Source organism: Vigna umbellata, chromosome 7, assembly GCF_029865625.1.
Source record: "Vigna umbellata cultivar VRB3 chromosome 7, Vumbellata_1.0, whole genome shotgun sequence".
In the NCBI taxonomy this organism is placed as follows: domain Eukaryota; kingdom Viridiplantae; phylum Streptophyta; class Magnoliopsida; order Fabales; family Fabaceae; genus Vigna; species Vigna umbellata.
In genome coordinates, this window is record NC_142171.1 from 3,098,147 (window position 1) to 3,242,325 (window position 144,179).

Below are 144,179 nucleotides of genomic sequence, written 5' to 3' on the forward strand. Positions count from 1 at the left end.
GAGGATTTGTGCCTAAAAATGGGTTTGGAAGAGTTTGGAAGGGTTTGGAAGATGTCAACATCAAGGAAGTCTCTCCTACATTGAATGTAGATGGTTAGTTAAAGGGAAGTCTTACATTCCTCCCCCTTGCCACAGGAATCTTCTAGTGTCTTTTCAAATACAATGTATTCTAGCCTTCTCCTGCACTTATAAAAGAAGACATCCTTTGTATTTTCTTTAGGACTTGATTGAATGTAAAGACACTTGGCCAAAATTGCAAGTGTTATCTTCTTGAGTTCTCATTTTATGAGTTGTCTTCTCTTAGACTTCTTCATGCTTTCTCCTTCAAGGTTGGCCTAACCTCCTTAGAGGAACCTCTACCAAAACCGGAACCCATCAAGCATCAACATCTCTTCATTTAATTGCTTCCTCCTCCTCATCTCTTCCATGGAGTTCATCACTTTTGAAGAAGCTTAATAAACCCATTTGGAGATCATCACTTGTTGAAGGAGCTTCCTCAATCCATTCTCCATTGTCAATGGTGGTTGTATTAACTATTATGATAACATGCTTTGAGCCTGTGATGATATGTTTAAATAGTTGTTTGAGACAATATGCTTTATGATACGAATGATGAAATTGAATGATATTGTAAGACACTAAAGTTATAAAATATTTGGGTGAGTTGTTATACAATTATTGATATATTATTGGTTATGATGTTTGATGTTCCTATTAGCTCACATTTGCATGTGCACGTTTGATTGCGATGATCGTATATGAATGATGATTCACAAAGTAGATGTTGTTGCAGATTTTGATCTATATGCATAAAAATGAGGAGCTTTGAGTTTCTTTTGGGAAACATACTTCTTTTGTAAATGAACTTGTTTTAGACAAAGGATATTGTGAATTAATGTAAACGCTAAAGACAAGATTGTCTAAGCAAACCTTATTTTGAAGTTTAACATAACATCTAAACGAAATAAAGTTTAATCGCCTAAGTTAAAAGATAAGAAGCACTAAACGCTACACCTTAAGTACCCCAAACCATATATCGTTTATCTAGAATATCGGCTAACTAGAATAGTGTCTAACTAGAATAACATCTAACAAATGTTTGATCGTCTAGGATAAGCACTAAATGCTATAAGGATTTCTAGTAGAGCGTCTAATATGAGCAATGTTTAATGAAAGTTTAGATCAGTGCTAAAAGGATTTAACTTAATTTCCTAAATGACATAAGTTACTCAAACATACAACGGTAAACGATAATACTCGAATTATGCCTAAATGTTTACGATCGTCTAATGCTTTAAAGCATGTACATTCTAATACTTATTTTTCTGTTGTGATCTGCTCTCTTTTTTGTGTGCAGATTTCTACCTTTATTAAAAAGCTGTTTAGAATCAAAACAACGTTAAGAGATAAGAAGATATTCAATGAATGTATCCTTCATGCTTTCTACCTGTCCTTATCGTACACACAACACAGTTGCTTTGCCAAGACGCAACATAACTTTTGACTCTAACTTAAATGTTGAGATTGTTGATAGGGGGAGCACAGATTTAGCTTAACCCACAATCTCAGTGATATATGAGTTTTTGATGATGACAACACATAATTAATAACACATGTGTATTATGTGTTACATGTTCCATGTTTACATGTAATATACTTTTTCTTAATGTGTTAAGTCTGTTAAATCATATCTGAGAACATGTTTGTGTTGTTCGTTGCATATCATTGTGTGAAATATGTGATTTTATATGTGTATGCATGACATATGTTTTTGGGAAAAGGAAAATCACAAGGACTATGGTTGAACTTTAAATATGTGGCAAAACAACAGTTTTAAGTTGATTATATTATGGGGTGAATCAATTAAAACTCATGTGTTTGCAAAAACTCTTTTGAAGTGTGCTGTGAGTTTTTTCAAAGAGAAAAGTTTTCAAAACTGTGCAAAAAGATTTCACTTAATCGAATGCATCCACTCTGTATTCGAATAAGTTAGTTGATGTTTTGAAAATCTGTTAAATGTGTATAACAACTAACATAATGATCATATTTTTAAATATGTTGACCAAACATTAAATGATAGTCGATTTCATTAATTGTACATTCAATTATTTGTTTGAATGCTGCTAATTCTATTATAATTGATTGTTATATTCAATTACGTTAATAGCTCAATCGATTAAAATGCGTCTAATATGTGTTATACTATAAATTGTCGCAGATTTGAATTCTATAAGAACTTTTGTGAGTCTAACAGTTTCATATCATTTTACAGAAAGTTGTGATCATATAGAAAGAGAGGAAAAATTCCAAGAAAATGGATTGATAATGGTGATCAACAACTTATGATTTCTTGAAGAGCAAGACTGTTGTGTTTCAAAGACTGATCAAATCTGCACATTTAGGTGTTACTGCGTGATCATATTCTACAATCTCTTGAAGATTGGTTTGAGTTCCTTGTTGTGACTATAGGAAGAAGAATGTGTGTGTTCTTGACTTTGAGGGTGCCTCAAAGGGGTTAGACGACAGGAGAGGGGATTCTTGTTGCTGGTCTTGTTGTGTATTGCCTATATTTTGATTAGAGGGTTAGAGAGGTGTTTTACATTTTTGACGTGAGGTCTTCTGTAGAAACCTTGTTATAAAAACCTTGATCATTATAGTGCATTTGCTTCCCGTGGTTGGAAGGACACTGGATGTAGGCAGGTTGGTCGAACCAGTATAAAAACGCAGTGTTTGAATTTTCTGATCTTTACTCTCTTTTATTCAATCGATTACTTTCTGTACTTATTCGATTAAGTTTCCACTGCATTGAAAATCTTTTACCTTGAAATTCAAGAAAAATATAAAGGCATCACTTTTTGTGGAAAAGATTTTAAAAGCTTTTGTTTTTTACACTTCACCAATTCACCGCCCCCTCTTGGTGTGAGAAATTGAGCCATTTTATTTTAGCATTAAAGACTACACCTCTAGAAGAAAGTCAAAGCTCTAAATAATGGATCTTTTTCGAAGACGTCTATATAGAGAGGATTGCATGAAGAAAAGAACAAAAAGAATTATCTTCTTGCAATATGCTCACACTACTTACCTCTTTAAACTTTATCTCTTAGATTTGTCTTTGAAAAGAAATTTCTTTTTCCAAGTTTTTAGAATATCTTTGTATTGATTTCAAATCCTCTCGAAGAGAGTTATACATTTTGTTCTTGTAATCTTTCACAAGACTTTGTATTTGTATTTAAAAGTGAAGTAAAACACTTGTAAGGTCAACTCAATGGAGTTAGACCATCTAGTGAGATAGACTAGTATACCATGAGTGGTTATACGCGTCTAACCACTGGGTTAATTATTCACTAGGAGTGGTTAAATTTGTTTGTATTAATTCATGTGAGTGGTTATACGCGTCTAACCAGTGGGTTAGTTATACACTAGGAGTGGTTAAACTTGTTTGTATTAATTCATGATTAGTTGAACCCCTTAAAGGAATTTAAGAGAGAATTGGATGTAGCTCAGTTTGGAGCGAACAAGTATAAAAACAATATGCCTTATTATTTTTGTTTTTCAAAGCTTTTCCATTAAACACTATTTAATAAAGTTAAGTATTTAATAACTATTGTAGATCATCTAACCCCTACGAAGAAAAGTATACATCAATTTGCGAAAAGTTTAAAACTTTATTCGAATCCCCTTTTCTAGAGTTTTCCTATGTTTTAGTTGGTATGAGACCTAACCTCAGGAGTTAGTTCTTGACTGAATGTGAGGAAAGATCCTAACAGCTATGGAAAACGAAGGATATGCCATTAATTTTCCTTCTTTGTTTAAGGGAGGAAAAATTGATTACTGGAAACAAAGAATGATAACATTCTTTGCATCCTGTCATATTGACATGTTCGATGTAGTTGAGAGCATAAACTATATACCCCTAAACAAATAGGATGAGTTACTGGCCAAAAGGATATGGTTAGATGATAAAAACAAAGGTATCTTCTAAATTCCAAAGCCCGTAATTCTCTAATGTGTGCTTTGTCTAAAGAAGAGTATAAGAAATTTCACACCTTCAAAGGCTTCAAGGAGATGAGGGACACTATAGTCATCAACTACTAAGGATCTAATGAAGTCAAGAAGAACCAACTGAGTTTGTTAACCAAAAAATACAAATTATTCTCCATGTTGGACAACGAGAACATTCAAGCCATGTTCAGCAGATTCCAAACCATCCTCAAAGAGCTGAGACCTTTAGGCAAGGTCTATGATAATTTTGATAATATTGAAAAATTTTTGCGTAGCCTCCCAAGACAATGAGATGCAAGTCACAACTCTCAAAATATCTAAAAACCTTGATGGTATGCGTTTAGAAGAGCTGGTTAGGAAAAGAACGACAAAAAAATGGTATGTTGAAAAAAGACAAAAGCATCGCTCTCAAAGCTCAAAGACCGACAAAAAGAACTCCCACAAAGGCCTTAAAGGCTGAAGAACCTTCCGAAGATTCTAACAACGAGGAAGATTCAAATGAAGAAGAAAAAGACGAAGATGAATTATCGTTCATCTCAAGAAAAATCCACTCCACGTGGAAAAAGAAAAGAAACACTTCATTAAGAGGAAGACACATTAGGTCTACCTCAAGAAATGAGCTAAAGGATAAACAAAAAAATGGACTAGTGATATGTTATTAGTGTAAGAAGCTAGAACACTTTAGATTAAAATGTCTTAAACTGGAAAATTCCAAGAAAGAGGTGGTCTTTCGTAAAATGGAAAAGTAGAAAGTTCTTATGAGTATATGGGAAGACCTAATCACCTCTTAATCCAACGAAGAGCTAGAAGAATAAGCAAATCTTTGTCTCATGGTAGACAATGTCGAATTCTCATCAACGACTCTAATGAGGAGGTAGATTTCATTGAACTTAGTTGTTTAGGATTACAATGAACTTTTATGCAATACATCTAAATTATCAGAAGCTTTGAAACAGATCAGAAAGCTGAATAAAAATTTTTTCAAAGAAAGAATTAACAACTTGAAAAATAATTTGATAGCATTGAGAGATGAGGCCAAATCGTCGAAAGAAAGAATTAACAACTTGAAAGGGAAATTAGTTCAGTATAAACAAAAGTTGAAAACCTCCTTTCAAAGAATAAGAGATTTGTGAAAAACTCAACGATTATCGAGGACGCTAAACACGTCAAAGTACTTCAACGTGAAAATGCACTTTACATAAAGTTTTAAACAGAAAGTTTGTGGGGAATGAGCATTTACGGCTCTTAATCAACGATTATAGCCCTTCTGATAAAAGAGTATTAGATTTTAAAAATAAAAGCAATCATTGTATGTCTAAAACTAAAACTACCTATTTTATTAAACTAAAGCAATCATTATGTGCTGGTGGTCTCCGGTGGTTTAGTGATGGTCGAATCTCGGTTCTTCATCGGGGAAAACAAGCAAAGTTCAAGAGTTAGAACATTGTTTGAATCGCACTTCAAAGTACGCTAACCTTCAAACATCGGCGACTTTTAATCGCAGTTCGAACGCCGGTTAACGGTCCACCGCATTTCCAATGTTGGCTATGATTTTTTCGAAATGTGGTTGTTCTTTTATTATCAATGGAAAAAACAAAGGAATAACGAAGAGAGAAAGAAAGCACCAACCTTAGTGCAGAGCGCGACTGAGACACAAAGAGGTGCAGTGAGAGAGTAAGAAGGAGAAGTGCAGCGACATATGAAGGAAGACAAGGAGACGAGAGAAGAAGGGAGACAAGGCAGCAAGAGAACAAGATAGGGAGTGCGGTGGAGGGGAAAATTGCAATGGGTTTTAGGGGTGTAGGGTTTGGCTTTTAATTTTTGAAAAATAATCTCATTAAAAGATTCTTTCATTCTTTCTGTAAATTGTGCAACATTCAGAAGGGCAATGTGGTAAATTTAGAGGTACAGAAAGAACTCATAGAGGTGTAGGGAGAAACACTCAAGTATGAGATGTTGGGCTTTCTGTTCTTCCATAATTCATATGGCATTTTCCTTAGGACATGACTTAAATAAGCATATCTACAAGAAAAATTATTTTTTCTTTAGATACCCACCTAACATTAGGTCCTTTCTTATTAGACTTTGACATCTTCTTTTCATAAGTTGATGTATAACAAGTATTTTTATCGTTGGCTTTAATAAAATAGGTAGTTTTAGTTTTAGACATACAATGATTGCTTTTATTTTTAAAATCTAATACTCTTTTATCAGAAGGGCTATAATCGTTGATTAAGAGCCGTAAATGTACCATGTTTGAGTGACTTTTGCATGTCGTGTGTGATTGAATAACATGATTTTTATATCTAGCTCACCCTTGCTTGTTTGTATTGCTTGTGTATGTTTCTCCTTGCGATGATCATCCATTTGGATGGGAGCAGATGGCGAGGAGGTTCCTTTGGAGACAGCTTTGGAAGTTGAGGACAATGCTGCTGCCTAGCCTCCTAGGATGTTATTAGTGGATTCTGTATTCTGAAATACTATTTCCCTTTCAGCTTACATTTTAGATCTCTTTGGAGTTTAAGCTTAGATTCTGAAGTTACTTTGAGGATGACTGTAATCCTATTTATTCTCAACTGCTTTCCTATATTATGCATGATGACGTCTTTATTATATATGCTTTCTATATAATTGGGATGTCACAAAATAAATTTTAATTAAACAAACAATGATGAAAAGAAGTTATCTATATACTTTATTATTATCTTTATATTTTTCAATTATTTTTTCATATTTGTTTATATTATTATATTTATATTTGTCAATTATTTGTTCATATTTGTTTATATTGTGTTTATAAATTATTGACTAAAATAATGTATGATGTATCCTAATAATAAAGTTTTAGTAATGCTTGAAACTATATTAAAATGTCTTAAGTATGTTAGTTGAACTTAGGAAGAGTCCTTTGATTTGCTTGTGTTAATACATGAGTTTCTACATTTGAAAAATAAGAGTCCTTTAGTTTGCTTGTGTTAATACATGACTTTCTACATTTGAAAAGTCATAATTTAGTATAGTGCATTATCAAAGGTAAGGACCTTAATAAGGTTTAAGACAACAATTATTGTGCAGGGAATATCTATATAATTTAGAGTAGTATCCTAAATTAGGATATTCATAGACTAAATTTATGACTATTTAATACCTGTGCAACATGATCAAAGTTATGTAATGAGTATATATGTTTTTATGGACTCTAAGAAGGTTAATATTCTTGAGAAAAAAATTATTATAATTATAACACTAATTTTAGTGAAAAATATCCAACTACATAATCATTTTTTTAATAACTTTTAATGTTTACAATGGATCATTGGATATAAGACATGAATCCATATGTTTGATAAAAAATATATTGAGTCTTATAGTTGTATCATGTTACAAAATTAACAAGTGTACCAAATCATGAAGTAATAAAGATGATAAGTCTAGATATAATTTCCCATATACTTATGTTGTTTAGAAAAATAATGTTATATATTTTTTTTGTTGAAAAAACAAACTTTCACTACAATGTTTAATGACTTTTGCATGGGTTAAACGGTCTACAATAGTTGTTAGACGCTATTATATTGGTTTGTTCCAACCTGAGCAACGTCCACTTCTTCCTTAAGACCTCTTAAAGGATTCCACTAATCTTTAACAAAGATTACACAAGTTTCACCATTTCTGGTTTAAAACAAATATCAACCACTACTCGTCTCAACACTAGTTTCACCACTAATCTTTTAAGTTTTTCTCTCTGTCTCTCTCTGTCTCTCTCTCTCTCTCTCTTTCTTTCTTTCTTTTTACTCAAGAGGATCTGACTCTAGATAGTTTTAAGAGAACTCTTGATCTTCCATGATGATGATTTTTCTTTTCTTTCCATAAGAATCAATCCTCTTCTTCTGTTTTTTTCTTCTTCTTCAAGGATCTTCTATTTATGAAGCAACATGATTTACGGCTCTTAAAGGGTTTTTCCTCTTTGCTCAAAGCATGCATTGTTTAACTCATTCGATGTCATGATTATTGATTTTGTCGATATGGGAACGTACGGGGAAATCTAGATCCGGGGAAATTCTCCCAATAGCATATTGCTTAGACATAGGAATATGAGGGTTGGTTGCCTTTAAGCTTCTATGCTTCAGAATTAATTATTAGGGATGCTAGGAATTGTATGAACTCGTTATTAAGGATAGGCCTTCTTGCAAGGTGATTTAGAGAGTAACATTAACATTGATGAAAAGAATGATGAATTCCTAAAAGTATATGAGAGTGGATAAGATGAAATTGATTGCCCCAACAACATACTCATCCATCTAATTCGTTCAAGTGTTTGTGTTCCTCCTTTCCATTGATCAAAACTCATGCATACATGTTTACTTATTGTCTTTTGCATTTGAAACCTCAAGAATTTGTTCACAAGTCTTAAATAATCAAGAAATCATATAACTAACAAGGTCGTGAGTCCTTTGGGAGAACGATACTTGGTCTTACCGAGTTTATTACTTGATACGATTCGGTCACACTTGCGGAGGGTAAACAAGTTTTTGGCTCCGTTTTTCGGTGTTCATAAATTTGTCATCACACACCGAGGGACCACGAACACGAGGGACCACAACTCACCAAACACCAAACCACGAGAAGGAAAGAAGAAGAAGAAGCATAGTGAATGAGCCAGGCAGGGAATGGTGGGGTGTAGAGTATATTAAACCACATTTTATATTTAATTTAATATAAAGGGTATAATGGGGAATTTGGAGGTGCAACCAGAACTCGTGGAGGTGCAAGGAGAATCACTCCTCATACTTTTATCCCTTTGGGTGTCAATGCTTTATTATGAACATAAAGATAGTTTAGGAATGTTTGACTGAAAAAGTGATGAGGGCATAATGATTGGCTATTATGAAACCTTGAAAGCATTTAGAGTATGTAACTCTAGAACTTGCAAGGTAGAAGAAGCCATTCATGTTAAATTTAACGATAGAACGCCTGGCATTAGAATGTTAGAGCTATATGAAGTCTTTGTAGATATGCAAATAAACAAGAAAGCGTCAAAACCTGCGAACAAGTCATCTTAACCTGAAGCGTTGAAACAAGTAAAAGAGTTTATTGATGAGAAAAGAAAGCATAACGAGTATCATCTTCTAACGGTCAAAAACCATCCTCTTGAAAAGATCATTGAAGATATTAAAGAAGATATTAAGACTACACTAGTATAAAAATCGCATACAACGTCAATATTTTGGGCTTTTAACGATGAATTGGTGAACGACATCATATCAGGAGACGTTAAATTTACGTCGAATTTAAAAAATTCAACGTTAAATTAACGTCGAATTTTGTTAACATACGACGTTAACTTAACGTCGAACTTTGTCAATATTCGACGTTAATAATTTTTTTTTTTGGTTTTTTAATTAATTCTGATCATTTTTTACAACTCTACAAGACCTGGAAAGCAAAAAAAGAACAAATTTTAGTGTTTGGTATTTTATAAAGCATGAACTATGAACGTGTAGCGTAGTATCAACAACAAACAATAATAACAAACAACAAACAAGTTCAATCAAACAACAACAACAAACAAGTGCAACTAAATAACAACAACATACAAGTTCAACAAAATAAACAACAAACAAGTTCAACAAATAAGTTCTTCAAAACGAAAAATGAAAAACGAAAAACGAAAACTAACCTTCAAAAGGTGGATTCGTCGAAATAAAGTTTCATCACAGTGAGAGAGAAAACAGAATGCGCCTATGAAGGACAAGGTCACGAAAATAATCGGTTAAAACAAACAAAAATCATACATAAAGTAATTAATTAACATGCATTTGTATCAAATGAAAGAAAGATTACATGTGATGCTCGTCAAACTTCGTTCGAGAAAAGTTTGAGAAGAGAAGAGGGTATCGCGCGCTAAGATAAAGTGAATGAATTTTCAATCTCCCGCTCAAATTTTTATTGAATTCACTAACCTTTTGACGTTGAATTTAAAAGTCATTCGACGTTTTATATCCTTTTACGTCGAATTACAATTCTAAACGATGTTTAATAATTGCATTTATTTACAAAAATGCCATCGCTCATTTTTAACGTTGGTTATTCAGTGGTTTGACGTTGAACGCGTGACGTTATACGTTGTTTTTGTACTAGTGCTAGGGCGTTTTATAAGCAAAATCCTGCAACTCTAATTTCTAGATAGAACTGTTGAACGTTAATGAACCGTTGGAAGACGACTTTTGGATAAAGGCCATTTAGGAAGAGTTGTAACAGTTATAGAAGAACGAAGTTTGGAAGCTCGTCGAGCTACCTCAAGGAAAACACATTGTTGGAGCAAAATGAATCTATTTACAAGGAGTCATTAGTGCAGAAATAATGTTTAACATCACGTGTTTAACGTCTAACGAAAGAAAATCCAACGTAAAGATTGACCGGTGACAGTTTTGTAAATAAAACGTCATTATAGAAGTCAATTAGAGAGGTCCTCGGCGTCAAATAAGGTATAGATGTCGGTTGCCCTCAGATCAGATGTCAAATAGTCTACATACAGAACTGAAAATACCTTTAGACATTGGCTCCCCCCTCCACGGACGTGAAAAAGATTCAAAAATACCTCATTTTAAGCGTCAATGTTAATTTTTTTTATCACATAGACATTGCCCCCCCCAGATCAAACGTCAAATCCTCTGCCAAATCAAAATTGAAAAGTAACCTTTTCAGACATTAAACGTCAGACATAGAAGGAGACGACGTCTAATACACATTAAACATTAGATCCCCTTCCCTGAACGTCAGTAAGTTGCGAAAATACCCCAAAAGTAGCTGTTAAACTCGCTTCTAGTAGCATCAAAGCTAACAAAAGTATGGTTAAGTCTTATATTATTTATTTACTAATTAACAATAATGGAAGGTGGGGGAAATGAAATGAAATTAAAAAAAAATGAATCAAATAATTTGTAAAATCTGGATATGGAAATTAAGGATGCATTAAAGAAATGGTATATATAGGTATCAGAACCAAAAGAATGGAAAATTTCATCATCTAAGCTAATGAACCTAATCTCTATTCACAGGAATACCAAAATCAAAGAATCAGAACAAAAAGAATTGGTTAGAACATAAATTAGAATCAAATTCATATAGGATTAGTTCAAAGAATGTTTATCACAATTTAGGAAGATATCTTGTGAAAATAAGCCCACTTTGGAGTCTTAAAGTTCATTTTCAGAATTAAAAAACAGTGATCTCCATTCAATTCATCAAACCGAAGTGAATCCATCTTATGTTAACCAAGATCAGAAATAGAAAATTATTCTACAATCATCATTATCAACATATCAACTTGAATTCTCTCAAACATAAACAAACAAAATGATAATATCTCCAAATTCATAAAAGAAACTAAAATAGCCAAAAATAGTACCAACTTTCTACACCTATTTCAATTAAAACGACAATATTAACTAAACTACTTTCAAACACAAAATGGAAACTATCATCAAGTAACTAATCAAATTCAAACAAGTCATCAACTCAAAATAGTACAAGGAACAAAGTAAAACCGATACAAAACATATAAAAGCAACATATACAAACTAAAATTAAAGTAAACACCTAAAACCTAAATGTTGAAGCGACGCACGATTTAACGAAGGGTCAGAGTTACAAACGTCGGTGAAGCTCTCTGGCTATGTCTAGTAAAGCCGATGAAGACCCCGATCAGATAAGAGAGTGGAGCGTGGGGGTTCATTGGATGCAACTGGCATATGCTGAACTTTGACCATAGAGTTGATCTTTGGTCACATTCAGGTTGTTGGAGAATCTAAGAGACATATGCGTTGAAGGACAAATTAACCATTGGAGTATTCTTAGAAGAGTGTGGAACTGACCAAAGTTAACTAAGCTTAGTTAAGAAATAGTCTAGTTTAACTTTAGTTAAGAAATTATGCTTTTTCTTTTAAAAAAGACTAGTTAACTCGTTATGGAATTTTAGGTTTTTCTCTACTTTTCTTTCCATTTTTCTCTCCATTTTTTTGCTTTGAGCTCAAAGATCTAAGTGAGATAGGCTCAATAACTTCACATTCGATATTATGTTTTAATACATTTTTTTTTTCATTTTCATTGTTTAATTTCTTTTATACTCACTAGTACAGTTAAAGACAATGGCACCGGTTGTTTTAGCTTATAGGCACCGGTTCTTGACCTGAAGCGTATGTAGACGAGGTAAAAAGTCTACGATTTTATGCCTCGGTTATGAACCGAGGCAAAACGATACAGGATTACAACTCGGTTCAAGGAGAACCGAGGCAGTATGACAGGATTACAACTCGGTTCAAGGAGAACCGAGGTAGTATGGTCTTCCTGGTTTCCCTCGCCGACCACCATCCGACTTTCTCACGCTGCCAAGGTTTCCCCCGCCGACCACCATCCGTCTTTCTCATGCTGCCAAGGTTTCCCCGCCGACCACCATCCGTCTTTCTCACGCGGCCAAGGTTTCCCCCCGCCGACCACCACCATCTTTCTCACATCAGACCACCCAAAACACCGTAGACCACCTTCGTCCTTCGCGAGAATCGCCCCGCCACCCAATTTGCGAACCACCATCTTCTTCGTCCATCATAAAAAATTTACAGACCTGCAAAAAACACCTCACACCAGCAATCTCATCCTCCTCACGCAATGCCTTCATCAATCATCCAACCACCAAAACCCACCATCACCACCGTGAGCCAAATCGTGAGTTCCTTCATCTCCAACAACCTCCTCATACTTCGTCCATGAAACCTGCAGAAAAAATCCCTAAATTAGATGGAAACCCTAATCGCGAATTTGCACATACACAGAACAAACGTGACAGAGGGACGAGCACGCGACTGAGGAGCGAGCACGCGGCAGAGGGGCGAGCACGCGGCGGAGGGGCGAGCACGCGGCGGAGGGGCGAGCACGCGGTGGAGGGGCGAGCACGCGGCGGAGGGGCGAGCACGCGGCGGAGGGGCGAGCACGCGGCGGAGGGGCGAGCACGCGACGGAGGGACGAGCACGAAGCGGAAGGGAGAGCACGCGAAGGAGGACCGAGCTTGCAGCAGAGGGGCGACGAGAAGCTGCGGGGGAGGCGACACCGTGGATTCCTTGCGTTGAAGAAGAAAGCGTGAGAGAGGGGAGGGAGGCGAGAGCGAGGGGAGGGAGAGTGAGGGGAGGGAGGCGCGAGAGTGATGGAGGGGAGAGTGAGGGGAGGGAGGCGCGAGAGTGATGGAGGGGAGAGTGAGGGAAGGGAGGCGCGAGAGTGATGGAGGGGAGAGAGTGAGGGGAGGCGAGAGCGATAGCTAGGGTTTCGTTCAATTTGGGGGTTATATGCCTCGATCCTTCTTGGTGCGAGGCAGTAGAAGCTGATACGCCTCGGTCCTTCCTATCAACCGATGCAGTATACCCTTTTCATCTCGGGTTTCTCTTAACCGTGTCAAAAACCGTGTCAGAAACCACTGATTAGGCACCGATTGCTTTTACAACCGAAGTGGTAACCCTTTTTGGCACCGGTCAAGTATGAACTGAGGCCTATAAGGTCTCGTTAATTACAAAACTGCCACCGTGTCTGAATAGACAGCGGTTTGGTGTAAACCGAGATCTATTGTGCGAGTTTAAAAGCACATTTTGTACTAGTGACTCATTCAATTCGATTATATAGAATTTCTACTATACATGTGCTCATGTTGTGATTTCATTTTTTATTCAAGTTCTTCTTAAATTTGTGAATTAGTCAAATTTTCTTTTATATTCTACTAGGTTTGGGTTATGGATTCATGTCTATAACATAATGTGTCCAAAAGACTAAAAAACACCAAGGTTTGAATGGTAAACCTAACTAATCGAAAGAAACATATATAGCGCGTTAAAAAGCTTCTTTTTTTACTAGTTAAAACATAAGTTTATGTGTTCTTGAAAAGGAATGAATTTTGATTTCTATGAATTATTATTGATTGTTTTAGGTTAGAATAATGATTTTGAACATGTTTGCATTTATAATTTTTTTGTAAAAAACACAAAAACACAATAAGACCATTTTTCTGGTTAGAAGCTACGTTCTTAAATTTGATTTTCGTATCTACTCAATTATTTGACCTCGTTTCAATTCTTATAATTAATTGATGTTAATAGGAACCATTTTGCATCATTAATTCATTTAATGATCCTTTATATAGTTATTTTAGTCATTGTCATGCATATTCACATCCTCACGAACACTAATTTTGCTTAATTGTTGGAGTTTTGGTTTTTATTTGCATTTTTTAATTTGTATAAGTACTATTCAGTTCTAAACACATATTTTAGTGATCTTAGGTGATTAAAACATGTTTTACACACTAGCATTATAAAAAAACCATTCCACTTTCATTCAGATATTACATTAAACAACTAGTGAAAACTAGATTTTGAAGAGGCATTTCATCAAACAGTTTGTATTTATTTGTTTGTAATGATGGCTAATTGTTTCTAAACATTAGTCTTTATTCATATTAGGGTCCAATAGTACACATGTTTGACATCAATTCTATTATTATGGTCAATGTTAGAAAGCATTTAAAGATAAATTATGTAGTTTTTAATTTCATGAGCATAATAATTTTAGGATTTTAGTACTTATAGTTAATTAAATTTCCCCATCACAAAGTAGTCACAATAATTTGTATTTATATATTTCTAGTTTTAAGGATTGAGAGTCAAAATTCCCTATATATTACTATATTTTAAGAAAATTTTGGTTTTGTGTGACCTTAATGGACCTAAATTTTAGTTCATGAACTATAGAATAAAAATTATAAATTTCAGATCCAAAATATTAAGTATTACCATGTAGGTGTTCGTAGGATTTATGAGTTACACAACATGATTAGATTCAAACAACAGATCTAACAAGTCAACATCAATTTTCAAAAGTTTCTACGTGTAATTATAAATTTGAAAAATGATATTTTGACCTCCACTTTTATAGTAGCAATTTCTTTGATATTTTTATTTTCTTTTTCGAGTCAAGTTAGAATTTTGAAGAAGAGAATAGGTGCCCGAGTTTTATTCTAATAAAAGTGTGTGTGTTTGTTTTTCTGACATTGGCTCCTTTGTTTCTTTCCCCACTTGCTATTTATTACTTTTTATTATTCAAATTAAAAGAATATAAATAAAAATATTTAAACCCTTTTAAGTAATTGAAATTAATTACATCTAAGCAACATAGATAAAATAGCTAGAATAAAGAAATAAAGAATAAAAGATGTCCAATGTGATAACATAATGCGAAAAAAAGGTTGAAGTTTGCACATTGATGTTTAGCATACATATGTTAAGGATTGTTGGAATTAAATATCCTTTAATTAAAAGAGCTTTTGCTACATATAGAATGTGCGAGAGAAGGGGAATCGTTGTTGTGATGGAAACCAAAGTGCTAAAGATATCCAAAGAAAAAGGGTAATAAAGCGAAGAACGAGGTATGAAAGGAATTATAGGGAGTGGAGAGAGAAGTTAGGAGGAAAGAGAGTGGAGGAAAGGGTTATAAAAGGGGAAGGGGAAGATGGAGATGAAAGCAAGAAGCTAATAACAATCCTTCTTCTTCCAATAATAACGAAGGAAGGAGATAGGAAAGGGTTGAATTGAATAAAAAAAGGAAAAAAAAAATGGGTCGGATATCAAGTTTAGTGATTGGTTTGATGGCATGCTTGATGGCAGCATCAGTGCGTGGGGAAGACCCTTACATATTCTACACATGGAACGTCACCTACGGCACTGTTGCACCATTGGGTGTGGAACAACAGGGCATCCTCATCAACGGCCTGTTCCCAGGGCCAGAAATAAACTGCAGCAGTAACAACAACATTGTCGTCAATGTCTTTAACTTCCTTGACGAGCCCCTCCTCTTCACCTGGCACGGTATCCAACACAGGAAGAACTCATGGCAAGATGGCACCTTGGGAGCCCAATGCCCCATCCTCCCAGGTTCCAACTACACCTACCACTTCCAAGTTAAGGACCAGATCGGCAGCTACTTCTACTACCCCTCCATCGGCATGCACCGCGCCGTCGGTGGCTTCGGTGGTTTGAGGATCTACAGCCGCTTGTTGATCCCAGTTCCCTATGCTGACCCCGCCGACGAGTTCTGGGTCCTCATCGGTGACTGGTACGGCAAGTCCCACCAGACCCTCAGGCAATTCTTGGATAGTGGACGTAGCATCGGCAGGCCCAGCGGAGTCCATATCAACGGCAAGAACGGTGGTCTTGAGCCCGCTTATACCATGGAGCCCGGCAAGACTTACAAATACAGAATCTGCAATGTGGGGATCAAGGACGCCCTCAACTTCAGAATCCAAGGTCATCCCTTGAAGCTCGTCGAGATGGAAGGCTCACACGTTGTTCAGAACATCTACGACTCCCTCGACGTTCACGTTGGACAGTGCTTCTCTGTCCTCGTAACCGCCGACAAGGAGCCCAAGGACTACTACATGGTCGCCTCCACTCGCTTCACCAAGAAGACCCTCGCCGCCTCCCGCATCATCCGTTACTCCAACGGTGTCGCCCCCGCCTCCCCTGAGCTTCCCCCAGCTCCCGAAGGCTGGGCTTGGTCTCTCAATCAGTTCCGCTCCTTCCGTTGGAACCTTACCGCCAGCGCTGCCAGGCCCAACCCTCAGGGCTCTTACCACTACGGCCAGATCAATATCACTCGCACCATCAAGCTCGTTAACACCCTCAGCAGGTTCGGTGGAAAACTCCGCTACGGACTCAATGGTGTGTCCCACCTTGACAATGAAACCCCACTCAAACTCGCTGAGTACTACGGTGTGAGCGACAAGGTTTTCCAGTACAACCTCATCTCCGACGACCCCGTTTCCCCCATCGGCGACCTCACCCTTGCTGCTAACGTCATCAACGCCAACTTCCGTGACTTCATCGAAATCATCTTCGAGAACCCCACAAAGGTTCCCCAGTCTTACAACTTGGATGGCTACTCTTTCTTTGCCGTCGCCATTGAGCCAGGGAAGTGGTCACCGGAGAAGAGGAAGAACTACAACCTTCTGGATGCTGTGAGCAGACACACCATTCAGGTGTTCCCCAAGTCCTGGGCTGCTATCATGTTGACATTCGACAATGCTGGTATGTGGAACTTGAGGTCGGAGCTTGGCGAGAATCGTTACCTGGGACAGCAGTTGTACGTGAGCGTTTTGTCTCCAAACAGGTCCCTCAGGGATGAGTACAACCTTCCAGATACTCAGCTTCTTTGCGGCATAGTCAAGGATATGCCTAAGCCACCACCTTACTCTTCCTAAACTTGGTTTCTTCTTTAATCAGAGCCACCTCGTCGATCGCTTCAACACTTTATCATCATCACACTCTTCGATCCACGACATATTCCTTAATTGATTAGCCCTTGTAGTTAATTAATTTTATCTTTCTGGTCACTGATGTATCAACCCTTTCCTATACTTCTAAATCAATAATACATATTCACACTCCTTCCTTCCATGCTTCCTTCCACTCTTCTTCCCTTTCTCTTTTCCATCCCCTACTTTTAAATATGAAAATATCTTTTTGACAACTTTTATATAACAAGATGATAGTTCATGATTGGTGTACTCACAGGCCCTCCCAGCATAGATCGAGCGAGCGGTTAATCCAACATCAGTCCACCCATTCAGTCCGCCCAAGATGGCACGTCCGCCCAGGAATCTGGACCGAGCGTCCAGCCATTAGAGAACCGGACGTCCGCCCAAGAGTGCACGTCCGCCTAAGAATCAGGACCGAACGTCCAGTCATTCCTGAACCGAACGCCCGCCCGGGTTGATCTCCCGGACCAACCATCATTCCCAACCGACCAGCCTTTTGTCGACTACACGGTTAAACGTTAATGACTCATTAAAGTCCTTAATAAAGATTAAGGTATTATTGGGCCGTTCCCAGGCCCCCAAAAGGTAAAAGCCCATCACAATCAGTATAAATAAAGATCTCAGGTATGATTTCTGGACAGATTGCTTAGAACGCAACGAACACATGCATTATATAACGCCTGTCATATTACTGACTTGAGCGTCGGAGTGCCTTTGACAGGTACCCGACCCCCCGGCTTGGAGTATGGAGCAGCACCGGGAATGGGAGGACGACCGCCCGACTTGGAGTGTGGAGCAGCGTCGGTGTCCGCCAGTTCAGCTTTCCTCGGTTCGTGGGATTGGGCAACGTCAGTGACCGCCCGGTTTTCACCAGCGTCTGGAGCGTCCGTCTGTGGATCAGGCGTCCGTCCAACCGTAGTCAGCCATATCATCCTCCCGCGAGACAACGTTCTCATGTTTTAGCAGGGTCCGCCTCGGATCCGGTCGAAACATTTGGCGCCCACCGTGGGGCCGAGTGGGGTATTACCCATTGTAAACACAAGGAACCAGTGAGGGGCACCTCAGAAGAATGTCAACTCCCGGCCCTTCAGCCCTTTGTTCTCGGCTTCATCAACATTACGCAAATCTCGGTCGCCCGGCCTGATTTCCTGGCCGTTCGACCTTAGAACGGTCGTCCAGTCCCGAGCGTTTGGCCATCTGGCCTCGTACTCTCGGCCCTTCGGCCTTAGTAAGTTTTCGGCCATCCGGTTACAGTTCTCTGCCGTCCGGCCTTACCTTAACCAAATCTGGCATCACCCGGCCATCTGGCCTCCGAGGTACGTGTTCAACTTCTACCACTCGGCCATTCGGCCTTAGGTACTTAGCCAAATTTGGCATCCAACATCCGGACATCCGGCCTCCGTTCCCGACCTTTAGGCCTTAGTTCTCGGCCGACCGGCCTCAGCACAGTCCCGGTCATTCGACCTCAATTCCCGGACCGGCCTCAGACAAGGTTGGCGTCCGCCGTCCGGCCATTTGGCCTCCAAGGTACGTTATACTCCTACCACTCGGCCATTCGGCCTTAGGTACTTAGCCAAATTTGGCATCCAGAATGTGGTTATCCGGCCTCAGCTCCCGGTCGTTTCAACTCCACTCCCGGAGGTCAAGACTGAGTCTCGTCCATCATGGATCAAAGAGCGCTCGTTCATCCGCCCTCAACGAGCGCTCGTCCGTCCGGCTTCAATCAGCGCTCGTCAGTTGGGCTTCAAAGAGCGCTCGTCCATTCGGCCTCATCGACCGACCGTTGGGTCGGCTTCCAATAGCGCTGATAACAGTTGAAAAACTGTTATTTTCATGCTTAAAATTGATACTAAAAGCAACCTTTATACTTAGAAACTAGCTTGAAATCATGCTTTTCTTCATATTTTCAGAAATAAGAGAGCTGGACAGGTTTATGCTTGATTTCAGTGTTTTTGTGCAGGTTTTAAGGTGAATTTTGTGAAAGAAGTAAAGAAGGTGAGAGATGGAATCAGAAAAGACATCAAAAAGTGCAAAAGGAGAAGTCGAAGTCACCACTCAGCGGCAGTTTACCGCTGAGCGGCACTCAGGAGCTTACGGGAGATCCGCTGAGGGGCAAAATGGCCGCTGAGGGGAAGAAACGTCTCACGCACTTACCGCTGAGCGGCACTTTTATGGGCTTGGACCTAATTTTCTGTAATTTACGAATAATATATAAGCTTTAGGGTTTCCTAGGTTAGGTATCTTTGGCTGGAACGAAGCAAACACTCTCTCTTCCACCCCTTTGAAGGGGGATCTTGGATGCTGAGGCTTCCTCTTCACCTTTTTAGGGTTTTATCTTTCATTCTTTCATTGTTATTCATCTAGGTTCACCATGAATATGGTGAACTAAACTCTGTATGTTTGTTGGGGAATCAATGTATTCTTTTGAAGCTCTCGTATATGGAATTTGTTTTTACATCTTTTATTTAAGATCTATGCTTTCTTTCATCATTAGTTAGGGTTTTTCCTCTTTGCGTAATGCTTGCATTGTTTAACTCATTCGATGCATGATTATTGGTTTTGTCGATACGGGCGCGTACGGGGAAGTCTAGATCCGGGGAATTTCTCCCAATATTATATTGGTTGTCGTTAAGCTCCTGCACTTATGAACTGATCATTAGGAATGCTAGGAATTGTATGAACTCGTCATTAGGGAGAAGCCTTCTTGAAAGGTACTTTAGAGAGTGGCATTAACAATGATGATTTGAATGTTGAATTCCTAAAATATATGAGAGTGGATAAGATGAAATTGACCCCCAACAACATATTCATACATCTATTTCATTGAAAGTGTTTATCTTTTGCTTTTGCCATTGATCAAAACTTCATGCATACATATTTAATTTTCGTCTTTTGCATATAAAAATCCAAATATTTCGTCTTTAAGTCTTAGCTAATGAATAAACCACACAACTAAACTAGGCCGTGAGTCCTTTGGGAAGAACGATACTTGGTCTTACCAAGTTTATTACTTGAACGATTCGGTCATACTTGCCGATTGAAAAACAAGTTTGTGACATCACATTTTGGTGTTCATAAATTTGTCCATCAAGCTTTTGGCACCGCTGCGGGGGACTCGTGGTTTAACTGGTTAATTTGTGTGATTGTTGATTATCTTTGACTTTAATTTTGAATTTCTGTTTTTATTTTGTGTTTTTTTTTATTTTTCGGTTTTTATTTGATTAGATTAGATTTATTTTATTTTATTTTATTTTTCTGTTTTCTGTTTTTCTATTTTCTGTTTTTATTTCATCTGCTTATCTCTGATCTTATATCTTTTTGTGCTAACAATTGTTTTTAGGATTTTGTGCCTAATGTCTGCATAATGCAATTTGGTCAAGAATTTAACTATATGGGCACTCAATTCTACCAAAGTAATCTCAACACTGGTGGGAACCTCACTCAAGCATGGATCAAAGCCAATCTTGGCAAGTTGCTGGACAATTTGAGAACCAACCACAACAACAATGGCAGCATCAACCCTTTCTATCAGGAAGTTTGGATAGGTTGGAGGACACCCTTCAACGATTTTTGAAAAATTCCGACTTTACTCAGAAAAGCATTGAAGAATCATGTAAAAGAATGGAGATGCAACTTCGTTACATCAATCAGAGATTGAATGATGATGTTAATACTGAAGTTAACCTTAAGGAGGAAGGGCAAGTCCTTATCACTGAAAGTGACAAGATTCTTGATGAGGAAAAATTAGAGGGAGATGAGGTAAAGAGAAAAGAGAAAGAAGAGTTGAGTGAGAAAGATAAAGATGAAGAAAAAGAAAAAGAAGTGGTTGAGAGAGAAGAGAGAAAGAAAATTTGTGTGAAAATAAAGAAGTTGAGGAGAAAGAGAGAAGGGAAGAAAAAAATAAAAGAAAAGAAAAAGAGAAAATTTGGGGAGAGAAAGCATAAGAAAAAGAAGATGAGAGGAAAGAAGAAGGAATCATATGAAAAATCCCATCCTCATCTAAAGAAGAATCATAGGAAGAAAAAGAAATTTAAGTGCTTTATGGAAATCTTCAAGAAATTGGAGATTAAAGTTCCTATGATTGAGACACTGCAACAGGTTCCTGGTTTGATTAAATTTCTAAAGAAGTTCAGTAGAAAGAAGAAGAAAAAGAAGATGGAACTTGAACTTTATTAGGTCAAGCTAATGACGTTAAAAGAGCGCTTGCTGGGAGGCAACCCAGTGGATTTAAAGACTTTTGATTTGGTTTTTTGTAATTTTTAATTTGTGAACATTATTTTTGTAATTATTTTGTTGGAAATAGCATCTACTGAAGGATACTATGTTTGTAACACCTACTGATGGGTGTTGGTAAGAAAATTTTGCACCTACTGATGGGTGTTGGTGGATTTTGGGTCAGGCTCGTGACGTTAAACAAGCGCTACCTGGGAGGCAACCCAGTTGATTGAATATTTCTGTTTGTTTATTTTAGTTAGGGTTTGCATAAGCATTTTAAACATTGACTTGCAGGGAACCAGTTAGGGGCATGTATGGGAGGCACGTAGGTTAAGAAAAGAAGGAGAAGAGCACATCACGAAAGTGCCGCTGAGCGGTAAATTATCGCTGAGCGGTACTCTCGCAGATGGGCTTTAGTTTCCCCTTAGCGGGACCCGAGCCCATTAGGGTATTTTTATACCCCAAGCTGCGTTTTAGGTTTTCTATCCAGGCTCTTCTCTGCACAAACACTCCCACATACCTTTTCCAAGGTTTTCCATATCTTTTCATTCTTTCCTCTTGAAAATTTCTCTTCCACTCACTTGCTCACTAGTGTTCCATTCAAGTTTGGGGTTGGAAGAGAGTATCTTAGATTGGAAACATTCTCATTGCATCTAGTATCTTCACCCAAGTAAGTAAAATGCATTTTGTTCATTCTAGGGTTTTTGATTTTGAATGTGATTGTCAAAGCATGAAAATTTAGGGGTTTTGATTTCTATGCATGATTTGATGATATATTTGATGTTTGAACCGATTAAACTGCATGATTATGAACTAGAAAACTGAAAATTGCATTTGGGTGGAGTTAGGACAGCTTTAAAACAAGATTTTCAAAAATCTGCAGAGTTACCGCTGAGTGGTAATCTGCCGCTGAGCGGCACTCTGCCAGATTTGGTTTTTCTAAATTTTTGCGTGTTGGAATGTGGCACTGGTGGCGCTGAGGGGAAATTCTGGCCCTCAGCGGTGGTTTAGCTTCGAAAGGAGTTGTGTTCTGTGTTTTACTAATGATTAACATCATGTTCTGTGGTTTTGTGTTTGTGTTTGAATGTAGGAATGGCATCCTCTTCAGGAAAAAGATTGAAAACCATGGCAACCAAGAGAAAGGAAAAGGAACCAGAGCAACCCCACTCTAGCAGGTTCCTCTCTAGGAAACATGAGAAGCACTTTAGGGTGGTTCAGGACAGGAGACTTCTGATGGAGAGAAAGGTTGGAATGATACCTAACTTTGCTCCTCAATTTGGAGAGCAAGTGTTAGGGAATGACTGGGGAAAGCTAGCCACCTATCCTACACCTGCCAACATAGCTGTGGTAAAGGAATTTTACACCAATGCAAAGAAGATTGGTGATTATCCAGCTGAGAATTATTTGGGCTATGTCAGAGGCCATGCTATCAGGTATGATCCTGATTCTATTAATAACTTCCTGGACACTGTTTGGGCTGGTGAGCAGTGCCAGTTTGCTCTTTGCATGGAGGAAGGTGCTGATTATGAGGATGTGGAGAGAGTACTATGCATACCTAGAGGACACTTCCAAAGGAATCGATCTGGCTCAGTGGTTAACATTAGGAGGACGGATTTGACTCCTCTTGCAAAATATTGGATGGCGTTTTCTCATGCCAACATTCAGCCATTCAGCCATGTTCACATGTGTTAGATATTACTTTCAGCAGGGCATTCTTCATCTACTGTGCTATCAGAAACTTGAATGTTAATATTGGGCAGGTGATAGCTGATGAGATTAGTGTGTGTGCTAATACCTCAAACCACAAAGCATCACTAGGACATCCCTCTTTGATCACACATCTTTGCAAGATAGTTGGGGTGGACACTTCTGCTCCACCATTTGAGAGGCCAAGAAAAGCTATTGATGAGGCTTATTATAGGCAGTACTGTGGAGGTGAGGAAGCAGCTCAACCAGTTCCACCACGCCGTGCTCGTAGAGAGAGAGGACCAGCATAGAGCCAGACATCTGCTGAGACACATGAAGCAGAACCATTCCAGATGAGGGACATGTATATGTCTCTTATAGGTGCTCAGTTGCAGTCTATTCATAGAGGGCAGGTGGCCACTGCTGAGATGATTGTGGGGATGTATGATACACCTCCTGCCCACAGGTGGACTATGGATGAATTCCATAATGTGGTAGCTTGGCCAGAGGAACCAGTGCATGGAGGAGGAGCTGGAGCAGCTAAAGCTTCAGCTAGAGAGATGGAAGAAGATGAAGCTGATGATGATGATGCATTTGAAGATGATGAAGATGAGGAAGAAGAAGAAGATACAGAGGACAGCTCAGACTGATGAGGAGCTGAGATAGCATTTATTGATAAATGCTATCATATGATTATGCTTTTGTGGTTTAAGTTTTCTGAACTTATTTGTTTTTGTTTTTATATTAGGGTTTGATGTACTCTATTGAACACCTGGTTTGTTATGATGGTTTGCTATTAACTGTGATTGTGTGATAAGTAATGCTGAATGATGCTTATTGATTGATTGATGTTGAGATGATGTGCACATTAAAATGCTTATACAGGTGATTCACAAGTTTTGTAAACAAATGCATTATATTATGATTGTGATTGTGAAATTAAGCAGGATGTGTATGTCAAATGTGAATGAGCTTATATGTGAGGTTTTGAGCTCCAGAGTTGTTATTGTTAAATGCTATTACTCTGAAAGCATGAATGACTTTGCCCAGGTTTTCTATGATTGAATCAATTGCTTGTTTTGTATCATATGATCAAGGCCGTTTGTTGGAACCCTTTTTATTGGCCAAATTCATAAAGTTAGCCCACTAAAAGAGAACACTTATTGTTCTATCCTTTGAACCCTTAGCCTTGAACATACACTGAAACCCTTGATTGAAAATCTTTACCTTGAGTTAAGTAGAAAATATTTTGTGGTATTGTTAAATGTTCAAGTTTGGGGTTGTTGGGAAAACATGAAAAAGGAAAAGCATTGAGCTAAGAGCTAAAAAGTAAGAATATGCAAAGAAAAAGAAAAGAAAAGAAAAGAAAAAGAAGTAAAGCTCAATGCAAATGCAAAGGCAAGTTGGGAAAAATAAGAATAATTGTGTTGTTATGATTATCTTAACTCAAGGATTTTGTGATCCGGAAAAACCAATTTTCTTGTTAACCCAGCCACATTATAAGCCATTGAAAAGTCCTTGTGATGATGCATGCTTGTGAATGTTTTTGATTGTGGTAAAATGAAAGGCAAAGTTGATTCATGTGACATTGTGATAGTAGAGTGAATGAGTGATTACCTCTTATACACTTGTGTGTTGAGTGAGATACTTTACCTAGTGAGGAAATATTCCATTAGCACATGAACATCCATGCTTAATTGATTGGTCATTCATGAAAAAGAGCATTTGTTGGGTATTAACTGACTTTGTGAAACACTAAAGCATGTGCACATCTTGATTGAACTCTTGGTCATAAGTTTGATTGAAGTTTTTACTTATCTAAAAAGAGGATTTTTGAATGAGTGAACCATCATATGAATTGGTTGAAGATTGAGTTACATTTTGTTTGCTTGAGGACAAGCAAAGTTCTAAGTTTGGGATTGTGATAACAGTTGAAAAACTGTTATTTTCATGCTTAAAATTGATACTAAAAGCAACCTTTATACTTAGAAACTAGCTTGAAATCATGCTTTTCTTCATATTTTCAGAAATAAGAGAGCTGGACAGGTTTATGCTTGATTTCAGTGTTTTTGTGCTGGTTTTAAGGTGAATTTGGTGAAAGAAGTAAAGAAGGTGAGAGATGGAATCAAAAAAGACATCAAAAAGTGCAAAAGGAGAAGCTGAAGTCACCGCTCAGCGGCAGTTTACCGCTGAGCGGCACTCAGGAGCTTACGGGAGATCCGCTGAGGGGCAAAATGGCCGCTGAGGGGAAGAAACGTCTCACGCACTTACCGCTGAGCGGTACTTTACCGCTGAGCGGTACTTTACCGCTGAGCGGCACTTTTATGGGCTTGGACCTAATTTTCTGTAATTTACGAATAATATATAAGCTTTAGGGTTTCCTAGGGTTAGGTATCTTTGACTGGAACGAAGCAAACACTCTCTCTTCCACCCCTTTGAAGGGGGATCTTGGATGTTGAGGCTTCCTCTTCATCTTTTTAGGGTTTTATCTTTCATTCTTTCATTGTTATTCATCTAGGTTCACCATGAATATGGTGAACTAAACTCTGTATGTTTGTTGCGAAATCAATGTAATCTTTTGAAGCTCTCATATATGGAATTTGTTTTTACATCTTTTATTTAAGATCTATGCTTTCTTTCATCATTAGTTAGGGTTTTTCCTCTTTGCGTAATGCTTGCATTGTTTAACTCATTCGATGCATGATTATTGGTTTTGTCGATACGGGCGCGTACGGGGAAGTCTAGATCCGGGGAATTTCTCCCAATATTATATTGGTTGTCGTTAAGCTCCTGCACTTATGAACTGATCATTAGGAATGCTAGGAATTGTATGAACTCGTCATTAGGGAGAAGCCTTCTTGAAAGGTACTTTAGAGAGTGGCATTAACAATGATGATTTGAATGTTGAATTCCTAAAATATATGAGAGTGGATAAGATGAAATTGACCCCCAACAACATATTCATACATCTATTTCATTGAAAGTGTTTATCTTTTGCTTTTGCCATTGATCAAAACTTCATGCATACATATTTAATTTTCGTCTTTTGCATATAAAAATCCAAATATTTCGTCTTTAAGTCTTAGCTAATCAATAAACCACACAACTAAACTAGGTCGTGAGTCCTTTGGGAAGAACGATACTTGGTCTTACCAAGTTTATTACTTGAACGATTTGGTCATACTTGCCGATTGAAAAAAAGTTTGTGACATCATATTTTGGTGTTCATAAATTTGTCCATCAAGCGCTCGTCCTTACGGCTCAAAGAGCGCTCGTCCAGACGACCTCAACGTACGCTCGTCCATCCGGCCTAACCGAGCGTTCGGCCATCAGGCCTCAATTCTCGGCCGTCCGGCTTCAGCATGCGCTCGACCATTCGGCCTCCCATTAATTTTGACATTCGACCTCACAAGTACTCTTTGGGAACAACCATTCTCATCCGAGCATGTTGAACCCATCGGTCCACCTTACACGGTATAACAACTTTCTTTAAACTTGAAATTCGATTATATTCCCTTCGTAATGCAGGTAACCCGCAATAAATCGTACGAATGTATATTCACAAAAGGAGCTCTCCCCAATCATCCCGGATCAAACATAGAAAAAGACCAAGTTGGCGAAAAAGAGTGTTCCGCCGAGAACAACTCTCAACTGTTCGGGCTACAAACGAGGAGGCGCCCGCCCCATAAAGACCAAGTTGGCGAAAAAGAGTGTTCCGCCGAGAACAACTCTCAACTTGGTCAGGCTACAAACGAGGAGGCGCCCGCCCCATAAAGACCAAGTTGGCGAAAAAGAGTGTTCCGCCGAGAACAACTCTCAACTTGGTCGGGCTACAAACGGAGAGTTCCACCGAGAACCACTGCTGGCCGCACCAAAAGTTAAAGAACGGTCGCCCTTTCCCTCGTTCGACTCTGCCGGTCAGCTCCCAAAGGTAAGTCTTCGACCTCTACCATTCGGTCGTTCGACCTTAGATATTAAGCCAAAATCTGGCATTCAGCATTCGGCCGTCGTCATCAACAGACACTTGGCCATCCGGCCTCGAACAATCGGCCGTCCGGCCTCAATAATCGGCCATCTGGCGTCAGACTCGGCCGTCAGGCCTCAACAATTAGCCATTCAGGCTTCAACAATCGGCCATCCGACCTTAAGCTCTCGACCACCCAGACAAAAGCGCTCGTCCATTCGGTTCCTACGAGCGCTCGTCCATTCGGCCTCATCGACCGACCGCTGGGCCGGCTTGCAATAGCGCTCGTCCTTACGGCTCAAAGAGCGCTCGTCCAGCCGACCTCAACGTATGCTCGTCCATCCGGCCTAACCGACCATTCGGCCATCAGGCCTCAACTCTCGGCCGATCGACGTCAACATGCTTTCGGCCAATCGGCCTCAGCTGTCAGTTATCAAGCCTCAAGTCTCGGCCGTCCGGCCCCATCGTTAGCCCGAGTGGCATTTAAACATTCGCCCATGTCACCACGTGGAATGGACCGGCCGCCGTACGGAAGAACATACACGTCGCCAAATGGACCGGCCGCCCATGTCAACACGCGAGACCTAGTAAAATCACCCGCCTAATTGTCTGGAAGGTATGGCAGGGCGAACGCCCATGTACCGGCAGGACAGGGTGGACACCCAGGCGACCATGATCGAGGCTCGTCCTAAGCCGGCTGCCCAGGCCGCGGACCTGCCAGTGCCGGCCAGTCGTGAGAAAAGCCCCATGAGGGCGGCCGCCCGCCTTACAGACCAACTTCGCTTAAGATCAAGGGTTTCCCACCCCATGAAAGAGGAGTATACCCAGGCGTGGGCAAAACCCCTTCGCATGATAAATTTATGCTCGGGCTTAGGGGGCTTATGTACTGACAGGCCCTCCCAGCATAGACCGAGCGAGCGGTTAATCCAACACCAGTCCACCCATTCAGTCCGCCCAAGATGGCACGTCCGCCCAGGAATCTGGACCGAGCGTCCAGCCATTAGAGAACCGGACGTCCGCCCAAGAGGGCACGTCCGCCCAAGAATCAGGACCGAACGTCCAGTCATTCCCGAACCGAACGCCCGCCCGGGTTGACCTCCCGGACCAACCATCATTCCCAACCGACCCGCCTTTTGTCGACTACACGGTTAAATGTTAATGACTCATTAAAGTCCTTAATAAAGATTAAGGTATTATTGGGCCGTTCCCAGGCCCCCAAAAGGTAAAAGCCCATTACAATCAGTATAAATAAAGGTCTCAGGTATGATTTCTGGACAAATTGCTTAGAACGCAACGCACACATGCATTATATAACGCCTGTCATATTACTGACTTGAGCGTCGAAGTGCCTTTGATAGGTACCCGACCCCCCGGCTTGGAGTATGGAGCAGCACCGGGAATGGGAGGACGACCGCCCGGCTTGGAGTGTGGAGCAGCGTCGGTGTCCGCCAGTTCAGCTTTCCTCGGTTCGTGGGATTCGGCAACGTCAGTGATCGCCCGGTTTTCACCAGCGTCTGGAGCGTCCGTCCGTGGATCAGGAGTCCGTCCAACCGTAGTCAGCCATATCATCCTCCCGCGAGACAACGTTCGCATGTTTTAGCAGGGTCCGCCTCGGATCCGGTCAAAACAATTGGTTTATTTTAAATATACAAAATAATAAAATTGTTTTCTGAAAGGGGACGAGGAAAACTCCTGCTCCTCCCGCTCGGAAATGCTCCACCTCCTGTAGCTTGTTTGTTGATCGCTATACGCTTTCCGCTCTTAACGAACGTTTTCATTCCGCTGTGTGACTCCCTTATACCTATACAATGGGTGGCACAAGAAAAGTTAGGCCTCATGCTTTTGGTGAAAGATTTGATCTTCTCTAGCTTGGCTTTCTAGAAAAATGAAGGTAGGTTACACATAATTTGGCCTTGATTTCCATCAATTTGGCCTATGTTAAATAATCTCGGATTACCTTTCTCCTAAAATAAGAAAAGGAAATATGGTTGGATGAATGTATGCTTTGATGCTAAAATTATGCAAAATGTAAAAAATTTAGTAAAATTGAATTATGGTATATTTTTATTAAAACATTTTAAATGCATGATTTATAAGGACAATAATTAGCTTAGAAAATGCTCTTAGATCAAGAAATAAAGAGTAGAATGACATACATCATTCATGCTCTTTATACCTACATCGATGAAGAGCCCTACTTCAAAGTGTATCCACTACGTCCTTGACCCTTTCCAACAAACAAATCTTATCATGTTGAACTCAGAATTTGATGGCACCAAGTTCCCATAATGGACATATCTATGGGAACAACGAACAACCCCATTAATAGATCTTCCTTTTTTAGCCCTTTGAGCCTGACTGAGATTATATTTTCATATCTCACTCAATGCAATTTATTACTCCATTGGTTAACCAAACAAAGTCCTAGTTTGCATATTGGATCATTATTATCCTTCTTGAAAATCTATCGGATGGAAAGGATTTTGACAAATGGGAAGAATATGAAGATGCTTGCCCCCTATACATGAAGACACATAGACTATATGAATAGGGACTTAGAAGAAATGAGCCTTGCAAAAGAGTTAACATCATCTAAAAAGTAATTGCTTTATGGATCACTACATCACTCCATTAACCTCTTACATGCTTGTTGTAGATTGTCGTAAGACGTGAGTACCCTTCAATCTCTATCGAGTAAAGAGGTTATACCAAATATGAAGATGAAAAATCTTATCAGCTAAATAAGGAGTGTCCACGATGACAAATTCTTGGCATGTTGTTATCCCTCATGGAGAAAGACCTAAAGGTTTGGATGTTCAATGAATTGTTTATAATACTTCACATACTCACATTCAATGTGAACCACCCAAGTGGTCTTGTACCACAAGATAAACCTCTCTAATATGCCAATAAGTTACCTTTCACACACTATGTTGACATTAGGTTTTCTTGTTTCTATGATAGACTATGCAGTATGCATAAAGTATGTTTATTCCTTTCAAACAACAACAATGTTCATATTGATTCTACCCACATGTTGTTTTTTATTCACAATTTCATTGATGATGCTTAAAAAAGGGGATAGAACAAATAATGGAATAGAAAGTTTGGAAAGAATAAGGTGATCATCTGATGGCTCAAATATGTCTAGTAAACAATACTCAAATGCTTATTTTCCAAGAGGAAGCCTGAGAGGATGAAAGAGGGAATGATTGACAAAAAACTTCCAAAGAAAAATGGAGCCTAAAAAAGGAAGTTACATAAGGTAAGGGACTTCAAATAAGAAGACATATAAGTTAAGAAGGAGAGCCCATCAAAGCATCAATCGTTGATAAATTGTAGATATTCATCAAAATTTGAAACTCAAAAGGCTTATAAGATGAAAATATTAATCAAAATTTGCAACTTGGACGAATAAGTTGTAAATTTTGGTCAATCATAAACCCAAGGCTGATGTCAAAGAAAATAATGCTAAGTAGACCAACCATAATGCTTTTTCTTTCATGATTTCCCTTTTTGAATTTGTAATATTTTTATGTTAATCTTTATTATTTAAGCACCATAAAATAAAGGTAATTGTTAAAGAAAAAGTCCAACATAGAAAAAAAATGGTTTAATAGCCAATTTAGTCCCCACTTTGGTTGAAAAATCTCAATTTAGTCCCTCGTTATAAAAGTGTTTTACATTAGTCCTAACTTTTAAAATAGTGGGTCAGATTCGTCCCTTTCGTTAAATATAAGTTAACGAAATTAATCGATGATGATGTGACACAGCTTAAAGCTGATGTGTTAGATTGGTTCCTCGTTAGCTTTAAGTTGTGTCACATCATCATCCATTAATTTTGTTAACTTATATTTAACAGAAAGGACCAATCTGACCCACTATTTTAAAAGTTAGGACTAATTCAAAACACTTTTATAACGAGGGACTAAATTGAGATTTTTCAACCAAAGTGAGGACTAAATTGGCTATTAAACCAAAAAAAATAGCTAAAGTTTAAACATGAAGAAATTGATTTTGATAAATGCAGAACAAATCATAAGTGCATATGCTTCATTTGATGGACAATTGAGCATCATGCATATTTCCATTATATCTAATAAATGAAATGTAATGATCAGGGTAAGTACAATCAAAGAATTTAAGTTGACATTAACCTAAAATAATATTTTAAGTGTATGATCCTAAGAATGTCTTCGCCATCTTTTATTAAAAAAATATGCACCAATTTCAAGCTTCATTCAAAGATCTATGGGGGGATTCAAGCTAAAGTTAAAATGCTCACTAACTTTAAGTGTATGATGCCAAGAATGTCTTGTCTATTATTAAAAAAATATGCACCAATTTCAAGCTTCATTCAAATATCTCTGGTGAGATTCAAGCTAAAGTTAAAATGCTCGCTAATTTTATCTAGCGTCGGCATATGTCAACATTGTCCCAACTATTTGCCCAATATGGTGTACACTTTCATCACTTTTTGAAGTAAAAACTTATGCCGCATATGAAAATAAGTCATGCTAGCTATCAAAGAAATTGCGTAAAAAAGAGAAGTGCAATTAATATTGCATAGAGAACATTAGATACTTCTCAACATTCAATAACAACAAGAAGAAGATATTCTTTTGAGTTCAAAGTTAATCAACGAGCAAAAAATGAATTGTAATAGTCACTTCTTCACAAGCCTTTGTAAAGAAAATTTTTGAAAAAAAACATGAAGAGAAATTATCATTTGTAAGATTATTGTTTGTGTTCATTATCATCCAAACACTGATTTTGACAAAACATATTACTAAGCTTCGGTTATGTATTGATTAAATGTTAACACTTGTAAAGTCTATTTACCTTCCGCCCACAGGTTATTATTGTTGATTATGATTAGAAACTTATTTATCAAATGTCTACTATCGATAATCTTCATGACCAAGAAACTATATTGTATTAAGCAAAGTGTTAGAGCACCGGTACATTGACACGCCTAGGTGTCAATGACATTCATTTGACACATGCTTTTCAAAAAGCTTTACCTTTTTTCTTTTAAAATTATCCTATTATCCTTAATAAATATTTAAAAAAATGGGATCCATTCGTGTCATTTGAATTTGAAAAAAAAATGAGCGTGTCAAAGTATTTATTTTGAAAGTGTTATAGTATTTTTATACCTTTTCTAAGTCTAACCATTGTGTTTCTGTTGAACGGGACCGGGGAACACTTCTGCTACCTCCGTCCGGAAACACTCCTCCTCCTCTGATCGGTCTTCCTCTTCTGGCCTCCTCTACGCTCAGTGTCAGTGCAAATGGGTTGACCTGCAGCAAACACTCCGACGCTCAAGTCAGAATGGGCTCTCGCAAGTCTATAGTTATCAAATTGAATCGAAAATTTACCTTCCCCTTTGACTTCTATTTATACAATTACAGGGAATATTATTCATTAATTTACCTTTTAATGGCTTTCAATGCTCACTTTAAATACTCGACAAGGGTCGTTACCTCATTAACCACGCATTCATGAACATTTAACGGCGGTCTGCCTTCTCCTTTACTTGCGCTCACCCGATCGGTTGTTCTATGAAACACCCGACCGGTTGCCTTCCTTCGGTAGCAACTCAAGCCACAGTCTGTTGTCTACCCTCGGTAATAACACAATCTGTGGTCGGTCACTTACTCTCGGTAATACCACAAGCCACGGTCGGTTGCCTACCGACGGTAGTAACACAAGCCCCCCAAGCCTTAGCAAAAGTACTTTTGCGTAGGGTTTTGAAGTGACCTCTGCTCGGCCTTCCTTTCCACTTAGCAAAATTTGACCCTGTTTTCTGGTGGGAATTGAGAAGTCTCGCCTGTAACATTTAGGCGGGAAATGTGAAAAATCAAAACGCCTTCCCGCCCCAAACCGTCAGATCCTCCCATCACCGAAACGTCGCACCTCCTGAACCGTCAGATCCTTCCATCCCCGAAACGTCACAACTCCTGAACCGTCAGATCTCGCAACCTTTGACGTTCTAGATTTATCCACTGAGTCGGTTTTAACCAAAGTATAAATATCCTTCTTTTCACCCTAATTTATTACTGTCTCTACTCTTCTCGCCGTCGCCAGCCTCTTCTTCGAATATCTCTACTCCTTTCGTTTTTTCTCAGGTAATCATGTCGTCTGATTTCTCCGGCAACGAGGGGAGGGGGTACGCTGATGAAGACAATTCCAGTCCGTCGACCTCCATAGCCGCCCTTGCTAGTCATGGTGCTAGAGCTTCGCCCTCCGGGAACTCCTCCGATCTTCTGGTGGATAGTGATGCCCCTGACGAAGTCGCCATCCATGTGGACTCCACCGGCGCTTGGGACGGGAAGCCCCGAGATTGGCCTACTGTCCCCGGCTATGACTGGGTGCCTGACGAGGTTAGACAGATTCCTTCCTCCTTCTACAATCGTGACGCATTCCGGAATCTGGTCACCCGTACCTGCCTGGTCAAGAATGCTAATGACGCGAGACAGTTCAAGCTTGCTATCTATCAGAGGACCGAGCGCATCTTCCACGGTCGGGAAAACTACCGCACTGACTTCTTCTATGCTTACGCCACCCTATTTAAGGATCTAAAGGTTCTCCTGCCCTTCACTGACTTTCAGATGGGTGTACTGAAAACCCTCAACTTGGCCCATACTCAACTTCATCCAAACGGATGGGCCTTCATGCAAGCGTTTTCTGCTATCTGCGCTGGCTTGGCGCTTAAGCCGACTCCCCCAGCTTTCCTCTATTTCTTCCACGTGCAACCACACTCGACCAAACCGTGGGTATCCCTGCGGACGGTCGGGAATAAGCATCTGCTGACTCTCTACAACAGCTCCTACAAAGACTTTAAAAGTCACTTTTTTAAAGTCGTGCCGACGGAGGCTGGATATGAAAGTTTTTGCAACCCCGGGCCCATCCGGGATGCCAAGTTTCCTCATTACTAGACCCGAGACCCTCGGAAGGTCCTCTCCTGGCCCAAACCGGAAATGAGTACCGAGGACCTGGATTTAATCAGTCAGCTCTGTCAGCTACCCCCCAAATCCTCGTACCGTGTTCTGATCGGGTTTCTTGGCAATAAGAACCTGCCTTCTAACGTGTTCGGTAAGCTACCTTTGGCCGCCCTTTACCGAGCAGCCCTTTGAACTTATCTGAGTTTTCGTTTGTCTTTGCAGATTATTTGTCGAAGATGGATCCGTCCAAGGGTAGCACTTTCGCCCGTCTGTTCGCTCAACGAGGGGGCGATGTGCGAAAACCGGGCGGGAGTTCCTCACACGCCCCATCCACCACCGTCGGACCTGTCGCTCCTCAATCAGTGCCTCAGGTTTCTATTCCTCCTCTTCCGGTCGAGGCAGTTGTCAGTCCAGCTCCTTCCAAATCTCCTCCTAAGAAGAAAGGGAAACGAAAAGCCGCTCGGGACACCTCTGCGGAGCCCATCCATGCTAAGAGGAGTTTGCCCGACGGACCTCCTCTCCCCAGTTTACTAAGTCCCAACTCCTGGGTGGCCAAACATCTCCACTTCGATCATTTTGCCGAAGATAAGGCCCTGGTCAGTGGGATGACCGAGGAGGAAGCCTCCAACATGTCTCTGGAGCTGACGGCACGGGCGGCCTTATGTCAGGCCTATGCGGCCCATAAGAAAGCTTCTGCTTCCGCCGAACTTCAATCACTCCAAGAGAAGCTCGAGTCTACTTTTAAGGCCAACCAGGACCTTACTCTTCGGATAGCCGAAACCGAACGGATGGCAGAAGAGGATAAGAAGAAAGCCAGCACCCTGTTGACCGAAGCGCGTGCTACTCAGCGCCGCCTGCAACGGTCTCTAGATGATGCCCAGCTGGACTTGCAAAAGGCCACTCCTTCCAACACCTCATTGACTACCGAACGGGATTCCCTTCGCGATCGGGTAACTAAGTTGGAGGCCGAAGTCCAGCTGCTGGGTGATGAAGTAGTGAACGAGCATGTGCTCGGTTTTGACGAAGCTCTCGCCCAATTGATGGACAAATTTATGAACACCAAAATATGATGTCACAAACTTGTTTTTCAATCGGCAAGTATGACCGAATCGTTCAAGTAATAAACTTGGTAAGACCAAGTATCGTTCTTCCCAAAGGACTCACGGCCTAGTTTAGTTGTGTGGTTTCTTGATTAGCTAAGACTTAAAGACAAAATATTTGGATTTAATATGCAAAAGACGAAAATTAAATATGTATGCATGAAGTTTTTGATCAATGGCAAAAAGCAAAAGATAAATACTTTCAATGAAATTTATGTATGAATATGTTGTTGGGGGTCAATTTCATCTTATCCACTCTCATATATTTTAGGAATTCAACATTCAAATCATCATTGTTAATGCCACTCTCTAAAGTACCTTTCAAGAAGGCTTCTCCCTAATCACGAGTTCATACAATTCCTAGCATTCCTAATGATCAGTTCATAAGTGCAGGAGCTTAACGACAACCAATATAATATTGGGAGAAATTCCTCGGATCTAGACTTCCCCGTACGCGCCCGTATCGACAAAACCAATAATCATGCATCGAATGAGTTAAACAATGCAAGCATTACGCAAAGAGGAAAAACCCTAACTAATGATGAAAGAAAGCATAGATCTTAAATAAAAGATGTAAAAACAAATTCCATATATGAGAGCTTCAAAAGATTACATTGATTCCCCAACAAACATACAGAGTTTAGTTCACCATATTCATGGTGAACCTAGATGAATAACAATGAAAGAATGAAAGATAAAACCCTAAAAAGGTGAAGAGGAAGCCTCAGCATCCAAGATCCCCCTTCAAAGGGGTGGAAGAGAGAGTGTTTGCTTCGTTCCAGCCAAAGATACCTAACCCTAGGAAACCCTAAAGCTTATATATTATTCGTAAATTACAGAAAATTAGGTCCAAGCCCATAAAAGTGCCGCTCAGCGGTAAAGTACCGCTCAGCGGTAAGTGCGTGAGACGTTTCTTCCCCTCAGCGGCCATTTTGCCCCTCAGCGGATCTCCCGTAAGCTCCTGAGTGCCGCTCAGCGGTAAACTGCCGCTGAGTGGTGACTTCGGCTTCTCCTTTTGCACTTTTTGATGTCTTTTCTGATTCCATCTCTCACCTTCTTTACTTCTTTCACAAAATTCACCTTAAAACCTGCACAAAAACACTGAAATCAAGCATAAACCTGTCCAGCTCTCTTATTTCTGAAAATATGAAGAAAAGCATGATTTCAAGCTAGTTTCTAAGTATAAAGGTTGCTTTTAGTATCAATTTTAAGCATGAAAATAACAGTTTTTCAACTGTTATCAACGCTATTGGAAGCCGGCCCAACGGTCGGTCGATGAGGCCGAATGGACGAGCGCTCTTTGAAGCCTAACTGACGAGCGCTGATTGAAGCCGGACGGACGAGCGCTCGTTGAGGGCGGATGAACGAGCGCTCTTTGATCCATGATGGACGAGACTCAGTCTTGACCTCCGGGAGTGGAGTTGAAACGACCGGGAGCTGAGGCCGGATAACCACATTCTGGATGCCAAATTTGGCTAAGTACCTAAGGCCGAATGGCCGAGTGGTAGGAGTATAACGTACCTTGAAGGCCAAATGGCCGGACGGCGGACGCCAACCTTGTCTGAGGCCGGTCCGGGAATTGAGGTCGAATGACCGGGACTGTGCTGAGGCCGGTCGGCCGAGAGCTAAGGCCTGTAGGTCGGGAACGGAGGCCGGATGTCCGGATGTTGGATGCCAAATTTGGCTAAGTACCTAAGGCCGAATGGCCGAGTGGTAGAAGTTGAACACGTACCTCGGAGGCCAGATGGCCGGGTGATGCCAGATTTGGTTAAGGTAAGGCCGGACGGCAGAGAACTGTAACCGGATGGCCGAAAACTTACTAAGGCCGAAGGGCCGAGAGTACGAGGCCAGATGGCCAAACGCTCGGGACTGGACGACCGTTCTAAGGTCGAACGGCCAGGAAATCAGGCCGGGCGACCGAGATTTGCGTAATGTTGATGAAGCCGAGAACAAAGGGCTGAAGGGCCGGGAGTTGACATTCTTCTGAGGTGCCCCTCACTGGTTCCTTGTGTTTACAATGGGTAATACCCCACTCGGCCCCACGGTGGGCGCCAAATGTTTCGACCGGATCCGAGGCGGACCCTGCTAAAACATGAGAACGTTGTCTCGCGGGAGGATGATATGGCTGACTACGGTTGGACGGACGCCTGATCCACAGACGGACGCTCCAGACGCTGGTGAAAACCGGGCGGTCACTGACGTTGCCGAATCCCACAAAACGAGGAAAGCTGAACTGGCGGACACCGACGCTGCTCCACACTCCAAGTCGGGCCGTCGTCCTCCCATTCCCGGTGCTGCTCCATACTCCAAGCCGGGGGGTCGGGTACCTGTCAAAGGCACTCCGACGCTCAAGTCAGTAATATGACAGGCGTTATATAATGCATGTGTTCGTTGCGTTCTAAGCAATCTGTCAAGAAATCATACCTGAGATCTTTATTTATACTGATTGTGATGGGCTTTTACCTTTTGGGGGCCTGGGAACGGCCCAATAATACCTTAATCTTTATTAAGGACTTTAATGAGTCATTAACGTTTAACCGTGTAGTCGACAAAAGGCTGGTCGGTTGGGAATGATGGTTGGTCCGGGAGATCAACCCGGGCGGGCGTTCGGTTCAGGAATGACTGGACGTTCGGTCCTGATTCTTAGGCGGACGTGCACTCTTGGGCGGACGTCCGGTTCTCTAATGGCTGGACGCTCGGTCCAGATTCCTGGGCGGACGTGCCATCTTGGGCGGACTGAATGGGTGGACTAATGTTGGATTAACCGCTCGCTCGATCTATGCTGGGAGGGCCTGTGAGTACACCAATCATGAACTATCATCTTGTTATATAAAAGTTGTCAAAAAGATATTTTCATATTTAAAAGTAGGGGATGGAAAAGAGAAAGGGAAGAAGAGTGGAAGGAAGCATGGAAGGAAGGAGTGTGAATATGTATTATTGATTTAGAAGTATAGGAAAGGGTTGATACATCAGTGACCAGAAAGATAAAATTAATTAACTACAAGGGCTAATCAATTAAGGAATATGTCGTGGATCGAAGAGTGTGATGATGATAAAGTGTTGAAGCGATCGACGAGGTGGCTCTGATTAAAGAAGAAACCAAGTTTAGGAAGAGTAAGGTGGTGGCTTAGGCATATCCTTGACTATGCCGCAAAGAAGCTGAGTATCTGGAAGGTTGTACTCATCCCTGAGGGACCTGTTTGGAGACAAAACGCTCACGTACAACTGCTGTCCCAGGTAACGATTCTCGCCAAGCTCCGACCTCAAGTTCCACATACCAGCATTGTCGAATGTCAACATGATAGCAGCCCAGGACTTGGGGAACACCTGAATGGTGTGTCTGCTCACAGCATCCAGAAGGTTGTAGTTCTTCCTCTTCTCCGGTGACCACTTCCCTGGCTCAATGGCGACGGCAAAGAAAGAGTAGCCATCCAAGTTGTAAGACTGGGGAACCTTTGTGGGGTTCTCGAAGATGATTTCGATGAAGTCACGGAAGTTGGCGTTGATGACGTTAGCAGCAAGGGTGAGGTCGCCGATGGGGGAAACGGGGTCGTCGGAGATGAGGTTGTACTGGAAAACCTTGTCGCTCACACCGTAGTACTCAGCGAGTTTGAGTGGGGTTTCATTGTCAAGGTGGGACACACCATTGAGTCCGTAGCGGAGTTTTCCACCGAACCTGCTGAGGGTGTTAACGAGCTTGATGGTGCGAGTGATATTGATCTGGCCGTAGTGGTAAGAGCCCTGAGGGTTGGGCCTGGCAGCGCTGGCGGTAAGGTTCCAACGGAAGGAGCGGAACTGATTGAGAGACCAAGCCCAGCCTTCGGGAGCTGGGGGAAGCTCAGGGGAGGCGGGGGCGACACCGTTGGAGTAACGGATGATGCGGGAGGCGGCGAGGGTCTTCTTGGTGAAGCGAGTGGAGGCGACCATGTAGTAGTCCTTGGGCTCCTTGTCGGCGGTTACGAGGACAGAGAAGCACTGTCCAACGTGAACGTCGAGGGAGTCGTAGATGTTCTGAACAACGTGTGAGCCTTCCATCTCGACGAGCTTCAAGGGATGACCTTGGATTCTGAAGTTGAGGGCGTCCTTGATCCCCACATTGCAGATTCTGTATTTGTAAGTCTTGCCGGGCTCCATGGTATAAGCGGGCTCAAGACCACCGTTCTTGCCGTTGATATGGACTCCGCTGGGCCTGCCGATGCTACGTCCACTATCCAAGAATTGCCTGAGGGTCTGGTGGGACTTGCCGTACCAGTCACCGATGAGGACCCAGAACTCGTCGGCGGGGTCAGCATAGGGAACTGGGATCAACAAGCGGCTGTAGATCCTCAAACCACCGAAGCCACCGACGGCGCGGTGCATGCCGATGGAGGGGTAGTAGAAGTAGCTGCCGATCTGGTCCTTAACTTGGAAGTGGTAGGTGTAGTTGGAACCTGGGAGGATGGGGCATTGGGCTCCCAAGGTGCCATCTTGCCATGAGTTCTTCCTGTGTTGGATACCGTGCCAGGTGAAGAGGAGGGGCTCGTCAAGGAAGTTAAAGACATTGACGACAATGTTGTTGTTACTGCTGCAGTTTATTTCTGGCCCTGGGAACAGGCCGTTGATGAGGATGCCCTGTTGTTCCACACCCAATGGTGCAACAGTGCCGTAGGTGACGTTCCATGTGTAGAATATGTAAGGGTCTTCCCCACGCACTGATGCTGCCATCAAGCATGCCATCAAACCAATCACTAAACTTGATATCCGACCCATTTTTTTTTTCCTTTTTTTATTCAATTCAACCCTTTCCTATCTCCTTCCTTCGTTATTATTGGAAGAAGAAGGATTGTTATTAGCTTCTTGCTTTCATCTCCATCTTCCCCTTCCCCTTTTATAACCCTTTCCTCCACTCTCTTTCCTCCTAACTTCTCTCTCCACTCCCTATAATTCCTTTCATACCTCGTTCTTCGCTTTATTACCCTTTTTCTTTGGATATCTTTAGCACTTTGGTTTCCATCACAACAACGATTCCCCTTCTCTCGCACATTCTATATGTAGCAAAAGCTCTTTTAATTAAAGGATATTTAATTCCAACAATCCTTAACATATGTATGCTAAACATCAATGTGCAAACTTCAACCTTTTTTTCGCATTATGTTATCACATTGGACATCTTTTATTCTTTATTTCTTTATTCTAGCTATTTTATCTATGTTGCTTAGATGTAATTAATTTCAATTACTTAAAAGGGTTTAAATATTTTTATTTATATTCTTTTAATTTGAATAATAAAAAGTAATAAATAGCAAGTGGGGAAAGAAACAAAGGAGCCAATGTCAGAAAAACAAACACACACACTTTTATTAGAATAAAACTCGGGCACCTATTCTCTTCTTCAAAATTCTAACTTGACTCGAAAAAGAAAATAAAAATATCAAAGAAATTGCTACTATAAAAGTGGAGGTCAAAATATCATTTTTCAAATTTATAATTACACGTAGAAACTTTTGAAAATTGATGTTGACTTGTTAGATCTGTTGTTTGAATCTAATCATGTTGTGTAACTCATAAATCCTACGAACACCTACATGGTAATACTTAATATTTTGGATCTGAAATTTATAATTTTTATTCTATAGTTCATGAACTAAATTTTGGTCCATTAAGGTCACACAAAACCAAAATTTTCTTAAAATATAGTAATATATAGGGAATTTTGACTCTCAATCCTTAAAACTAGAAATATATAAATACAAATTATTGTGACTACTTTGTGATGGGGAAATTTAATTAACTATAAGTACTAAAATCCTAAAACTATTATGCGATGCATGTCATGAAATTAAAAACTACATAATTTATCTTTAAATGCTTTTGTCATGAAATTAAAAACTACATAATTTATCTTTAAATTCTTTTGTCATGAAATTAAAAACTACATAATTTATCTTTAAATGCTTTCTAACATGACTGTAATAATAGAATTGATGTCAAACATGTGCACTATTGGATCCTAATATGTATAAAGACTAATGCTTAGAAACAATTACCCATCATTACAAACAAAGAAATAAAAACTGTTTGATGAAATGTCTCTTCAAAATCTAGTTTTCACTAGGTGTTTGATGGAATGTCTGAATAAAAGTGGAATGATTTTTTATAATGCAAGTGTCTAAAACAAATTTTACTCACCTAAGATCACTAAAATATGTGTTTAGAACTGAATAAAACTTATGCAAACTAAAAAACACAAATAAAAACCAGAACTCCAACAATTAAGCAAAATTAGTGTTCATGAGGATGTGAATATGCATGACAATGACTAAAATAACTATATAAAGGATCATTAAATAAATTAATGATGCAAAATGGTTCCTATTAACATCAATTAATTATAAGAATTAAAAAGAGGACAAATAATTGAGTAGATACGAAAATCAAATTTAGGAACCTAGCTTCTAAGGAGAAAAATGGTCTTATTGTATTTTTGTGTTTTTTACAAAAAACTATGAATGCAAACATGTTCAAAATCATTATTCTAACCTAAAACAATCAATAACAATTCACAGAAATCAAAATTCATTCATTTTCAAGAACACATAAACTTATGGTTTATCATATTATTGTTTTCATTAGTCAGGTTTACCATTCAAACCTCGGTGTTTTTTAGTCTTTTGGACACATTATGTTATAGACATAAATCCATAACCCAAACCTAGTAGAATATAAAAGAAAAGTTGACTAATTCACAAATTTAAGAAGAACTTGAATAAAAAATGAAATCACAACATGAGCACATGTATAGTAGAAATTCTATATAATTGAATTGAATGAGTCTAAAAGAAATTAAACAATGAAAATGAAAAAAAAAATGTATTAAAACATAATATCGAATGTGAAGTTATTGAGCCTATCTCACTTAGATCTTTGAGCTCAAATCAAAGAGAAAAATGGAAAGAAAAGTAGAGAAAAACCTAAAATTCCATAACTAGTTAACTAGTCCTTTTTAAAAGAAAAAGCAAAATTTCTTAACTAAAGTTAAACTAGACTATTTCTTAACTAAGCTTAGTTAACTTTGGTCAGTTCCACACTCTTTTAAGAATACTCCAAAGGTTAATTTGGCCTTCAACACATATGTCTCTTAGAATGGTCAAAGTTCAACATATGCCAGCTGCATCCAATGAACCCCCACGCTCCACTCTCTTATCTGATCGGGGTCTACATCAGCTTTACTAGACATAGCCAGAGAGCTTCACCGACGTTTGTAACTCTGACCCTTCGTTGAATCGTGTGTCGCTTCAACATTTAGGTTTTAGGTGTTTACTTTAATTTTAGTTTATACATGTTCTTTTTATATGTTTTGTATCGGTTTTACTTCGTTCCTTATTTTGAGTTGATGACTTGTTTGAATCTGATTAGTTAATTGATGATAGTTTCCATTTTGTGTTTGAAAGTAGTTTAGTTAATATTGTTCTTTTAATTGAAATAGGTGTAGAAAGTTGGTACTATTTTTAGCTATTTTAGTTTCTTTTATGAATTTGGAGATATTATCATTTTGTTTGTTTCTGTTTGAGAGAATTCAAGTTGATATGTTGATAAGGATGATTGTACAATAGTTTTCTATTTCTAATCTAGGTTAACATAAGTTGGATTCACTTTGGTTTGATGAATTGAATGGAGATCATTTTTTTAACTCATAAATCCTACGAACACCTACATGGTAATACTTAATATTTTTGATCTGAAATTTATAATTTTTATTCTATAACTCATGAACTAAAATTTAGGTCCATTAAGTTTATACAAAACCAAAATTTTCTTAAAATGTAGTACCGTCAAAAGGGTTGAAACCGTGAGCCAACTCGACCTATCATGGGTTTGAGCCAGGTTGAGTTGAAAAATAATGTAAAATTTTGATACAGATTAATTATGAATCCGGCTCACTAAGAATCCGGCTCAAACCAAGGACCGAAAACTCATGTTAATCCTAACTCTTACTTCGACATTCAAGTATAGAGTTCTTTTGACGTTGAGATTCATTCTTTTATTGCCTCGGAACAATCTGGACTTTGTTGGACTAAGATCATGACTATCTACATTATCAAATCCTGAAATGTACCACTTATCATCTCTTTTTGATACAATCATTCGAGCTGCACAATCATTAGCACATGTTGGACGTCTAATCATTTGATTCTGAATGGGGGACACATATTTTCCAGCCCTAGAACGCACCATCATGAAGTAACATAATTCGTTCTTGTTGTTCTTCCTAGAACTCGTTGTACGAATTCCAAAACCCTTTGATATTGCATATTGTCTATAAAATAACTTGACTTCATTAACAGTTTCAAAAACCATTCCAATTGTTGGAGGGATTGAGAGAGGTTGAACATTGTTTTTATTTAATTCTTCTTCTGGTTTTTCATGTTGTTCATCAATTTGAATATCATCCAAAGATATATTTGTATGCTCCATCTACCTGATTTTCCTACATTTAATTAATACAAAAATGATTACTACTTACTGCACTAATTAACATGGTCCTTCATATTTAATAAAATGAATTGTGTACATGTGCATAACCATTTAAAGAAATAACCACATACCAATGAACAAATAACCACTTACTAGACAATTAAATGTTGTTAATCAATGCCAATTTCATCCGAAGATGTATTTATATGTCCTCCATCTACCTCCTTTTCCTACATTAATAGAGTACAATAAATATTACTAAAAAGTGGACTAATGAATGTCATCCTTAATATTCAACTTCATCAATGTTGTACATGTACATAATCATTTGAAGAAATAACCACATACCAATGAGAAAATAACCACTTACTGCACCATTGCATGACTTTTGGGCAACTCTAATTGTTTTTGTCTTTGAATAGAAAGTTGTAATAACTCACCTATTTAATAAAACTGCAATGGTTGTTGAGATTAATGCACTTCAATAAATGAGTATGAGGTCTCCATTCAGTCATCTCGTCTCCTACCAATATTAGGGTTTATGGTTGGGTAAGAACTTCATTGTGTTGGAAACAACATTGTCACTACCTTTCATTCCAATCCTAAAACGAAAAAGTGTGTGGGTCATTAAGTTTTGGCAGAGGCATTAAATAGAGCGTCATTGCATGACTTCTATCACAAGCAATCACAATTAATGCTTCATAGGGGCATTTATGTAATTGCAGAATTCTCTTATTAAAAATTGTGATTGGGTGGGAATACAAAATATTTCTCTACAAGGGAGGCACAATATCCGCACTTGAAGGTATGCCCAATGTTAAGGTTTCATTTCCTTCACCTCCAACTAATTATTTACTTAGCTAAGACATCGATTTTATTTGGTTATGTCCACATCCTCTTCATTTTTTATTTTTGTGAAGAATAACACAGATAGGGATGACAAAAAAATCCGCGCTCGCGGATATCTACGGATAAAATCCATGACATATAGTTGGTGTCCGCGGATATTTACTATCCGCGGGTTGCGGCTAGAGGGTATTTTAATACCCGCTTATAAACGGGTCGGGTTCGGGTAATACACTATCCGACCCGCAGATTTTTGTTACCCGCTAAAAAATTAAAATTACGTTTTTATCATTAGGTTTAAATTAGGTTTTATTCTTTTGTCTTTTTGTCTCTTTCTACATCTCTGCAACAGCCTCTTCCTTCTACTGTGCTAAAGCATTTTGTTCCACCATCATCGGACATATAGTTCTGTGTTGGACTCTCTTAATCATCATCAGTGTTCAATGTCGGAGTCGCACTTTGCCGATAAAGAACGGTATCTCTTAGAATATTTTTTTGTTTTTTCTATTTTTTTCTTGTCTTGAGTGAGTTCTGTTATGCTTTTGAATATTCTACATGCACATTTATGTGAAAAGAATCTTTAATTAGTTTGAATACACAGAGATGAAAATTATATATGGAAGTTTCTTGCATGTGATAGAATATCGGTTGAAAAATAAAACCCCTAAATTTTTTCCGGATTTAGGAACAAAAAGTATCACTAACCAATATGCATGGAACAGTTGGGGAATAATATTAATATATAGATATATAGGAATCAGAAGAAGGGCACATTGGATAAGATTTTGTACAAAATTCATAATTTCTGAAAGGCACATCTCTGAAAGGAAAATTCATAATTTCTGTACAAAATTTCTGTATAAAGAAATTATAAGACACATTGGATAAGATTTTGTCCGTATTAGGAAGAAAGACGGAATTAAATATAAATAAGTAAACAATAGAAAGGAAATAAATATAAGGTTTAATAGGTTCGGAGGTCCTTATATTTGTGGGTTCGTTTCAATTGGGTCCTCCAATTTTGAAAGTGATCAATTTGGTCCCTAATTTAGCAAAATTGAGTCAATAATACCCTTTCCGTTAAATGTAATGGACGACGTTAACTTTTTAAACATGTAGCATGTTGAGGCATCCTTTTATTTGCAGGTTGCACAGTTTTATTTGAAGGATGCTTCAACATACCACATGTTTAAAACGTTAATGCCGTCCATTGCATTTAACGGAAAGGATATTATTGACTCAATTTTGTTAAATTAGGGACCAAATTGATCACTTTCAAAATTGGAGGACCCAATTAAAACGAACCCACAAATATAGGGACCTCCGAACCTATTAAACCTAAATATAAATAATAAATAAACAGTGATTGAAAGAAGGAAGGGTGACAGTAGTTGTAGTTGCAAACAAGAATGCTCACTTCTTCGTTTACCACCAGTGGTTGTCTGACATGGATTCCATGAGTAGTCAATTGAGTGAATAAAAAAAAGGTTATTTTGATTATTTTATGGATAAACGAGGGAGAGGTTTTTGTGAGTTAGGTGAGAGGGAATCCCAAAAACCATACCTGTTAGAGAGTTAAAGAATGTAAAGTCATGGATTTGTGCATAGTGGAGTGGATAATGTATTGAAAGTTGATATGAAAAAGGAGGAGAGAGAGGCAAAGGTCAGGATGATATGCTCTATCTTAGAAGTTGAACCAAATATTTTAATATTTATTTAAACTTTAGAAACTTATGGATTGACATATTGCAATCATAAATAACCCTCAATGGCTTCTTTTATTTTAGCCATTATGCTTGCATCATAAACGTCACATCCTAATTAATTTATTCATTATATTGTACTCTGGAATTTCCAAAAAAATGAATTCTTCACTTTTAACCTTTTCACATTTTTCAAAAATTAATTTTATTTTCCTTTTCACATCATAATTTTATTTTCCTTTTTGTTGTGGTACCATTCACTCAATAGTCTAGATTGGAAAGGATTGGAAGGGGAGGGATAGTTTCAATGCAACTTTAAATGAATCTTTTGTCCAATGTGTCCTATAATTTCTTTATACAAAAATTATGATTTTGTACAGAAATTATGAATTTGTCTTTCAGAGCATATCAATGACGACAGGGATAGTTCTGCAGGGTACCTTTTCACTGTTATGGACTGAACCAATTTACATTTCTTTTGCATTATTATACCATCACTTTTAATATTGATTTAATGCATTAGTTACCTGAAGAAGTTGTACTTACGTTGTTGGATTTACTAGATTCAGTATTACACTTTAGATAGTCTAAGTATTTTATCTCACTCGTAGATATATTGTTATATTTTAGCTTTGATCAAACTATATCTTGCACCAGAAGCTTTATGTTGATCAATTTTATTTTTAGGATGTCTACTCAAGATACATTTTCTCTTATAAATGATGGTCAACAAAGACAATTTGTAGAACCTAATGTAGGAGATTCAAATCAAAATGATGATCCTGTAGATTCAAATCAAACTGAAAGTTCAACTCCTACCGTTAACTCAAGAAGATTATTGTTAGAAGTTTGGAATCACTTTAAGAGACAAAAGGTAGATGGAAAATGGAAAGTGATGTGCAATTATTGTTCCAAAAGTCTTGTAGGTGATGCAAAGCAAGGTACGTCACATTTGAGAAACCATTTCAAGAGCTGCAAGCTTCGAACAACTCAGGACATCAGACAATCATTTTTAAAAATTCATAAAGAAGGTGGTGAAACCGTAGTTGTTGGAAATTATGTGTTTAATCAACAAATAGCTAGAAATGCACTCCGTAAGATGATAATTCTACATGAGTATTCAATGTCAATGGTTGATCACATAGGCTTTAAAGAATTTTGTGCTATTGTACAACCTCTATTTAAAGTGGTTTCTTGAAACACCTTAAAAAAGGATATTATGAAGGATTACAATGCCGAAAAAGAGAAACTGAAATTATTGTTGTCAAAGATTCAAAGTCGAGTTACAATTACAACTAATATGTGGACTGCTAGTAATCAAAATAGAGGCTACATGACTATAACAACTCACTTTATTGATGATTTATGGAGGCTACAAATTCGACTTGTGAGGTAATAACACTATACTGTATTTTAAGTGTAATATTTATATTAACATTGTTCTTCACTAAATTAATAAAACATGACTTTCAATATTAGGTTTATGTATGTGCCTGCTCCTCATACTAGTCAAGTTCTTGCTGAATTATTCGTTGAATGTTTAATGGATTGGAATCTAGATAGAAAAGTTTTTACTTTGATAGTTGATAATTTCACTACAAATGATGCTATGATTGATCGCATTTTAGACAAGATTTCACCTAGGTCTCTTATTTTGGGTGGTCAATTGTTTCACGTGCGATGTTGTGCACATATATTGAATTTGATTGTAAAGGATGGTTTGTCCATAATTTCTAATCTCATTGAAAGGGTCAGAAAAAGTGCTAATTTTTGGATAGCTACACCTAAAAGAGAAGAGAAATTTATAGAGAGATATGCTCAATTGAATATTCCATTCAAAAGAAAATTAGTTGTTGATTCTAGAACTAAGTGGAATTCTACATTTTTAATGCTTCAAGTAGCCATACAATACAAAGATGTATTTGATCGTTTATCACAACGAGAGAGTCAATATAAAATTTTGCCTAACGCACATGATTGGCAAATGGGACATGAAATTTGTCAAAAGTTGGAAATAGTTTATGATGTGACACTCTTGTTTTCTGGTACCTCTTATCCAACTGTCAACATTTTCTTTCCAAAGGTATGTGAAGTTAAGTTGGCTTTGATGGAATGGCTTAACTCTCCCAATTTTATTATTCACCAAATGGCTGCATCTATGGTTTTAAAGTTTAACAAGTATTGGAGTGTGATCAGTGGAGTGATGGCTATAGGTATTGTCTTAGATCCCAGGTACAAAATTGATTTGTTGGATTATTTTTTTCCTCAGATATATGGTAATGAATCTGATTGTGAAATTGAAAAGGTGAAGATTCTTTTTAAGGACTTGGTAAGAGAGTATGAAATGTACATGAAAGGTAAGAAGTTAGTTTCTTCATGTCAAAATCCAAACATAAATGTAGGCCAAATTGTTGATGGAAGAAAATATGCTTGGAGGAGAGATTTTGCAAAACACAAGATTGCAAAGAAAAATGAACCATCAAATTATAAGTTAGAACTTGATTATTACTTGGAAGAACTGACACTACCTGATTCAGATGAAGAATTTGACATTTTAATTTGGTGGAAGACTAATGGATTAAAATATTCAATCCTACAAATGATTGCAAGAGATTTTCTAGCCATTCATATCTCAACAGTTGCTTCTGAGTCTTCTTTTAGTACTAGTGGTCGATTTCTTACTCCACATCGGAGTAGATTACACCCAGACACTTTAGAGGCATTGGTGTGTATTCAAGATTGGCTATGGAGTAGCATACAAGGTAATTAAATTAACAATTCAAATTATATATTTATATTCATTCAAATGATTGTCTATGACAAATGAATTTATTTTCCTTTTTCAGGTTCTTCAAAATTGAAAGTGGATAGCATGAAGCTTAATACAATACTAAAGGAGATAATTGATGATAATGTTAGTAGTTTTGTTTATAAATATTTTAATTTAATTTTATTAATAGTGTCACTTTGTCATTTATTGATGACTTTATTTGTATTTATTTGTTTCAGGAATTAAGTGGTCAAAATGAAGATATGGAAGAAGAAACATAAATCTTGGAATCTTATTTTTAGAACAGTTATTTTTAAAATTACTTGTATTTGGATACATGTTGTACTATTAATTTTTATTAATTTGAATTTATGTTTTAAGTTTTATTTACTTATCCATTGAATTTATTTGGATATATGTTTTAAATATTATTTGTATATTTTTTGAAAACGGATATCCAACGAATATCCGCGGGTTGAAAAAAATCTACGGATTTTTTTTAGGCGGATTTCCAACGGGTAGCGGGTCGGGTTTCGGGTACAATTTTATCCGACGGGTCGGGTTGCGGGTAGGCACTAACCGTGCCCGACCCAACCTGTTGCTATCCCTAAACAAAGACCTTCGTTATTGTATCCCGGTTTTGAAATTTCCCCCAATTGTTAGGGTTACTTTTGTTGCACACAATACCAATTGTTTGCTTACCTCAAACATCCATTTACTTAGTTTATGTTCAGTTCGTCTTCAATTTTGTCTTTTTCTCATGCACGTCATAGGATTTAGGGTCATAGGATGTAATGGGTGTAAGATACAACCCGAACGGTTTAAAACAAGGGAATCGAATGGTACAAAAGGGGAACCGAACGGTACAAAGGGGGGACCGAATGGTGCAAATGGCGGAACCGAACGATAGACAACCATATGCTATAAAGTTGTGGTTAGGGAATACATCGTTTTAGTTTGTTTAAGTTGATTTTTTCTTCAATTTTGTTTTTGATAACAACAACAGACAATAATGGAGCCATGGGAACAACTTGATATTGATGAAAGTGATCTTGATAGTTTTATTTGTCGTTGTAATTCTAATAACAGTGTCATTCCGAACCCTACTGGTGTCATTGAGGCAGCTATGCTTAACCGACAAGTGAATGAAAACATTACAACACAAGAATTTTTGAGTGACATAGCTAAAGCCAGTTTTGATCGTGACTTCACTTCCAATGCTTGGGTATGGGCTGAAAAATTCATTGACATCCATGGTAAGTACCCTAATTGGGAGTTGATGTTCATAGACTACAGTAATTTTCCATTTGAGGAAGATTATCAAAATAATAATTTGATTTGCAGGATTGTTGGTTAAACATGAGGTTGAGCATATCTCAACCCTTGATTCTTTGAGAGGAACTTGTAAGGTATCTTTGTTGCGATGTCTTGTTAAAGCTTGTGAACATAACGGACTGCGTGACATGAAAATAACAATTCGGGTTGGTTGATGTATATTTACTTTTACTACCATCTTCAAATATTATTGTGGAAAATGAACCTCTTTCTTAACAGGATCCAACAGGGACTGTAAAAGCAAGTGTTCACCACAAGGCCATTGATCATCCTAAAATAGGTCCACACTTAAAAGTTGAAAGTTTGATAATTCTACAAGATGTAAGAATATTTTTTTTCATAAATAATTAGCTATTGACCTTATATTCCCACATCAATATATGGAGTCAACCAATAATGTTTGAATAGGTTGCAATTTTTTCACCAATACGCGAAACATACTATTTTATCATACCTCTGAGGAATATTGTTAAGGTAAAGTTTTTTGTGAACACTTTTATATTGTACTGTTATATATATTGTGAACTTTTTTAGCACTTTGAATGATAGTCTCGAATTGTGCTGGTTTTTGGAAGTGATATTGGCTGCCCAACTGATGACGTAGTACGTCTATCAATACCAATTGTTACCAGCAAACCTCCAACATGTTCCGTTGATGACATCCTATCGAAATTGATTCCACCTCTTCACAACGACAAACCTGAAGGCAGTGGATCAAAGAAGAACAATCAAAATGCAACAACTTGAAGACTTTCATAATTTTCCTACTTTTATTTCAGACTTATCGTTCTTGTTTGTTGTCCAATATTGTGTGTGATTACATGAATGTGTTATGTAGTAAAATTTGTGAACTACTAAAGTTAGGTTGATGAATTTGTTGTTACATTAAGTGCTTATGTAATATTCGTTATGTTATAAGTTTTATATGATGTTCATTTGCTGGAAAAAAAATTCATAAATTGGTGCAGTACCTGGTTATTCCTTCTTCATTATGTGGTTATATATGAACGTATTTCTGTACAACTTACAAAATGACTAATAACGAAATAAATTGTCATCCAATGTTGCAGTTCAATAACTCTTAAACCATAAGAGAATGAATAAACAATGAAGTAGAATGATTACACCAAATAATTATAAGCAGCCCAAAACAATCAGGGACAAATGCCACAACTGAGTCCAGAAATGATTTCACAAGTAATGGTCCAGTAAGTGGTTATGTATTAACTATTTTGTGGTTATTTGTTATTGTTCTTATGTACAAAAAAAAAATCCTTCAGTTCAATATCAACGATTGTATTACTTTGTTTCACTAAGTTCTTCTGAAATGAAGGGTATCTTGTGTACTATGAAATTTGTTATATACATGAAATGTAGTAGTTCTTGACCACACATTTTCATCACATTTGTTGTTGCAGTAATTGGTTATGTTGGTAGACCTATGTGGTTATTTCTAAATCGGATTTCGTACAATATCAGTGGTTAAATTCAATATAATGTTCAAATTGTTTGGTGCAGTAAGTCGGTATATGGTCAACTTTATTTGGTTAATTACTGAATTGGTTATGTACAATAATGCAAGTGTTTAAATTTAATATGAATGTTAAAAAATATTTTGTGCACTAAGTGGTTATATGTTTAGTTTTATATGGTTATTTACTGAATAACTTATGTACAATAGATGTTCTGGTAATTTACTGAATAACTTATGTACAATAGATGTTCTCGTAATTTACTGAATAACTTATGTACACAAAATGGACATTGGTCATTTAAACCTTTTCATTCACAGGTGCTGCAACTACATTGGACATTGGTGGTACTAGTACATAACTAATGCAATTTGTGATCCTTCATTACACATACGAAACAACTACAAAACCAATAAGAAAAATTGTATCATATTCTATCATATTCCAGCAACTTCATTACAAGTTCTATCTCTTCTTTAGTGTCTTTAAATTCTTCATGTTGTCCTACTTCATGACTTTTTCATTGACTATAGCATTCCACAATTCTTCATTATTGTACTTCTATGAAGATTTTCTTCATGTAATACACAATCACAAACTGTTTGTTGTCGAATAAGTTGTAATTGCTCATGCATTGATATTTACAGTTGTGAAATATTACAATTAATAACCTCTTATCATAAACCATATTAAACAATACAAACATATACTTAAACAATACCAACCGTTGTGTAATCGGACATTTTTTGTCATCAAATTTAGGTTGGTTGTCCCATAATTCAATATATTTCATCACCAACAAACCACAATCATACCTACACATTAAACAAATATTAGAAATATCATATATATGAGACAACCCAATAAATTGGTTATTGATAAGGTCACTAACGTATTTGGTTAGATTGGAAAATCTTCTTTAATGACCTTCAATTGTCGCTCCTTACAATGTGCTTCATTATCAATCATATCGAATAACTCTTGCAAACAACCAACCTTACAAATTTGTATTGAACACATTAAATATTATTGTAAAGCTTTTACTATAAAATAATACTTCCATAAAAAAAACAAGACTACAAAACAACTTCTCTTATCATTGCCTTGTCAATACCATATCTGGTTCGCCTCTTATGACTAAGATAATCTAAAATGAACAATTCCCTTGATTGGCAATTGACACAATAGCACCACCAATGGTCATCACCCACAGTGGGCACAAACAACTAAAGAACCACAACCACAAATATCAATACAGTCAACAACACATGTTATGATAAAGGTATAGGTTGAAGTACTTACAAATTCAGAAATTAATAAATGATTCAATGAAGAACTTTGAGGGAAGAAGAAATGATGGTAATCTGTTGCTTGCAATGATTGTCTCTTTTTTTTAGGAATCTTCATTCTTTCAATGATCATTGTCTACAAAAATTGCATCTGTAACATTATTTCAAACTTGTGTGCTTGAGTACAATGAAATATTAATGAATAACTAACATACCGCAAAAAATGGATTGAACAACATCGAGTAATAATTTCTGCTTTATGCAATTGATGGTACACAATCATCGTAGTCGCAAAAACATAACCTACACCAAAAGTTCATAACCAATCATTTAATATCATTTTCACATTTATATTGAATTAATATAACATAATGTACATATTTTTAATCCTAACCATTATATATACTCATCCCATAGTACTTGTACACAACGCTTTTACCTTACTACTTACATGGTATTAAAAAAAATGTCTCTTGGATATCCTAATAACAAACCGATACAAACAATGGTTTAAATTTTTCGGTCAATTCAACTTACGATGTTATCAATTTTTGCACGAGGTCGAAAGCATTGCAAGTCTCCTCTAGTTAAGATGTTGTTTGACACCTCCACAAGCGCTCTATATAAAAAACAAATTTATCATAAATTTCATTTCTAAAAACATTTATACATCATTCAATTTATGTATGTAACCATTGTGTTGTGTATAACTTACACATGACCATCATTACAAAAGCACTGAAGTGCAGGTGGTCCAAAAACTTCCAAAATCAATGTTCTCATGTGTGGAAGGTCCCTCCATACCCACATTCACAAAATTGACAATAACTAAATCATTGATTTTGCATCTGTGGGTAGTCCCTCCACACCATCATTAAAAGATGGCATTTCATTGAGAACCTCTTCTTGAAGACGTCTTATTTTCATTTCTAAGTCATCAAGCCATTCTGCATGCTTATCAACTCTTCTCCTCAACACTCTCTGCTCTTCCACAACTCTACCAAACTCTAAGTTCTCATCATTTGACTCAGGATTACTTTTCCCACCGTTAGTTTATGATTCCTTTATTTCATCATTGTCTAATTGTTCTTCAGAAGTGTTGCATTCCCACAATATCTTCAAAACGAAATACAATTTTACCAACGCTAATAAATCATATTAAGTAAATAACACAACAAATATAAGGATTATATCAAAAAATATGGAATTACCTCAGTTTGATGAAAAGTTAATTTTATTCTTTCCCTTCTATCTTTAATAACAACTGTTAAAACCTCGGAAAGTGTACCGAATCGTATCAAGTAATAATAAATGGTAAGACCAAGTATCTTTTCCCAAGAGACTCAAGCCTAAACAGTTATGTGATTTCTTGATTAAATAAGACTTGTAAACGAAATCATTGTGTTTATATTGTGAACAATAAACATGAATGCAAGTGTTGATCAATTGGATTGAAAGATGCAAAAGTGATTAATGTAAAATATGGAATGATCATGTTGTTGGGGTTTCTGACTTATCCTATCCACTCTCATGTATTTATGAATTCATCTTCTTCAATAATGTTAATGTCACTTTCTAATTTACCTTAAACTCGATGTCTTAGTGAAGAAAGCCTAATCCTAATTACTAGTTCACAATGTCTTGTCTCCCTAGCAATTAATCATGCATTACATTCGCACAAAAGCTTAAAGACAATCGATCCTCCTATTCCTATGTCTAGGTAATATTGCTTCCGGGAGAATTTCCCCAGTTCTAGATTTACCTATATGTGTATCGATAACATCAATGATCATGCAATTGAATGAGTTAAATAAAGCATGCATAGAGTATAGAGGAAAAACCCTAACAATTAATGAAGTACAACATATATAATCAAGAATCAATTCAATACACGTGAGTTTCAAAGGATTACATCGTTTCCCCAACAACAACGGAGGTTTAGTTCACCATAGACATGGTGAAACTAGATGAAAATAATGAAAAGAATGAAAGATAAAACCCTAAAAGATGAAGATCGGAGCTTCCGCATCCAAAATCCGCCTCCAGGGGTGAAAGGAGTGTAACTTCTCCTCTTTTTGTCCAAAGATATGAATCCTAGGTCAACTAAACCCTTATATAGTTTATTAAAAATACAGAAAATTGGCCCAAGCCCAAGTTAACCGTGCCCAGCGGTAGGAATTGCACTCAGCGGTAAGTGCGGCACTCAGAGTGACACTCAGCGATGGCGCTCAGGCATGAAACAGTGCACTTAACAACAGACTCTAATGCTCAGCGGTAGAAATGTCGCTCAGCAGTGACTGCGATACTTGGATTAGCCCTTAGCGATGGCGCTTAAGCGTTAGACAGAGAACTCAACAGCAAGCTTGGCGCTCAGCGGTGAAATGGCGCTTAGCGGTGGCTTCGATTCTTCTTTTGCGCAATTTTCCTTTCTTTCCTGAGTCCAACTCCTTACTACTTCAACTTCTTCATCCAATTCATCTTAATTCCTGCCAAAACAAGGAAAACCAAGCATAAAACTCATCCAACACTCTTATTTCCACAATTTAAGCAAAAGCACGATTTCAAGATAGTTTCTAAGTCATAAAGGGTGTTTTTAATGTCAAAATTAAGTATAAAAATAACGGTTTTACAGCCGTTATCAACAACCCAATGAAGAAATCGAGGATAAATACACCCTCCACCAACATGATACAAACTGATGCGTTCAACAACCCACAACTGTAAAGTTCATCACAACTGTAAAGTTCATCACAACTGTAAAGTTCATCACAACAGTTATAACTCTTTCAAAAAATATCATAATTTATTTCTTAACAATTAAATAAATGAACGTATAAACATACCTGCAAAACTGATGCACACCCAGCTATGTGTATAACTTCGTGGTAAGTTCTGCGATTGTATTTATCGCATGCCCGATTCAAACTACCGACTATCAAACCATATACAACATCACCCGAGTTGTATATATTTAGATCATTAATGTTATCTAGTTTACCAAAAGTGACACTGTTTATCACATTACTATTCCTAGGAAAATAAAATGCTCCAAAACCTAACAAAATATACAACCTACAAAACATGTCAACACTTTTTTTGGATTTAAATGTCTTATGCGTCATCTTTTCCATTATACTTAAAATTGTGATGTCCTCATCCATAAACAAGTCATTGACAATGCCACCAACATCATTCTCTAAATTAATACTCTCACTAACATTAGGTAAACCTAAAAAAACAAACTTCATCAACTCTAAAAGGCACTAAATTCTCCCTAATCCTAAACGCCTTATGAACCACGTCCCACCTACTAATTAACTCTAGAAGAATGGGGCTAGAAATAACCATATTGTCAACCATATCCACCAACCACTTGAAAGGTGTTGACTTTAAACGTTCCTTTTGAAAGGATGATAGGCAACCGTTCACTTGAAGTATATGTTGTGTCTGGACTCGATGCCTAACTCTAAGTGAGGCCTGCAAGTATAAATCAAACCATATGTTAGTTAATTGAATACAACAATGTGCATATTCAATATTAAATTAAAAAAATTACACCATACTTACCATTTCACTAACTTCTTTGTCCATATCACTATATCCTGCAAATTTATCGAAACAAAATAAAAGTCATTATATAATACTATGTATCTCACTTGACAGTCACATGTTCAAATTAATATATTGGTAAAATACAATGTATCTAACTAATGCATGCATAAAGTGGAACTGTGATATTAAAATGCTACCAACTACAACTCATTATAGAAAGCACTATGTATCCGTTACTTCTGCTTCTTTATTGAACATTGATATTCAATTTAAACACTTCTATTTTTATACATAAGCAATTCAGTTATTAACCAAATAAAGCTGACCATATGACCACTTACTGCACCAAAAAATTTTAATATTGATATTGAATTTAACAACTTCTACTATTGTACAAAACCTGATTTACAAATAACCACATAAGACTAACAAGATAACTAGTTATTACAGCTCATTACTCAACTAATGCATGCATAAAGTGGAACTGTGATATTAAAATACTACCAACTACAGCTCATTATACAAAGTACTATGTATCCGTGACTTGTGCTTGTTTAGGTTGATTGTTTAAGCATAAATGCAACAACATATCCAAATAGTTATAAGCTAAGCTCAAACAGAGGTGAATATGATAAACAACTCTCTTATTCACGTGCTATTTGTACCTGCTTCGTTTCTTAGAAATTGTTGTACGTTCCTTTTCTTTCCCTAGGTCATTCATATTAACCAATACAACTCTACATAAACTACATACGAGACTTATGGTGCAGATCAAACTACCAAACCAGGAACAATATGGAACGTGTAATAATAAAGTGGTTGGTTAGCTTTACAATTCAAATATGGCTTTTATAATCATGAAATTAGTTTAAATCCAAAACTTTGTTATCACTTTACTTTCAGTCAAAACAACAGATGCACAATCTATTTATTCCAAACAGATTACACCTCTCAAAAATACACCACACACAACAGTTATATCAATCTAATTTAAAATGACTTAGTTGGTACTTTCAAAGAACATACAAAAAAAGGGGTCCCTTGCATAGTTGTAGCCCACTCAATCCAATTTATTGTCCCCGTTTATAGTTTGTTTTAGGAAAATGCTTTGTGGACATGCATTGGGTTGTCCACATGATTCTGAGATGTAAATGTCTCTTTTTTACACAGTTAACACATGATTCTATTCTTAAAGTTATGTCTCTATTGTTATCTGAGAATGAGAATGTGGCACAATCTATTGTTAACACACTGAAACAATTTACATTCAACTTCTGTAAACTTAACACTACCACTGAAATATAATCCACTGGAATCAAGGCTGCTCATAATGTTAATCAATAATACCTAAACATAAAATATGAAATTTACTTCTCTAAATGAAATTTAAATTTTAAATAATAGGAACTTTCTTTCTATACTAATTGTTTGGCCAAATATTCTTTAAAAACAAACCAGGCCTTCAAAGTTCAAAAAAAACATCCACTCATTTGCCTAATACTACAGTTCGACTGTACTATTGTTACTTTACTGTAATCTCTCCCAAGCCTCCTTCACTCACACATACCATTATGTAATTCACCAAAAATCGGTTGGTCAAAACCATGGGTCAGTACATTGCTCATATTGTGGAGTTTAAATACTATTTCCAGCTTCATTGAGGTCAATAAAACGAATATATTATTAATACACAAAGTCATGTAAAATGTGATTTTTTTGTTGGTTGGTACCAGACAGAGTGTAACGCAGCAGAATAAATCTAGAGTAGTAGAAAGCATGTTCGGTCATCTTTTTAAAATAAATTGGTCTATTTTTAGAAAATCAATTTTCTTTCAGAAAATTTATCGAACAGTTGATATCCGTAAAAGATAAAAAATGTAGGGAATAGAAAATCACACGAGTAATTTTTATACTGGTTCGATTCAACAGAATCTACATTTAGTCGTTAATCACTATAAAAAGTGATTAACAGTTCCACTAAAAAGATGTTCCACAGATTACAACAAATAGTGAATAAAACAGATAAATAAACCTTCCTTCGATGAACGAACCGGAAGAACAACACTCTGCCAACTCGAAGAGAACCGCTCCGACTATCGACAAACGAAACGCGAGCTTCTCCTATTCATGAGACCAGGCAGAGCACCTTGCTAACTTGAAGAGAGCTTGCTCCGACTATCGACACACGACACGCGAGCCCCTCCTGTTCACGAGACAAAGCAAGGGAACTTGAACTATAGCTTCTGAGAACTTCCTCTGACAAACAGTATTCTGCAAGTGCTTCTGTTCAACAACTTCTCTTTTTGATCTTCACAAAAACCCAATATATAGCCATCTGTTCTGAATATCTAAGGTTAAGTCTCAACTGCCACAAATAATCGATTATTGTAAGTGATAATCGATTATTCAAGTTCGTTACAGGTTTTTCAAAAATGTGATAATCGATTATATGAGGTGATAATCGATTATTCCTGGATGACTTTGTGATAATCGATTATTGCCATCCCATAATCGATTATTGCAGTTAAAAATGCAAGTTTTACAAAGTTTACAAGACTTTCCTACTATATTTAATTTCTACAAATTGCTTTTAAATAATTCTAATATCTTCTTCAACTAAAACTTCTTGCAGCATTGATAACAGTTGAAAAACTGTTATTTTCATGCTTGAAATTGATACTAAAAGCAACCTTTAACACTTAGAAACTAGCTTGAAATCATGCTTTTATTCATATTTTCATAAATAAGAGAGCTGGACAGGTTTATGCTTGATTTCAGTGTTTTTGTGCAGGTTTTAAGGTGAATTTGGTGAAAGAAGTGAAGAAGGAGAGAGATGAGATCAGAAAAGACATCAAAAAGTGCAAAAGGAGAAGCCGCAACTGCCGCTCAGTGGCAGTTTACCGCTGAGCGACACTCAGAAGCTCACGGGGGATCCCTTGAGGGGCAAAATGGCCGCTGAGGGGAAGAAACCAACTCACGCACTTACCGCTGAGCGGTACTTTACCGCTGAGCGGCACACTTATGGTCTTGGGCCTAAATTTTCTGTAATTTTAGAATAGTATATAAGCTTTAGGACGTCCTAGGGTTTGTATCTTTGGCAGAAACGAAGCAAACACTCTCTCCTCCACCCCTTTGAAGGAGGATCTTGGATGCTCAGGCTACCTCTTCACCTTTCTAGGGTTTTATCTTTCATTCTTTCATTATTATTCATCTAGTTTCACCATGAATATGGTGAACTAAACCTTGTATTGTTGTTGGGGAATCAATGTAGTCTTGTGAAACTCTCATATATGGAATTTGTGTTTAAACATCTTATTTGAGATACATGCTTTCTTTGATCATTAGTTAGGGTTTTCCCTCTTTGCTCAATGCTTGCTTTGTTTAACTCATTCAATGCATGATTATTGATTTTGTCGATACGTGAACGTACGGGGAAGTCTAGATCCGGGGAATTTCTCCCAATAGTATATTGGTTGCCGTTAAGCTCCTGCGCTAAAAGAACTAATTATTAGGAATGCTAGGAATCGTATGAAATCGTAATTGGGGATAGGCCTTCTTGAAAGGTAATTTAGAGAGTGGCATTAACAATGATGAAAAGATTGTTGAATTCCTAATGTATATGAGAGTGGATAAGATGAAATTGATAACCCCAATAACATACTCATCCATATATTCCATTAAAGTGTTTGTATTTTGTTTTAGCCATTGATCAAATTCATGCATACATGTTTATTTTCTGTTTTGCATATTAAAATCCACTTATTTCGTTCTTAAGTCTTAAATAATCAACGAATCACATAACTAAACTAGGCCGTGAGTCCTTTGGGAGAACGATACTTGGTCTTACCGAGTTTATTACTTGAAACGATTCGGTCACACTTGTCGATTGTTCAACAAGTTTGTGGCGCCGTATTTTGGAGTTCATAAATTTGTCATCAAGTTTTTGGCGCCGTTGCCGGGGACTCGTGGTTTAACTGGTTAATTTGTGTGATTATTGATTATCTTTGACTTTAATTTTGAATTTCTGTTTTTATTTTTTCTGTTTTTATTTTATTTTATTTTAATTTATTTTATTTCATTTTATTTTATTTTATTCTCTGAATCTTATATCTTCTCCTATATCTTTTTGTGCTAACCAAATATTCTAGGGTTTTGTGTTCTTGTGTATGCAGGAGACAATTCGAACTAGGAGCAAGATAACTGCAGAACCTCTTCTTGAAGGTTTAGACGAGAGTAGACGGAGGAGAAGAATCCGAACATCTAGAGAACTTTTCCCTCCTCCGGAAACTCTGTTGCAACCATCACCACAAGGTTCTGACCATAGCACAGAAAATATGGAGAACAATAATATCATAAGAACTCTTGCTGATTACACCAATACAGCTGGACCTCAGCACTTTAACAGTATAGCTAGACCTAGAGTCAATGCAGCTAACATGGAGGTCAAACCAGCATTGATCCAACTGGTGAAGAGCAATCAATTCAATGGGTTATCTCATGAAAGCCCATATGAGCACCTCACTACATTTAATGAGATCTGCAACACAGTGAAAATCAATGGGGTGCCAGATGAAGTGATCAAACTTAGCTTGTTTCCTTTCTCATTAGGAGGCAATGCTAAGCTTTGGTTAAATTCTTTTCCAGAGGGAAGTTTCACAGAGTGGGAAGCAGTGGTAACCAAGTTTCTAAATAAATACTTCCCACAATCAAAGGTGAACAAAGGCAAGCAAGAGATTTCTTCATTCAGGCAGGGCATGGAAGAATCACTGGGTCATGCATGGGATAGATACAAAAGCTTGCTACGAAAAACACCCACGCATGGATTCGATGAAGTGGAAGTAGTCCTTACCTTCCTTGGAGGTCTTGGTTCACAAACCAAGATGATGCTTGATGCCTCAGCAAGAGGAAACATTAAATGGAAAACTCCAGAGGAAGCAACAGAAATTATTGAAAATGTGGCTATTAGTGACAACGAACTTAATATTGAAAGAGGATATCTTAGTCAGAAGGAGTTGTTACAATCAAATGATGCTTTGCTTATTCAAAATAGAATTATCTCTCAACAGTTGGAAGAAGTAATTATGAAGCTTTCTCAAATACCACAAGAAATACAACAGGTCTGAATGGTTCAAGGGCAACAGCAAAAATGGCAAATGCAATCTACTCCATTTGAGAAGACAACAAAACTTGACGAGACTTTCCAAAGATTCTTGAAGACGAATGCATCTTATTGTCAGAATGTGGATGCTGCATTTAAAAATATGGAGATCTATGTTGAGCGAATAGTTGACAAGATGAAACATGATAATCTCATAAAGGAGTGTAAAACTGTTGTGACCAGAAGTGGTAAAGTGTTAGAGGAGAGAAAAAAAGAAAAAGAGGAGAAAGAAAATGAGAGTGAGAGTGAAAAAGAAACATGTGAGTGGAAAGAAAGGGTTGAGAGAGAGAAAAAGAAAAAAGAAGAAGATGAGAGGAGAGAAAAAAAAGAGAGAGAAGAGAGAGAGGAGAGACAAAAAGAAAAAGAGGGTGAAAAGCCACTTCCTTATCCAAAGAGTTATTCAAGGAAGGAGAAAGAAAAGCAGTTGGAAAGATTCATGGAGTTGTTTAAGAAGCTGGAGATCACTATACCATTCTCTGAAGCATTGCAACAGATGCCGGCATTGCAACAGATGCCAGCATATGCAAAGTTTTTGAAGGAACTTCTTACAAAGAAAAACAAGTACATTGAAAAGGAAACTATCAATGTACAGGGTAACTGCAGTGCAATCATACAGAAACTACCTCCTAAACTTAAAGATCCAGGAAGCTTCACTATTCCATGCACCATAGGAGATTTGAAAGTTGGAAGAGCATTGATTGATTTAGGAGCTAGCATTAATTTAATGCCGCTATCCATGTGCAGAACAATTCAGGGTTTGGAAATCAAACCGACCAGAATGGCTCTTCAACTGGCGGACAGGTCTCTTAAATATCCATATGGAGTGGTTGAAGATGTTCTAGTGAAGGTTGATAAATTTATATTCCCAGTGGATTTTATTGTGATGGAGATGGAAGGAAATAGTGATGTTCCTCTTATTCTTGGGAGACCTTTTATGAAGACTGTTAGAGTTTTAATTGATGTAAAAAATGGTAAGCTTAAATTGAGAGTTGATGATGAAGAAGTCACTTTTGACGTATCCAAGGCCATGACATATCCAAATGATGACAAAGCATGTTTTCAATTTGATGAACTTGATGAAGTTTGTATGGTGCAAGAAAGGATGGTGCGAAATATTTCTCCATTAGAGAAAACTCTCATTGATGCTTGTGAAGATTTAGATGAAGAAGAAGAGAAATTAATTGATGAATGTCTTATGGACTTGGAAACATTGAAAAAGAGTCCAGTGGAAGATCCAATCTTTGAAATAATTGATAAGGAAGAAGAAGTCAAAGCAAAGACGCCAGAATTAAAAAGATTGCCATCACATTTGAAATATGTTTTTCTAGAAGAAGATGGAACAAAGCCAGTCATCATCAATAACTCTTTATCTCTACAAGAAGAAGAGCAGTTGATAGAAATTTTGAAAGCCAACAAAGAAGCAATTGGGTGGTCAATATCAGATCTTAAAGGTATTAGCCCAACTTATTGCATGCACAAGATTTTTATGGAAGAAGATTATAAACCAAGTGCTCAACCACAGAGAAGGTTAAATCCTGTTATGAAGGAAGTGGTTAGAAAAGAAGTGTTGAAACTGCTAGAAGCTGGTATCATTTATCCAATCTCTGATAGTGAATGGGTGAGTCCAGTACAGGTGGTTCCAAAGAAAGGTGGGATGACAGTAATTCATAATGATAAAAATGAACTTATTCCTACTCGTACAGTTACTGGCTGGCGTATGTGCATTGATTACAGGAAGCTGAATAAAGCTACTAGAAAGGATCATTTTCCTCTTCCTTTCATGGACCAGATGTTAGAAAGATTATCAGGTCAAGCTTTCTATTGTTTTCTAGATGGATATTCTGGATACAATCAAATTGTGGTAGATCCAAAAGACCAAGAGAAGACGACTTTTACTTGTCCTTTTGGTATCTTTGCATATAGAAAGATGCCATTTGGATTATGTAATGCTCCAGCCACATTTCAAAGGTGTATGCAGGCAATTTTTGCAGATCTCTTAGAAAAATGTATTGAAGTGTTCGTGGATGATTTCTCAGTTTTTGGAAATTCTTTCCAAAGATGTTTGGCTAATTTGAACACTGTTCTCAAAAGATGTGTTCAGACAAATCTTGTTCTTAATTGGGAGAAATGTCATTTCATGGTAACTGAAGGAATTGTGTTGGGGCATAAAATCTCTGCTAAAGGAATTGAGGTAGATAAAGCTAAAGTAGAAGTCATTGAGAAACTGCCTCCACCAACAAATGTAAGGGGGATTAGGAGTTTTCTCGGTCATGCTGGGTTTTATAGAAGATTCATCAAAGATTTCTCAAAAATTGCTAAACCATTGAGTAATCTTTTGATGAAGGATGCTCCTTTTGTGATGAATGAAGACTGTTTGAAAGCTTTTGACACATTGAAGAATAAATTAGTGTCAGCTCCAGTAATTGTAGCGCCAGATTGGAATCAAAATTTTGAATTAATGTGTGATGCAAGTGATTATGCAATAGGAGTTGTTCTTGGCCAGCGAAAAGAACAAAAGTTTCATCCAATTTATTATGCTAGCAAGGTTCTGAATGATGCTCAACTGAATTATGCTACCACAGAAAAAGAATTCCTGGCTATTGTGTATGCTTTAGAGAAATTTCGACCTTATCTTATTGGATCTAAGGTGACTGTCTATACAGATCATGCAGCTATCAAATATTTGTTGACAAAGCCAGATTCTAAGCCATGTCTGATTAGATGGGTACTACTGTTGCAAGAATTTGATGTAGAAATTCGTGATAAGAAAGGAAGTGAGAACTTGATTGCTGATCATTTGTCACGGTTAGTTAACAATGAGGTCACTAGCAAGGAATTCGAAATCTGGGAATCTTTTTCAGATGAAACACTTATGTATATTCAGCAAAGGCCCTGGTTTGCTGATATGGCTAATTTCAAAGCTGCAAGGGTCATGCCAGAAGACTTAACTTGGCAACAAAGAAAAAAAAATTTGCATGATGCCAAGCAGTTTGTTTGGGATGATCCTTATTTGTTCAAGATTGGAGCAGATAATCTTCTGAGGAGATGTGTGACAAATGAAGAAGCAGAAGGAATTCTCTGGCATTGTCATGATTCACCTTATGGAGGACATTTTAATGGAGAAAGAACAACAGCAAAAGTCCTTCAATCAGGATTTTATTGGCCAACTTTATTTGGAGATGCCCATAATCATGCCAGAAATTGTGATAAATGTCAAAGAGCAGGGACGATCACTAAACATCATGAGATGCCATTACAAGGCATTTTAGAGGTTGAGGTTTTTGATTGCTGGGGTATTGACTTTGTTGGACCCTTTCCTCCATCTTTCAACAATGAATATATTCTGGTAGCAGTGGATTATGTGAGTAAATGGGTGGAAGCATTAGCTTGTCCTAAAAATGATGCTAGCATGGTAATTAAATTCTTGAAGAAGCAGATATTCTCACGTTTTGGCACTCCAAGAGTGTTGATTAGTGATGGAGGATCTCATTTTTGCAATTATCAGCTAGAAAAAGTACTCAAACACTATGGAGTGAAACATAAGGTAGCTACACCTTATCATCCACAAACCAATGGACAATCTGAGGTGTCTAACACGGAGATAAAAAGGATCCTGGAAAAAACAGTGACTTCATCAAGAAAGGATTGGTCTCTCAAATTGGATGATGCTCTTTGGGCTTATAGGACGGCAATGAAGACGTCTATGGGATTATCACCATTTCAATTAGTCTATGGGAAAGCATGTCATTTGCCAGTAGAATTGGAGCATAGAGCGTTATGGGCTTTGAAATTCTTGAATTTTGATCCTTATGAAACTCAATGCACACGCAGAAGGCAGATTTTGGAGCTTGAAGAAATGCGATTACATGCATATGATTCATCCAAGGCTTACAAAGACAAGATCAAATTTTATCATGATAGGAAGTTGGTGAATAGAGTTTTCAATCCAGGACAACAGGTACTATTGTTCAATTCAAGATTGAAGATATTTCCTGGGAAGCTGAAGTCAAAATGGTCAGGACCATTTGTGATAAAAGAAGTGCATCCGCATGGAGCAATTGAAATATTTAATCCAGCTGCTGATGATCCACAGAAAAGTTGGGTGGTGAATGGGCAACGTCTCAAGCCCTATCTAGGGGGAGAGGTGCAACAATTGTCCACAATGATGCTGTTGGTTGATCCTTGAAAGTTTGGGTCAGGCTCGTGACATTAAACAAGCGCTTACTGGGAGGCAACCCAGTGTTCTGTACGTATTTATTTTTGTTTTAGACTAGGGTTGATGTACTATATTAGAAACCTAGTTTGTTATGATGGTTTGCTATTGACTGTGATTGTGTGATAAGTAATGCTTGATGATGATTATTGATTGATTGATGTTGAGATAGATGTGCACATTAAATGCTTATACAGGTGATTCACAAGCTTTGTGAACAAATGCAGGATATTATGATTGTGATTGTGAGATTAAGCAGGATGTGTATGTCAAATGTGAATGAGCCTATTTGTGAGGTTTTGAGATCCGAAGTTTTTATTGATTGAATGCTTTTACTTTGAAAGCAGGAATGATTTAGCCCAGGTTTTCTATGCTTGAATCAATTGCTTGTTTTGCATCATATGATCAAGGCCGTTTGTTGGAACCCTTTTTATTGGCCAAATTCATGAAGTTAGCCCACTAAAAGAGAACACTTTGTGTTCTATCCTTTGAACCCTTAGCCTTGAACATAAATTGAAAACCCTTGTTGAAAAGCTTTACCTTGAGTTAAGTAGAAAATCTTTTGTGGTATTGTTAAATGTTCAAGTTTGGGGTTGTTGGGAAAGCATGAAAAGGAAAAAGGAAAAGCATTGAGCTAAAAGTTAAGAATAAGAATGTGAAAAGAAAAGAAAAAGAGAAAGAAAAGAAAAGAAAAAGCAAAGCTCAATGTGAAGACAAGTTGGGAAAAATAAGAATAATTGTGTTGTTATGATTCTCTTAACTCAAGGATTTTGTGATCCAGAAAAACCAATTTTCTTGATTAGCCCAGCCACGTTATAAGCCATTGAAAAGTCCTTGTGATGATGCATGCTTGTAAATGTTTTGATTGTGGTTAAATGAAAGGCAAAGTTGATTCATGTGACATTGTGATAGTGGAGTGAATGAGTGATTACCTCTTATACACTTGTGTGTGAGTGAAACACTTTACCTGGTGAGGAAGTATTCCATGAGCACATGAACATCCATGCTTAATTGATTGATCAGTCATGAAAAATAGCATTTGTTTGATATTAACTGACTTTGTGAACACTAAAGCATGTGCACATCTTGATTGAAATCTTGGTCAAAAGTTTGATTGAAGTCTTTGCTTATCTTGAAAAGAAATTTTTGAATGAGTGAACCATCATATGAATTGGTAGAAGATTGAGTTACATCTTGTTTGCTTGAGGACAAGCAAAGTTCTAAGTTTGGGGTTGTGATAACAGTTGAAAAACTGTTATTTTCATGCTTGAAATTGATACTAAAAGCAACCTTTAACACTTAGAAACTAGCTTGAAATCATGCTTTTATTCATATTTTCAGAAATAAGAGAGCTGGACAGGTTTATGCTTGATTTCAGTGTTTTTGTGCAGGTTTTAAGGTGAATTTGGTGAAAGAAGTGAAGAAGGAGAGAGATGAAATCAGAAAAGACATAAAAAAGTGCAAAAGGAGAAGCCCCAACTGCCGCAACTGCCGCTCAGCGGCAGTTTACCGCTCAGCGGCACTCAGAAGCTCACGGGGGATCCGCTGAGGGGCAAAATGGCCGCTGAGGGGAAGAAACCAACTCACGCACTTACCGCTGAGCGGCACACTTATGGGCTTGGGCCTAAATTTTCTTTAATTTTAGAATAGTATATAAGCTTTAGTACGTCCTAGGGTTTGTATCTTTGGCAGAAACGAAGCAAACACTCTCTCTTCCACCCCTTTGAAGGAGGATCTTGGATGCTCAGGCTACCTCTTCACCTTTCTAGGGTTTTATCTTTCATTCTTTCATTATTATTCATCTAGTTTCACCATGAATATGGTGAACTAAACCTTGTATTGTTGTTGGGGAATCAATGTAGTCTTGTGAAACTCTCATATATGGAATTTGTTTTTACATCTTATATTTAAGACCTATGCTTTCTTTCATCATTAGTTAGGGTTTTTCCTCTTTGCTCAATGCTTGCTTTGTTTAACTCATTCAATGCATGATTATTGATTTTGTCGATACGGGAACGTACGGGGAAGTCTAGATTCGGGGAATTTCTCCCAATAGTATATTGGTTGCCGTTAAGCTCCTGCACTAAAAGAACTAATTATTAGGAATGCTAGGAATCGTATGAACTCGTAACTAGGGATAGGCCTTCTTGCAAGGTAATTTAGAGAGTGGCATTAACAATGATGAAAAGAATGTTGGATTCCTAAAGTATATGAGAGTGGATAAGATGAAATTGATAACCCCAACAACATACTCATCCATATATTCCATTGAAGTGTTTGTATTTTGTTTTAGCCATTGATCAAATTCATGCATACATGTTTATTTTCTGTTTTGCATATTAAACTCCACTTATTTCGTTCTTAAGTCTTAAATAATCAACAAATCACATAACTAAACTAGGCCGTGAGTCCTTTGGGAGAACGATACTTGGTCTTACCGAGTTTATTACTTGAAACGATTCGGTCACACTTGCCGATTGTTAAACAAGTTTGTGGCGCCGTTTTTCGGTGTTCATAAATTTGTCATCAAGCATCATCAAAACAATTTTCTTCAAGATTTACCAATACTCCTTATTGGTAACATTTTTTAGTAATTGAACTTATTTTATCATACATAACACTAACAGTTATATATATTATAACTATTTCTAATTTATTTTGGGTGAATCTAAATTTTGCATCAACCAAGGTTCCCTTGTAAAGCAACCCAGACCCACCTTGGCCAATGAAGTTCTTAGATGAAAAATTATAAGTCACTTTCTGAAGCTCCCCAATTTTTAACGAAATGGACCCCGTAGTACGCCTCAATCCTCAGGGTCAAAATCAAACTCAAAACTCTCAACCTTTTTACTCATGTGCTTCCTGTCACACCAGACATAAAGCTCCAACACAAAAGTCTTAAAGAGTAGTAATAGGTTGACACGTCACCAGCAAAGCAACCCCACCTCTAACAGAGAACACATGACCAACAAAGCAACCCCGCCTCCTGTCAACCCAAAAATAAGAGCTTGGTCCCCCACAACCCCACGTCAATAAACAGATATGGTCAAATATCACATGCAAGTTGTCTACAAATACCGACAAAAACTACACAACCTAAGAGAGAGAAAAAAATCAAAACCCCTACCTCAAAGCCGCACACGACAGACGCGAGAGAAATCGAGACGCCAACCGGAATCCTCCATAACCCTCAACTTCACAACCACGAATAACCTCCACAATAAACGATTGAAGTGTCTCAGATACAGAAATGGGAAGCAATGAAGAGTGATGGAATTCGGGTTTTCAAACAAAACCTAAATGGGGATTTCGATTGTGAACCGAAATAAGAAACAAACCCCAGTAGGTGTTTTTCCACTTTTACACTCCATCAGTTTGCAATTTTTTTTTAAAAAAGCTAACCTGGACCGTGTCAAATGAGTGTAACTGACACGTAGGCGTGTCAACCTATTACTACTCTAATTTTTATTTTGTGTAGAGTGACGTACATGTGAATAAGATTCTAAATAAAAAAATGGCGTGGAAGTTTTGATATGAAAGAAAACGTGAAAAAGAAAAGACCGTCAAACTTCTTTTTAAATAGGAAAATAAAATGAAAATGCTACACGATAAACTATCATTGGAAATATTTTTAAGTGCAAAGAAATGAGTGTGTAAATAGAGAAATAAGTGTGTGATTAAAAATAGGCTTACTAACCTAAAAAATCAACCAATTTAATTACTTTTTGAATAAATTTCTATTTATAGTTCCTTTTATTATTTTTCTTTTTTCTTTTTATTTTGTCTTACTTTAAGTTTTAAATTTTTTAATTTTGTAAATCTTTAATTTTTTTTATTTTGTAAATTTTTTTATTTTCAAATTGCTTAATATTTTTTCGTTTTCCTTATATTATTAGTAATATTTGTAAGAAAAAAATATTTAAATACATATATATTAAAAAAAACCATCCAAATGAAATTAGGTGTTGACGATTCTCCTTTGTACTTATATTTTATGAGATAATAGTGAGATGTCAAAGTGAGTTGTAATAGACCAGTGATAGTTTGTTAGCTTGCCAAAACAAGATAAATTATTAGAATATTCAACTCACTAGTCCATTTTGGCTTGCCTCTTATAGGTTGTTTCACCTTGCATCTCCAATCATTTCACCATGCACCTCCAATTTTTTTTTAAAATTTCAAAATTGTCCTTTGCAATTCAAAAAACCCTACACCCCACCTTTTGTGTTTCATCAAATTTCGAATCTAATGAAGGATTTTTTTCTTCATCGAATTTTGAAATCTGATGAAGGACTTTTTTTCTTCATCAGATTTTGAAATCTAATGAAGGATTTTTTTTACTTTATCGAATCCTTCACCGAATTTTGAAATTTGATGAAGACAAATGTAACCTTTAAGGTTATTTTTGGAGATTAGAGGTGCATGATAAAATGTTTGGAGATGCAAGGTGAAACAACCCCTCACATAACCTATCAAATTAGTGGACGAAAGGTGGGTCAGTCTATCCTTATCCTGTTTATTTTTTCATTTTTTATTTTTTAAATTTAAAAATAATTAGAAAGATTAAATTTTTATGTTATATTTTTGTAAAGATGTAAATATACAATATCATTCTCATCTTAACACTTACAAATTAAGTTTCAATATTAATTATAAGCCTTAATACCATTATTGGTCCCAATTTTTGTCAGCTTTGTTCGAAATGTTCCTCATTTTTTTTAATGTTCAATGTAGTCCTAAAGGTTATAATTTGTGTTCAATTTAGTCCTTTTTGCAAACGCCGTTTAAATGATAACATTCAAATGTCCAACTGTGCAATCAGTGAAAGACGTGGACACTTTAATCGTGCCACCACCATCGGTGTTCATCTTCTCCGTCCAGCAACCACCTAGAAACACCACTAGGACAATCTTCCCCTTCCTTCATCATGGATCTCCATCAACGCCACTGCCTCTCCTTCTCAAGCCATCACCATGGTGGCCCAACAGTCAACCACAACTAACCTCGCATCAGGCCACACCACGAGAACAACCTCCAAAATCGCCGCCATCAACCATCCAGAGCTTCTTCTTCCCAGGACAAGCGGCTCCATTCAAACTCTACTACGAGGGCAAATTCCACCACCACGCAAACTTCACTTAGACGCCGCCAATGCCGCACCGTCATCATCTCCTCCATCGCGCCTCCACCATCTTCGTAAACCTGCAGAAAACCCAAATCGCCACTATGGCGAGCTACAATCGCAAACCAGAATCGTGACAAAAATTCTTGCACCGCTCAAACCTCCATGACTGCCGCGAAAACCACCTAGGCTACCACCACCTTCGCACCCTTAACCCTAATCGCAGCAGCCTACGAGAACCCACCTGCACAAAAATCGTGCTTGGAGTAAAGTTCCAGCGTCGTTTTTGCTCCGCGTGACATAGAAGCCTTTTCCCCCTTGCATTCAAAAACCCTAATTTTTTGGATAGGGAAGGGGCTGCCACGTGGCAGTCCCTCATTGGCTGTGTCATGTTTTAATCAAGGTAGGTCAACAGTTAAATGGCATGTCATTCATTGATTGCACAACTAGACATTTGGCCGTTAACGATTTAAATGGCGTTTGCAAAAAGGACTAAATTGAATACAAATTTTGATATTTAGGACTACATTGAATATTTTTAAAAAATTAGGACAATTTCGAATAAAGCTAACAAAATTTGGGACCAACAATGGTATTAAGCCTAATTATAATAAAGTAATTTAACACTTAAATGTAATAATTAGTTTAATTTATCTAATAAAAGTATATTTTAATCAATAAAAAGTTTAAAAAATACTTGTGAGATTAAATATTTATTTATAATAATTATATATATTTTTATATCCCAAACTTGGAGAGTAACTAAAAGGCCTTAAAACTTAAAAAATTTCGCAATCATAATTAAAATCTTGAAATTAATCTAACATAATTGAAAATACCGAGTTAATAATCATTCTAAAGTGTAATTTTTGAAATACATAACTCAATAAAACTTCTTTTAAAAGGAAATAACAAAATGGAAAAGATTTGAAGCCTGCAGAGGAGGAATTAAGGGATGTTTCTGGTGAGAAGCAAGCACTAGGCATGTGATAGGCTGTCGTTGAAGCTATCAAATTAATACTACTTTTCAAGGCAACTTCAGTATTGCCAAGTAGTATTCAAGAAGGTAGATAGGGCTAAAGTAACCCTGAGTCGTCTCCCAACGAACACGAAATTGCTTTTGAATATCTGACTCTTATGTTATGCAATGCTTATGAATAAAAATGATGTTTGGAGAATGTTTAAAGAACAATTAATAAACTTAAAAACAGTTACGATGAAATAGGCTAATTCCACTGCTTTTCCAAGATAGATTCATCATCGGTTATTCACGGATAATTGTTCAATTGATTATTGTTTAAGTTTCAAATTAATTAAAGTACATTCTTAATTAATTTGAGGGCAATCATGCATTTAACCAAAGTAAATTCTCAATCAAATGCAAAACCTTTCTAGATTATTCACAATAAATTCAACCAAAGTACATTCTCAATCAAATTCTATTGTGTTTAATCATATCTATTCTTAAATCTCCTAACCAAATTAAAAGCTAATCAATCAAAGTAAATTCTCAATTGATTATAGTTGAAATTATTACTAATCAATCAAAGTACATTCTCAATTGAAAGTAAAAACCATTTAATCATATGAAAGTTTCTAAATTAAATCAAAGTAGATTCTCAATTAAACCTAGAAACCCTAGAACTCATATAATCAATATGCATGTAGATTCAAACACATTATGATGGAAAAATCTTTGCTTTTAATTTGATAGAGAGATGAAAGACATAGAGAGAACAACTTAAATCAATAATCAAAATAAACAATTGCATTAACTCAATCTAACCTCAGAATCCATAATGGAGTTACAGCAGAATTAGCCCTAGATGCTTAGCTCTCCATGAATGGAGTTGAATACAAGATGAAAGAAAAGTGAGAGGAGTATGAAAGAATGAATGTATGAAGTGAAGTCCCCTTTTCTGCCTCCCTTGGGTCTCTTTATATAGGCTTGATTGGGCTTGGACTTTGAATAGTTTGTTGATAAGATATTTTCTGTTGATATATTATATCTTTCAAATATTCATTAGATTAAATCAGTTTCAAAGAATATTTGATAGATATTAACTTAATTATCTTATATCCTATATCTTCCAAATAACTAAAAGATTTAGATAATGATAAAATTATTTGGAAGATATTTTCTGTTGATATTCCCAAATTAAATTCAACAACTGAATTTTATCTTTTAGATTTTCTGACTTTCCAAAATTGCACAAATACCCTGAAATTTCCTCTATCTGCACTTTAGCCCCTTCTGAATTTTCCAAATAAAATCTGACTTTGGGCCTTGAATTGCCATTTGGACCAATAAAACTTATATTCTCAGCTGCACAAATAAACATTAGAAAATCCAAGAATAATTTATGCATTAAAACTCACTTTTTACGTCTCTCTATTTTCCAAAGCCAATAATTCCAATCATCACAAATTCACTTAAAATAAACCATTTAAACACAATTATCCCATCAAAATTTTAATTTTCAAACATAAATGTGGGCATAAATATGCACTCATCAGCATGTCTAGGAAAAACTCGTTTAGTTATTTGCTTCTCCACCTACCTAGAATCGCATCTCTTCCAAAGGTCTTGTTTAACATATCAGAAGAAGATGGCGACAATCATGCCAGTTAGTTGTTCTCTTATTCCGACTTTCACATTTGGAAAGTACGGGAGTATGTTGTGTCTTTGTAGCAGTGCAGGTTTAATTTCTACCCTAAGAACCACTGGGATTTGGAAAAGTTGTTTTAACGAAGAATCCAAGTAGTGCCCATGTAAAAAAATTGTCAAGTAGATGTTTTAGCTCTGTATTTGTTTTTTGAATCAGGCTATTATTCATGGTTGGTATCCCTGTCTTTCTATGTAATGTAAGCTTGAGTTGATACTATCGCACTAGCAATCCCAGTCTGTAAATTCAAAATACTGGTCTCATTATACATCAGTCTCTGGAGTTTCTGGCTTTTCAAATTCTTTACCATGGATTTTGTTTGGCACTATCATTCATTTGTGATTCTTTAGTGCAAACGGGTATCAGAAAATTAAATGAACAAGGATCAAACAACTTTATAACCTAGGGCAGATTCTTTAAACACAAAATAAGTATTTCTGTAATAAAGTATATTTTTAAATCACTATTTTTGGAATAGAATTTGCCTATTTATATAGGCGAAATATTATATATTTTAAAAATAAGCATATTTGATAAGCACCAATGAATAAAAAGGTGCTCATTTTATTAAAAAAATTGTTTTTTAAACAAGCCCTAAATCGAGGGATTACAATTTGGCACTAAATTAAGTTTAACAGGAATGACATCAGTTTTGTTTTAATTGGTTGAAATATGATTGTCCCGAAAATTTTAAATTAAAATAATTAATGTGTTCAAATTTAACTTGTTCTTGTTCTATTGAAGGTATTGGTTTCAATATTAGGCCCACTAAGAGGTGATTCATCCACATATAGTTTTGGACTTGCTAAGCAACACATAGAAGAAACACAAAAAGACTTTCAAAAACTCAATTTGATTTCAAAACACTCATACCACCTCTTATTCATGATATTTTTGCAGTGACCATTCAAACTTTATTTGTAAATGTAAGACTTGAATTTCCAGCTGAGTATTGGCACACCTTATTCTTATTTGTATTATACGCCGCTTGGCTATGCTTGGACGGTGAGGATCGGTGAGGATTATTCTAAAATGTGTTGTTCTGACCGGTTGGGCAAGTGAATAGGACAATCAATTGGTGTCCACTTCGAAATCTATAAATACGAGTTTGAGGTAAGGAGGTAGGTGATTGTATTTATTATGAAATTAAGACATTACTATAATAATCGATCGGTTTAATTACTGACTTGAGCGTCAGAATGTCTTTGGCAAGTACATGTCGCACAGTTTGGAGTTGAAGTACCAAGGACTTAGGAGAACTCGGCTAGGAAGATCTAGATTAACACAGGGGGATTTGGAGAAAAGTGTGAAGGAGTGTTTGATAGTGATCCTCGACCCCATACCCAAAACATTTTGCATCCACCTTAGGACTGAAGGATTAAGATGTAAATCTAATGGTGACTATAAGAAACATGAATTCAGAAGACCTGACCGAGATTATTAGAGCACTGCAACAACAAATGTTGGAAATTAAACAACTCTATGAAGGAGAGCCGGTCACCCTGAGGGCCAAGAATACAGTCAGGGCCGCTAGGGAGAAAGTAGCTGAGGACGAGGATAGGATCGTCTAGGTTGACCAAACTGCCTATCCTTTTATCGTGACTGAAACTGACCAACTTGTGGGCATTATACTCAGGAACAACTCTTTAAGAATCATGCAGGAGAAAAACACGTTAGCTAGTAAGGAGCTTCATTCCGCCTGAACGGAGCATACACTTGGGATGTTGTCGTTTGTCCTTGCAATCATGAAAGCACACATTTTTGAACAATTTGTTTCTCCTACTTTCAAGATGTACGAAGAGACAACAGATCCCGAGAAACACCTCAAGATGTTTGTTAATCAAATGACGTTTCACACGGCTAGTGAGATCATCTAGTGTAGGGCCTTCTCCCTATCACTTAAGAGAGAGGCCCTAGAGTGGTTTAACTCTTTACCACCTAATTTAGTAGAAAATTTCTCTAACATACAAAGTTTGTTTGGTCAGTAGTTTGCGGATAGCCGTGATAAGGCTTAACTACCTTAACTCTAATGAGCCTAAAGCAAGATAAAGAGGATTCCCTGAAAACTTTCATGGACTGCTATAAAAAGATCGTTCTGCAGACAAAGAATATTCACCCCGAATTCGGCCTCCAACACGTCGTTACGACTCTAAAACCCAGGCCCTTTGCGAACAGCTTATGTTGCAAGCCGCCAAAGACTATGGAGGAGTTGAGGGAGGGAGCAACAAAAGATATAAGGGTGGAGGAGGTGCGGGAGTTTAGGAGAAAGCATAACCAAGATGTTGTAGGGGAGAAGAAGGAGGGGAAGAAGTAAAACTAGGGCAGCGAGAAGACCCACCCCTCTAGGGGAAGATGACAATAAATGATGATTGTGATTGTGAAATTAAGCAGGATGTGTATGTCAAATGTGAACGAGCTTATATGTGAGGTTTTGAGCTCCAGAGTTGTTATTGTTAAATGCTATTACTTTGAAAGCACGAATGACTTTGCCCAGGTTTTCTATGATTGAATCAATTGCTTGTTTTGCATCATATGATCAAGGCCGTTTGTTGGAACCCTTTTTATTGGCCAAATTCATAAAGTTAGCCCACTAAAAGAGAACACTTATTGTTCTATCCTTTGAACCCTTAGCCTTGAACATACACTGAAACTCTTGATTGAAAATTTTTACCTTGACTTAGTAGAAGATCTTGTGTGGTATTGTTAAATGTTCAAGTTTGGGGTTGTTGGGAAAACATGAAAAAGGAAAAGCATTGAGCTGAGAGCCAAAAAGGAAGTATAGGCAAAGAAAAAGAAAAGAAAAGAAAAAGAAGTAAAGCTCAATGCAAATGCAAAGACAAGTTGGGAAAAATAAGAATAATTGTGTGTTATGATTCTCTTAACTCAAGGATTTTGCGATCCAGAAAAACCAATTTTCTTGTTAGCCCAGCCACATTATAAGCCATTGAAAAGTCCTTGTGATGATGCATGCTTGTGAATGTTTTTGATTGTGGTAAAATGAAAGGCAAAGTTGATTCATGTGACATTGTGATAGTAGAATGAATGAGTGATTACCTTTTATACATTTGTGTGTTGAGTGAAACACTTTACCTAGTGAGGAAATATTCCATTAGCACATGAACATCCATGCTTAATTGATTGGTCATTCATGAAAAAGAGCATTTGTTGGGTATTAACTGACTTTGTGAAACACTAAAGCATGTGCACATCTTGATTGAACTCTTGGTCATAAGTTTGATTGAAGTTTTTACTTATCTAAAAAGAGGATTTTTGAATGAGTGAACCATCATATGAATTGGTTGAAGATTGAGTTATATCTTGTTTGCTTGAGGACAAGCAAAGTTCTAAGTTTGGGGTTGTGATAACAGTTGAAAAACTGTTATTTTCATGCTTAAAATTGATACTAAAAGCAACCTTTATACTTAGAAACTAGCTTGAAATCATGCTTTTCTTCATACTTTCAGAAATAAGAGAGCTGGACAGGTTTATGCTTGATTTCAGTGTTTTTGTGCAGGTTTTAAGGTGAATTTAGTGAAAGAAGTGAAGAAGGAGAGAGATGAAATCAGAAAAGACATCAAAAAGTGCAAAAGGAGAAGTCGAAGTCACCGCTCAGCGGCAGTTTACCGCTGAGCGGCACTTAGGAGCTTGCGGGAGGTCCGCTGAGGGGCAAAATGGCCGCTAAGGGGAAGAAACGACTCACACACTTACCGCTGAGTGGTACTTTACCGCTGAGCGGCACTTTTATGGGCTTGGACCTAATTTTCTGTAATTTACGAATAATATATAAGCTTTAGGGTTTCCTAGAGTTAGGTATCTTTGGCAGGAACGAAGCAAACACTCTCTCTTCCACCCTTTTGAAGGAGGATCTTGGATGCTCAGGCTTCCTCTTCACCTTTCTAGGGTTTTATCTTTCATTCTTTCATTGTTATTCATCTAGGTTCACCATGAATATGGTGAACTAAACTCTGTATGTTTGTTGGGGAATCAATGTAATCTTTTGAAGCTCTCATATATGGAATTTGTTTTTACATCTTTTATTTAAGACCTATACTTTCTTTCATCATTAGTTAGGGTTTTTCCTCTTTGCTTAATGCTTGCGTTGTTTAACTCATTCGATGCATGATTATTGGTTTTGTCGATACGGGCACGTACGGGGAAGTCTAGATCCGGGGAATTTCTCCCAATATTATATTGGTTGTCGTTAAGCTCCTGCACTTATGAACTAATTATTAAGGATGCTAGGAATTGTATGAACTCGTAATTAGGGAGAAGCCTTCTTGAAAGGTACTTTAGGGAGTGGCATTAACAATGATGATTTGAATGTTGAATTCCTAAAATATATGAGAGTGGATAAGATGAAATTGACCCCCAACAACATATTCATACATATATTTCATTGAAAGTGTTTATCTTTTGCTTTTGCCATTGATCAAAACTTCATACATACATATTTAATTTTCGTCTTTTGCATATAAAAATCTAAATATTTCGTCTTTAAGTCTTAGCTAATCAATAAACCACACAATTAAACTAGGCCGTGAGTCCTTTGGGAAGAACGATACTTGGTCTTACCAAGTTTATTACTTGAACGATTCGGTCATACTTGCCGATTGAAAAACAAGTTTGTGACATCATATTTTGGTGTTCATAAATTTGTCCATCAAGAGGCCGAATGACCGAGTTCACGAGGCCGAGGGGACGACTCTGAGGTGGAGTTGACATCCTTTTGAGGCATTACTCGTTGTTCCTTGTGACTACAATGGGGATACTCATTCGGTCCCACGGTGGGCGCCAAAATGTTTCAGTAGGATTTAGAACCCTAATCTAAAACATTTAAAGTTGTCCGCTCCATCATCCAGTTGCGATGTCTTCTCTCTTCTTCTTGTCCAAGCCGCGGGGGAGGGTGTCTGCAAAAGGCACTCCGACGCTAAAGTCAGTGGCTTCGCGTAGTAATGTTGTAATCAAGATTAGTTATCAGAGCTCTAAGTTCAGTTCAAGTTCAAGTTACCTGTCTTCCTTGCCAGACAAATATTTATAAATTATAATGAGGTTACCGTTAGGTCTTACTCATTAATGACTATGTTAATTGTCAATAAATTACAATTATTTTCATTAACTCCCCGACAGTTATTATTATTAATTACCTTAACGGCTGATTTAACTTATCGGTTCATTGACCTGAGAGGTATCATCAGTCGGACGGCTCTTCTGCACCTTTACCGTTCGGTTGGCCATAAGCCCATAGTAATAGTTATTATTATCTTCTATTTAGCAAGTCCTCTTTACATAGTCATCTTTGAGAAAGATCGCTACTCCGAGAGTTGACCTCCTTGAAAGTAAGTGTCATTAGGTAAAAAGATATATACTATTTTGTGTCTTGGGAGGAGCAACATTGCTTTAGTAGTGGTAGTATGTACGACTTTGAACATAGCATAAAACTTTAAGGAAACATTCTGATAATGTCTTTCTATCTCTTAACATCTTTCGGATTCTTGTTTAGGACTTTTGGATAAAACTTATTGTTATCATTATCTACACAAATAAAGAGAATAAAAAACAAAATAGATAGAAAGATACAATACTTTCATACATTTAATATTTTTACTTTAAAGAATCTTTATACATGTTACGTAAAACTAAACATTTAGCCTAAATATGTGTTTTTAAATATAATATATTCAATATTTAAGAGTGCTTGCTTAGACATACTTTTTATCAAGCATAGTTTTTAACTTTTATAACATATGAGACGTTATTTTATTTTGTATGCGTTTATCAAGAGTGTTTTAGTTAGGGCTGGGCATAGTTCAATGAACTGTACTGTAACTACAGTTAACCATACTATATTGTACTTAAAAATACTAAATTTTTTTTAACTAAAAACTAAATAAACTATTATATAGTACAGTTAAAAGAAATTGAACTTTATACAGTTAGAGTACAGTTAACTAAACCACAGATTTTTCTTCTAATAAAAATTTTCACCCCAAATTGAAAACCTTCGAAGCTAGGTTTCGAGAGGCTGAGAGAAATGCGAAGAGAATTCCATTCTTCCTTTGTGAAAATGCAGATTCAATGGATCAAACTACAGGATTGAAGCTGCAAAAGGGGTTGATTGAGGGGCGTGAATCCTCCAAACGAACCCTCCAACCCAACCCTACCCTTTTTCCAGTTCGCGGGTTCAGCCGGAGGACCTCGGCGATCTTGAAGATGACGACAACGACAAAGAAGAAGCACCACGTGGACCCTCTAAACCCCCTGATTAGGATGATGAACAATGGCAAATTAGGTCTGCTATTGGCCAAGATTGCACCCTCGATTATGAGGTATATATACCGCTCATACCTCTTTATTCTTTTCCCCCAATAATATGTTATCATGAACTCACATTATGCAGTTATAATTTTAATTCAACCAATTTGATGATGAAAATTGCTTCTTCTTTTTTTCCCTTTTGAAAAAAAAAATCATTTAGACCTGCGATGAAGGAAAGCTTTTTCATTTTAATTTGGGCTTACTACCCCTATTTTTTGTCTGTGAGGAAATTGTGTAGGAAGAAGATTTAAATATAATGAAGAGTCTGTTACTGTTACCACTTAGTCCCTCCATGGGTTCACTGTTGTTCCACCTTAACCAGTGGTCTCTAAATTTGAGGGTTTTTTTGGTTTAATGTGAAAAATTGTGTAGGAATATGAGTTTATTGAAGAGTATACTATGAAGGTGATGGACTAAGATTGTATACTTAAATTTCATATATAATGAAGCACATGGATAGAATCGGATGGGGTTGTTTCATTTTAGTCAAATGGTTTTGTGTTTGAACCCATGGTATGCTTCCTGTAGAGTAGTCCTACCCGGTTCAAGCAACTGTAGAGGATACTTGCAGTCTGCACTAAATTCCTTTTATTGTTGTTGTTATCATTTGTGTAAGCAAATATATAATTAAACTTGAGAAGGTCTCTCTGTTTTAAGCTGCATTGTCGAGTTGTAATGTTATTCGGTGATTTAAGCTGCATTTTGTTTCTACATTGGAGTAAAAATGAGTTCTGAAATTTGATAATTGGTATGCTCTTTTTTGCTTCTCTGATTTGGAATGTTTAGGATTTATTTTTTATTAATTGAAGAAGCCATTTTCAGTGGTCACGTTCTGTTTTCCATGAGTAATTATCTATCTGAACTTATTGATTTAAATATCGGGTGTTAACCAGGTACTGATAAGTCTGATCATTGATGTTGCTTTGGTTGTCTAGTTATATGCAAATTAAACTGTTATGTATGTGCTAGTTGGGTGATGATAAAAAGGAGGTGCTGTAAAGAGTAGAATGTGATATAAATGGTTAGACTTTGGGTCTGTAATGAACTAGATGATATGAACTATTAAATGCATGTGGATAATAGTTGTGTTGTGGTTAATAACTTGTAACCTTTGTTTAGATCAACATGTGTAGGTTGTTATGGTTGTGGATTTTAATGCTTCTGGTTCTGATTCTTAATGTTCATTTTGTACTCAATAATTTGACAGTTGTTGTTGCTGCTGATTTTTCAGGTGCTGATTCTGCAATTGTTGATGCTGATATTCATACACCTCTCATTCAACACATTCAAAAACCTTCATTAGATGAGGTGTTGCTGGTGCAACAGAATTGGAGAGAAAGTCATTGTTTTATAGATTAGTTTAGTTTCCTGCCTTTTAGTTTAGCTCAGCCTAGATTTATACAGTTTGTTTTTGCTGGTTTTTATATGTTTCATACTTAGTACTACTTTATAAATGTTAGGATTCAAGTTTCATTTCAGTTTCGATGCTGTTCTTTTTTTCTTTCTGATTTTTCTATTTTTAGCAGAAAAATGTTTAGTTCAAATGTGAGGAGTGTTATGTTGTTTTTAGCATACTGTTTTAGTTTGTTGCTTTTACTGTTTTAGTTTACCTATTTTCTGTTTTCAGTCTAGTTGCTGCCAGGGTTTAGTATTACTGTTGATGTTTTCTGTACCAGTTTACTAAATTGTACTAGTGTAACTGAACTAAAAACTAGTTCAGTTCAATTTCTTTGAACTATTTTTTAGTTCAGTTCAATTCACTTGAACTATTTTATAGTTAACTGCAATTATTTATAGTACAGTGCACTGAACTGCATTTTGCCCACCCCTAGTTTTAGTAAATACCTATTTTTAATGCTTCACTTACTAAAGAATATTTCATTAAGTATGGAATGCGTTACTAAACCGTCTATTTAGAAGAATTTGTCTTAATAATATATATAATTAATTAATTAATTAATATGAGAACGTATTAATATTAAACTAAAATAAATTCTTAACGTTTATCAAAGGAGATTGTCTTAGTTAACTGTGAGACATGATTTTGCCAATTCAAAAAGATAAACGTAGTTAGCAGCAGTGGTGGCAGGTAGCAGCAGAAACAAAAAAGCAAAAAGTAAAAAGGGTGTGGTAAGGTATTTTCATAATCACATCAAATAAAAAGTTTCTCCAACCAAAACATTTTTATACTTAGAGATGATCACACTAAGATTTTAAAGGAAATAAATTTTATCTACAAACAGCCGGAAGAAAACAATTTACTTTATTTTAACTTAGAACACCTAACTTTGTTCTAACTTGCTGAGCTGTAAAACAACCATAAACAAACCACACACCAAAATCCAAACAAGACCATACCTATAGTCCAGTTTTTACTAAACATTCTTTGAAACCAGACAAAGACAAAAGAAAAAGCTTCCTCAAGACACACTTCACACCCACCACCATTATCCTCATTCAATTCTCCTAACATTCACATCTCTTTCTATTTGCTTCAACCTCCTTTTCTTTGTCCTTCATAAAAACTCTATGATTTTTCATTCCCTTCTTTCCTTAAAAAACGTGAAAAAGTTGGCACAAAAACAAAAAAACCCGTCCCTTCTTGTTCTTCTTCTGCTAGTGTTCCCTCTGTTCTCTGTTGCTCTTTTTGGTCTTTGAGTTCTTCTCCTTCAGAAATTTTGAGTTCAACTTCAAAGTAAACCACTATGAGGAAGCACGGATGGCAGTTACCTTACCACCCTCTTCAGGTACTTGTGAAATATGATCTTTTTCTGCAAAGTTTTTTTCTTTGTTATTCATTGTGGAAAATATTTCTGAAGGTGGTGGCTTGTGCTGTGTTTTTATCTCTGGGCTTTGCCTTCTACGTGTTCTTCGCTCCTTTTGTTGGAAATAAGACGTGTCAGTATATTGTTATTGGCCTTTACTCACCGCTGGTAACTCATCTTCCTACATCTCTGCCTTTTTTTGATATATAATATTCTCATTTCTGCTTTCTAAGATTGTTTGAGAAACGAGTGAGATCTGTGACTTTTTTTCTCTCAGATTCTGTATTTGGTTTCTTTTGTAAATCTGAATTCCGTTCAAGTTTTCCTGTTGCTTTTTATTATATGATCTACCACTCTGTTAAGACTGTCGTGTAGTTCAGTGAAGGGTTCTATGAGCTGTCTCTGTACATGAAAAGTCTATTTCCCTTGTCCATTTCCCACACCCATTTTAAGCACACACTGAGTTATGACTAATAGCCATCACAGAAATCTGTGACCTACATTTCAATGCGTTATTTTTTTAATTGTTTGGATTATTTATTAAGTTAAACTTTGTTCAACCTGAAGTGAATTATCAGTTAATTCCCTCAACATAAAAGCTTATTAAATTGATCCTTATACGTGTAAAATGTAATTGAATTAGTCCCTACAATTGATACTTCTTACTCATTCTTCATTTGACCCCTACGTTTAATTTATTCTTGTTTTTGTTTTTCTCCCTATATGTGCCACATATTCTTAATTGATATTTAATATATTATTAATTTGATCCCTACTTTGCAAGTGGGCATATTAAAACATGCTACTTGAATAAGGACCATGAGACTGTCTTAGATGGCTCTAAATTTAGAATATGTAAGGGTTACTGGTGACAGGGACCAAATTAGTGACACTTTTTTTTTTTAAATTTCCTCTTAGAACTGTATTAATGGTTCTATTATTTTTCTCCTGGGAGATGATCAAAGCTAGTTTGAAATCTCCTAATTTAAAACATATTTGATATTTCGACGATCAACTTTATTTTAGTGGGTTGAGATTTTATGTTGACGCAGGGCACGTTTTTCAACATATAAGTAAATTCTGATTATAAGACCACAGAAATGTGTTCTATTCAGCTAAAACTTGAAGTGCATGATGAAATCATATAATTCTATTGTTATGAGAATTGTGTGTTTTATAGAAGAAGTATCAAAAACTTACACTTGAAGAGTGAGTGGATTCTTTACCTATATATGTGCAGTTATTTTGCTGATAATTGCCTTTTGTAGATCCTGGTTTATGTCAACTAAATCCTATGTCAAAGCAAGACACCGTAATGGAACAAGAGAAAACTCCATACACTGTTCAAGACTTTAGTTTTATGCACTCACAATTCTCCAGAGCACAATATTATCAAGTTTTAGAACTATCTATGCATGCAGATATGCATTTTCTATTCTCTGATGTTCACCCCTTTTGTGAGCTATTTGCTATGTTATTTCCCTGTGAAAGACATCATAGTATAGTGATATTTCCTCTTTTGCCAGATTATTAGTGTCTTCGGACTGTACATTTGGTGTGCAGCATCAAATCCAGCAGATCCAGGGGTTTTTAAGTCGAAAAAGTATCTAAAAATCCCAGAAAGTAAAAAGCTTGCTAAAGTAAAGAGTTCTAAATTAGGTGAAGAATCAACTTCGTCAATGCATGAAGTATATGCATCAACAGGTGGAGCTAATTATGTGGAAAAGGAGGGATTGGGAACAAAAGGAGTTTCAAAAAATGCTTCGAATTCAGTGGAGAAGAGTACATCATCATGTTCATCCTGTGTACTCTTGGTTTCTTCCCCTTGTGCTTATATCTGCAGCTGCTCAAGTTTAACTGATAAATCTTCAGATAAACAAATAAGTGAAGATGGTATGTTCTACTGCAGTTTGTGTGAAGTTGAGGTGCGTAGAAGATTTTTGAACTAGAAATGTATCATCCCTTTAAAATTACTGTTGGAGTTCATTCCTTAATATGACATGTGGAGGTGAAAGGATGCCTTGACATTTGTGCATGGAGAACTTTATAATTACCTTCTGTTACAAAATCATGCTCACTCTGCAATTCTTAGATGGTATATCACTGAAGAATTGCATTGATGCAGGTTTTCAAGTACAGCAAGCACTGTAGAGTTTGTGACAAGTGTGTAGATCACTTTGATCATCATTGCCGAGTATGAGTATATATCTTACTATTTCTTTAGATACCACTCGAGTTATGTTCTGAAGGACTTTTGCTACCTTGGTTTGCAGTGGCTTAACAACTGTATAGGAAAAAAAAACTACTGCCAATTTTTTGCGCTCATGGTTGCTGCTATGCTCTTGGTAAGCAATATTGTCCATCCTAATCCATTAAAATCACTAAAAGAGGGATCTTAACGTGATTTTAATGGATGAAAGTTTGTTTTAATTGATTTGAAACAAAGAGCATTAACCAATAAAATCGTGATTTTAGTCAATTAAATTATTCTTCTTTGTACTTCCAGCAACTTGAAGAACATTATAATAGATTAAAATTGTTTTTAATCCTTTTAACACTTTTTTCTGCGTTTAACCTTTAACTAGACAGCTCAGAATGAACTTTTTCTTTCACAATCTATGCCTGATCAAAGGCAAAGGAAACATTTATACAAGATTAAACTCGAAAATTACAACTCAAAACACAAAAATCAAACAACCAAACTACATCAAAATCATCAAATCTTCAAGCTTTTGTTTCAACACTCCTACGTTATTGAAAAATATAATTCTGCTTAAAATCATCAGTGTTTGGAAGTCAACCTCTATTGCCAAAAACAAAAAAAATTACCCTACTTATCTCCGTGTAAAGTATCAATTCTTTCCTATTTCTCTTTGAACCATCCCAAACCTGTCTTAATAATTGTTGCAACATGCCATAACCTATAGAGCATCACAAGTATGGATTTGTATTTCCTAGTCACTTTCATTTTTACTAACTAATGACAGGTCTATACATGATTTTTGCACCTTGGGCTTGAGATTGCAGTTTATTCTTCAATGGTTGACTGGGATACTAGTGCTTATCTTCTGTTTTGTCAAGAGGAAGCAATTTTCTGTGGATATATCCTCCAAGTTGGGAACCAGTTTCTCTCTGGTTCCTTTTGTTCTTGTGGTGGTGAGCATTCTCCCTCTCCCTCTTATGTAATTACTATATTTATCTAGTAATGGTCATTTATTCTTCCAACAAACTAACTTAGTTTTGCTTGTCTTCGCTTGGAATCTTTTTATTTGATAAAATTCTGAGGCTGTTTCCAGATGCAGCTATTCTTATTTTCTCCCTGTGAAATTTTCAGTCCATCTGCACAATTCTTGCAATGATTGCTACCTTGCCAGTTGTTCAGCTTTTCTTCTTTCATATCCTCCTCATTAAAAAGGTAAGTTTGACTGTTGTTTGGTATGTTAACTGTCCGGTTAACTCTTCATCTTGAAAGGAATTTTATTTATCTTTCTGTCTGAAAACAAAACAGTAAATAGTTACATACATCTTTTGTCACATAACTTTTTTCTATTTAAACAGGCCATGTGTAGTTGTTGATGGTTTAGTCTACACACTTCTCGTATATGAAAACATTTACAAGTCTCTCACATTTTAGTTCCTAGTAGCGAATAAAACGTTTTCCTTGGGGGAAGATGCATGTTTACGTCTTGATTCTCAGTTTATCACAATAATATTTGTAGTGCTAAACATTATCAATGTATGTATCCTCAATCTGAAGTGTTAATTGTTAGTTTGCTGAGTGATTCAGGGACTCAGCACGTATGATTACATCATAGGTATGAGGGAGCAGGATCAGCAGCAGCTAGAAAACGGAGGTCAGCAAAGTCCCCAAATGTCAACTGTTAGCTCACTTACTGGATTTAGTAGTGCAAGCTCCTTCACTAATTTACACCGAGGTGCATGGTGCACACCCCCACGCCTGTTACTTGAAGATCAGGTAACATTTTTTCAATTTAGACTTGTTATCTATGTTCCTTGTTTCTCTTTTCTTGTGCTTGGATGCTTTTTTGATTAAAATGCCTTTAGGTATTACCATCCCTGCAAAAGACTCTTGCATTTCAATGGTTTTCATATCTCATGTATATCAAACTAAATTTATTATGTTATGGAAAACATGACACTTTTCATTAATTGAATAAACATATCAAGAGTAGTGTTAATATCAACATCAGAAGTTACCTACCGTAGCTTCTTTTGGATGTTTTTTTGTGCAGATCAAGTACAACATGACCTAACCTTTCACCCACTGGAAAACTAAATTTATGAACTGTTAAGCTTGATCATTTAGTCATTTCTAGATTGATACTACTATTTTCATTTCTGTTCTTTCTTTCGTTTGCTTACTGAGGACTAGCTGCTTTCATTTTTTCCTTCTCTTTTTGGGATGTCATCGGTTGTAGTTTGATGTGGTGCCCCCAGACACGGTTTCTGTTAGTTCACTGGGAAAGAAGACAGTGAGAGAAGATCCGTTAAAGAAAAAGAATCCCGGGACAGTAAAAATTAGTCCTTGGGCATTGGCACGCTTAAATGCAGAAGAAATTTCCAAGTCTGCTGCAGAAGCAAGAAGAAAGTCCAAAGTTCTGCAGCCTGTAACAAGACAGGAATCAGAAAGCAGTTTTGGTAGCAGTGGCCGAAGAATGCTTCCCAGAATCGAGAACAATAAGAAGCGGGCTGGTAAGCGGGTTCATCTTCTTGCCGACATGTCTTTGGAGTCTCTCACAAAAGATTCTGCCAGTTATGTCGATAAAGGGTTGAGTGGGATATCTAGATTTGCCCCATTACCGTTTGAAGGGCGCAGTGCATTTCAAACAGGTAAAGCGATTTCGAGCTCAGCTGGGATTGTTCCTTCGTCACCTGAAAGCAGTTTAGACTCTCCTGATATTCGCCCTTTTGGGGTGTCCTCTTCGGGTGTTGATAAAGCAAGAAAGCTTGCAGGCTCTTCAGCTGCTGATGCTGCTGCAACTCTGAAGGAAATTCCTTTGTCAAGTTCAACTAGTGATGGATATGAGGCTTCTGGTGGGGAAGACAGTGATCGGGTTGTTCCAAACAGGATTGTTCAGAGATCTACAGATTGGAGTAATGTTCTTTTCAGAGCTCATATGGATAAAAGTGCTTTGGAAAAGCCTGAATCGTCATCCAGTGTTGTTGGTCACAGTAGAAAATTGTGACCCACTGTTGGTCATATCCAGTGTCAATTAGATAGCTATATTTCTGAACATTTTATTAGAAATGTTCATTCTTTGACGGGTGAGCAATAGGTTCTTAAACATTTAAGATAATACTCGCAAATTTTGGACCTTTAAGCATGTGGGAACCAATGTACAGAGTTTCATGTTGATAGTAACTGGTCAGTTGTAGCTGTTGGTGAAGTGTGGTCGGTCTGTGTGCCGCTATTTCTATCATGAGAAGTACAAGTTACTGAATTTGGGAAGAGAATTATTGTCTACACCTCCAAACTCCAAAATGTTACAATTGTTTCTTTAGGTTGTATCTTCGTGCATAATTTCTATTAAAACGACTCTGGCTAATCTGCCATATTAACAGCTCTTTCAAAACATGTTCTTCTCCGACGAGTTTTGCTACGTTTCCAATGAGTTCAAGGCCATATAATAAGTACTGTTTAGTGTGTATTTAAGTAAACATTAAAAGAGGTTCGTGCAAACTCACGAAACTTCTCTTTCATAGTAAAAGTTAAAGCTTCGTGTAAGTAAAAATGGTTTTTGTAGTAGCGATATTTGTAATTTGTAAACGTAACCCAACGTCTATCCCGTAAATGTAGTTATATGTGTGCAACTGTGCTTAATTCACTTGTTAAAACATTCTGACAACCTCATTGCTTGTTTAAACTCATATTTAGAAAAGAAAAAACCTTTTTAATAAAATAATCACGAGTGATGATTCTATTTTTGTCTCACAAACTATGAAGTTATAATAAATTTTAATAACATCTGAAATACTAATTATTTATCTATTTTTAAAAAAAATTAACTGATCTATATTCTCTATTCTCTATTTTCTACTATACACTAAACAATACATTTATTAATGAGATGATTTTGGTAAATTATTTTAATAAATAACATTTATTATTATCTTCAATCCGTCTTCAAGAAGTTTAAAATGTAAATACTCAAGAAGCAAGTTTATTTTCATACGTAGGTAAGTTCATCTAACTGTCAATAACTTAATATTATTGACTACTTGCTTCACAAAATTAACCACATGGTGTCATTAACCGCTTATAAAGCAAACTTAACCAGTGTGAAATGTTTCAATAAGCTAATGATTATCCTAACTACATAAAAGTTATTCTTGCGTTATTCTTGCTTTTCCAGTGCATCCTTGTTGATTTTTACAGGCAGATATTAAATAGGATAAATTATACAGAATCCCTCTATGATAAAGATACGGATAAAAACAAACCTATTTTAATATAAACATATTTTATTGCCTCTTCGCTATTTATCGCAAATGAGTTTCGACAGGTGGAATTCCTTGTCCATCTTGATCCTATTGTGACCTATTTCAGGAAGCCGATTGTGACAGATATCACAATTTACAAGCACCTAAAGCAGGATTTATCATATTCAATAAATACATGAGAATCCTATATGAAATTTTGGCTTTAAAAAAGGATTAATTTTTGAAAAAACAAGATAACTTAAGATACGTCTTTTGCATATTTAAGCAAGCTGAAAGAATCCTCTTCTCTGATCTCCACATCTTTCATACTATCCTAATCTTAATTTGTCATCACAAATCAGTGTGGCCAATATTTTGTTTCAACTTCCCACAACATGTATACAACAAAAGAGCACACACCCAGACAACTACAACAGCACCTGTCTGTCTTTCAAAGACATTTTCAAATATAATTATATTTTCTCACTTATTTTTATCACCTCGTTTTTCATTTTCTTACTCGCGCATCTAATAAATAAAACCCAAAATAAAAGGAGATTATTTTGCTAATTTTGTAGTGCAAAGTCTTTCGATATGCTACCTAATATACCACCACTATTTATTCATGGCTATATTAAATCCCATGCCTCCAACACGAAAGCTAGTGCAAAAATTGGGCCAGGTTTCATCAGTTCACCATTTCTAGTTTTTTTTTTCAAGTGATGAAGATGGTCTAACAAACAAGCAGACTTATCGCAGGGAAGAAATTCTAAAGCATCACAAAAGAACATATAAAAGCATGACGAGGAATAAACTTTTGGACACGACCCAACAGAAAGCCTGTGAGGCCATATTCGCAAGATGATCTGCAAGCTGATTAGCCTCACTTGCAACTTTAAAATCACCATCTTAACTGATTCCACCATGGTTCAAAAAGATGAGATTGTTTGCAGGCCAAGTGATTTCTAGTTTCAAACCTTCTGTAACACTTCGCATTAAGCTAAACTCCAATAAACCAAAAAACGATTCCAATCATAAATTCCCCTGATTTTAACACTACACATAAGAAAAATTTGTTAACTACTTAACTTAAAAAGAGCATTCGTCCATGACATGATTGTGCAACTAAAAAATAGATGCCATGAAGTTTCACACTAAATTACAATATATACATTTGACAACCACAAGTTCCATATCCTCTGCTAAACGGTAACATAAATTTACAGGAGCAAGAGAGAAGATACACTGGCCATGTTACAAAAAGTAACGTTGAACCAACCTTGGAAGCTACATTCCTTACACATGAACAACCGAAACAACGTGAGGAACCTTGCCGTCATCGAACGGCAAGCAAACGTACTGCCAAGCGAACTCCTGGGCGATGTCGACAGCGAGCTCGCCGTGAACGGCCTTGCAGTACATGTAGAGGACGGTGTCGGCGGCGGCTCTGTAGAGCATGAGGATCATGAGGAGAGTGGAGGTGAGGACGATCTGGGTGATGAAGGCCCAGTCTTTCCAGGCCCAGCCGTCGGAGCGAATAAGGAAGGCGGTCCAGAGGAGGAGGGCCTGAAGGGAAGCGAAGAAGAGGAAGGAGGAGAAGGCGACGGGGGTCATTCCGCTAACGAGAGAGGCGCTTCGACGGAGAGGTTGGAGGCCCCAGGTGGACTCCGCGACGACGATGACGGGGGCGAGAGACCAGGAGACGCGGAGGTAGAGCAGGGCGAGGAGTAGGGCGAGGAGGAAGAGTGTTGAGGCGGTGAGGAGGAGTGGGGAGGCGAGGGAGAGGCGGCGGAGGAGGAAAGGGAGGGGAAGGGAGAGAGAGAGAAGGATGAGGTGGGAGATGAAGGTGGTGGCTATGAGACGGGGGAGGGAGGGGGGAATAGAGAGGAGGGCGGAGGGGAGTTTGACGGGGCGGCCGAAGAAGCCGTGGAAGACGCTGTGGGTGATGGAGGCGAGGGCGCAGAGGGAGAAGATGGGGAGGGAGAGGAGGAAGAGGATGAGGGGAAGGGAGAAGGGGGTTAGGGTTAGGGTTTGGGAATGGAGTTGGAGGTGTGTGTTCTGGGATTGATGAGGGGATAAGAGAGGGAAGAGGAAGGGAGAAACGATGATGGAGAAGGAGAGAGGGAGGAGAAAGATGACGGAGAGGGCCAGGAAGTGGCGAGAGTGGGCGTCGATTATGCGTTTCGATTCCGATAGTATGCCCCAGAGGTTCAGGCTCGTTGCTCCTGCCATCACTGCAACTGATCCGTCAATTTGGTGAACCTACACGACGGAGGAGGAAGTGAGTGCCGTGTGGATCGCAAGATTGCAAATAAATGAGGGAAAGGGTTATTGGATAAATAAATAAATAAATAAGAACTAACGTCATTTCCACTTCTTGCATCCACCTCTCATGCCATGTCTTAATCATCCATTTCATTTTTTATTTTAGCTTAAAAGCCTGAAATCGGCTTTCAAAGTCTTGGATTTTTTTTTTCAAATTAATATTGTGTTTAAACTTTAAAAACCAATATTATTTTGTTTCCACGATGTGGAGACGTTTCATTTGGCGACGTCATTCAGGACGGCAAGTTAAGAATATGTTTTTTTTAAGGAATGGAAAATATCTATAATCTAATATATTCAAGTTTATATTTTAACTTTATTTTAAATTTAATTTTTTTTAATTTTAGATTTTAAGCTTAATTAATTTAATTGGATTATATTAGACATAAATTAGATAACTTTTTTTAATTTGGAAAATTTAAAATTAATGGGTTTTGATGGTTTAAAATGTTAAATTAGATTTAGTTTAAATAAGATAAAATCCAGTGAATTAGATGAACTCATGTCAAACATTTTGTGACCAATTGAATTAGTTCCATGCTAAAGTTAAGTCAAGTTATACTAAATATGCATTAGGTTGAGTTGAGTAAATTTGATGTTGACAAAATCCAAATTGAGTCCATGATAGGTTGAATATGATCAATGTCAAGTTGGGTTGAGTCATTTGAGACCCACTTAAGGCAGAATCAATAGATCCACTACATGTTGAATCGATCTAGGCACACATCAAGTCGAGTTAGTTTTGGTCCACATCAAGCCAAGTCAGAGTGAGCGTAGGTTGGTAAAATTTGATTAAGACCAAGTCAAGCTAAGTTGAACCAAGTCAAAAAGGTCCAAGTTGAGTTGAGTTGAATCGATTAGGGCCCAAGTAAGTTTGAGTGTGCTTGATTCCATGTTAAGCAATGTCTATATCAAGTTAAGTCAACCCAAATGACATAGGTCGAGAAAGGCATGTTGGTTAAAGTCATGCAAGGAAGAGTCAAGTAGAGTCAAGCTCAATTTAGGTTTTATCAAGCTAGGCCTGAGCAGGTTAGGTAAGGTCAAACTCATATCAAGTTGAGATTGAATTTGTCAAGCTTAAGTCAAGTTCAAACTTAATTAGGTCAAGCTTAAGTTAGTTTGGGTCAGGATGTGCCTAGCCCATGTTTGGATGGGTTAGACTTGGTTAGGGCAAACCAAGCTCAAGTCAAGATGGATTAAGCCAAACATAGGTCAAACTAAGTTTGATTGGGTTGAACATATGTCAAGATGGGTTTGACACCAAATACACATTAGGATGTGTCTACTAGGGCCAAGCCTACATTAGTTTGGTTCTAGTCGGGTCAAACCCAAATTAGGGCAAGTTGAGTCAAATAAAAAAGTTCAAGTCAAGCTAGGTTAAGCTAAGTTGGACCTAAGTAAGTTTGAGTGTGCTCGAGTCCAACGTATTAATTTATAATTATGTTATGTAATTTCTTTTTAGTTACAACATCTTTGTCGTACTACACACATGTGCTGATTATAAATATAAATAACATATTTTCATTCTTTTAAATCATCACCCATTTAAGTATTTTTCCTCTATGTTGTGCAATCTTTCTCGAATTTTACTTGTTTTTTTTTTTCAGATAATGAATTCAATATACACATGGTGTAATTGTCATACACCATTTTCACATTGTTAAACATTGCATATACAAGGTTCAATTTTCAAATCATTATGGTGTAATTGTCCATGTTGATTATGCCTAGAGGTGTAGAGCAATTTTATGCACAAGGATCAATAGTGGAAAATTGTGAAGTTGGAAGGTGTGCACACATGTGTTTCCCCATTTTCTCACAAAACCACAACAAGTTGGATCTTAAATGATTGAACAATGCATTCATGAAATCATCTAAGAAGACCCTTCCACCCTAGTGCCTATCATCATGGTTGACACAAAGTTGACCCAAAAATATATAGTTACCTACAATAACGCATGGCTTAGAAAAGAATTGACAACATAAAATGTTAATGACAAATGGGAAAGTCGTACAAAAAATGGTTTTCCCTTCTAAACGCTATGTAAATTTACATAAGTGGATTTATTTGGAAAATGAATACCCAAACAACATATCAAGACAACTAGTTGGACAAGGACCACATCATCTTCAAGAGGGTCTTTTGGACATGCAAAACATGCATTGATGGTTTCAAATTTTGTAAATTAGTTATCTAAATTGATGGGACATTCTTATGCGACAAATATAAAGGGACATTATTGGTCATAATTACATGAGATGGCTGCAATAAGATATTACCAATTGCATTTGTTGTGGTAAAGAGGATGAGACTGTTAATGTATGGTTCTTTTTCCTATACAACCTACAAAGATATGTTACTCTACAAAACAAACTTTGTTTGATTTTCTACCATCATGAATCAGTCAAGAACGCATATTTTAAAGAAGGTAGCAGTTGAAACAACAACAATTATGTGCATTCATACTACATTATTCATATTACACAAAACTTCATGAGTAGATTTAGAAATGAAATACTAAATAAAGATGTTCTCAACATGGATAAACTGTCTTCTTAAATTTTCTTATGTGATTCATTTGTAATTTATAGTTTCTTTAGGTTCAATTATTTTACTAACTACATTTCTAACAAATAATTATAGCATATGAAATGAAAAAGTCACACATGTTTTACTATCACAACATTATCGTAGAGAATGATATTGAGGCAACACCACAGATGAACTATATCCGTAAAGACAAGTGAACTCTTGCATGGGGGCAGTGGCCAACAGTGGCAACACATGACTACCAATCCCAATGAGTCCATAAACTTAATACTGAAGAAAATAAGAAACTGCATAATCTCTTTTATGGTGATGGCAACATATACTCATTGTTATAATTTTTCACCAACAAAAATAGGCAGGTCACAATTATGATTATGTCTACTCTAAAGTCACAATGAAAGCATTAGAATATGTATCGTTTAAGGTAAACAATCATATGATAATTTTCTTTAATAGAAGGACCACCATATTTTTTATATAAGAAATACAAAATCCAAGGGACATATGACCATGAGACAAATTTATAGTCCACTTGGATGAATTGAGGTGTAACTGTGGTAAATTCCAAAAACTACACCTACCATGCTCACACCCTAGACCCTAAACTATAATAGCAATAACAAACTTTTCACTTTATATATTTGATTTTAACATTTAAAAATATTTATAATTTACATAAATAATTTAATATTTCAGCTCACATAATTTTTTAATTTTTTCCCCTCTTAAACCAATTAAATTTTATTCTACGCAATTTTATAAATTTGTTTAAATTAAATTTATTCACCAAACACGTTTCTAAGGCAACCAGTTGGATTTTCAAAAGGATCTTTTGAACATGCAAAACACACATTGATTGTTTCAAATTTTGTAAGTCAATTATCCAAGTTGATGAGACATTCTTGTATGACAAATATAGAGGGACATTATTGATCACAATTGTGAAAGATGTTCGCAACAACAAATTACCAACTACATTTGTTCGGTAGAAAGTGACATTGTTGATGCATGATTTTTTTTCCTATGCAACCTACGAATATACGTTTCTCTACAAAATGACCTTTATCTGATTTTTTACTGTCACGAATCAATCAAGAGAACATATTCTAAAGAAGGTAGTGGTCGAAACAACAACAATTATGTGCATGTATACTACATTTGTTACATTACACAAAACTTCATGAGATGTTGTCAGCAGGGATAATTGTCTTCTTAAGTTCTCTTATGCGATACATTTGTAATCTATGGTTTCTTTAGGTCCAATTATTTTACTAACTACATTTCTAGCAAATAATTACAACATATGAAATGATAGAGTTAAACATTTTTTACTATTACAACATAATCAAAGAGGACAATACTAAGACAACACAATAGTTGGATGATATCCCTAGACATAAATAGACTCTTGCATGAGACAATGGTCGGGGACATATGATTACCAATCTCAATGAGTCCATGAACTTAATATTGAAGAAAAAATATTATTTCCAATCTATTTTATGATGATGAGAATATACATTAATTGCAACTAATTCTTCACCAATAGAAGCAGGCATGTTGCAACCATGATAGTTGTCAACCATGTCTACTCTGAAGTTACAACAAAGGCAAGGGAGGATGTATAGTATAAGGCAAACTTCATCAATGCTTTTCTTTTTATAGGAGGAGTGCCATATTTTTTATAGAGCAATGCATAAAATCCAAGAGAAATATGATAACTAAGGAGATTTGTAGTTTGCTTGGATGAATTATGGTGTGGTTATGGTAAATTTCAAAAACTACACCTACATTTCTCACATGTGCTTGTTGCATGCAAAATATGCGCACTGCAATTTTGAAATGTGAATGAAAAATGTGTATAGATTGAACTAAGTTGCTCAAGTCTACAAAGGTTTATTCGGTGAACTCAAAATAAATTTATTGAACTCCTTACACTAGCAAAATACTATGCTCAAATTCACAAATGAAATGAATATCAAAAGACATACCTAAGTAAAACCGGATAAGAAAAAAATATAATTTTAAAAAAATATATAATAGATCCAAAAAAATATTCCTAAAGTCAACTATTATAACAAAAAAAATTGTTTGATCAATGTAGAAACATTTATTTCTCACCATTAATTATGTTTCATTTAACAAAGTATATTGTATTAGTATTTAATGAATGTAGTTTTTTTTTCTTCATCTTGAATTTATACGTCATTGTTTCATTAATTAAGAATACCTTTCCACTAATAAATAAACAATAAATCTCTTAAAACGATTGAAAAGCCTAAATAATGCACAAACAACACACTCCTCCATAGTTTACTGAACTTTTATTCACAACATCAATCAATCTAATTATCAATCATCTCTTAATTTAATTTTTTTAATTTATAATTTATAGACACTAATTTTAGTTTTAAGCATCAATTATTTAAAATTGTAACACCCAAATTTTTGAGATGTTATGGGTTATTAGTAATCGGTAAAATTCAAAATTTATCGTAGCGCGGAAACGTACTTAAAGAAAACTTTATCCAATTACATTATTTCGAGTAATAAAATAACGAATGAAATACTCCAATTATATTATCTTAACTTGTAAAACAAAATAGATTTAATTGAATCTCAAGGTTTTTGTCCATCCTCTCTCGAGTCTATCATGCCTTTGGAACAACTACAATATCATCTGCTTAAGTATAACACATTATCGGATCATCGCCGATAATTTCATTCACAAACACAAATATGTATGGGGTAAGCTACCGATAAAACAATCATAACAACAAGATACATACATACTAATTATATCAACCATAATCAAACACACAACAAGATACATACCTTTTAATTATACTAACCATAATTAAACACACAACAAGATACATATCTTCTGATTATATCAACCATAATCAAACACCTCATACATAGTAGTAATAGCAATAAGATTCCTAATCCTCTAACATAAACAATTCAATGATACTAACATCTCATACATAGACCCTTGGCCTATCCACTCATTAGCATCCATGTTAACTACTTATTATAACCATTATAGTAACACCACTATCAACATAGCATAACTTGGAACATTTCAAGTACCATGATCATCATCATAGATACATCACCATCATGACTATCACAATCATGAACAAGACCATGAGCATCACCATACCATAATACCATAGTGGACAGAGTCCATCTCACTCCTATACCCTACCTCATCAACTGTAGTCATTCCTACAGTCTACTTGTAGCCTCCGCTATAAGACATTTGTAGTCTCCCCTACAAATCATCTTCTTCCAATTCACACAAGACAAAAGGAAGCACCTATCCACAGATAGAACCAAGATTTACGAAGTACAACATGTAAATTTATCCTCCATACTCATACTCATCCATCACATACTTAGGTACATCCCAACACTCACTCATGATTCACTCTCAACCACAAGTCAAACTAATCCTAAACATAACCACTAACCTCAATCTCTAATTATCATCATGTTCTGTAGCTCCTCAGGTTTGGTTCACATTCATTCTTCATCAAATTCACCATTTTTTCACCAAAATGCACTCTAATAGGTCCTACTAATCTGACTCATCTTCATTAAAACAAAGTGAGACATAATGGTCCATATTATTTGGCCTATTCTCTACATAGGAAGGGAGCCCAATAACCCAACAAAACATACATAATACATTCATAGAAAAAATTCAACACAAATATTACATAAACCCTATGCACATGCATACACAAACTCTTGCCCAACAATAACATCATACAACCATAATCATATAAACATATATCAAATAAGGATTATTAATCAAAATAACCAAGAACACATATAACATACAACAATAAACAAAGGTAAGCTTCCTCGTACCTTGGCCTAAGGCTCTGTCTATACTTCCCAAACACCATCAATCTTCCTTTGCACTAAGAGTCTTTTTGTTGTTCTTTCTTTTTTCTTCCAAACGTTTATCTCCTATGTTTTTCCCTTTGATTTTGAGTTTTTAGGGTTTCTAAACATCATTTATCCTTTCTCTATATCGTGATATTTATAAATCAACTCCACTATGTCTTTAATATTTTATCTCTTATTATAATATATATTTGTAAAACCAATTAATTCCCTTTTATCTCATATTTTCTATCCTTTTTGTTTTAATTCAAACTCTTTTACTTCCTCCATCTCCTTATTTAATTTCAACACCAATTAAATAAAGATAAAAGCCTATTTTGCCCTTAGACAAAAATATAAATAAAATAAATAACATGTTCTAACACATTCAAAAACACTAATTTTCAAACAAAAGAAACCAAAGTCTCACGTCTACTTTATTTATAAGACTTTTATTTTTTCGGATCTTAAAAAATCAAATACATGTTTATAAATATTTATTTTATTAAAATCAAAACAATAATTTGATTTCTACTTTTTATTGTTCCTTTTGTTACTTTTTGACAAACTAAATTTATTCCCAAATTATATAATTCACAATACATAATTTTAAAATGATTTTCTTAGTTCGAACAAAAAATAATATATTCTTCCCACTTTCAATTATTTTTTAAATTATATCCTTACATATAAATTATTTTTATTTTATTTAATTTATTTGAAATTAATTAGTCATTTAATATTTAATCATTATAAAATCATTTCAAGCTTCAATACAAATATCGAAATTACATTATATATTTTTGTTCGTCTTATATTTGATATTGTATTCTTAAAAAATATTTCAAAAGTGTTTCCAATAATTATAATAATAACAAGAAAGTTTTCACTTTATATATTTGATTTTAACATTTAAAAATATTTATAATTTATATAAATAAATTGATATTTGACCATATAACAGAGAAAAAGCATGGAACAATTTGGGTCGCAGGAAGAACCGAATTCCGTACGGAAAAGAATTATTGATTTTATTATCTACATTGCAAAACACATTTTTGTATAAGAATCAAACAAGTGTTGAATCAACAAATGCAACTGACCCTGTGCAAGAATCAGGGCTCCATGCTAGTTTATTATTACATAAAGGCATGCCAAGAAATTAGGAAGTTTTATCTAGCTAAAACCACATAATCTTGTAAAACATAAGTATAAATAAATAAACAAGTGGAAGAAAAATGCAATTATAAGAAAAAGAATGGGATGGCATGCATTGTGTGAAGAAAGTGTGTTTCTCCTTTCAAGCCACCACTGCAGGCATGTCCTTGAGCCATGGATCTAGTGGCTTGCCAATGGAATAAACTATAAAGCCAATTTCCCTGGTCTTTTTCACATCAACAACATTCCTGCCATCAAATATAAATGCTGGCTTCTGCATGCTGTCATAAACTTTCTGGTAATCAAGCTTCTTGAACTCATCCCACTCAGTGAGAATGCAAAGACCATGTGAATCCTTGACAGCCTCATAAGCATCCCAAACCACAGATACTTGCTTTATGGAAGTGGGGCTTGGAGGTTGAAGATGAGCAGGGTGGTCCTTATCAAACTTCCTCATGGAAAGGTCCTTTGTGATCTGGTCTTCAGTGACCTGAGGATCATATATACTCAACTTGGCCTTGTCTCCCAATAGCCCCTTGCACACATCGATTGCCGGGGTCTCCCTAGTGTCACCTGTGTCCTTCTTGAAAGCAAAACCAAGAACTGCAATCTTCTTGTTTGAAATTGTGTTGAACATTGAGGACACAACACGGTTCACAAACCTTGTCTTTTGGTAGTCATTCACCTTAACCACTTGCTTCCAGTAATTTGCCACCTCAGGAAGCCCATTGCACTCACAGATATACACCAAGTTCAATATGTCCTTCTGGAAGCAAGAGCCACCAAACCCAACACTGGCATTCAAGAACTTTGGACCAATCCTTGAGTCTGTCCCAATGGAGTGGGACACCTGTGCCACATCAGCACCGGTTGCCTCACAGAGTGCTGACATGGCATTCACAGAAGAGATTCTCTGTGCCAGAAAGGCATTCGCAGCAAGCTTTGAGAGCTCCGCAGACCACAAATTGGTGCACAGGATTTTCTCCTCAGGAACCCAATTTGCATACACTTCTTTCAGAGTTTGTATGGCCTTTTGCCCATCTGGGGTCTCCCTCCCTCCAATGAGGACTCTGTCTGGTTTGAATAGGTCTTCAATTGCTGTGCCCTCGGCAAGAAATTCTGGGTTCGAGAGAATGGTGAAATTGATGCCTTTGTTGTTGTGAGTCAGGATCCTCTCAATTGCCTCTGCTGTCTTCACAGGGACCGTGGATTTTTCAACCACAATCTTATCTGATTTTGAAACATCGGCAATCATCCTCGCAGCACTCTCCCAGTATGTCAAATCAGCTGCTTTGCCAGCTCCAAGACCGTGAGTTTTTGTTGGGGTGTTCACCGACACAAACACTATATCAGCCTCTGAGACATGCTTCTCCACATCGGTGCTGAAGAACAGATTCTTCCCCCTGCACTGCTTCACCACATCATCAAGCCCCGGCTCATAGATCGGAAGGTGGTCGCTGTTCCACCCGTTGATTCTCTGGGAAGATATATCCACCACAGTTACCACAACCTTTGGACACTTCAACGCAATCACGGCCATGGTGGGTCCTCCAACATACCCAGCTCCAATGCAACAAACCTTCACCATTTTTGTTCTCTCTCACAGCACCCTATACACAGATCAATATCAAACAACGTAATCACTTTCAAATGCTTATAACCGTTTCACAGATTCAAAGACCTATGCATGTCCTTGCTCTGTATGTGTATATTACACTATTAGATGACGTTTTGACAATAATGTCACAGAATAGAATGATTCCGTTGATTATAAATTATGTACGTGCTCATTTGATGACATAAATTAAGAGATCTATAATTTTCAATTCTGAGACACATGAAAAAAACAAAAAATCGAAGATCCAGAGGGCATTCCATCATTAAAATGGAACTCAAATTATTCAGTTGGTGTTTTATAGTTTCTACACGAGCATGCAAACAAAGGACACGAGACAAATTGAAGAATCTGAAACTGCAGCATAATAGAATAACAGATCTATGGCATTTCAGAGAAAAACAGAGAGATAAAAGAAATTTAATAAATTACCTTGTCTAATGGATGAAAAAGAAGATAATGGGGAGAAATAGTAGAATTTGTTGTTTGTGTTTGTGGGAGAATGAATCATGAAACAGCAGCATGTGAGATTGGATCTATTTATTACGTAATCACCCAGGTATTTCGTCGATAATATAACATGCATTACCTTGCCATTCATTTTTTACTCTTCCATCATCTTACACCAAGGACTTTTTTCTTTCTTTTTTTGGTTAGTATCACTCAATAGTTTCTGAATTAAATTAGAGTGCTGGTTTGTAAAGATTGCTTTTATTGTTTTTTAACCACTGCTGTTTTAAATTAACAATTATTTTAATTAAATCAGCTTTTTTAATTATATTTTTATTAGAAGGCGATTCATACATAAATTTTATTGCATTTTTTTAATGACTTTTTTAACGTAAAACACGAAAGTTATTTACCAGAAAGAACAAGTTTCAAATAATGCTAAATCAACCATTTTAGAGTTTAAAATTGGAAAAAATATATGAGGTAGAAATTACATAATTTCTTAATTTCTTGATTTCTTTTTGTGTATGGAACCAATTGAAATTTATTCTCCATACTTTTAATTAACCATTTTACATAAAATTTTATACTTACTACTGCATTTTTAAAATCCACTCCAAATTTTTTTCATCAAAATTTTCACAAAAGTCAAATTATATTCCACCTGACATAATTTTTTTTAATTTCTTTCGTCTCTCAAACCAATTAAAAATTATTCTCTACAACTCTAATTAATCATTTTACATAAAATTTTATATTTGCTACTACATTTTTAAAATTCATTATAAACTTTTCTCACCATTTTTTCTACAGAATCAACTCACCTCACATAATTTTTTAATTTTTTTTTCTGCCTCCAAATCCTTTAAAATTTAATTTTATAAAAATTTAATTAATCTTTTAATAAATTATTTTCATAGAAATACATTATTCTTAATCTTTATTACTTTTTGTTTATTTTTCTTCATTTTCCTCCTCTTGTGTACTTTCCTCTGTGACAACGGGTATAAAATTAGCTTCTCAGAAAACTATTTCCCTTCAGTTTTCCTTTAACTTTTTATACTTTTGGGTTAAAATATAATATAATATCTTAGATTTAAATATTTAATAACTGATAAATACCCTATATATTATTACATTAATTTCTGATATAGATATGTGATGTTTATTATCTTTATACATCCTATAAAATTGGTATGATCATAACAATCATTATAAGTTTAATATTTAGTTATTTAAAATTATTTCAATACAATAAATACTTAAATAATTCTTTAAATATATAACCAGATGTATTAGCTTATATTAAAAACGATATAAATATAATAAAATTAAAAAGTACTCATATAAATATATGTATCAGTATATTTGTCATCTTATATCCAATATTTAATTGTTTAAAAATGATTTAGATATAATAATTTTTATATTTTTAAATGAGATTCACATAAAAACTTATAATATCAATATATAATGTACATTATAATTTCTCATTGTATAATTTATAAATATATCAAAGTCTCAGGTAAAAATATTGTGAATAACGTGAATTATAAAAGAAAATATATAAAGTCTATTACAATACTAAAATTATAAAACATAAAAATACTTAGATAAGCAATTTTCATTATAAAAATTATTTTACATAAATAATTATATAATTGTGATTTTCATTATGAATAAAAATACATAAAATTAATATTAATCATTATCGAATTTAAATAAATATGTATAAAAAAATACTGTAAAATAGTTAATAAATAATTTAACTTTGATGATTTGCAGAGTAAGACAAATATTTAAAATTTGAATTAATTTCGCACATTCAATAATGAGTAACTATGATTCTAATTACAACATTAGAAGAATAAAAATGTTTGAATATTCTATTAAGTACAATTCTTTTTTTTTTTACAACAAAGAGACTCTCACACCTTTGTGTACTCTGTTGTCCTTGTAGCAATTTTTTTTATAGAGTTTTCTACATACACAAATCTCCAAAAACTATGTGGACTTAGTTATATCCCATTGTAATGTAAATTTATAAGTCAACATGATTATAACATCCTATTTTAATAATATAAAACTATTAAAATAAAATGTTATAAAGATGATAACTTATAATGAAACTTAAGATTTCTAGAAAAGTAGATTTTACATCTCAAAGATAAAACTTATCTACGCTACTTTTCCCTCAACCTCGTATTGAACAACTTGAAAAACGTTCCCCTGAGCTCACATCATTAAAGTGATTATTGTAAAAGAGAAACACACACAGACAAACAAAGACAAAAGTAAGGGTAAGATAGAGTAGAAATGAAACCACATATCATAACTTAGATTGACATTTATTAATATTCAATAGCAAATAAATCATACAACCAAAAGACCGATGTTATACTTAATTATCCGGATATTATGCTTGTTATAGACATTCTAAAAAGGTGTGCACCCATTGTGGTATTTATACTTTGTAGAGTTATAAATAAGGGTAACTCGACTTACCACCCATGAGGTTAATCTTTCACTCCTAAAACCCAAAGGCTAGGGTAAAGACCTCCTGTCATTCTCTTTGCCACCCCATTTAACTCTACATGAGTTAAACGGTTGGTAAAATATCAGGATACTTGCTCATTGCATCTCTCTATCAAGAATTCACCACAACTTACTAGAATATAGAATCCCTCCTTGAGATTCTTATCACAACACACCGTTTTCATTCTCATAAGATATCCATACCATTTCAAAAGCCTTAAATAGTTATCAGAACATGTACACCATAACAATTTCACACAAAACATTAACCAAAAATCACATTTAAGAACAAAGGAAACTACTTGCTATCGCTAGCGCTCAGCGCCAAAAAACTACCGCTCAACGTCAAAGCCACTAGAATGTGGCGTTCAACGTTAGAAAACTACCCGTCAATGCTAGAGCCACAAGAGTGTGGCGCTCAGCGCTAAAAACTAGCCCTCAGCGCCATATCAATTGACATCACACTAGTAAAAAATCGGGTTTTTACAGCGCACATTATGCCACGGTTCAACGAAAACCGCAGCATAATGGTGCGCGGTGGCAGTTTTGTAAATAAAACGAACATATATGCCGCGGTTCTACTGGGAACCGCGGCATATACCCCAGTCAACCATTGCCTTTGACGCCACGTATGAATAAAAAATTAAATAACAGAGTATATGCCGCGGTTCTCTGAACAACCGCGGCATATACCCTGCCAATTTATTGCAGGTGCTGACTGGGTCAGAGAATTTGAAAAGTTACAGGGGGTATATGCCGCGGTTCTCTGGGGAACCGCGGCATATACCCCTGTAACGTCTCAACTTCTCTGCCAGTCAGAGAATTTCAGAAGTTACAGGGGGTATATGTCGCGGTTCTCTGGGGAACCGCGGCATATACCCCCTGTAACTTCTGAAATTCCCCAGAAGGCAGTTGGGGAGACAGTTGTGTTGAGCACGTTACAGGGGTATATGCCGCGGTTCTACGAGCAACCGCGGCATATTCTCCCATCTGAAATTAATTTAATATTAATTTGAAATATTTCGAGGTATATACCGCGGTTGCCCGCTGAACCGCGACATATAGTTTGAAAATAATTTCAAAAATGCCATTTAGGATAATTTTTTTAATCAGTATATGCCGCGGTTGGGGGTTAAACCGCGGCATATACCCCTATTATACCGCGGTTAAGTAGGGAACCGCGGTAGATTCCCCCGTTCAGAGTTAAAAAACAAAACTTGGAACAGTGTCGTCGTCTTCGCGCAAGCTCTCTGTTTTCTTTCGCGTTTCTTCTCCTCCGAACCACCCATCACCTCAGATTTCGCGTTTTTCACCGTTTAAACTCAGAATTGTTCGGTCATTATTCATTTTTGACGATAAAAACGAGTTTTAGCCGATCAAAATCGTGATTTCGTTGCGTTTTTCACCCTCACCGTCGTCGTTCCTCTTCCAGGTATTTATGTCCTTTTGCATTCTTAACGTTATTTCTTCATTAGTTTTGGTAATGTATGAAGTTTCTATAGTTTTGGTAATGTATGGTATAATTTTTGCTTTAATTTTGATAATGCATGAAATTGTTATAGTTTTGGTAATGTATGGTATGGTTTTTGCTATAGTTTTGGTAATGTGTGTTGTAGTTCTTGTATTATTTATAAACCTTAAAATATTATTTATGTAATATTTAGGAATATGGATCGAAATTGGATTAATTTACCACGTATTAGTGCTGAGTACGAGAGAGGTGTAGAGGAATTTATACAATTTGCGCAACGTAATGAGGGGAGAACTGATGATGAAGTGAAGTTTAGATGTCCTTGTGTGAACTGTTTGAATGGGAGAAAGTTGAACGCAACTCAAATTAGAGAACATCTTATATGTGATGGTTTTCTAAGATGCTATACAACATGGATCTGGCACGGCGAAGAAATGGATTTTCCCACTGACTCTCAAAGTGTAAATGTTACTGATTCCACCATGGAAGAAGATCGACCGGATGAAGACAAATTGGAGGACATGATCCGCGATGTTGGAGCAGAAAATTTTGCCAAAGCTCATGTGTATGAGACGATGTCGACTGATGCAGAAACACCTTTGTATGTCGGTTCAACTAAGTTCACACGTTTGTCAGCGGTGTTAAGGCTCATGAATTTGAAGGCGAGCAATGGATGGACTGATAAGAGTTTTACAGAACTGTTGACGTTGTTGAATGAAATGTTGCCAGATGGAAATACACTGCCCACTCGTAATTATGATGCGAAGAAAATTCTTTGTCCAATGGGTATGGAGTATAAAAGGATACATGCTTGTCCCAATGACTGCATTTTGTATAGGAAAGAGTTTGAATTTTTGACAAAGTGTCCAAAATGTGGCTTATCACGATACAAGTCAAAAAACAATAGTGAAGATAATGGTCAGATAGAAAAAAATGGATCTGCTTTGAAAGTAGTTTGGTACCTTCCAATAGTGCCCAGACTTAAGCGTTTGTTTGCGAATCCCAAAGATGCTAAAAATCTTAGATGGCATGCAGATGAGAGAAAAATTGACGGGCTGCTTCGTCATCCAGCTGATTCAAAGCAATGGAAAAATATTGATCGACAATTCCCCGAATTTGGTAAAGAGTGTAGAAATCTTAGGCTTGGTTTAGCCACTGATGGAATGAACCCATTTGGTAATCTGAGTACCAATCACAGTTGTTGGCCAGTTATATTGATAATTTACAACTTATCTCCTGCATTGTGCATGAAGAGGAAGTACATGATGTTATCTATGATGATATCTGGTCCAAAGCAGCCTGGAAATGACATAGATGTTTATCTAAGCCCACTAGTTGAAGACTTGAAGGTTTTGTGGGTTGACGGGGTTGAAATATTTGATGCATTCGCTTCAGAGACTTTTATGATGCGTGCAATGTTATTTTGCACCATTAATGACTTTCCTGCTTATGGTAATTTGTCAGGATACAGTGTCAAGGGTCATAAAGCGTGTCCTATATGTGAAGAAAACACTGCAGCTCATCAATTGAAACATGGAAGAAAGACGGTGTATCTGCGTCATCGGAGATTTCTAAAACGTAATCATCCATATCGAAGGTTAAAAAAAGCATTCAATGGAGATCAAGAGAGGGACGAAGCACCAAATCCACTTACTGGCCTTGAAGTTCTTCAAAAAGTTAATAAAATACATCATGTATTTGGGAAAACATCGAAGAAGTCATCTGTAACGACCCCTTGGAAGAAGAAATCAATATTCTTTGATCTTCCATATTGGTCAAAGTTAGATGTTCGACATTGCATAGATGTGATGCATGTAGAAAAGAATGTGTGTGATAGCTTGATTGGTACATTACTCAACATTCAGGGAAAGACAAAAGATGGAGTGAATGCTCGTTTGGATTTGGTTGACATGAATATCCGAGAAGAGTTGGCACCGAAGGAGATTGGTAAACGTACTTATTTGCCCCCTGCATGTTACACAATGTCTAGACAAGAGAAGATAAGTTTTTGTGTATGTTTAAAGAGTATCAAAGTACCACAAGGATACTCTTCAAATATGAAGAGTTTAGTGTCAATGCAGGACTTAAAGCTTGTTGGCATGAAGTCTCACGATTGTCACGTCTTAATGCAACAGTTGTTACCGGTGGCTATTCGTGGAATTTTGCCCAAAAATGTTAGGCACACCATAAACAGGTTGTGTTCATTTTTCTCGTCAATATGTAGTAAAGCCATCCATCCTACAAAGTTAGATGAACTTCAAGGCGAGATTGTTATCATCTTGTGTCAACTAGAGATGTTTTTCCCTCCATCTTTTTTTGACATCATGGTACATTTACTTGTTCATTTGGTTAGAGAAATCAAGTTGTGCGGACCGGTATACTTAAGATGGATGTATCCTATTGAGCGTTATATGAAGATTTTGAAAGGGTACGTTAAAAATCCATATCATCCTGAAGGTTCGATGATTGAAAGGTATATTGCTGAAGAAAGTATCGAGTTTTGTTCAGATTACATGACATCAACGAATCCAATAGGAGTTCCTCGCACAGCATGGTTGAATAAATTTTCTACAAGTAAAAGCATCCGAGGTGTCAATGTGGTGACAAAAGATCGCGAAGAATTGTTGCAAGCGCATCTTTATATATTGAACAACACAGATGAGGTGATCCCTTTTTTGGAAGCACACAAAGCCATTGTTAAGAATAAAAATCCAAGACAATCAGAGAAATGGCAATTGATGGAGCATAACAAAACATTTATGTCTTGGTTCAAATCTGAAATTGACAAAGAGCCACATTCTTCTGAAACTTTATTGTGGCTTGCAAATGGTTTGAAGTTTGATGTCGTGTGTTGTACAGGTTATGAAGTCAATAATTGCACATTCTATACGAAGACTTTGGATGATAAAAGCACAGTACAAAATAGTGGAGTCAGTTTAGAAGCTGAGTCACTTCAATTTTCCACATCAAAAGATCAATCTCCTGTACTTGGATCAATGAGATATTATGGTATAATAGAAGAGATATGGGAGGTTGATTACACCAAGTTTTCCGTTCCATTGTTCAAGTGTAAGTGGTTTGACAATAAGAGTGGTGTGAAAATAGATGACTCGGGTATGACACTGGTTGATTTTCGCAAGGTGGGTTATCGAGACGAACCGTTTATCATGGTACATCAACCATCTCAAGTTTTTTATGTCAAAGATCCTTCGTCTGACCATTGGTATGTTGCTCTTCAAGGCAAAAAACAAATTGAAGTTAACGAAGACAATCTAATTAATATTGATATTGCTGACAACCATTCATTTCAAACTACAACAAAGTTGGATGACCAATCTGTAGTTGACGATGATGTACATGCAATTCGGTCAGATCATGATGAGGGAATATACATATGATGAATCCATATCTTTATGTATGAATTTTCAATTTGGATACTATTACATGTTTTGTTAATTTATATGATATTACATAAGTCTTGAAAGAAAATTTAATGTTGTTATTTATTTTGACAGATATATGGCTGATCATCCACATTCTTCAGGGGATGAGGCTCCCCCACCCAGATCCACTAGAGGACCCACTAGGATGAAACAACTATTAATCAGGAAAAATAGTGGTGAAAGAACTCCGGTGAATGTGAATGTCACCACGGGTGTGGCAACTGGCCCCTATGCAGATGACTTCCGATCATACCTTGGAGTAGTGGCACGTGATAAGATTAGCATTCTCATTCCATCTTTTGATCATGTGTCCGAGGGTGATCGGAACATTATTTGGCAAGATATATTGGTAAGTTAGTTAATAACATTTGAATTATAATTTGTTTATATTGATAATTTTGTACTAATACAACTTTATTATGTTTTTTTCAGATGACATTTGACATTCCAAATGTCCCAACACTTAGAAATAAGTGTTTGTCAACTGTTGCAGAAAATTTCAGAAACTTTAAAAGCAAGTTGACATCAAGGTACATCTTTGGACACCTTAAACATAAAACTCCATGTAATGCATATAAGTCCATTGATGAGGAGACTTGGCGGGTTTTTAAAGAGAGTCGGATGTCAGAGGAATGGCAGGTTAGTGTAGTTCATATTATTCAATTCCTCATTAAAAAATATATATCATATGAACTCATTAATTAATGTGTATGTGACAGGCAATTAGAAGCAAAGCACAAGGAACAAGTGCTAAGAACAAAAACCCCCACCTATTATCTCGTGGTGGGTATAGGAAGCTTGAGGAGAAAATCCTCAAGCAAAAGGCAGATGCTATACCACCATCTCAGAGTGGTAGCCCTCCTCAGCCTCCTTCTCCACCGTCTAGACATGAGAAATGGAAGTTGGCCCGTATGCGACCATCGGGCACCTACTCTTCCGACACTGCACGAGAGATTTCTGAAAAAATTGTAAGTTATCACTGTTCCTAAAATAATAAATATTGTCATTATACATACTACATTAAACTATTTAAAGAATAATGGTGTTTTGTAATGTTACAGGACGCCTTGGTTGAGCAGAGCTCCCAAGGCCAATTCACTCCAGAGGGTCGCCAGGATATTCTTGCTGCTGCAATTGGACGACCTGAGCACCCTGGACGTGTACGTGCTGCAGGTCCTGGAGTAGGCATTACGGATTATTTTGGGAGCTCTTCTCGTCAGCCTTCATATTCGTACAGCGATACACAAAGGATGACAGAAGAGATCACAAAAAAGGTCCGACAAGACCTTATGCAGGAGATCAGGGCCGAGGTGAGGGCTGAATTCCAGATGCTCTACCAGGAGCAGTTTCAGAGCATGCGCCCGATGCAGTCTCCTATAGAGGAACATGTGGTCCCTCCCCCTCCCACAGGTAAACTTAATAAACATTTATGTGCAATTATTTCTATCTCTTGTATAATCTAACATTTACTCTGACAGGGAGAAGCGGCAAAGGAAGTTGTTCCGCATCAGCCATCCCAGAGGATGACATGGACGATGGTAGTCCATGTCTGCTATACATTTTAGAAGAAGATGAGATGGTGCTGGTAGCTCGTGGAACAGAGTTTAGGTCAGCGACTGTATGTCATGGTATGCAACTATTAGAGGATGAGGTGAAGGTCTCAGTGGATGAAATGATCATGCCAGATGCCTCGGTTCCACTGTCCACGGAAGAGATTTTCACTGTGGAACAAGCATATAAGTCGTTTATCACTTGGCCTAAATTTTTGGTTAAACCAGTTTCTGACCCCTCGGTATGAAATTCTTCTTTACACTTCTCAATTTTAAAGGTTTTTGATGTCAAAACTTATCTTATCTTTTCATGTAACAACAGACGCAGGAACAACAGAAGATTCCTCTATCTGAGGATGACCCTCTTTCTTCATTGCATCTACTTGCTGACATCCTTGATGATAAGCCTTTGGAGGTTCAGTATGATGCTAATGTATTTGGGCATGGCTCTGAGGTCCCAATATACCTTAATAGCCAAGATGTCCGTGAGCTTGCGTCGGGAACACAAGAGTTGAATATTTCAATTATTCAACTATGGACGATGTAAGTCTATGACCAATTATTTATATATAAAATTGATTTATATATCAAGTATCCTTATATCAAAGTTAATTTTTGATTTCAGGTATATGTTTGGGGTCGCTAATAAGTTGGGGCGTTCTGATGATTATGGATTCATTGATCCCCAAGAAATTCATGAATCAAATGATTTTGACCATATCAACATGAGTCTGATAAGAAGTTTTGGAAGGGGCAAGAAAATATACTTTTTGCCTTATATATCCGGGTAAGTGAACTTTGTTAACATAATAATGTTCCATATGTGATTTTAATATTTAATAGTTACGTTATTATGAATTTCAGGCGCCATTGGCAACTTCTTGTTATGTCTGTGCAAGACAACTATGCTTTGTGGTTCTGCTCATTGCACAGGCCTCCTCCCACACAACTCAGACAAGCAATTGATTGGTAAGAACCTCAATGTTTGGACTTTCTTTGTTATATAACTGAATGCTAAAACATTTTTTTATATACAGTTCTATTCCAGCAAGTATGATGATGGACGGGAGATCAATTGCTAAGAGTAGAAAGATTGCTTGGATTTCTCTCAAGGTTTGACATATGCTAAAGTCTGACTTTGTTATAATTGTTTTATAACAAATGTTATTCACTAACTATTATCAACTGTGATGATATATTGTAGTGTAACAGACAAAATGGGTCATATGAGTGTGGATACTATGTAATGTATTGGATGACCCATATTGTTCGTTCTCACATCACAAGAAGCTGGGAAACGGTAATATTTAACTTTAACAAATTTTGATTTTTTAACAAATGTTGAATTCATATACACTAATTAAAATGAATTGTCTTTTGCAGAGATTCAAGACTACTACACCAGTTCCTGAGAAGTCACTACTATTCATTAGGAACGCTGCTGCGAAGTATATAGTTAGATTATACAATAGCTCTTAGATTTAGATTTAAACAATGCATTTGATTAGATAGAATTTTCTTAGACTCTCTACTTTATTTGATGTTGAAATACATTTGAACATGTGTTTGTTATGTTGAAATTGAATTTCTGTAAATGTTTTTATATGCAGGTCTGTTTTTGTGGTAATGGATATCACAAAAACAGACCTGCAATTTTAAAAAACTGCAGGGGAATATGCCGCGGTTCTAACCACAACCGCGGCATATAGTGCTTCGTTTTTTTTCACTAACGAGACATATGGCCGCGGTTTCGACACTAACCGCGGCATATTCGTCGGCCTATATGCCGCGGTTGAACCGCGGCATATAGTGCATTTTTTAATTTTTTTTTTAAATTTTTTTAGGGTTTAGGCAGCGGTTCCCTAGACAACCGCGGCATATTCCGCAGCCTATATACCGCGGTTCGAACCGCGGTATAAAGTGTCTGACTTACTACCGCGGCTGAATATGCCGCGGTTCAAGAACCGCGACGTATAGTGAAAATGAACCGCGGTAAAAGCCCTTCGCTGCACTAGTGTCACACTCTAAAATGGATTTAAATGTTATTCAAACTCATTTCAAAAGACCAATTGGGTATGACCACTCCTAATTCACCCATTTTAACATTTCAAATTCATCACACACAACTTTCACATCAGAATCACCTTTCACCTCATCATTTCATCAATTTACACATCAACACACAACATTTATAAGCAACTCTACATACCAGATTTCTCCATTCATTTTAAATTCGCGATTCAATCACATCCCATCAAACAATCACATATTATAAAATGTCCAAAAACCAAACATCAATTAAACTCGGTTCCCTTACCTCACAAGAAATTGACCAACCAACTCTAGAGAACTCTACTCTGCTTCCTCAACTCCAAGAAACCAAATAACATCTATAGACAACGAAAACATGATAAGGGATGCCATTAGAATCACTGATCATTAGAGAACCTAAGAGAAAGCTCAGACCATACATGCGACAGAGAAAAACCCTGCATGCATTGAAGTACATGAAACTAGAAAAAAAGGTAAAAAAATTAACTTACTCTTTTTGAGAAACTGATAAGATAAACTTGAAGATCTCATCGCGAGGATTACACGGGCGATCTCCGATCTTCAAACAAATGAATAAGGTATAAGATCCCTTAGAGAGAAGACAAAAAACTCTAGAAAAATAGTTTCTAAATAGATAGTGTATTTTAAAATAGTAAAACGCGTTTATCACAATTTCTTTTATATTAAAACCTTTTAATTTTAAAATAATAGAGTCTCGTTATTTTTAACTCATTACAATTCCAAAACACCATTTTCTAAGTCTTCATATTCTCAACCAACCCTATTAAATTTTGTGTGTAACCCCATAAAAACTTCCCAAAAATTATTTCCATAATAGGAGTGGGGTGATTATCTTCAAAAGAAAATAAAAATCGGATTTGTTTTGATGTGTTCCGGGAAATTAAATCTGAAATAATAACGAGAGGGAGAAATTTTGATACAGTGCAAGAAACAATAGCCCTCAACCAAACTCTTGTAAATGAACCATTGATACGAAAATTCTACATTGGATGGGCTTAATCATGCCTCAACGGAGTCAATAAGTGAGGAACCTTTAATGCAAAATTTCTATCAAACTGAGTTGTTCAACCTCACTAGGTTCAATTCAATGTCTATTGATTAAGGATGACAGTCGAGTAGATCGAATTCGGATTTAATTTGAAAATTTTAGTATAATCCAAATTTAATATTTTTAAATTTATATTCGATTAATTAATTTATCAAGTTAATCAGTTTCAGGTTATTTGAGTTGTGGGTTGATTCAGTCAGAATTTTTTTAATTACAAATTTTGAATAAATGATACAAAATATAAAGAATTTTTAACTATAAAAAAGTGACATGTATAATTTTAATAACAATTATTATAATGGACTATGATTTTATATAACTTACTATTATATTTTGTCAGAATAGTATCATATTAAGAATAAAATTTAAAATTTAAAATATTTTTACGAATTTATAAATATTAAAATATAAATTTGGGTTGAATCGGTATTTATAAAACTCCAACCAGTTATTCAATCCAACTTCATTTATCATTTTATTCAATTTTATTTATCCAACATTATCAAGTTATGCAATCCAACCCAAACTATAAGTTCAAATGTTTCGGATTTCTTCGGATTTAGTGGGATACAATTTTTTTCTCATCCTACTATTGATAATGCAAGGTGTTCTATCAATGAAAAATAATATCAAAATTGTAACAATCCAAATCAGATCATTATTAAATAATAATATTTAATCCAGAAGTGTAAACATATATTGCATATTTACCGTTTTCTAAAATTTTAAATATTTTTTAAAACAAAAACATTTCTTATTAACAATGAGACACTATTAAATACATGAATACATAAATGAATATTGAAATATCTAGAAAACACGGGAAGGAAGTAGGGGTTGAATAGTGTTATAGAAAAACTTTTCGCCAAAATGTAATTTAACAACCTTGTTAAGATTAAATGGTTTATATAAGTTGTTAAACACTTGAGTTATAAAATTATGTTCAAACTACAAATTCAGAAACAAATGTTTTTCAATTGTTTAGTTAAATCTACTGCACTGTTTTGAGAAAAATAACTCTTAATAAGATAGTGTTTGATGACGAGATTTTATAGATGGTTGAGTTAATAAGCAACTACAGAGTTTATAAGGAAAACGTTTTGCAAGACTAAAGTAATAAACACTATTATTTTATACTAGTTCATTCCACCGTGCTACGTCTAGTTCTCCTCTAAGACCTCTTAAGAGGGTTTGATACGCTGTCGTTGAAGCTATCAAATTAATACTACTTTTCAAGGCAACTTCAATATTGCCAAGTAGTATCCAAGAAAGTAGATAGGGCTAAAGTAACCCTGAGTCGTCTCCCTACGAACACGGAATTGCTATCGAATATCTGACTCTTATGAATGTTATGCAATGCTTATGAATAAAAGTAATGGTTGAAGAATGTTTAAAGAGTAAATAAGAAACTTAAAACAATTATGATTAAATAGGATAATTCCACTACTTTTCCAAGATAGATTCATCATCGGTTATTCACGGATAATTGTTCAATTGATTATTGTTTAAGTTTCAAATTAATTAAAGTACATTCTTAATTACTTTGAGGGCGATCATACATTTAACCAAAGTAAATTCTCAATCAAATGCAAAACCTTCCTAGATTATTCACAATAAATTCAACCAAAGTACATTCTCAATCAAATTCTATTGTGTTTAATCATGTCTATTCTTAAATCTCCTAACCAAGTTAAAAGTTAATCAATCAAAGTAAATTCTCAATTGATTATAGTTGAAATTATTACTACCAACCAAAGTACATTCTCAATTGATAGTAAAAACCGTTTAATCATACGAAAGTTCCTAAATTAAATCAAAGTAAATTCTCAATTAAACCTAGAAACCCTAGAACTCATATAATCAATACGCATGTAGATTCAAACACATTATGATGCAAAAATCTTTACTTTTAACAAGATAGATAGATGAAAGACATAGAGAGAACAACTTAAATCAATAATCAAAGTAAACAATTGCATTAACTTAACGTAACCTCAGAATCTATCATGGAATTGCAGCAGAATAGCCCTAGATGCTTAGCTCTCCATGAATGGAGTTGAATACAAGATGAAATAAGAGAGAGAGAAGTGGTGAATGAATGAATGAAGTGAAGTCCCCCTGGGTCTCTTTATATAGGGCTTGATTGGGCTTGGACTCTGAATATTCACTTGACAAAATCTTTTATCTTATATCTTCCAAATAACTAAAAGATTTAGATAATTATAACATTATTTGGAAGATATTTTCTGTTGATATTCCCAAATTACATTAATTTCAACAACTGAATTTTATCTTTTAGCTTTTCTGACTTTCCAAAATTGCGCAAATGCCCTGAAACTTCCTCTATCTGCACATTAGCCCCTTCATAATTCTCCAAAATTGCACCAGAAGCCCTTGTTGACCAGCTTTGACCAGATAGGTCGCGCCCAATGGGAGCTCGCCACGTGGCTGCCCTCTTCCTTCCCCAATTAGGGTTTCAGATTAAGGAAAGGCTTGCCTCTGCGCCTATGCTGCCGTGAGGAAAAGAGGAGAGGCTCGAGAATGTGGAGGCTGCAACGGTGGTTGTAGTGGCGATTTCTGTTCTGGGTTTTGCTATGTGGTTTTTCTGAGTGCAGGTGGTGGTTCGTTGATGGTTGCGTCAATGGTGCGCGAGAAGCGTGGATGAGAAGATGAAGATGGTTGTGCGATTGTGGTTGAGACGCGAACTCGCAAAGGCGCGATAAAAGGGATCGCGAGAAGCAGTGGCGTTGTTTGGATCTGCGGCGTGGTGGTTGCTTGCAGTGGCGTGATTTGGTTCCGAGAATGGAGAAGATGAAGATGGTCGAGATGTGAAACCGTGGTGGTGATGGCGAGACCAAGGCGGTGTTGTGTGGTTGCGGATGCGCAAGAATGATGGTGGCTGTCCGGTGACGGAGCGGCGCGACGGTGCTAGGGTTTCAGTGGGTGGAAGATGATGCGCATGTGTTAGGGCTGAGGTGGCGTGTTCTGACTGGTTCACTAGTGAGTGCAAGGATCAGTGATGTGGCATCATCTGAGTGGTTCAATCTCTTAGTGGTGGACTGCCACGTGGCATGATCTGGTGAAGTTTGGCTTAGGAGGGGTATGGGTAGGGAAATTTAGGAGGTGTATTTAGAATAGGGTTACTGTTTGGCTTAGTATTGGGCCTGTTTAAGAGAAGAGGGGTGTATGTAGGGAAATTGGGAGGTGCAAGGGTAAAAGTTGCCTGTTTGGCCCATTTGTACATTATTTTCCAAATAAAATCTGATTTTGGGCCTTGAATTGCCATTTGGACCAATAGAGCTTACAATTTTAGCTGCACAAATAAACGTAAGAACATCCAAGAATATTTTATGCGCTAAAACTCACTTTTTACGTCTCTTTAATTCCCAAACCCAACAATTCCAATCACCACAAATCCCCTTTATTCAATCATTCAAGCACATGAATTTCATCAAAAATTTAATTTTGAAGCATAAATGTGGGCATAAATTTGCACTCATCAGGGTTCTACTATAATTTTCAATAAGATTACAATTGAGTATTCGCACCACCCATGGTATCACCTAGTCAATCGCAATAAGTCTCGTTACTCTAACTAGAATTCAGTATCACCCACTCTTGGTTGTGCAGTATTCTTCACCACTTCTAGTATCCTTAGACAATCTCGATATCTTCCTGATACATTATCTAGTTGAGTTTCACCCACTCCTGGTTTCCACTAGACAAACCCGTCTAGCTATCGTTTAACTCCACGAGTTAAACCGTTAAGTGTTTTTATTCACTTCAAAATTTTCATTTAAACATATTGCTTAATAGTCCATAGACGATTACTCTTATAGAGATGTTACAATACAATTCAATCTAACAGACTTTTTAGAGTTTTCTTTTGTCAAAACAGACATGTTTTTTCAGTACTTTATCAAAAGTAGGTTGTATGAACTCTTTGGCACGAACTTTGATAGAGAGAACATTCTGTGAATGTCTTCTTTGTCTCTAACGTCCACTTTTGACTTGCATATGATAGAGTAGGTGGATACTTGACATAAGTACTGCAAAAAGTATAGTAGATATGCATGTAGACAAATATGTCAATTTTCTTATCACTTTTATTGTATTGAAACGTTGTGCATTTAATTCTCTTTAATATGTGTTCAGAACAACTATAAGTTTTTAAAATTTTATATTGCTCAAGCAAGATTTGATCACATTTTTATAGAGATACTTAGCAGTTTATAAAGGTTTCATCGTTGGATGAAAATGCCGCTTGGTACACAATATCGTTTGGCCTATATAAGGCGTTTTCTATTAGCACTTTGTTTAGCATACTCAGTTTGGCTCAAGAGTACGTTTAGCAAGATGTTTTTCAACACATGTTTTTATCCTTTTACGTGTTTATCAAAAACACCATTTTGTACATTATAGTGAGAGCTCGTCTAGCATTGTTTAACAAAGTATAACAAGAGTGCATTTAATAAGACTTTTCATATAGCACATTGATGCATTTTGTGAGGAAATCGTTAGTCCACTAAGATATTAGTGCGTTTATTAAAACATTAGTGCGTTTACTAAGATTCTTTTGAAAACATTTCATTTTTCTTAATGCCTTTTTTCATAAGAGTCATTTTCTTTCAATGATATCTTTTTCACAAACGTGTATCTTTCAACTATATTATTTTTTCAAAGATAATACTTTGTCATATCCTCATTTCATTTATTGTTGTTTGTTAAACTTCAAATCATTTGAGGATGTTAGACAATCTTGTCTTAACACATACATGCTTTCATTCCTATTTACAACACACTAGTACAGATAAAAGAAATGGCACCGGTTATTTTCACTGATAGGCACCGGTTCATGAACCGAGGCATATTCAGGCGAGGTAAAAAGTGATAGACTTTATGCCTCGGTTTTAAAACGAGACAAAAAATAGTCCGATTCGACCTCGGTTAACAGAACCGAGATTGTTCTTCTCCCTCTACTGCCTCGGTTGGAGGCTGAACCGAGGCAGTAGGGTCTTTTTTTTTCGTTATAATTTTCCTAGTATTCTGGCAGTGGCAACTATGAGCGTTATTATGCTCAAACGTTATGCTCAAACGTTATTTCAAAGACTGAAAACATGCACACAAATAATCTACCTTAGTTAATTTTCATTAACAAATTACACACTAACTTGCCCAGAGAATTTACAGTTGCAAATTACACAAATAAGAAACTTTGATCAAGGAGACAAATAAGAAACTTTGAGAGAACTGGATTAAGCAAAATCATGGAGTTCTTCATTTTTCTCCACAACCCTCACCCCTTTTGCAGATCTGAGCACATTAGCCTGCTTAGAAAATGATGGCAAATTAACACAGGAATTTAATTTTGGTGCCTCGGGCAAATTAACACAAGCAAATTAACACATTTACCTTTTGCAGATTCGCAAAAACCTAATCTGACCCCAATTTGACCCTAATCTCAGATTCACACCACCACCACCACCACTATCACCGCCGCCACCATTGACACACCACCACCGCATGCTCTTCCCTCCAGAGGCGACGCACTCGCAGGAGAGAGCGAGACCGAGAGAGCGACAGAGCGAGACCGAGAGAGCGACGGAGCGAGATCGAGAGAGCGACGAAGCGAGAGCGAGGGGAGGCGACAGCGAGGGGAGGCGAGAGCGAGGGAAGCGAGAGCGAGGGAAGGGAGGCGAGACCGAGGGGAGGGAGGCGAGAGCGAGGGAGGCGAGACCGAGACCGAGGGAGGCGAGACCAAGGGGAGGGAGGCGAGACCGAGGTAGGCGAGACCGAGGGGAGGCGAGACCGAGGGGAGGGAGGCCAGAGCGAGGGAGGCGAGACTGAGGGGAGGGAGGCGAGACCGAGGGGAGGGAGGCTAGAGCGAGGGAGGCGAGACTGAGGGGAGGGAGGCGAGAGCGAGGGATGCGAGAGTGAGGGGAGGGAGGCGAGAGAGGCGAGCGCGAGGGGTCGAGGGGGCTAGGTCTTCGTGTTTGGGGAAAAAGTCTGGGGAAATAAGAGGCTTATATGCCTCGGTCCTTCTTGGGCCTGAGGTAGTAGAGGCTTATACGCCTCGGTTCTTCTTATCAACCGGTGCAGTATACCCCTTTTACCTCGGGTTTCTCTTAACCGCGTCAGAAACCGTGTCAGAAACCACTAATTAGACACCGGTTGTTTTCACAACCGAAGTGGTATCCCTCTTTGGCACCGGTTTAGTCTGAACCGAGGCCTATAAGGTCTCGTTAATTACAAAACTGCCACGTGTCTGAATAGACAGCGGTTTGATGTAAACCGAGGTTTATTGTGCGAGTTTAAAAGCACATTTTGTACTAGTGACATCACAAACTTATTGTCGATCCTCACCACTACCTGTTAAATGTCTACTCCCGTATATATATACATACATATACGATCATCACAGGTGGAAACCACAACTACAAAATATAAGGGTAAACGATTTACATTGAATCATAACACATGTAACTTTATTATCATCACTTTAATTTAAACAAATTCATATCATATCCAAACAATATACCAAAATTCTGAATAAATTCATTGATTCACTTTATAATAACTTTATAAAAATTCAAATAAATTTTCTCTCATAATGACTGGTTAGGATAAATGAGTTATTTCTGTTTAAACCCCAAAATTACACCTTCAACTATTATAAATTAAATTACTTAATAATGACTAGTCCAGATAAATGAGCTTATATATACTCATTTAAACTTCCAAAGTTATACCTCCAACTACCATAAATCAAATATTTATTTATCATTATACATATATACATATATATATATATATATTACTACCATTACTAAATATTAAATCCAAACAATATAAATAAATAACTAAAATCGTCGTATAGTTGAAGATATAAAAACTATGAGGACAGGTCACCTCATTAAATTAAAATAGTAAATAAAAATGAGGTTCCGAACACCTCACTAAATAAATTAAATGAAAAGAATAATAAATATAAATAAACTTAATATTATGAAAATCTCATTAAATAAAAATAAACAAAATAATAAATATAAATAAAATGAGATTATAAATATCTTAATAAATAAATTAAATAAACAAAATAATAAATATAAATAAAAAAAAATATATTATGAACACTTTACTAAATAAATTAAATAAACAGAATAATAAATATAAATAAAAGTGAAATAATAAATTTTTCACTAAATAAATTAAATAAACAAAAATAAGACAAAATAAATAAGGTTATAAATATCACAATAAATAAAATAAATGAATTGAGATTATGAAGACCTCAAATTAAGTAACCAAAATAGTAAATATAAATAAAAAGGTTTAATAGTTTCTTTTATCTCCAGTTTTGTTGTATAATATCAATTCAGTCCCTCATTTTAAAAGTATTTGAAATGGGTCTTTAGTAATTAAATTTTGCGTCAAACACGTTCCTTAAACAAACGGAGTTATTGAGCTGATGATCTCGTAGTTAATGGTAATGTGTCATACCTTAACTGTGTGTGTTGATGTTTTATTTAATTACAAAATCTAGGATTCGTCTTCTACTTCTACAAACCCTAATTTCCATCATGCATGAAACCACGAAAACCCTAAGCCAACCACCTGCACAACCCAACTAGAAGTGCAAGCCGCCGTGAAGCCTTCAATCTCCATGACACACACTTCGCGCCACTACCATCATCACCGCGCCGCCACTGCCGCATAGTGCAACGCGCCGCCACTGCCGCACAGTGCAACCCGCCACCACCCAAAGCATCTTTCATTGACGCCGCCAACCATAGGAAACCCAAGACGCCGCAAGTCTAGAGATCGCGAGCCTCCGTTGAGCAAGCATCTTCTCCTCCTTCACGACTCACATTCATCTTCATCATCCTCGCCTGCAACCATCAACCTACAAAGGAAAAACCAATGACAATAGAAAACCCAGAAACGTAGATTTGCAAACTCTTGCGAACCAGATGTACGAGCCTCGCACCGTTAGGAACCCTAAATCGCATCTTCCTTCTTCGCGAAATCAGCAGCTAGGAGGGAGAACCCAATCGTGATGAACCTTGGCACGAAATCGCATCAGTCTTCATCTTCAACCCCAAATCGCGAAATCACCCAGGCTACCAGCAGAGCCATCTCCGCACCTCCATCAGAGAGTGAAACCTCTCTCGCCTCATGACGGTGCAGACAGGAGCAAAGAGAATTGCAATCTGGAGAACCCTAATCTTTTGGTGGGGGAAGGGGCTGTCATGTGGCAGTTCCCCATTTTTCCCCAATTAAAAAAATCCTATTTTTAAAAAACACCTTAGGTTCTGTAATTAAATAACACCTCAGCACGCACACAACTAAGTTATAACATGTTATCACTAACTGCTGCCAGATTATCATTTCATTAACTTTGTTTGGTTATATTTAATGGAAGAGACGTTTTTTACTCAAAATTTAATAACTAAGTATCAATTTCAAACACTTTCAAAACGAGAGACTGAATTGACATTATGCAACAAAACTGGGACAAAAGAGGGTATTAAACCAAATAAAAATGAAATTATAAATACATCACTAAATAAATTAAAGAAATCAAAATAAATATAAAAAATGATGTTATGAATACTTACCGAATAAATTACGTAAAAAAAATAATAAATATAAATAAAAATGGCTTTATAAACACTTCACTAAATAAATTAAATAGATCAAAATAATAAATAAAAAAAATAAAGTTATGAACACCTCAGTAAAAAAAAATTAAATAAATAAAATAATAAACATAAATAAAATAATAAAAGGACACATAATTAAGATAAGTAAATTGAAAGAAATATAAAAAAAATGATAAATGTCTAAATTTCCTTACTTTAAAATATCTTCTTGAGCTAAAATTATACTTATTGATTGATTGGATAATTTCTCCAAGCTACTTTAAAATCTTACTAAATAGATATTCTTCTTTATATTTTTTAAATGAGAAAACAAATGGAAATGGAGAGAATAAGAAAGAAAATTAATTATATAGAAAATTTATATATCAAAACTTACCTTTTTCACTTCTCCTTCTATCATTATATAGAAAATTTATATTATTATTTTAATACTATTTTTCCTATACATTCACAAGCATGTAATAGTAAAGTTATCTTTCACTATTTAAATATAATAATATTTTACATTTGACAACTTATGATAGTTAGGAGGAGGGTTTTTTGTTATTCTAGATGTGAAAAATATATTTCTTACCACAAACCTCTAAATATAAATCAAATCAATAAGAGTAAAGAATATTATCTTAAAAACATATTGTAAAAGTTTGAGTTCGATCCAACGAATAACGAATTTGGAATCAGATTGTTACTTAAATAAATCGAAATAGGAAATAATTGACATTAGATTAAAGTGCGTTTTTTTTTTTACTTTAACCACAAACTTCTAAATAGACCTCCGGTAATCTTGATGTTCAAAATGAAGTCGATCTAACTATTAACGAGGTGGGAATATAACTTTTATCAAGGTAACTAAAGAGCATGTCGAAACATAACTTTTACACTAAAATAACTAAAATACGAAAATTATTTTCTTTTAGCCTAAATTTCCAATTATAAATCTTACTTATCATAATGGAGAAGAATATTTCAGTAATACAACTTAAAAATTTCATCCTGATACAACAGAGGAGGATACTTTAAGAAACCGTCTTCCATTCCCAAGTACCTAGTTGCAAAATTTCTCCCTAGAGCATGGGATATGCAATGATATAGATTCTAAGGCCAGCAACTTTATCTCGAGAAAACAATCCACTAACTCAATCATAACATAGGATTGGACATAGGATTCACAAATCATTCTTAAATCTAAATTTTACTATAATAAGCTTCAACCATAAAAACAAATTTCAAAATCTTATCAATTCAAATCTAATAAAATACAACTTTGTTTTATAGCAGTTGCACATATTTTCACATTTATTTTGTAGGATTCAAGAAGCTCTTGAACCATTGGACTGATTGTTTGGGGTATCTTTTCTGCTTGTCTTTGTAATCGACAAAATACAGTCCAAACCTAGAACTGTATCCGGCTGACCACTCCCAATTATCCAGTAGTGACCATACAAAATAGCCTTTCACATTGCACCCATCTCTGCAAGAACCCAAGTCAATACTTCATTAGTTTACTGAACTATGAAATTGTTCGTGCAATTTTCCCAAAACTCTGATACAAGTAATAACAACCATTATTACATACTTGATAGAAGCCAACAAGTAAGATAAATAGCCACTGTGGTATCTAATCCGTTTTTCGTCCTTTAGAGCATCCTTAATGGAGATAAATGGACTATTTGGATCATCCATCCCTGTCAAAGTCATGAGAAAAAATATTTAGCTTACAGTATTCACCCTTTGCTACCATTTTATTCTACTGCAAAAAAGGGAAATAGATTGCATTCCATATTATGGAAAACGAAAATACACAAAAAAAATAAAAACTATGATGCCAATGTTCTACTACATATAATTTGAAGCAATATCATGATACCTGGCCCTGTGAAAACTAACATAATGAGTCACTCTGAACTTTACATGATATACTTTATCAAACAGCAAGTATCAACTAAGAAATTTATGGATTTGACTCCTTTGAGAAGTTATTCACTTTAAAGAAAAACAAAGAAGTCTCAATAGTTAGACTACAAAAGTAATTAAGTGGATTTTAATATGTAAATGTCAGATTGTTTAACCTTTAAAATTAGTAAACTAGAGAAACTTATTAAAAAACTATAAATCTACTTGTTCTATTATATAAACACAAACAAGCTTAGTGATTATAGAGGAGTCAAACTTACCATTTTCCGTGATAAACACAGGAGGGTTTCCGTACTTTTGTTTAATGTAGATCATTAAGCTTCTCATGCTTTGTGGCACAATATACAACCATATAGAATTTGCCTGCAAGACGAAATTAACATGATCAACAAAAAAATGGCATTTATTCACTAAGTAACTCTCGTCATTATAGATAAAACGAGTGTTGTTTATAATAGAACATGCAAATTAAGTATAAGAAGGACAAGGAGAGAAAACCCAGCACAAGACTCTCTTATTCTTTTGTCACAAGTTTTGCTGGCAAACATCGAATTATAACGATGAAGACTTTTGTATGCTCTAGCTTAGTAGTTTCCAGTACCAAAATTTAATCTGATTATGTTTCCTTCTCAGACAATTGTCAATACAATATCTGAATGAGAAAAAAATAAAATACAATCAGTCGTTTATGACTTACCCTATCTGAAATAGCTTTAGTACCATTGAATGCTGAAAAAAGAGACGGAAAACAATAACTTAGTGACAGAACAAAACAACAAAATTATAAATAACTTTGATGAAGAAATGATAATTTTGTAATGTCTGCTATGAAACTTACGGAGGGTAATGGTGCCAGAGTCTGCAATGGAATCATGGAGCAGAGCTCCAATTAGATTAGTAGAATTGTTTCTTGCATAAAATGTGGTGTAATGGTTGATTCCCACAAAATCTAATGAACCCTTAACAAGAGCAGTCTCGACTTGTGAAAATTTTGGAAGCCTATTTCCTACTCTACTCCTCATGGAGCTTGGATAATCCCCAAACATTAAAGGGTCAAGAAACCTGCAATTATGACATCATGCCCTTGTATTCATTTTAATGGTGGAAGCATATCATGAGCTTTACTTTCAAATGTAAGAACAAATGAGTTTTTTTTACAACTTCTCCATAGAACTTTCCGGTGAAAATAATTTTCCCTTTCTTCTTCTTATTCAGTCATTTCATTGATGCTTTTGAACAGAAACTATTAAAAGTTCAATGAGGTACTATGTGAACGACTTACCATCCTAGTTGAAATTCTTGAGCTCTCTGAGCTGCATCAATGTCTTCTTGGGTATTTGTCGCTGGCTCATACCAAATGACATCAAAAGCTATCCCTAGCGATCCTTTCTGTGCACTCTGCAGTAACCAAACTTATTAATGTTTAGGCTTTCTAATAGTGTAAATAATTGCAGAAGGAGCATATCCACACGTGCATAGGCTTTTAAAAGAATAATGAACCATTAACATCTCTAATGCCAATGACACACGGAATAATATTCAGCATTTGATTCGTCCTATTGCTTTCTTAACAAGATTGCTACAACTAGAATAGAATTCGTTTCTCCTTGAACTTATGTCTTTACTATAATTTTCACAACTTTTACCTTATATTTTTTTCTATAAATATCTGCTACTGCCGCATGAGAAAGTAGAACATTGTGGGCAACAATGTAAGGTTCAGTAGCAGAGTTCCCTGCCCTACAAAACAGGTGAAGGAGAATTGAGCATCGTCCAGGCGCTTGTAGACCAACATCATACCCTTGTGTGGCAAATGTATGTGGCTCATTGAATGTGATCCAATGCTTAACCCTGTCCCCAAATTTCTGAAAGCATGTCTCAGCATAAGTTGAAAAGTCCTTTCTGTAGCACACAAAAACAAAATAATTATAAGCATATTTTCTCATTAATTAACATAATTTTAAAAGTATTGAAAGTGTTGTATTATATTTGTACATGATTGAAGTGTTTAGCCATCCATTATACTTGTCTTCCAATGCTTGAGGTAGGTCCCAGTGATAGAGGGTCACATATGGTTCAATTCCTGCAAATGTAATGCATAGAGCAATGATAAGCATTGAAGACATCTACATCCAAATAAATCGTGACTTGATAATACTTACTAATGATTAACAACTTTGAAGATGCAGACAACATTCTAGATGGAAATCGCATTTTATGTTCACTACTTAAATATAAATGTAACAGTTACACAGGGATAATGAAAGTTACCTTTGGCTAGTAAAGCGTTTATGAGTTTATTATAATGATCAACCCCTGCTTCATTGATTTGGCCAGATCCATCTAACACATGAAATGTTAGTGATTAATATCAGTTTCTTAAGATTACGCATACATAAAGAGAAAGTTTCAAATTAATTACTAATATTCCAGACTAAAAAAAGGCATTAGTGTTAAAATTATCCAACAGTTAGACTCAAGAAAAGGGTTAAAGTTCTTTTGGAACTTGGTGAGCGTCAATCCTTTTCTCTGTTATCCAGAAAGAAGGGCTATAACATAGTATGCTCCTAAAATTTTACTTAAAAAATCTGTAGCACTGTATAGCCATTTACTACAAAATTGTGTCATAAGATAAATCGCATGAAATAATGGTTGTAAATGGTATTAAATCAAATTGCCTATTTGAATGAAAAGTATGAAAACGCTTACTGGGAAATATCCGAGACCAAGAAATGGAAAATCGATAGGCATCCATCCCCATGTCCTTCATCAGTTGTACATCTTCCTACAGGCAAAAACAATATGCAATTCTAAAAAAAAAGCACTACCGTTGACCAAGACTTAGGGCAATTGTTGAACTGTATCATTAATTTGAAATGTTATTTTTATAGGGGACAATTTTACCTTATTAAGTTCTGACATCTATAATGCTTTTCACTCTATCAATACTGACATTAGTCTACCACCAATAACTTTGCATCTTAATTTTTGCTGCCTCATTCTTGAAAGAAATACTAATTAGTAGGACTTCTTTACAAAAAATAATTTTTCATACTAAAATACCATTCCATAATTTTTTATGACTATTATGATTATGAATTTTAAGTTTAATTAAATTCTAAGTTTTAAGTCTAGTTCAGCCAACTCAATAAAAGAAGGTTTTTCGTTTCATATTCAACTAAATCTTGATTAAGACTCTAAATGACTCCGATATTATATTTAAATTCAAAAATCAAATTAAGAAATATATTATATTTTGAATCAAATTGTTATGTAAAGCACTCCACGATATATGTGAAGCCAACCAAATTTCAGCCGAAAAAAAACTATTAATAAAGAGGATACCACGTTCTGCGAATGCTTCAAAATACTTAACACCAAAATATACCACCAATGTAGCAAATTTCCCAATGGCACGACGAATACAAAAGTTAAAAATAAAATTATGAAGAGATTTAGTGATAAAGTTAGAGAGGAGGTTGAAAAAAAAAGGTGTGGCTCCACTTTCCATTACCAAAATACTAATAATTGGCGAAAAAAGAAAAAAAAAAGCTAAAAATAAAACTCATTACAGAAAAGACTAGGTGAATTATACCACTTCAAACACATAAACATAAACATAGAGACCTTCTAAAGAAAGGATATTTCACATGTGCTTGAAGACCTTTTTCATATAGGTGGTGACAATTGCGGTCAATTTTTTCTAAATCAGACTTATTAGATTACTATAATAATTAAATAATATCATAACTGTGGCGGTAGAAACTGAAAATAAGTTTGTGAAGAAAAAAAGTTCCAAAACCAAAATTATTAACTGTACCCATTATTATTTACTTACTTCGTATCGGTGGTACTGATCCACAGCAACATCAGCATTGCTGAAATCAAGTATCTTACCTGCAATAAAATGTTTAAATCTAAATAAATCAACTTTATTGCATGAAAGTGTGCCAAATTTAAAATTTCCCTATATCTAAATTAAGTTTTCAGGAATTTGATGAATTCGGTGTTTACTTTTCCTATGAGACATATTATAAACTTTTTTATAATATGTTTTTAATTTAACTGTAAATTAGAAATGGTTTTCATTTTATTTTTAATTTGAACTAACACTAACATGTACTCATTTAAGTTACTGTCACATCAATAATATATTTTTAGTTCAAATTAATAATTAAAGCGTAAAATTAAAAGAGAAGTAGTTACGTTCAATTTCAGTTTGCGGCGTCCTTATCTACTTAATGATTTTGCATGAAAGTTGTTAGTTTATGGGAAAAAGATTCAATTATTGATGAAAAACTAAATTTGATGATTACTCTTGCGTGAACACGTTAAATAAACCATGTTACGTAATTTATGAAAGTGAACAATTAGAGCAATGCATATAAATATAGTTTGATATAAGAATCTTACCAAAAGTATGTGAAAATGTATCCCACACTGATGGTCCCCTCCCATCTTCTTTCACTGCTCCTTCATACTACATCCAATACAACAAAACAACATCATCACCTAAATATATTTGCAAACCATTTTAATTAAATTTTAATAAAAAAAGTATTTGATAATTTTAATACGTGAAGAAAAATATTCCTTTTGAATAATAAAATTAATAACTTCACACCATATATTTATCGTCTTTTTATTTAAACTTGATTCATTTTCCACATTGTTACGACTTTTTGGAACTAAACATCGTTTTCCGCAAACAAAAAAAGTCCAACTAACTATAATTAAGTAGAGGAACAAAAATAAAACGAACCCAAAAATAATTTGGAATTAAATGCAAATTCAAAATGTCAACGAGTAGACTTGGTATTGACTTTGTTTTCCAGATTTATGAATTATGATTACCATAATAATTCAAGAATTAGTTATCGGATCATAATGTTAAACCTTTATGAAGTTAGGATTAAAAAAGATTTGAGTTTCACTGAGTTGCATAAAATTAACAGTTTTACTGCATAAAAGAACTATACACTTCTACTCTACGGACAAAATATGGCGTATGTAATAAATCATTGCAAAATTATACTCCTACAATAATTAACAACATTTTCTTTTACAATATTTAAACAAATATAAAAGGAGAAAGATATTATTTAATCAATAATATAAGAATGTTTGATTTAATTAAATTCTAAATTGATCCTAAATTTAATTATTGTCAATTGAAACTTTTATAAGATTTTTTAAATAAGTATTTGTTATTTAAATTTTTATGATTATTTGTCTTTTTCTTATTTTATCATTTTATTTATAGTTTTTGGTGTTACGAAATTTTATTACTACTAATATAAAAATGTATTGCTATTAATGTAAATTTACAATGATTCGTACGATTTTTTTTGATAGAAAATGTCTTAAAGAACAAGGGTTTAACATCTTTATCTAACATTTTTTATAATAGCAATAAAAATAAATTATCATTTTATACTAATTTTATTTTCTATTAACCATAAATATCACATCCTCTTAATGCTATTAAACATACATGTAAGATAAGAGAAACGTTTATAAGTTACTAATTAATCTGCATACCCAATAAGAAAAATAAAAAAGTGTTTAAACATTAAATAGAACAATTTTTTAATAAAAATTTAATTAAAAGTAATAAATTTACAACGAAATTAAAACTTAATTAAATCAGATAAAAAATTGAAAAAGCATACAAAAGTAGAATCACTTTAAACGACGTAATTTTGGAGAAAATAACATTCGCTTTCATTGTTCTTTTGTTGGGATTTATCTTACAGTCTTCTTCAAGGAAGCTTACATAAAACTCATCTTATATTTTGTTGACATCTCTTATTTACACTGATTCGTCTAGAAAAAAAAATTTTCATATATTGTTGTAAGCGATGAAAAAAAAAATCTAAAAATATGAATATGATATACTTTTTATAATATCACACTTTTTTTTTTCTAATGTGAATATGTGGTATCACTTTGATATATATACGAGCATCTTCATGGTCGAAAGACAAAGTTAGTTAGCATATACACATCACGAAGCCGGAAGAAGAGAATCTAAAGTGCAAAGCTCAGAAACGAAGGAGAAGAGTAAAGTCATGACAAGAGAAGGATTTTGCCTTTTCTATCAAAGAGAAAATAATTGAAAAAAAAAATCGTTTGGAGGAAGTAGAAACGACGAGTTCCGAAAACGAACCTGAAAAGCCGAAGAAGCAGTTCCGAAAACGAAGCCGTTGGGGAAGTTTTGACGGTTTATCTCCGACGTGCATATTCGCATCTGAACCAATGCCATCATTGCCAATATGAAAACAGTGGCTCCTCTTGAGGCCATGGTTGGTGAGAGAGAGAGAGAAGATTGAGATTTGCAAGAGAAGAGAGAAAGGGAATAAGAGATTGAGAATTTAGGGGAGAATATATAGAGAGGGGAAATTTAGGGAAGAAAGTTATAGAGGCAATTAACGATGAGATAGATGGGTGTGTTTAGTGGGAGTGTGTGAATGCGGGAGAAGAGTAAATGTATAAAGGAACATTTATGGCATGTGAATGTGGGGTGTTGAAGCCGAAAAAACTAGAATTATTCACAAATTGTGAATAATTGTAGTGTTGCTTTCCCATTCTGTTTTCTTCGAAACCATATATTTTCTTTCTTTATCTTTGTCTATATCTCTTCCATGTTTGCTTCAAGTAACATAGTAGAACTTTGTGTAAACGGTTTTCTTTCACTTTAAAAAATCCATGGATCGACATACAATTATAAAATTCATTACACTACTTTCTTGTTGGCTTGTGTTTTCTTCCTTTTCAACTCCTCTCATCTCTTTCCGATAATTTATAGTTTTTCTCGAATAATAAAATTCAATTACAAACTGAAAAAAACGGTAAACTAAAATATAATTTTTAAATTATTTTTATGAGGATAAATATCATTAATTTATAGTTTCAATAATTTATTATATTTAATATAATTTGTATTATTTCGTGAAATTATCATTAGTAAAAGAAAAAACTTTAACTATGTTACTTCTTATCTTTAAGGGAAAATGACTTCAAACATTTTATAGCGTTGAGCGAACCTCTCGTGTGCTTAACAAAGGTCTACTGGGTGTTCTCTGTATTGTGAAAGGGGTAATTTGATGTCAGAAATTATGTTTTTTGACGTCAATCTTGCCAAATCACACCCCTTCTCGCTTATCGCTTAGTGAAATTATTTCTCTGAGGAGGCACAATAAGGTTATTGACATCTAAAAATGAACTTTTGGACGTCAAATTAGTGTCTTTTTTTTTTTTATAAAAGTTTCATTTTTAAAATTTTACCAAACCGGAAAATCATAAAATCAGTTTTTCATTTTATATATATCTAGAATTGATATGAAAAAAAATTATACTATTCACAATTCAAACTATAACTAAAGCTATGACAGATGAAATTAAAAACTAAAGCTACCCATGTCAAAACACAACGAATTGAAACTAAACTATTGTATGTCTAACTCTATCTCTCCAAAGATATGTTGCTTATTACTATCGTATCTTTACGATTGTGGTCTCTGTTAATGGGGATTGATTGTTAAATCAGTGCAAAAATGGGAAAACTTGACTAAATTTGCATTCTAATGTTCAAAGTTGAATGTGATTTGTAAGATGTGAAAGATGTATTATTACATCATTCTAATCATCTATAATTCATGCTCGGATGATAGTCTTGATCCATGACATGATGCAATACCATGCAATACCCGCATGCCCAAGAATTTGTTTGTTACACTAAACATGGAAAAAAAAAGTCAAATATGATGGTCTAAATTTCAGACACAAAAATTAATAAGTTAAACATCAATGAAAGCCAACCTTTGGATAGATTATTTCAATTTGTGTTGCTTTAAGCCTATCCACAACTCTAATTAAATTTGAAACATAGGTTAATATATTAATATCATAATGAATTGATATGAAAGAGTGTAATATTACATTTGTAATTAGGATTTCAAGTCAGGTTTGATCTTCCTATATAGGGAACAAAATCATACTTGACATTTTCTTGGTATGATCATCATCACTTGCCAATGTCCTCTATCATGAATCATCATTAAATCTTCATAAAAGTGTACAATATTAGGTAATACATATCCATCAATGTATGACGCAATATACAATTATCCTTTGGATTTCATCATCTATGTTTACATATATGATTGGTTGTTTTCTACTGTATTTCCAGATGATTGAATGGTCTAATGTTAAAAAAAGTCATACATGGATGTTTGATCTTAGTACCAATAACAATAAAGTTAAGTATATCATTAGTACAGTTAAGGGAAACAATAGCGGTTATTTTCGCTCATAGGCAGCGGTTCTGGAACCGAGGCATATACAGGCGAGACAAAAAGTCTATCATTTTTACCTCGGTTGTGGACCGAGGCAAAAGGGATAGGATTTTTCCTCGGTCCAAAAGTAACCGAGACAGTAGGATTTTGCCCTTTTTTTTAAATGACTTTTCGCCTCGGTTCTCTTTTGAACCGAGGCAGTATGTTGGAAAATTCAACAACAAAAAATCTAGCCAATCTCTTAACATTATTTGCAACTATATACTTATTTCATCATAACATCAAATAATATATATATATATATATATATATATATATATATATATATATACACACACACATCAAATTTCTAAGAATTCATATAAGCAACTATAAAATGTATCACAATCACAATCAGCAGAAAATTGTAATCACTTCAAGCAAATTAAATCTTAAAAGGAAATAATTAATGAAAATAAAATCATAAAAAAAGAAATTACATCATAAACTTATCTTAATATTTTTAGATTTCAATAAATTTTAATCAACAAAAAAAACTTATTAAAAGCAACGTGTTAGTAATTCTCTCCACAATAGTATGACATCATCCACCGAATACACAGGAAATTCATTCCAAAGAAGATATTGATCATCATCATCATCATATCTAGTACAACATTGTTGTTCCACTGGTATTGTTCCATTTCACATTAAAACTATACAAACTATATACGTAAGCAAGCACCAAGAAAATCAGTGCTCCAGGTATACAAATCTGCCTCCAAAACAAAAGATTAGCACAATATCATTTCATTTTCCATGTACTGATATGGAAAGAGATGGAACACAACAGAGTGAAATGAATAGATGGAAGGAAAGAAAAAGGGGGTACTTCATGTAATGGAATGGAATCAATTCCTTTTTGTTTCATTTCGTACTGTTTTAGGTAATCCAAACAATGGAACCAAGTATTATCATCCCATTTCATTTCACACTATTTTGCTCCTGTCTATCAATCCATACATACATAGTCTTAGAGCATTTTCACAACCCCTTTTCTTCTTAACAATGGAATCCAACATTCTGGGGTAAAAAGAAGAACAAAATTTATCAATATATGAGCAAACTGCTAAGTATAAAGGAATGTTCAAGTCCAAATTGGAGTTCAAAAGTAAGTTACTTACGGGTAATCCAACAGCTACACTGAGAAGGGCTATTTTATTGGTTCCAACACATAGGTTGACAGGGCCATTCAATGTGCAACTTCTGTCTTCACTAGTCCCAAAAGCTGAGCTTGTAAAAGGAATTAGCAATCATCACATGTTGGTTGGATTCCAATCATAAGAGTTATCGAGTTAAACTACAAACCTAAAAAATGACCGTTGATGAACACGTGGACAACATGGCCTGCTGAATGCACACTGATGTTGGGCTTATTGCCCCCTCTAAGAAAGGATTCTAATGAACTAATGTCAATGTTGTGTGGCATGCAAACCAGAAAACAATAAGATTTCAACTGCTGAGAACTAAAAAGTGAAACAAAGAATTTCATTGATTTGAGATGGACATGAAGACTTCAAAGCTGAAAGACTGAAGAAACCACAAAATTCAAGAATTTCTTCAGAAAAGAAAGCTTTTATGCATGACTCAAAAATACTTTGAATTCACTGACTGCTGTTGAAAAAATCTAGAAGAAAATTTGTATACCAACTAACTCACCTGGTTATATACCATAGATAGTCACTAGTGTCTCTGGTGGCATTTAGTTGTTCTAATAGTCCAAAAGTTGTGATCTTTGAACTTTCTGATAGTGAAGATACATCTTCATCATACGTCTCCCATGAGAACAACTTAGAGTTGCTAGGCAACATTTGTATCTTCGTAGTTTGAAACCTCACCTTGATGAAGGCAAAACAATCCAATCAATAACTTGATGCAAAAGGGCAAAACAGATAGCAATGTGAAGCACAAATGGCAAGAACAATGTCACAAAGATCTCCATCAGCTAACTAGAACAACCAAGTGATGCAAACTAGAAAATGTGAATAACAAGCTCATTAACATCGTCTAAGTTAAGGGAACCAAATGATAAGTAACCATCATAATGAATCGTCCAACTAAGACTTTACTCAATACTATATTCAATGTTTCAAACAAGAGCTAACTAACTATCCAACAAAGTGAAAAAATTCGAATATCAACTGCTTACCATCATCTTCCAAGCAAGATACCCGGTTGACCCTCCTTTATGCCCTTCTTTATCCTCCGAAGCATAAGGGATTCCGCGCCTCAAAACCTCTTCCACAAACAAGACAGCTCCTTCCTTCTCCCCCATTCATCTTCCCCAGCCCCACTCACATTGACGCAAACCCCTCTTCCTTTCTCTTCCCATTCATCCGCAACATAACTTCAATCCCCGCCAACCTTCCTCCTCTAAGGATATCCAACAGTGCCTCTGTCACCCCTCCAAGCGCAAGGCTGACTTTGATTCCCTCTCCAACGCTTCCTTCCGCCACTCTGTTTTCGCCACCTCCACCCCCTCCAGTCCCTCGCGCCACCACCACGTCGCGACTTCCACCATCCCCGAGTGCGACGAGTCCGACGCTTCCACCGTCGACTCTGCCTCCGGCCATTGGGTTAGTTTTCACTATCAGACCCCCGCTAGTCCCCCTTCCCCTACTTTCAACCTCATGAATAGATCTGAATCAAGAAATCAGTAAAAAAAAAAAGAAATGGAAAGGGAAAAAAAGGTTGAACCTGATGTTGGAGACCTGATGTTAGAACCTGTGGTAATCGCCCTTCATCTTGAGGTAGAAGACCTTAGAATCGCCGGAGGAAGCCGAGGGAATAAGGCGAGAGTTGAGGAGCTTGAGAATACCGTCGCAGATGTTGGAGAGCTCGGACTCGATCTTGGAACGGTGACGTGATCCTCGTTGTCGCAGCTCTTCCTTTGCTCGACTGAGGAGATGATGCGCCACGAGGCGCGGCGCGCTCCGATCACATTCTTGTAGGCTATAAAGAGGAGATTCCTCTCTTCGACGTTGAGTTCCTCGTTGTCTGCGGCAGCAAAGTGGAGAGCAATGCGCCAAAGATATGAAGGCAGCGGCGGAGGGAGGAGGCGGCGGAGGGAGCAGAAACGCAGAAACGTCTGAAGTGGTTGGAGGCAGCAAAGGAGGAAGCAACGTAGTTGTGGAGGTAGAAACGCAGGGGAAACACGCGAAGAAGGAAAACAATGGCATATGTTTTTACTGCCCTAGACCAGGCCTACTAACTCGGTTCCCAAAAACCCGAGGCAATATCCAGCCTACTTCCTCGGTTGTGCTGCCACCCGATGCCTAATCCCTTAAAAAAAATTTATTAAAAAAGCATACACCTCGATTAGGGGAAAGCGGGGCAGTATGGGGAATATCGCAGAGTTATATGCTTCGGTTCACTTAGATACCGAGGCAGTTACTACTTTAGGCACCAGTTAGTGGAGAACCGAGGCGTATACCTTGGCTTTTATTACAAAACTGCCACCGTCTTTTTATACGCTTCGATTTTTACGAAACCGAAGCGTATATGACGCGTTAGAAACTCTTTTTTTTACTAGTGTATATATTAAAAAGTAACAATTTGAATATTTAAGAAGGAATTAAAAATCTTACATGCATCATAGTTGTATAATTGAAATGTTTAACATTTTTTCTTCACCAACAATCTCCAATACATCATTTAAAGTGATATATAATGACACATGTCACTGGAGACCAAATACTCTTAAATCTCACTCTAGCTCTACCATTCTTTTATTCAACCCATGTATTTATTATATAATGCAATACTTGATACAAACAAAAATAAAAAATACATAAACTAAAATAATCTTAATAAATTATTATATCAAATATATTTTTATACTATTTCTTGACTTTAAGTATAATACAAATACCACGATTATATAATAAAAAAATATACACATCAAAGATTACGTAAACACAATAAAGGTTCAATAAATCCTAAATTATTATTCATTCAATAAAAGAGAAAAGAAAAAGTAAATCCCTTTAATTTTGTTTATAACATTCAAGATTTAGGTCTACTAAGTTTTATAATAGTGTTGCAATTTAAATCATGTTATTTAAAAGTTATCACTAGGGCGAGGAAGATACAACATCAATTGTTTTCGACATTGAGTTTCAATTTTACAACTAAAACATATTAAGACAAGGTAAATAATGTTGTAAAATATTATTATTTTATTGCAATAGAAAGTTGTGCAACGTCTATTAACTTTTGCAAGGTTCATTTGCAACGTTAATATTATTATAATAGGGTTAAATATGTTTTTAGTCCCTAAACTATTGGTCGTTTCTGGTTTTCGTCCCTCTTTCAAAATAAGGTACAATTTGGTCCTCAATCTTTTCGAAACTTTGGTTTTAGTCCTCGAAAACTAACACCGTTAAATATATGCTGATGTGTCTAACGTCTCTGTCCACGTGTTCTAACGTCTCTGTCCAGGTGTTGTTACAGCTGAAATGCAAAGTTAATCCAACATTGGTAAAGTTTGGTTTATTACTTTCACTGCAAAGTGTTGTCTGAAGGATTTGAGCAAAGACGAAGTCAAGGTTCAAGCTTGGATATCACCTTCTTCGGCATTGGTGGAGTTGGGCATGTAAGTTCATATTCGTCTCTGTTTTGGTTTAAAATGATGGATGGATTTGGGGATATAGGGTTTTGTTGAAGGGTTTTGGTTTCGAACTTGAGTTTCTTTGTTAATCACTTTTGAAGGGAAATGAAAGGTGATAGAGGAGGTTGCACACCAAGGAGCATAGGTTCTGGAATGTCCCAAACATGTGGATCCTCTCACTTAGCTTCAAAAAACTGTGGTTGTTGGGAAAGATTGTTGTTGTTGAAGGCAACTACATTGAAGAACAAAGGGAGACTATTTTATAGATGTAGAAATTGGGCAGTAAGTGAGAATAAAAGCTTTATTTATTGTGTTGAATATTGTATTGGTGATTTGTAATTTTCATTTGCAGAGTAATTCAAGCTGTAACTTCTTTGAATGGGTTGATGAAGGAGATTTCGAAATGGAAGGAAGCTTACAAAGGAAGAGTGAAGAAGTTGAAGTGTGTATTGAAAATGTTGTGTTGGATCTAAGGAAGAAGAAGGACAAGTTGAAGAAGAAATTAGAGGAAGAGAGAAAAAATTTCAAAATGATGTTGGTGTTTTTTGTATTGTCATGGGCATTAACAACCATTTTTTGTATTCTGTTTGTGTTGAAGGTAAATTGTAATTAGATAGGTTGTGTTGTGGATGTACAAGCAAGTTTTAAATTGAATAAAATGTGGAAGTTCAGTTCAATTGTGCCCTGATGGTTGTGTTATGTGCATTTGTGTTATATAGTTTGCAAATATTAGCAGCTTTGACTACCAATTTTACAATGCAGACTGTGCTCTTTGACTACCAACTTTACAATGCAGACTGTGCTCTTGTTTGTAAAGCAAGCTTTGACTACCAATTTAAGATGTTCAAAAATAGTGTGACAGAATCGAAGCTAATGTTCAAAAAAGTGTGACAGAATAGAACCACAAAATCACCAAATTCTACAACTTATCAGAAAAAGTGCTAAAAATTTGGGGGTTTAAATGTGAATTTTGTAGAAACGAGTTTGGAATGTTAATGTGATGATTTTAGCAACTTCGTTTTACCAAATTTGACATGTAGTAACTGCCAGCAGAGGCTAAAAGCTTCGAGATGAAAATATCACTGTATGAGTTGCTCTTTAGCACCAAAAGTGGTGGTTTAGAATGGCAAATGCGTAGAGGGACTAAAACCACAAACTGCCACCAAATTGTAGCTTGTTCCAGCAGCCAACAGAGGGACTAAAACCATACAGCATAAGTAAAAGCAAAGCAAAGCAATTACAGACAGTAGAGGGACTAAAACCACTCAAATTTTTAAAATACCAGACAGCAGCTTTAATTACTTTAAAAGCAATTACAACATAAGTAAAAACAAAGCAAAGCAAAGCAAAGCAGACAGCAGAGGGACTAATAGCAGACAACAGCTTAACCAGTTACAACATAAGTAAAAGCAAAGCAAAGTGGTCCATATTGATTAATAAAGAAGTCGTTCAAATAGTGGTCCCAGCATACTTTAAAGGGTTACAGTCACTACAAGACAAAAAAGTGGTCCACTACAACCACTACTTTAATTACAACTTGCTTGAGACCCTACAGCCACTACAAATTGTCTGAAATTATATCCTTCAATTACAACTTCCTTGAGACCCTACAATTTGTGCAGCCAATCTTGAGGATGCTCTTCTTGCCCCTTGACGCATAGTTGCAGATCCTCCAGCTTGTGATGTTGATGCAGCCCCAACCCCTACATCTCTGGCTGATCTCCTTCCAGCTTGTGGTGCAGATGCAGATGCCCCCTTTCCAGCAATTGATGCAGCCCTTCCAGCTTGTGATGCAGATGTAGATGCCCCCCTTCCATCAATTGATGCAGCCCTTCCAGCTTGTGATGCAGATGCCCCCCTTCCAGCTTCTGATGCAGATGCAGATGCAGCCCTTCTTGATGCAGATCCAGGTGTTGATGTAGAAGCCCCTCTTTTGTCCTATGAAAGGAGTAAGATAGTTAGATAACAAATAGTTGTAAATAAATGAACTTGTAAATAACATTACCAAGAAGATTTACCTTGCTTTTCTGGCTCTTTTTACATGTCCTTACATTGTGTCCATATGCATTGCAAGTGCTACATCTTATAGCAGTATTGGTCTTTGACAATTTTCCATGGCTGACATATTCATCAGCTTCTCGTCTTCTTAATTTTTTTGGCCTCCCAGGAGGTGTTTTGTAAATGGGAGGTAGTAGTTGTGGAGAGTCAGATGTAGGCCAAAGTTGTTGTCCATTGATAGGACTTATAATTGGTGCATAACAAGTTCTATAAGCATCTTTCTTATAGTAAGGATGAACATAATTTTCTGGGTTTTCTGATTTGTAATGAATGGCAGCAATCGCATGTCTACATGGTATTCCTACCAAATCCCACAAGTAACAAGTACATGTGTGATTACTTAAATCAACAACAAATTTGTCCATGGTAAAGCCATGAGTTACTTCAAACTGTGAACCCCCTGCCCATACCGGAAGCTAATTCCCACTCTTTTCAACCTCCATATCCAATCTTTTCCTCGGTTTAGGCATAACATCACCAGGATATGAGTCAACTTTTTCTCTAAGGCTTGCAAACCTACTCATTATGTATGATCTAATCCATTCCATCGTTGAAATTATTGGTTTGTCCCTTGCCATTAAAATAGTACTATTAAATGATTCTGACAAGTTATTGATCAACACATCACACCTAGGATAAGCACTAAAAGCATGCTTACACCAACTTTTAGTTGGTATACTCATTAACCAATTAAAGACATCAACATTCAGATTTTTTAATTCACCCATTTTTTTCTCCCATTCCTTATAGTACGTTGCCTTCGCAGCCCCCATCATGAGGTCTCTAATGAGCAAACCTCCCCCAAATTTTTTCTTGTAATTGTTGTATAAATGGCGTAAACACAGCCTGTGTTCCACTCCATTCAAGATATCATCAAAAACTGACATTAATCCCTGCAACCATAATACACCAATAAGTATTACATAATCAAAATAAATTTCTAACTAAACTACATATTTTAATGTACCTTTTGCTGATCCGAAATAAAGATCCACCTTTGACAATCTATGCCTCCAATATCATCAAGCAGCTGTGTCAAAAACCACATCCATGTGTCTTTGCATTCTGTTTCTACCACAGCAAAAGCTAGTGGGAAATATTGGTCATTAGGGTCTCTTCCTACTGCAACTAACAACTGACCTCCATAACTTGTCTTCAAGTGACAACCATCTACACCAATAAATGGTCTGCAACTACCTAAAAGCCCCTGCTTACAGCCCTCCAAACACATGTAAAATGACCCAAACCTTGGTTGCAGGGTGGATTCGGGTTTATTCACCTTAATCTTAAAGGTCCCAGCCTTGACTCTTAATAACTCAGCCACATAGTCAACCAGATGAGCATATTGTCGTTCTCCATCACCCATTAAACAATCCATTGCAATTCTCTTAACTCTTCCAGCCTTCCAATGACTTATTCCAACACTATATGACTTTTGTATTTCATCTATGATTTGTTTCACTGTCATGCTTGCAACATTGACAAATCTGGCAACCAAAACCTGTGCAATCCATTCTACATTTGCACTTTTGCTACCAAAACCCCTTCCACACTTGTGCCGAACTAGAGTTTTGACTCTAAAGGTTTGCCTACTTCCTACCTTGCTAGCCATAATAACAAAACCACGCCCCTTCTTACAAACTGCCCTTACCCTCTTCAAATCATTCTTCACAAACTTCACTTCTTTTCCATTCAAAACGCTATGCTCCTGTACGGCACTCTTAAAATCCTTCAAACACTTAAACTCCATTCCCAATCTAAATTTGAATCCCTTAGTCATATCTTCTGCTTTATACTTTGGAAAGTGTCTTTTATTGTCCCTCACATCCTCATCACTATCTACATTTGAGGACAACTCTTCTGTATCATAAACTTCATTTATCTCATGCTCTCCAACTTCTTCGTTAATGACAAATGCCCCCTCACTATCTACAAATCTGCTCCTAACACTTGTATTTTTGTTTTTCATTCTCTTCCACCTATCCAAAACTGGATTAATATTTCTTCTCTCTTCCTCCATCGTGACATTGTCCATCCCAAACCCATCATCACCATTTGCCATTCTCTCCTCTTCACTGTCATCAACATTTTTCACCCCTTCGTCCTCAAGAACATTGCCCTCTTCATCTTCTTCTTCATCTTCTTCTTCTTCATCTTGCTTTTCATCTTCTTCTTCACCTTCTTCTTCATCTCCCTCAACATTCCCCTCTTCCTCTTGCTCTTCCACAATTTCTCCCTCAACATTCCCCTCTTCGTCATCTACTACCAAGTCTTCTACTTCAACATTTCCCTCCACCCCACCAATATCTTCTTCATCCATAACAACCTCTTCCTCCATCTCCTGTACTCTTACTTCCTCTGCCTCCTCACCAAATGTAAGAAAAGTAATTTCCTCTGCCTGACTGGGTTGGCCATGTTGAACATAGATTTCAACTTCCTCCTTATTTGCCTCTGCATAGTTAGCCAACAAAATGGCTTCTCTGTCATCTGTCAGCGGTCTAAGGTTGTTCATTGCCTTTTGTTTGGAACCCTTCCACCAAAGTTTGAACTCTCCACAGTACTTGAATTCTCTAACAAATCCCACAGCTTCAAAGTATGACCACATGTCGGGATCGATTCCCCTGATAACATGTATCTCTCCTCCCACATATTGTAGACCCTTGTTCTTCATGAACTTCCCCATATGATACAAAGACACGTCAAAAACCATTTTTCCTACAAGGTCAAATGAAAACTTCCCACATTAGACTGACAATGCACAGCGGAATGCCCATTAAACACACAATTGCTTTTCTTGTTCAACGAGTCACAGAGAAAACAAGTTAAACTTAAACTAAAAAATTACCTTGCTCAACGAACCACACACAACCGCCTTTCTTCTTCAACGAACCACCTCAACGAACCACAAAGAAATCCCTTTCTTTAACGAACCAAACCCAAACAAAGAACAGCAACACCAACACCAATTGTAAATGATTTTGAGTACCAATTTCATTCCAGATTAAAGAGGAATCAGTTCCATCCCCAGATGACTTAACACACGTCAGAAAAAACCAAGAACACGTGGACAGAGACGTTAGACACATCAGCACATATTTAACGGTGTTAGTTTTCGAGGACTAAAACCAAAGTTTCGAAAAGATTGAGGACCAAATTGTACCTTATTTTGAAAGAGGGACGAAAACCAGAAATGACCAATAATTTAGTGACTAAAAACATATTTAACCCTATTATAATATTGGAAAAGAAACTTTTGCAACGTTAGCTTTTGCAAAGTTCATTTCTTTGCCAACGTTCATGAAGTGCAACGTTCCAATTCTTGGGAATGACTCTTTTGCACCTAGCTCTATAAATAGAACTCTTCTTCCATTCTAAGATAGTAGGACAAAATCATATTTTCCAATCTCTATTTTCTCTCTCTTGATTTCCTATCCTCATATCTTGTTTTCTAAATCTCATATCTTGTTTTCTAAATCTCATATCTTGCTAGTTTTGTGACCCTCGAATACATTTCGAGAAGTTCCTATTGTATCTTGGGAGACTCGCGTAATACACCGCAGATAAATTTTTAAGGACAGTGACTCTAGACGCCTTAGGATATTTTGTTCGTGTTTTTGTCAGCTTTTATACAACAAATAAGAGCGTGTTTTTGACTTCAGTTATAAACTGAAACAAATAGATAAGCATTTTTTGCTTCGGTTAAATAAAACCAAAGCACTAAACCATAAATAAAAAAAATTGTTTATTTGACATTGGTTGTGATCATATATACCTTTCTAATTTAAAATAATTATTTAATTTGAAGGTTTGGAACTAGGAGTGATAAGAATATTTTTTGTAAACCAGGAGTGGTTAAACTTGAACTAGTCGTGTTAACTATGGAACCAAGAGTGGTAAGAATACTTGGTTTAAACCACAAGTGATTAAACTCGGACTAGTCATGTTGATTAGGGAACCAGGAGTGGTGAGAATACTTGTTGTAAACCTAAAGCGGTAAAACTTGTATAATTTTAGAAAATATTAGTGAAAACCCTTGAGAGTTCTTAAGGAAGAACCGGATTAACTCACGTTAAGTGAACCTGTATAAAAATCTTTGGTTTATTGATTTGCTATTCAAAACATTTTCCATTTACTCATCTTATAAAACCTAGTGTCTAAACATCTTCAAATTCTTATATATTCTCTTTACAACTCCTTAACGCTACTTTATCAAGAAAACTACCTTTCTTATTTGGTACCTTTCATCTTTGTCCATACATCTAAATTAACTTTAGGATGCTTTGATGCATATCTTGCATAGTGTTGTCAAAACGGATTGTAACCCATGAGCCAACCCGGCTCACTACGGGTTTGAACTGGATTGGGTTTGAAAAAACTGTAATTTTTTTTATGCGGGTTAGTTTTCAACCCGGCTCACCGGGTCGAACCCATGGTGAGCCGGGTTGACTTACCAACTCACCTAATTTAATTTAATTATTTATCATTTTGTGTTTCAATATTATTAGTTAGTATTTTTTTATTATATTGTAGATGGTGATAAAGAATAAGATGTTTCAAGAGACAAGTGATACAAAAATTATCAATATTAAAAAATTATTTGTTCGCCTTTTGTACATATTTTTGGATTATGCTTGGATTTTATGATATTTTTTTTATTTTGAATTGTCTTTGGAGTTTAACATTATTTTAGTATGACGTTTATTTAGATTTGAATTAAAAAAAATTTAATTTTTTTTATTTAAAAAAAAACTCATTATTAAATTAGTCAGTGAGTTAACCCGTTTAATCCACCAATCCATGGTGAGTCGGGTCAGGTTGAAAATTTTTCAACTCACTAATAAGTGAACCGGGTTGGGTTGGCTCACTTAGTGACCAACCCATGGTGAGCCGGGTCGGTTCGAGCCATGTTACCTGTTTTGACAGTTCTACTTTTGCATATTTTCTATCATAAAATTTCTATATAAAAAATAAATCACTTTTGTAAGATAAGATTTAAATAACCAAATAAAATCTTACCTTTAAAATGCATATAACAATGAACTTTTTTGCTCTACTGGATAAATATTGACCATTTTTTATTTTTATGAAAATTGTTGTATATTTCATCATAAGAAACA

General features: G+C 36.0%; 7 protein-coding genes across 7 annotated transcripts; 3 read left to right on the forward strand and 4 right to left on the reverse strand.

Annotated features, from left to right (window-relative positions):
• Positions 1 to 15,459: 15,459 nt before the first annotated feature.
• LOC148194958 (L-ascorbate oxidase homolog) lies at positions 15,460 to 17,509 on the forward strand. Its single transcript, XM_088094729.1, has one exon. The coding sequence runs from the start codon at positions 15,653 to 15,655 to the stop codon at positions 17,294 to 17,296; it is 1,644 nt and encodes a 547-aa protein (XP_087950855.1). The 5' UTR covers positions 15,460 to 15,652; the 3' UTR covers positions 17,297 to 17,509.
• A 20,647-nt stretch (positions 17,510 to 38,156) lies between these two features.
• LOC148194959 (L-ascorbate oxidase homolog) lies at positions 38,157 to 40,207 on the reverse strand. Its single transcript, XM_088094730.1, has one exon. The coding sequence runs from the start codon at positions 40,012 to 40,014 to the stop codon at positions 38,371 to 38,373; it is 1,644 nt and encodes a 547-aa protein (XP_087950856.1). The 5' UTR covers positions 40,015 to 40,207; the 3' UTR covers positions 38,157 to 38,370.
• A 9,843-nt stretch (positions 40,208 to 50,050) lies between these two features.
• On the forward strand, positions 50,051 to 51,120 carry LOC148194960 (uncharacterized). The gene is made up of 5 exons (XM_088094417.1): positions 50,051 to 50,294; positions 50,383 to 50,519; positions 50,593 to 50,694; positions 50,782 to 50,847; positions 50,923 to 51,120. Exons 1-5 carry the CDS (start codon positions 50,051 to 50,053, stop codon positions 51,118 to 51,120), a joined length of 747 nt encoding a protein of 248 aa, XP_087950543.1.
• A 31,354-nt stretch (positions 51,121 to 82,474) lies between these two features.
• LOC124846264 (putative protein S-acyltransferase 22) lies at positions 82,475 to 88,454 on the forward strand. The gene is made up of 9 exons (XM_088094743.1): positions 82,475 to 82,907; positions 82,980 to 83,093; positions 84,452 to 84,850; positions 85,051 to 85,119; positions 85,199 to 85,270; positions 85,953 to 86,081; positions 86,260 to 86,340; positions 86,713 to 86,901; positions 87,365 to 88,454. The coding sequence occupies exons 1-9, from the start codon at positions 82,866 to 82,868 to the stop codon at positions 88,130 to 88,132; spliced, it is 1,863 nt and encodes a 620-aa protein (XP_087950869.1). The 5' UTR covers positions 82,475 to 82,865; the 3' UTR covers positions 88,133 to 88,454.
• A 1,975-nt stretch (positions 88,455 to 90,429) lies between these two features.
• On the reverse strand, positions 90,430 to 91,698 carry LOC124846266 (uncharacterized). Its single transcript, XM_047323489.2, has one exon. The coding sequence runs from the start codon at positions 91,596 to 91,598 to the stop codon at positions 90,663 to 90,665; it is 936 nt and encodes a 311-aa protein (XP_047179445.1). The 5' UTR covers positions 91,599 to 91,698; the 3' UTR covers positions 90,430 to 90,662.
• A 7,451-nt stretch (positions 91,699 to 99,149) lies between these two features.
• On the reverse strand, positions 99,150 to 101,537 carry LOC124846267 (UDP-glucose 6-dehydrogenase 1-like). Its single transcript, XM_047323490.2, has 2 exons — positions 101,345 to 101,537; positions 99,150 to 100,907 (listed from the first exon to the last, which is right to left on the reverse strand). The coding sequence occupies exon 2, from the start codon at positions 100,883 to 100,885 to the stop codon at positions 99,440 to 99,442; it is 1,446 nt and encodes a 481-aa protein (XP_047179446.1). The 5' UTR covers positions 100,886 to 100,907; positions 101,345 to 101,537; the 3' UTR covers positions 99,150 to 99,439.
• Positions 101,538 to 123,254: 21,717 nt separating this feature from the next.
• LOC124821251 (beta-glucosidase 40-like) lies at positions 123,255 to 130,593 on the reverse strand. Its single transcript, XM_047293113.2, has 13 exons — positions 130,229 to 130,593; positions 128,473 to 128,539; positions 127,898 to 127,956; positions 126,769 to 126,844; positions 126,331 to 126,402; positions 126,055 to 126,142; positions 125,706 to 125,961; positions 125,342 to 125,457; positions 124,898 to 125,121; positions 124,757 to 124,788; positions 124,320 to 124,422; positions 123,722 to 123,830; positions 123,255 to 123,616 (listed from the first exon to the last, which is right to left on the reverse strand). The coding sequence occupies exons 1-13, from the start codon at positions 130,361 to 130,363 to the stop codon at positions 123,442 to 123,444; spliced, it is 1,512 nt and encodes a 503-aa protein (XP_047149069.1). The 5' UTR covers positions 130,364 to 130,593; the 3' UTR covers positions 123,255 to 123,441.
• Between the last annotated feature and the right edge of the window lie 13,586 nt (positions 130,594 to 144,179).

Coding starts and splice junctions, on each gene's coding strand:
- LOC148194958 (XM_088094729.1), top strand. CDS start 15,653: ATGGGTCGGATATCAAGTTTAGTGATTGGTTTGATGGCATGCTTGATG.
- LOC148194959 (XM_088094730.1), bottom strand. CDS start 40,014: ATGGGTCGGATATCAAGTTTAGTGATTGGTTTGATGGCATGCTTGATG.
- LOC148194960 (XM_088094417.1), top strand. CDS start 50,051: ATGGAGCCATGGGAACAACTTGATATTGATGAAAGTGATCTTGATAGT. Junction 50,295..50,382: donor AAAATTCATTGACATCCATG/GTAAGTACCCTA, acceptor TTTGATTTGCAG/GATTGTTGGTTAAACATGAG. Junction 50,695..50,781: donor GTTTGATAATTCTACAAGAT/GTAAGAATATTT, acceptor ATGTTTGAATAG/GTTGCAATTTTTTCACCAAT.
- LOC124846264 (XM_088094743.1), top strand. CDS start 82,866: ATGAGGAAGCACGGATGGCAGTTACCTTACCACCCTCTTCAG. Junction 83,094..84,451: donor TTGGCCTTTACTCACCGCTG/GTAACTCATCTT, acceptor CTCTTTTGCCAG/ATTATTAGTGTCTTCGGACT. Junction 85,120..85,198: donor ACTTTGATCATCATTGCCGA/GTATGAGTATAT, acceptor CTTGGTTTGCAG/TGGCTTAACAACTGTATAGG.
- LOC124846266 (XM_047323489.2), bottom strand. CDS start 91,598: ATGGCAGGAGCAACGAGCCTGAACCTCTGGGGCATACTATCGGAATCG.
- LOC124846267 (XM_047323490.2), bottom strand. CDS start 100,885: ATGGTGAAGGTTTGTTGCATTGGAGCTGGGTATGTTGGAGGACCCACC.
- LOC124821251 (XM_047293113.2), bottom strand. CDS start 130,363: ATGGCCTCAAGAGGAGCCACTGTTTTCATATTGGCAATGATGGCATTG. Junction 126,845..127,897: donor ATCAGTACCACCGATACGAA/GTAAGTAAATAA, acceptor TTTTGCCTGTAG/GAAGATGTACAACTGATGAA. Junction 126,403..126,768: donor TTGGTCTCGGATATTTCCCA/GTAAGCGTTTTC, acceptor TTCATGTGTTAG/ATGGATCTGGCCAAATCAAT.